Raw genomic sequence first — 143,094 nt, forward strand, 5'->3', positions numbered from 1 at the left:
AAAATTTGCAAGGTTGAACTTTGTTTTTTCAATACGGGCTTTAAAAGTAAGCTTTGAATTCATTAATAAACTGAGATATTCATATTGGCTGACATTTGTATCGTTTCTCTATTAACATGTTTGTCAGGATCAGGTGAGATTTTATTTATCTTAGTGAAGTTTGTGCCTACAGTTTTAGAGATGTTTAACAGTAGACACCACTGCTGCAACCAAGTTGTGACAAGGGACATTGTTTCAGAGAGTTTAGCTGCAACAGTGTCTTTTGTACAACCATGAACAAAAAACAACATGTTTTCTGCATACATCAAGCATGTTTCAGGACAAACAGTGGACAAATCATTAATGAAAAGAATAATGAGAAGGGGGCCTAACATTAACCCCTGGGGGACTCCAGAGGTTACCCTAAGACAGCCAGATCTGCAGCTGTTAATTGATACTGATTGTGTTCAATGGGACCAAATGGAACCACCTGCTTTTATTGATGCATGTGATTGGTCAGTTTAACTTGCAACAAAGAAAAGATCAAGAACATGTTAAAAACAGTATCAGACTAAGAATGTTTATTCTGTCCAATAGAATGACTGAGTAACAACTGTTTATTTCGCTATAGAAGTCTCTGGGATTTTGGCTTCTTGGAACCAGCAGATACTTCCTGTTTGGAACGTGAGGGGGGAGAAGTTACTCCATCCAGTTTTCATATACAGTCAATGTATATAAAAAACCATCAGAGATCATAAGAGCGGGGTTTGTCTAGATTCTTCGGAGATAATTTGGTGCACAAGGTCAAAGGTCGTTCAGATGTGACAATGGAGCTGAACTTGCAGCATTTCAACCATCAAGCTGAAACACAAACCAGAGCTGAAGGAGCAGAGGTCACCACCGTTTACAGACACAGAAAGTAAACCAAACCAAACCAAAAAAAAAAAGAGGAACTCTGGAACTGAGGCCGCTAAAAAACACAAAAGAATTCCAGCTTATTTAAGAACAAGCAGCTCCAACTTCCTTCACATGGTTTTATTGTAATAGATCTTTATCATATACATACAGTACAATATGCTCAAGACAGATTTTATGGCACATCCATTGTTGTACATTTTGCAGTCGCTGGTATTGCTGTGAGATTACAGTAAAGTGACCAACTTCATCTGTTACTCAGGTAGATACAATGGGAAGAAAGAGGGGCAGTTCCACCTTGGTGGGTCAAGAATAAAGTTGCTACAGGAAAAACACATGCACTGTTAAATGTTCCACTAGGGGCGGGTGGCACATCCAGATGCACAGGCCAACACATGAAGGGGTGGTGTCTCGTTCCGTTAAAAACCACCTCAGTTGTCGTCTTGGAATACGCTACAACAGTGGCTACTGTGATCCTGGAAAACTACAGGATGAATACAGCTCATGGTTTTATTATTTTTTTTAACGTTTATTCAGTAGAGGGGTCCAGTTGAATTAAAAGAGCTGCCGTTGCATGTTTAACCGTTTCGGTGCACGTGTGTGAAGATTCTTCAGGTTTGTTTTACCAAATCCAGTGGAGATGAAGAATAACAGTGAAGAAGGATCTAGCATTCAAGTAACTACTGCAACACAACTTTACTGGTAATACAAGAGATTAGCTACCGCTAACGTATTCACATATGTACATATGCAGACGCGTGAGTGCATTGTCTTTGAAGTAGAAAACAAAACAGACTACAAAAAAAAGTTGTGCCCCACCTTCTGCTTTGTCCTGTTTTCGGCCACATTGGATTAAAAATAGTCTCATCCTAAAATTTACAAACAGAATAAAAAAATAATGATTGTCTCAAAGATAAATTAAAAAAAATACAATAAAAACAAACACAAGAAAGATATGTAACAAAATTCTTCAGCTTCCTCCTTTCCTCAGATTGGGTGGAGGTTGTTTTTCTACACCTCATGTTGTGCAAATGTGGGGTTGTGAGCACCTGTGGCATCAGTTACCATTTTAGTGTCCCTTTCTTTAAATGCCACCTGCATAAGAAACAAGCTCGTTCCTGCTGAAAGGACTTCGGAAAACGTTTCTTTGATGTGCATTTTGGGAGTTCGGGGTTTGACGTTCTCAAAGAAAAATCCAACATTTGTGTGATGGTGAAGAAAGGTGAGCGGGAGTGTGAAAGGTGGACCTCTAGATGACCTGGCAGCAGCTGTGTGGGGCGGGGGTGCAAAGCAAACCCTCCTTGGGGCTTCGGTGAATGTTTACAGAGAGGCTTTTGTCGTTGGGAGGTATCTGCAGGCTGCGGTTCTTCACGTTCCTGTGGTTCTCTCTGGCCAGGTCCAGCTCTCGGAGCCGCAGGCTCCCCGAGCAGGGGCCCTCCAGCAGAGGGTCCGCCAGTGTATCAGTGAGAAGAGGCTGGTGGGTAAGGTTACCACGGGGCGAAGGACCCCCCAGGAGGGAGACCTTATCCAAGCTGCCAGTGGAGCCCCCCATGCACATCCTCCACATGGGACGGTCTTGGGGGTCCCCCACAACCCCGGTGCTGCCACCACCACTCCCTCCTCCTCCTCCGCCGCCGCCCCCGCCCCCGCTGCCGCCTGTAAGGTTTTGGAATTGAGAGCTCAAGCACAAGCTCATGAGCTTCAGACTCTCCACCAGCCCACTGGCGGCTTTGGCGGTGCTCCTGCCCTGGCTTGACCCTGACCCTGGACTGGCACATTTGGAGGGGCTCCCTTGTCCTGCCCCCCTCTCTCCCTTAGCTTGTTGTTTCCCCTCCCCGTCATGTACCTCCACGCTTAATGAGTCTAGTTTTAAGTGACCTTCTGTCTCATCGTCGCTGGTCTCCGAGCTGGGCGAGAAAGCAGTGACCGGAGCTGTGCCGCCAACAGTTTCAGGGGATGTAGTCAGGGTCAAAGGTGACGGAATCTGACAGTTTAGATTGAGACTGAGGCTGGGCTTTGGGGGGGCAAGTCCATGCAACTCCCTACACTCCTCCTCCAGCTCCTCTTCCTCTTTAACCTCCTCGTGGATCTGGTTAAAAACAGGAGCGCTCATACGAGATGTCATGCGATTGCTGGAAGAAGACCCGGAGGAGGATTTGCAGCGAAGCACCACTTGGGAAGGCAATGTACAGGGGGGCAAACATTTGTCTTGTCCTTCTTCCTCCTCATCCTCTTCAACACTAAAAAGACTGGGACTTCGTGGTTTAACAGGGCCCACAGAACCCAGAGAGCCCAGCCGAAGGGGGTTGGAGTGGGGCTTTGTCACAGGTTTGAAGCCCCGGTCCTGGTTCTGTCGAGAAGGAGGAAGTTGGCCTGAAGCTGGAGGGTGGCTCTCCTGCCGCTGGAGGAGGTCCGGTAGAGCTGTTTTGGGTCTGGGACCTTTGTGAAGGCTCTCAGCACTGCGGGCAGGAGACTGGGGACCCCCAGGGTGTGAAATGGCAGGACCCCCCAACCCATCACTAACATCCTGGTGAACATCCACTCTGGTGGGCCAAGATTGTCTGGAAAATATTGAAAACAATTTTCAGCACCAGAACAGTGGAACAACATTTAATATGACAGAGAAAAGTGGAGTGTTGTACGCTAGATCTGCCGTTCAGAAATAACAAACAATCATAGAACCAAAAAGCAGTGAGAATTACTCTTAATGTAAGTTTAAAATCAGTTTATTTTAGAATCCTAAACAGTTCCATTTAATAGAACACTGAATGTTACTACTGAATTATAGTTTACTTCCATTTATAGTCAAGGTAACATGACAGAAAATGTGGTTATAATCTAATTAAAGCACACACAACTAAAAAGAGGTTTTATAAAACTATACAAGGAATCATTTTATGGAGTTTCACTTTATTGGACTAGGGCAAGTTCGTCGTTAACTCCTGCTTTGAGTAGACCAGCGCCAAAATGAAAATAACGTTTTTTTTCATTTTAAAATACATTTAAAAAACAGTAAAGTCAGGATATATAGAGTCAAGGGAGGGTTGTTTAGGCTTCTGAACTGTTAATTAACAAAAATAATTGCCCTTTGAAACTCTACAAATTCATCATAAGTCCTGCTCTTTGAACTTAAACAGCAACTTTATCATCAGAAAAAAACACCAAAGTGGTCGATTCAAATACTCTTCTGTGACCAAAATACTCTTTTGGGTTACTTTCCATTGCAGGTCCTCATCATTACCACATAACAATACTCTGAACTGAACTGTACATAGCATGTTTATACTAAAACCATATACTAAAACCAGACCACGTAATCTTTTTGTAACAATTGATGACCACAACAAGTGTCGTTAAATGTTTAAAGGATCTTTGATCAGAATCATCCAGGACCTTTTTGGAGGCAACTGGTCTTCCTCTAACCCCAAAAGGGTCCTGGTCTAGTTTTGTAGTTCTGGTAATCTGGTTGGTTATTTTGTTTACTTGTTTTGAAGAACAACTCCTTCTCTTAAAGATCAGGTGCTTTTCTAAGGATTTATTTTCAGAGAAACGTTTTGTGAGCAGATGTTTCCGACCGGAAGCTCTCTGGTTTTTAGCACTTCTAACACTCTGAAGGTTCTCCAATCGTTACGGTTCCATAAATATCTAGATGTATTTGAAAGTCCCAGAACTACTTAATCACCAAATCTTTTATTGACTTCTGTGGATTTGTAACTCCTGTCTGTGAACTGTTTTAACATTTTAAGGTTTAAGAATGTTAACATTGCTCTTTCAGGATTCTATTCTTCAGGACGACTGGACCTTAAGGATCAACTGAAGACAGAACGGGGGAACTAGTTAACCTGGATTATCTTTCTGCAGACTGAAGGTGTTTGGAGTTTTGTGCTGATCTTCTGTCGGACATGTGAGTGCAGAGAACTGTAGAGACAGCTTTGGAGCATACCTAAACTGGGCCTTGCTGGGGCTGGGTGATCGGGTCTGGCTGTGCTGCTCCTTCTCCTGCCTCTCCCTCAGCCTCCTCTCTGCCAGCAAGAAGTACGTGGCTGTGATGTGGTTGTACTGGTTGGACTCCAGAGCCCTGAAACGGTGCAAACAGGACCGAGCGATGAAGGAAGTGCTTCAGACAGCGATGCAGCTGAAACTCAAGTGCTTGGAGGAAGGAACATACTCGGTGATGGCGTCTCTGTCTGCTATGCCCCCCAGCACCATGCGTTGGATGATGGAGCCGTGCTCTTCCTCAGACAGGCTGCGATGGGACACCAGAGGCGTGGACAGCTTGGTGGCCGGGGAAGGGTCCACCCCTTGCAACCACTCGTGGTTCTCGATCTGCTCCAAGGTCGCTCGCTTCTTTGGGTCCCTCTGCAGCATGTGTCCGATGAGGCTGAAGGGCAGAGGAGCAAATGGCAGAAACATGAGGTTATCAGACACCAAATGTGGTGCGAAACTTACAGTACATGGGAATGTGATTCATGCTTACATAACACTGACAGGATATTTCTGTTACTGGTGTTTACGTTGTGTAACATTTTGGTTCTTGTTGATGGGTAAAAAGAAGTTTATTTGATGGAGTTCAATGCAGAGCGAGACCCATCCAGACTAGAGCTGCACCGATTCACGCCTCTGCTAGGACTCATCATCATCCTCTGTATAATCTGAGCGGTTCTAGAGCGTCCAAATTCAAAGCCAATGTTTTGTTTTGTTTGTTTCATAGAAGCAAAATGAAAACACTGGAAAAAGAAAATTAAAAAAAAAAATGTCTGAACACAAAACATCCCAGAAAACATTTAAAAACTCACAAGATGGGATACAGGTAATAAGACGATAAACATTTAAAAAAAAATCCATATTTCACCATTCATTCTAGTTGAATGATATCACATCATCTGAATGTTACATGAATAATACGTACTTACAGTAAACTACAACCATAGTTTACTCTGTAAAACCATTTTACAAAAATGTTTTTTGAAATGTTTTCAATCTAATTTGACAGTTTTTAAAAATCATTTGGATTGTATGTTATACACATCCACAGATTCTAGTAAAAGTGATCAATTCTTCAAATCTCTCTCGTTAAAAGGTAATTTGGGATTTAGCTTTTGGGGTTTTGCGCATTTGCTGCCTCACATATGTGCGTAATCCAGATCCAAACGCCTGACAGAGTCAAACACTGATTTGTGTCTATTCATTAGTTATGAATCCCTTTAGTGTGAGAAGCTTTGGAGGTGTGGTTTCCTGTGATGTTTGCCGATCAGCAGCTCCTATGGAAAAGATGCTGCACTACAAAATAAACAAACAAAAATATAGTAATTTATATGATTGATTGTCTTCATTTTGGCTCATTCTGGTTTGGTGTTTTGGTGCACTGGTCTCATGTTCTCTGAGTTTTACTACAGAGCTGGACGGTCTGAAAAACAGGATGCATCTTCTGCTTCTTGACGGTACATACCAGTTGACCTTTTTGGGTTTTCCACTACTTTGTGTGTGAGAACTGAGTGACGTTTTTTTAAGATACGGACGTCACCATGTTGGAACCAGCTGACATCAGTAAGCAGTGATTAGTCCAAGTTGGTCTGAGTCAACGTTTCTATGGCAACCACTCTCACCAATCAGGAGTGAGCTCGTTGGAAGGCCACACCCCTACCACTTGAGAGCGAGCTACACGAAATATTTGGAATGTTCGACCTGAGACCACCTACTCTTGTTGAGGCGTCTGATTGGTCTGTTTATAATTTGGTTAACTTGAACTAAAGAAAAATTTGAAAAAAATTTGAAAGATTTTCAGGAAAAGGTAGAAAAGATGTCTATAAATGTATCAGAGTAGGAATGTTTATTATTTAGTAATATAATGACAGAGTAACAGCTTTTTATTTCTCTATAGAAGTCCATGGGATTTTGGCTTCTTGGAACCAGCAGGTACTTCCTGTTAGGAACTCCAGGGGGGAGGGGTCACTCGGTCCAGTTCTCTATACAGTAAATGGGTGTGGCTGTCACTTCTGCAGTGAACATATTTACACGTTTCTGATGCTAAGGAAATAAACCAGTCGGATACACTGATGTATGTGCAGGAAGTAATCAGATTATTAAGGAGAAGTCAGATGATCAGCATTTCCTGATGGGATAACAAATTGTGCTGCTTTCAGGATCACCCGAATAATCGGATAACTCAGACAATGATCAGGTTTCTGGAGTTCAGCGTTTTTCCCTCAAACGTTTATGCATAATTTTCTATAACATATAATAACAAAAAAAAACAATTTGTATGAGAAATGTCAAAGCTGACAGAAAAATGAACATAAAGTTAAAATATACTGCTGGATTGTTCATTTTTTATGTGTAATCAGCTCTTTCATGAAGATTGTGCAGCATTTCCTCCTGATAATCAGCCAATGCAGCCTGGATTTCAGCTGGCTCTAGATTTTCTTTCACGCTAGCAGTATTTATTGCTTTAGGGTGGAGTTTGCAGTAAATTCTGTTTAATTAATCCAAGATCATGGTGACGATTTGCGGCCTGCTCTTGGCATCTCAAATCCAAATTCCTGTCCAAATTGAAACAATCAGCCGTTTTGCAGGCGTCCAGACAAACAGAGGAAGAGCTGTTCCCTCAAGGCCTCATGGGAATAGGAGTTTAAACCACACCGTGAATGTGGACATCATCTGGTGAAGCTACCGGATGTATTTTGCAAATATTTGTGCACCCCCCCCCCCCCCCCATGCTGTGACGCATCCCCTATACACGCGCTGAGTTAAAAATAGTGGGCTGCTTCTGAAGGGCGCATTAGATGCACTTAAGGCGGCGCTGGCAGCGAACTGCTGCAGCAAAAGCAGGACAGAAGGGAGGCCGCGCCCCCTCCCCATGTTCGCAGCTCCTCTTCTCACATCTATGAACATGAAATATGCAGCACCTGCAGACTACTCCGTCCATCTGTGTGCTGGGCATTACTCACTCTCTGCAGGCCTGCGAGATGTGCGGGGGAACCGTGTATTTGCAGTCCATGATCATGGTGAGGGTCTCACTGTCGTTGGCCTCCTGGAAGGGGGGCTGGCCGCACACCAGCATGAAGAGGATCACCCCCAGACTCCAGATATCTGTAGGGGATCGACAACAATGTGACGTGTTAGTGCTCCTCATCGCTTAGTGACCTGGATGTGCAAACGGAAAGCTCAGATGAAGCGTGACTCGCGTCGCATCGGAAGCAGCTTCATGAATCAGCGCTGCTTCGGTCACATCTGTCAAACACAGGCTGCCTGCAGCTCGCTCGCACACAAACACGCCGTCTCTGCAAAGTGGGTCAACGCGTCCGGCCCCTTGAAGCTTCGTGCAAATGCTAATTTTCCAGAACAGCTCTCCTGGTCGGATTATTTCAAAGCAGTGAAATGTTTGCTCTGGGCTCTCTGTGGTCAGCAGGACGCTCCACTGACACACTTTCTGCAATCACATGCTGACTGGAGGCCGATGGGCGCGCTGAGGCGCCGAGTCAGCCTCCTTCTAGCCGGGACAAGTCAGATGATCCACACTTTCAGATTGCTAATCAATATGCAATTTACTAGATCTAAAGAGGAGATCCTTCTTTTTCCTGAACCCACTGCCGGGGTGAAAAAGAACCCCCACATGCTTCTTTTATCCGAGTCACATAAGATAAAGTTTGACTAGTAGACTGACAACAAAAAAGTGCATGATTGATGCAATTGGTCTGATTTTCTGTTTGGTACAAGCATAAGATCGATATATTTTTAAAAGTTGTGCAGTTTAAGAGCAAACTTTTTTTTTTAGAAGGTTTTGTGAAGAGAAACAGGAAATCAAAGTGCATTCAAAGCAGCAACACTTTCAACAATCAACGGATTCATGACCAAACATTAGGAAAACTGTTTTACTTCTTTGTTTAAGTTCTTACTCTGATGACTATTTAATGATGTTGTTTTTAGACATACGAGGTACAGTGGACTCCAACCCTCTTGTTTAGCAGCTAACACTGCTTCAGTAATTCCTGCTTACCTGGATCAGGTGTTTTCAGCCAATCAGAAACTGGGCTCACCCAGTCCAGCTAATCAGGAGTAACTTAAGCGAGGCCGGTATTTCTCTTTGCTTTACACAAGCTTTTCAAAATCAGCCCAGTCTTTGTCTAATTAAGAGCTAGAATCTAAAAATATAATAATATCAATAAAATGAGTCCAAATCCTTCTGCTCCTTACTCTTCTTGACAAAAGACAAACTTGATTTAATCTCAAAACAACTCAAATTTCGCTGTAATTTTTTGGTCAGTTTTAAGAATATTATTTTAACTTTTAATAGATGTTGGCTATTTAGACTCATCTTCATTGTAAATATTTTGGAGACAAAAATTTTGATTCATGTTCTAAGAAAATGCGCTAGTTATAGATTTTATGAGGTTTTATTAAGGTGGGCCAACAAAGGTCATAATCTCATTTTGTTCCGATGGAGTCATTTCTACTCATTACTCTAATTTTTAGAATAAAAATGAACATTTAGGTGCATCAAAACTCAACAAATCACTTGCTTAGAACTAGCTATTGGGCTGTAAAATATTCACTTTGAAGTAATTCTATCTAATAAATAGTTTTTCCCCCGCTTATTTTTCCTTTTTGAATGCTTGTGTGGAACGCCACCAATTTTGATCATCTTGTGAAATCAAGAGTGAAAAATTATTTTACTACTTTCTAGAGATTTTCTTCTTAAGATTAGTGTTTTTTTATTATTTTAAGGCTGCTCTTTTTGGAGTGTGGATACTAATTTGTCACTAAAATCTCAGGTTTTGAGTCACAGCTTAACTTGAAATCATTTCAGGAAATACAGCTCTGCCTCTGTTCATTTCATATCACACATTGCAACTAAACCAAAATTCATTTAAAAAGAAAAGGAAAATTTCTGAACTCATCAAATGTCAACATGAATTTTGACAGAATAGGTCGCACAGCAGGACTTTTTTAATTGCTCCCCAATGGCAATTTAAAACTGGTTTCTCTCTTGACTTTTTCTTTTCAGTTGTTTCAGCATTTAGACGGAAGGCAGTCTTTATTACTTTTGTTTTTGTTTTCAGTAATAACTATTGCTTTTTGTTCCAGGGAAATACATATAAATAAACCTTGGTTGTAGGAGCTCATGTGGTTTACTGATTTTTTTGTATGTTTGTTTACTTTTCAGCAAAATGCTTCTGGTTTGTTGACAATTTTGATCATTTTATTTTGAAAATCTTTTTTCGTTTGCCTTAATTTTTCATTATATTAAAACATGTTATGACTGTTTAAGGAGACTAACTGCAGCAAATAATAGTTTTCAGAGAGAGGAAAAGAGGATCTAAACATTCATTCACATAAAACCTGTTTTTTACCAAAATAAAATGAAGGGAATTTGCTTTAATGAAACATAAATCCATAGATTTGTAAATTACCACTTTTTTTGTTTTTGGGGAAGATCAATTTGACTTAAATCCTCCTCCTGATTTTGCACCAAACTTATTTTGCTTTAATGAATAAGAATCTGTTGAAACAAACAAAAAAAGTAGAATTTAGCAATTGATGTCTAATAAAATCTCATTTTCAGGAACTAATTGATTCCTTCTGTCATTTTGATGACAGACTGAGGTTCATGAGGTTTCATATAAGCGGCGTTGGGTTTATCAGAGCCCAGCTTCACGGCTGGCAGCTGCACGCCGTGTGGCAGCGCGAGCGCGGAAAAGCTGCACAACAGCCAGGAGCAGAGAGATGCTAAAAAGAGATGCTGCTTCCCTCTGGGGGTGGGGGTGGGGGGGTGGGGGTGGAGGCTGCAGGGTCAGCATGAAAATCACTGCCGAGTTTATCTCCATAAATGACAACTTTCACAGAACCCAGCGGGTTGATTCATCTCTAAAGTAAACGCATTGTTCAGTGCAGTTTTAGGGCTTCTCGAGGTTTTTGTGTGAGCATCAGAGGCTCATAAACACGTGTGCTTTTCCTTTAGGTAGTGATGCTTCTGCTCTGCACATTCTGCAGATGTAAAACAGCTTCCAAACCCCTGCTGCAGACGAGGTTTCTGCAGCAGAATCTGTTGGTGCACGTTGGCTGCTTTCTGAGCATTCATCAGCCGAAGGGGGGGTTGCAATCTTCCTCATATGACGATGACAAAAACGTCCGTTATTTATTTTATTTTGTTTTGCACCGAACAGAAAAATAAAGCCTGGTCTTTCATGTTCTTACTCGGCCTCGCTTAGCATCTTTCTGTCTTTGAGAAAGATCTGGATGTGGAAGACAGGAGCGCTCTGTGCGGAGCAGGCTGTGTGTTCTGCTGTGTGTTCTGCCGTTTCAGAGCAGATTACTGAAGAGAAGGAAATATAAACTTAAAATTGAATTCATTAGTGAAAGCTCCTAACAACCAGGAGGTTATTTAGCCGCTATAATTCACCCCCCCTTTCCCACACCTTCATAAGCTGCATTTTTGGGACTTAATTTAAGCAATTTACTGAAAAAGGCGTTCCAATAATCCATTACAGTCCCAATGACTCCATTTGGTTCTTTCGACACACAAACGAGGTAGGGACATTAGTGGATTTTGGACATCAGGAAGCTTTGGGTTTAGCAGAAACCAAATTACGGTTGGATTAACCAAAACCTTTGACTCTCAAATTCCAAAGCTGACAACAAAATGCCCCGCAGGAGTTTTCCAAAACTGCATCCGCAGAAAAGCTGCATTTAAATGAGAGCTTATGCTCCCCAGTCTGACCTTTCACCTCCTCAATCCTGACATGAACTCTTTGGTTTCTGTCAGACCCAAACAAGGATCCCAGAAACACGGCAGAGGACTCACCTTCCCTCTGAGCTTGTTTGGTAAAACAGGATAACAGGTAAAAAAGTGGGTCACAATCGACGCTGCACTTCTTGTCTGACTCTGGGTGGGGGTGGAAACCCTGTTGAGCAAAAGCTAGTTTTATTGAACTCAGACTGTCTGACCAACACTGCGCTGACCTATTTGCAAAAAGGAAGCTGTATTATTATGAAAAGGTTTCAAAATTAAAGCTTTTTGCATCACAGATTTGAATATGTTTTTTTAGAGTACAAATGATGTGTATAGTAATCCAAATAGTAATCCTCCACTGCAGGGAATCCAGAGCTTTGAAAACATTGACAAATGAGGAAAATATGAAAATATTTCGATGGGAAAAAAAGGATGCAAGAAAGTTATATAAGAAGCAGCATGTTTAGAATATTAAAAATTGAGTTTGATTGTAATTCTTTTTTTTTAAAGAAAGCACATTATGGTAGATTAAAAATATTGTAAATGAACGCAACTGTCATTTGTCATTTTTACTGTTTTAACTTCTGAGGAACTGTTAGCTTCAATCTTTTTTAAACATTAATAATAATAAAAAATTCCAGACAAAAAAAACTGTAGAACAAATGCAACTCAGGAGAGCTGTCATACCAAAGCCTTTTATATCTCAGCAACCAGCTAGACCTGCTGGTACCGGGCCCATGACGGGCCTCTGCTCCGTTCAGGTGAGCCCCGCCCTGAGTTCGGTCTGCTTCTCGTTTAGTCTTCCGCTGGACCGATAGACCCAGCAATCAAAGCCTCATTATCTCAGCTGAATGAACACTAACACTGGGATGCTGCGTTTTCTCCAACGAGCAGAGCATCCCCATGCACACACACATGCACACACACATGCACGCACATTGGCATCAAATATGAAAGCTGCTTGGTACAGAGAGGCAGAGGACGCACAGATGCTAATGCAAAACCATTCAGTCAGAGAAACTGACAATGCCTCTCTGCAACCCCCCTTTTCAGAGGCATGGGGGGCTGCCGCCGCCTGTCCTGCCTCTTTCCTGCTTGCTTTCCTCCCTCAAACACGCCTGTTCCAGTCGGATTCCCTTATTCTTATTTCAGCAGCGTGATGACAGAAGACGCCGCGTGAGCCGACTGGTTCCACCGCATTCAAACAATGCAAAAGCAGAACCGTTTGCCGTCAACAGGCGTGTACACCGAGCTGCTCCTTCAGTGATGCTGAGAGCGTCACGCCACCACAGCTCCTGTACTCACCCACAGCAGGAGCATCGTACTCGTCCCCCAGCAGGATTTCAGGGGCGGAGTAGGCCAGGGAGCCACAGGAGGTGTTCAGTGTCTTCCCGGGCTGAAAGCGGTTGCTAAAGCCAAAATCGGTGAGCTTGACGACTCCCTGCTTCTCCAGGAACACCACGTTTTCCGGCTTGAGGTCCCTGTGCACCACGTGCAGCCGGTGGCAGTAGGAAATGGCGTGCACGATCTGTGCAAAGTAACACTTGGCCACCTTAGAAAATAAGATACACACACAAAAAGTGTTAAAAGAGCATCAGGATGGTGCCACCTCTGGAAAGGAAGAGGAAGGACTGACGCCTTTCAAAAATCTGCCCCAAAAACTCAGCAAGGGGTTTTGGGAAAGAGTGACATCTAAAGGCGAAACTGCAGATTACAACTAACTGCCCAGACAATAAATTAACTTTTCTAATGTTTACATTCATCTTTCATATAAAAAAAATAATCTATTTTAAACAAACTGAATAGTTTTGTAACCTTTAGCAGAAACGTCACCTAAGCTCAATAAATCCTTTTGTTCTTGAAAAAAACTCATAATTTATTTTCATGTTTTATGCAGAAATAGTTTAAGCTAATTACAAAATAAAATACTGTTTATGTTAATACTGTTGGAGTGTCTTTAAACTAAAGTATAAATCAAATAGACTAGTAGCCAGTTTTCCTTCCAATGTGAACAGTGGATAGCTGGCAAAATAAGTCACATTTCTAGAGAAATTAGCAAAATATCGCTATTAATTGTGTAAATCAAGTTAACTGGTAGGTTTGGCAGAAAATATTCTGTTTGGAGGGCAGAAAATCCTTAACAGGAAACAGCAAATAGTCACGTTTTTAGCGTGTCAGTGATGATGAATGAGATGCGCTTCACGTAGGGGTTTAAACCAGGAAATGCCCGCATACTTCTTTACATTTCTAAAACAAAGTAAGCTTTGAATCAATTAACAAACATGTATGAGTCAAAATCAGCTTTAAAGTCCCGCTCCGATCGTCTTTTGATCTATTTTCAAAACGTTCCCAGCGGTCTTTTAGTTATGATTATGTTGTTTTTGTTATTTTCTACGACATTGTTTCTTACTGCAGAGCAACAGGAGTTCATTAGAAATTCACTTCAGAGTTTTGGCTGGGACAGTTGGTGCGGAGTGAGCCCACCCCTGCTTCCCAACATCTTTCTGTTTACACTCTCTCCCACTAGTTTACAGCCCCACACAACCCCAAACTAGCATTTCTGGTGCAATAAAAATGGTGAGCTGTATTGGAGCTGTCCACCAATGTCCTCCATTATTAGAAAAATGCCACATGAACATATTAAAAAAAGCAAAAACACAGTTTTTGAAATCAAATTGGGTGTTTAAATTATTTTAAATTATGATTTTATGATTTTTTTTTCCATTAAAAGGGATCTTTTCAGTACAGCATAACTAAAAACTGACGCAAATGTCTGTAAACATAATTTACTGAAGAAAAGATGATGAAATAGATCCAGTCTTTGCTTTCGGACCCTTGAGAAATGTAGAAATGCAGACGCGTCTCATCTAACCGTCATTCCTGCCCCGATGACAGACTCTTGTGCAACTGAACATCAACTCCTAGACACTCCAACACAAGTGCAGACCTGTTTCAAATTCCAGAGTCAGAATGCTCTGAGCGAGAGCACGGAGTGAAAACTGGTTTCGTTTTTCACTGACTCTGGCATAAAAGTTAGCGCCTGGTTCACCTCATTAGTTTTTGATTCCGAAAATCCCAAACATCCGTGTCAGAAACACTTAGGCTGTGTCCGAATTCCCACCCTAATCCCTAACTACTAAAAACTATATAGTGCTGGACTACCGTATGTGGTGCCCTGGATTTTAAAAGAAATTTGGACACCATGCTCACTACTTTTCTTTTTTTAAAACAGCAAGCAAGTAAAGCCTTAATTCATATAAAAATTGTTCCAACGCAATACATTATGGTCTATATTCCCCAACCTAGTATGCATTGATGCACCCTTTCTTTTCACAGAGAATTCTGGGAAATTTCTAGGCCACTGGATTTAGGAAATTGAAGATTCGGACAGCACTACAAAATGGCGAACGCCCTGCAGAGTGCACTATATAGTGAGAAGTGAAGGAATTTGAATACAACAGATATTAAAACAAACCTTGGCTTAAAATAATTTAGTTATAAGAGACAAGGAACCAGTTTTAATCTTGAAAATCCGCATTAGATTATAGGAATATAATCTATAATCTATAGAAGGTCATGTCTTCTGTGGAGTTTCTGTATTTGCTGGAAAATCTACAGCAAACGTTTGGAGAAAAAGTAATGATCTGCTAAAAAACTGCTGAGAATGTGAAACAGAAAAAACATTCCCTCTAATTTTTCACAATAATTTATTAGACATTTAAATTAAAAAAAACAATCGATAAATTAACTCCTTATTGTCAATTGATGCAAATATGCAACAAACCACTTCAGCTCCAAATTTACCTTAATTTAGAGTTTAGATGAATGCAAACACATACAATATTTTTTTTTAATACCTAGAACTAAAAGGGCTATCCAGGCATTGATAAAACAGAAAAAAGCTCTTTTGTTCTGACAAATGTTTGACCCCAATAAAAATTCAAAAAGTTGGATCAAATGTGTTTTCAAAGATCTTTGTGGTTGGGTTAGTTCTGAGGATGTAAGTTCTACACCTTTACTGGAAGCTTTTCCAAACTTCCTGGTTGCTCCCTCATTAATAGAATTGACAGTATCTTGTTTCTATTTATCATCTGGCTTGGGTCTTATCTCCAGCCTTCAAGGCGAGCTGGAGCTGATCCCTGCACCGACCCGGACCACGTGGCACTGGTGCTGTCCGTCACCTTCTCACCTCTTCGCTGAGGCCTCCTTCGTGCTTCATGATACAGTCGTACATGTCGCCGCCGTCGCCCAGCTCCAGAATGAGGTAGAGCTTGGTGGCCGTGTCAATGACCTCGTAGAGACGCACCACGTTGGGGTGCTGCACCATCTTCATGCAGCGGACCTCCTGGAAGAGGTGACCTCGAGCCACCGGGTCCAACTTGGTCTTATCGATGACTTTTACCGCAACCTGGAAGAGATTTGAAGTGAAACTGTTTGAGTAATGTAGTTCAGTCAGGTCTCATTCTGATCTTCAGATGATAGTTTCTGTTTTCTAAGACAAGAATTTGTTATATTTTCTGTCTTTCAAGAAAAAAAGATGTTATGAATAAAGTTTTTCAACAGCAAAACAATAGAAAACATGTCTTAGTGAGTAGATTTTTTTCCCCAAAATAGGAATTTTTGTTATACAATTTCTCTGACCCCATCGGCAAAATGTTTTTGCTTCTTTAAAGAAAATGTTTCAAATTTGATCAATTTTTGACCCATAAGGGGGCCTGGTTGAAGGATTCTAACCTTTTCTCCAGTGAAGACGTGTCGGGCCAGTTTGACAACAGCAAAGTGACCACGACCCAGAGTCTTGTCCAGGTCGTACAGCCCGGCGATCTTCCCGTCATGATGGCGTTTGAGCCCCGCCATGTCTGCCGGCCCACGGGCGGGGGAGTGGCCTGTTTTCGCCTTCTGCTCCTGAATTTGTCAGTTTTTCATTTCTCTGTTGGACATCACTTCTTGAGGAACCCTTAAAGTTCTGCTTGGTCGTCCAGATGTTGATCTGAACCTAAGGGAGAAGGAAGAGATGATGCATGAAATGTTGTTCCTCGCAGTGATTTGACTTGATTTATTGGTTTATTTCACACATTAATTGTAAAAGGTGTGTACTTGTAAAGCGCTTTCTATCTTCCTGGAAGGCTCAAAGCTCTTTGTAGTCACCCATTCACACACATTCACACACTGGTGGCGGCTCCGCTGCCAAACATTGGCGCCAACCTACCACTAGAGGCAAGGTGGGGTTCAGTGTCTTGCCCAAGGACACTTCGACACATGGAATCGAACCTGCAATCTTACGATAAGAGGTGGACCAGCATACCGCTGCGCCCGTTTTAGACAATACAACAACAACAAAATCCCATAGATATATCAAACTCATAGCACAAATAAAAAATGCATCAACTAAAACAACACAAAGAAACATTAACGTAAATGTAAGAAAAAATAACAGTGTGATTACTCATAATCATAAATAGATTTTTGCAGTCATGCAAACAATTCACACTTAGGTCACATTAGATTGAATAAATATAGTGATTATTAACTAAAGTCAAGTAAAGTTTTGATTTATTGCTTGAAAAGGAGTGGGAGGTAGCAAATGTTTAATTCCATGCCTGCTGAGTTATTTCATTTTATATTTTTGCTTCGTTGTCATAATCCAGTAAACCATAACATCCTGGAGAAGCTGCTCCCAAAGATGAACAATGCGAAAAAGATCTTCAACATGTGAGGCTGCTGAAGCTGCATGAGAGCAGACTTTTTTCAAACTACAGCAGACCGAGGACTTGAATAAATAAAATATTTGCTTTCACACGGTGATAGCTGCATTTTTGGAAAGAATTTTCCCAAAACAAACACCCATCTATTTTCTAAAACCAGTGAATCCCTTTTGGGGTCACGGGGTCGCTGGAGCCTATCTGAGGCATTATTGGGGGGAGGTGTGACACACCCTGAACTGGTCTGCGAAGAGAAATACAACCGCTTTCCTAAGGTTTTCCGTAGTCGTACTGACCTTCAGCCAATCAATGGGTTCCAACAGTAGCTCCGCCCTAACCAGTCCATTCCATTTTTCTATGCACCTACAACCAGCGAGGGCCCAAAAATGTTACGATTGGGTCCGCTTAATGCGTCTATTTTATAATGGAAATGCTCAAAATACCAGACTGGAAACAAGGCACTAGAGATACCAATGAACCATGGCTGTGTCCGAATTCCTTCACTACTCACTATATATTGTGTTCACTATCTTGTATGGCTGTCTGAATCTACAATTTCGAAACTGAGCGCCCTGGAAATTTCCCAGAAGTCTCTGCGAAAAACCACTGCGCATCAACGCTCACTAGATAGGCAAATATCGACCACAATGCATTGTGTTTGAACAATTTTTGCAAAAGAAATGTATTTTTTAATGCAGTGTTTCCCAACCCTGGTACTCGGGGCAAACTGGCCTGCATTTTTCCAATCCAACCCTGCTCAAACACACCTGCCTTTGATGACTGCCATTGTCAGGCTTCTGCAGAGCCTGATGATTGAATTAGGTGTGCCTAAGCAGGGCAACATGGAAAACATGCAGGACAGTGTGCCCCCAGGACCAGGGTTTGGGAAACACTGTTTTAATACATTTAATACAATAATTTATAGACTCACTACATCTCCCAGCAACCCTGGCGTGCAGTTTCTGAGTGCTTCACACCTGGCTCTCATTCACTAAATCGATCACAGCATACTTAAGCAGTAAACTGAGCCGCACTCAGTGCGAAGTATTGTTTGTGCCACTCTGCCTTCATGACTGAGCGTTGTACCTGGATCTGATCTTCTGTCTCCTGACCCTGTTTCTAACTCAGTTTGCCGTCTGGCCCGTCACTCACCTGGATCCTGACTGCCCCTGTCTCTCCTCTGATGATCTTATGCCTGTTATCGACCCCTGACCGCCTCATCCTGATTTAGCTTTGTAGACTTTTAGTTGCGTTAATAAACCTGCTGGATTTGGATCCAGCCGTCTGCCTGTTCTTGTGACAACTACATAGTCCCACACTATAGTTTTTTAGTAGTTTGGGATTAGGGTCGGAATTTGGACATAGCCCATGTTTTTGAACTGCCGGAGGAAACTGGAGAAAGCCCATGCATGAACGAGGAGAACATGCAAACTCCACACAGAAAGGACCCAGCTGGTATTAGAACCAGAGCCTGGTGCTAACCGGTGTGCCACCCTGAAGCCCTTCATTGACCCAGTGTTGTTTTGGTTTTTTTTTTTTGGTTTCAAACATGTTTTGTGTGAATCATAAGGCACTTGTTTTGATATGAGGTTTTTTCACAGCTTGGATTTAAGAAAGCTGCAAACATTTAAACGCCTTCACGGGAGGTTTGTCCTCAACTTTCAGGAATCTTCCCTGCGTGCCAAGAACAAAAAACACAATGAAGAACATTCCTGGGAGGTGATCCACACTCAGGTGTGCCATTCTCACCTGATTTCACAAAGACAACACAAATCCCGGCAACAGTTGCCAGGGAACACGCCTATGTGCGTAGCTGGACAACGCAACCAGAGTAGATCTGTTCTGCCTTTTACTCCATTTGTGAACCTTCTGTTGGGTTGTCAGGTGAGTTGCTGCTCCTCTGAGGCAATGGTTAGATTCTGGAGTCCATGTTTGTTTTTAGCCATGCTCAACAGCTTGCCTGACAGTGAAGATGTGAGAGCAGCTTCTCCCCTCGTGCACAAACACGCTGCAGAGAGGCCAGCAGAGGGATGATCTCCTGAGGGCGGCCTCAGCCTAACCTGCTAATCATCCACGCCGTCTCCACCTGGAGCTCTTCTTTACCTCATATGGGAGCATTTCAACACTTAATCAGTTTAAAGCAGGGGCAGATGAATTCCCGGGCTGAGAATAGAGCTGGTTTATTTTAACAGCAAGGCCTGCATTTATGACAGAAGCAGGCTCCCGCGGCGTTGCATAAGCGTTCAAAGGGACTGCTTGTGTATCGATTTATAGTGTGGTTGGGCGTGTGTGGACACACAAAAGCAAATGAACCTGAGGTCAAGTTTGAGTTTAATTGCTGCTCTGCATGATAAAATTCCTTGGAATTATTCGAGATAAGAAGTAACCTGCCTGATTATAACTGTAAAGGCAGGAGGAACCTGCAGGACTTTGGCCATCAGCTGGTCAGAGGCGTCTGGATGGAGCTAGTTGGTCCAAAAGATGAAGAAATCCTAATTTAATCCCAAAATAAATCTAAATACCATTAATGTTGCATCTTTAATCTGAAAGTGCAGTTCATCTGATATTGTTAACCCTTTATATGTCCTGTTTGTGTGTCATTGCCTGGTTGTGTTAAAGTTCCACCAATCAATAACTGGAAACTAACAGCAGAATCCCATAAGAGGGTTCAAAAACACCCTCAATTAATAATATGTCAGAATAATCAGAGTGTCAGAATAAGATGTGTTAAATATTCTCTTAATTGAGGTGGAAAGAATAATTAAACATCTGGAAGTTGTTCATTTCTATTCTTCAGAGCATCCTCTGCTGTGAGCCTCCATGAAATCCGCATCCAGGCGCACAACAGCGCAGAGAGGATCAGAATCAGAACCAGGCTGCGCATGAGCAGAAGTGTGCGCCGCAATTCACTATAGAAATTTATGAAATAATCCAAGGTAACCCCAGACCCCCCCCCCCCCCCCCCGGTCCGCCGCGCCGGCCTCCTTCATGCCCCGCAGACAAGAATCACTCACCGCAGGAGGAACGCGCGGCGGCGGCCGGCCTGTCCGCTTCAGCCCCGGGGAGCGCGCGCCGCTGCGGGGGAAGGTTCAACGGGTCCGCGCCGTTCCGTCCAAGGATGATAATCCCACCGTCCCGCGCTAATCTGATGCGCTGTCAACTCACAGATCGTCGCTCCCTCTCGCTGTGGCGCATCAGCTGCGCCAAGTAAACAGACTCAGCCGGAAGATGCGGCTCTTGGAGATTTCACAATAAGAGTACGAAACAACCCATCAAACCAGAAAGATTATTTCTGTGTAGAAACGAAAGTGTTCATCTAAACCTCATTTTCATTAGAAAGAAAATTATTAACTGTGAAGGATATAATTTAAATGTTATTATTAAACATACATTTATTTAAATGTACTGGATAAAGTTAATGTACATATTATTTTCGTATTTTTTGTAGAATCTAAATATAATCACAAGATTCATAACAAAACTCCAATAATTACTAATGCAATAGTTAATAATTTGTCTTAATGTGACATAATAATAATAATAGTAATAATAATAATAATGATTATTAAATTAATGAAAATCATCTGGAGATTTGTGTTTTAATACTCAATTTGAATAAGTAAACTGTTTAAGATCAATGTTTTTGTTTTCTAACATTTGTTTTTGTAACCTTTACTTTGAAAGCGTAACCTCCCAAGTTTCCGGTCTGGTTTCCATGAATGACAGCTCTCCGATCTCTGCGCATCTGTGACGTCAGAAGACATGCTGAGAACGGCGTAAAGTCATGGTTGATGGTACAAACGTTAATAACGTTTCCTATCTGTTCACATTTGTTCGTTTTTTCACCCTTCAGAACCTTCCTGTTAAAACTATACAGTAACCTGCTTCTGAGGGACAACAAAGGATCTTTGTCTCCGCGGTTAATAGTGAGGAAACAGGTGTGATGTGTCACTCGGACGCACATTTCTCTAACCTCCGTGGAGGATCCAGGTGTCGGGGCTCAGGATTGAGCAGCTTTTTAACCACCTGGACCGTGTCCAGCAGGCTGGTTATATAACGCTCAGACCTGCGTGTGGCTGGTGACAGCTTCAGTTTACTGGGGGCGGGGCTATAGTGCTTTTTAGGAAGGAGGAGGTGGAGGGGGGAGGTCAGGGGTTCTTTTTGAATGGGGTCAAACATTGAGTGTGTAACATTTACTTTAATGTTATTCAAATGAAGATTTATTCAAAAGTTTACTATAGTTAAACTAGACGGATAAAAATTCTTTACTTGACGTGATTTTCTGTTTATCTATGAACATAAAGTGAAAAAAGATGCAAACTTCGAAATTTAAAGATGTTTTTACAACTAAATAATAATCAACATGCAATTGTCCATGACTAATGTCTAAAAGAAACAAAGGATACCTCTATATAGTCAGTCCCTAACTGAAAAAGAGTAATATTTTTCATAAAAAGTGCTAAAGTAAAAATCTCACCTCAATGTGCCTGCCTCTTTTTCACTAAACTATTATTTATTTATGTGATTATTTGGATTAAACCTTTATATTACATTATTCTTGTACATTTTTTCCAACCACAAAATTCAAACTGAATGTTTCATGAGCAGCTACACTCACAAACATAAAAAAATATTGATAAAGATGCAGCAGGTACTAGAAAAGCTTGTGAGAAAACCTAAATTAAACGAAAAAGATTTTTTTAATACCTCATATCATATTTCCTCTGGAATAAATCTTAAAAAATGTGTTAAAATTCTGATTCTGATTAAAAATGTAAAGATCAAGCTTATTGATACACATCACTATAAAAACATATAAAAGCTTTTAGACTTTTACTTAAAAAGGATTTTTTTTAAATATTTCCATTAAGTGCTGCTATTATGTCTTAATGTTTCCATGTAAAACTGTTGTAACTGAAGCTAAACTTTAACTTTCTGACAGCACTGAAGGGCAAACTCAACCTGAATCTGTTGTATTTGTGGAGAGGTGGAGGTTGAAGGCTTCACCCAACATGATGGAGCACATTCCAGCCATCAAAAACTGGAGATCAGAGGAAGCAGAGATCCTGAAGGTTCTTCCATTGCTTTAATTGAAACGGTTATTCCGTTAGAACGAATGAGATAGATAAACCTGATCCCTCAAAGAAACAAAAATGTAGCTGTAAAAACAAAGTAAGAACTAAAGACTGCCCTCTAGTGGACGACATGGGAAATAGCTCTGAACGAAAATCGGAAGCAGTGGAATCAAGAATTCATTTTCTTGTCTTGATGATAAGTAATTTGTATTTATAACACAAGTACATGGAAATTTAAGGAAACAAAAACGCTGTTAAATCAGATATTTAAACACAAAAAAACATTAACTTCCTCCAATTAACCAAAGATGCAGCCGTTAAAAATTGACAGAATACTAAGAGGTGGACTACTGTGTAAAATACGATTAAATTATTTAACATACATAAATACATTATTTTTTGATAAATTCTAAAAAGCTAAACATGAATAAGCTCTATAGCTGTTCAAAGGCATGGATGCTGTAAGTCCTAACATGATTAATGGTGTTCCTCAGGGCCACATGCTCTCACCACTGTTGTTCTCACTTAGAACTATAGAATTCACACACATGGATCCAATCTGCAACAATTTATCAAGCATGGCAAGGAGAGCTTGTTCACAATTTTTAAATCAGGATCAACTCAAATTTGCAATGTGAACAGAAAACAGAAAGGAATGATGGGAAAAGAAGCACCTGCGGTTTTTGTATTTGTATGTGATTTTATCCCACAACTTCAGTATTATTGGAGTTTTTAAGGAGTTTTAAGTTTTTAAGCGACAGACTTGGACTTGTTGTACAAGCAACAGAGAGGATTGATTGGCGTGTTTTAATTCAAGTGATCTTCAGCCATTAAAAACAAAGGAAAAAGACGATAAAAAATGTATCCATTTAAGATATAAATTCATATACTGAAGAAAAAATAAAAGAAAATGCTTTTGCCATAACAGCTCATATTTATTAGACACATTTGCATTTACGTGAGCTGTACACGACAAATTAAATCCATCTAGAATGTAAAATTGTTTGATTTTAAGCTTGAAACGTTTAGTGAAGCAAATTTCTATGATCCAACTTCTCTTCTGTTTTATTCAACTTGGACGTTCCCCATGACAATCTTTTTAAATATAAACGTTTCCAATGTTGCTTTAAATATGATTAAGATTTTTCTTCATAACTGGGCTGTTTTTACTGCATACTGTGTGGAAAGCCAATAATTAGTTTTTAAAATAGTTTCTAGGAAGAATCTGGACATGTTTAAGTACTGGCAACGTCTCCAATAGTTCCAGTTACATCTTTGTACATAAATCTTTCACACCATTTTTCTCATCTGTCCTGGAATTTTTCTGGGGTTTTCTTGAATAGATTTCCATGTTTCAACTAAGTCTGAGCCGCGACCAGAAACCTTGAATCACATCTGTTTGAAAAACATTTAGACAAATGTTATAAAACATCCCTTTCTTACAATTCAAGTTCTAAATTTGACAGAAAATTATATAGTGAAGCAACAGAGTTAGGAATCTCCACTTTACTGGTCCAAACATTTTCTCTAAATTGTAGCTTTTCCTGAACACTAATTTTAATCCAGGATTAGTAGGATTTTAATTAAAACACAATCACTTCATCTGTTTTCAATGCAATGTCACTTTTTAAAAAAGTATTCATCTGCATGAAGAGAGAGAGAGATCTGTTGTGTAGATGTTTTATTTCCATGCCACTTTAGTACTACAGAAGAAAAGCATTGTGGGAAAAGTGTTCATTTCTTGGCTGCCTCCTTCTGGAGCTTCTTCACCTCGTGCCTGATGATCTTGTTCCTCTGCAGAGAAAATCAGAGTTTATGAAAATGTGGGTGAAGAGAACGGCAGCAGTAGTTCTTTGAATGACAGCAGATCTACTTCACTTTTCTCAGCTTCTTTACATGACAAAGTAAGTCAAAACCAACACTTTGAACCATTTGTGGATGCAGCTCTTGCAGGAATGAAACCTGCATCTCTCATACGTACCATCCTCTTGGCCTTCATCACTTTGAAGCGGTCGAAGTCGGACATTTTGGCTCTCTGCAAAGACGATGATGAAGGAGAGATTGTGGCGTTGAGCAGGGATGGTCATGTTTGTTTGAACTCATTCAATACCAGAGAATCACAGACTACACGCATGGACTAAAACTACGACTACAAATGAACAGCTCAGACCATCAAGGCAGAATTTAACCTCATCTGAGGTGCTATGCAGTCCAGATGCCAGCCAAATAGCAGAACATCTCCAACAAGTGTCCGATCAGGTATCCACTGAGCAAAAATGGAAGCAGCTCTTACCTTCTGTCTGGCTTCAATCTTCTTGGCCCAGTTGCTCTGCGCCCACTTCTCGTTGACCTGGGCCTTCTCCCAGGCTTTCCTCACAAACTTCTGCCTGGCGCTGTGAAGCACATCAGCTGGTCAGTACCAACGCAAACACACGAGCACCACTGTTATCAAGACGCACAACAATGCAGTCTGCAGCCGACGCAACACTGCAGCTCTGAGGAAGAGGAAGGAGTGTGTTTCCAGACTCACTCCTAGGAAAATGGCGTTTTTAACATGTTCCTGTTTCTGATGATGGAGGACAGATATTAAGAAAATTAAGCTTAAAACAGTATTTCTGAGATTTCTTTTTTTCAGGAACAGATAAAAAAAAGCTGTTTGACCAAGATATTTGCTACGTAGAAATGTGCCGGGCGGACCGAAGGGGGCTGAGCATGTAACTAGAGAGCTCTGAGCAACGAATTTCTAATGAGCATCTGCTGCTCTGCAGAAACTATGGATTTGAGCTAAAAAAAACACATCATAAAAGAGCTTGGAGAAGGCGTTGACAATAGATCAAGAGGATGAGAATGGGCATTAATACACAGGGGTCTTAAAAGTAGCCGGTCAAATTGGTTACTTTGGTTCTCTTTCATACCTCCCATGATTGATGTAATTATAATACGTTATTTTATGTCTTGTTTTATTCACTTCTTGTTTACTTCATGGGCAGGATCTGAAATAAACACTTGCCCCTAACAAACACTTTTACCTGTTTAGCAAATAAAACTTTAAAGGCTACTCGCCAAATGTTTGTGCCATATTAGACGTGTTTAATCCCCCCCCTTTAGGTGGTCCACACAGGGATAACACACCTCCCCCCGTCTGATAATTCTCCTCCGTGTAGCGTTTGGTTGCTGGAGCGGCCGGTCGTGGGGATCTTTTATCAGGATCCAGACAGAACTGGAGGATAAATCTGCTTCACTTACAGCAGCAAAGAGTGTTCGTTTGGAGACAGCGCTGTCGTTACACGCTGATGCTAGGATGCTACGCTAACGTGCCTTTAAGACAAAACTCATTCATATGACTTTCAAATTCACCTGGCTTTTTAAACATCCCAACAGACATTAATCCACTGCAAAAGCAGCTTTATTAGAAGTATCTAAAGTAATGCAGCATGTGAGACAACCTCTATAGATGCCTGCATCTTTACTGTCCATGACATGACGACTGGAATTCAAACCATTATGTTTTCAGGCTATTTTTGTTATGATTTCTCATAAAATCATGGACTGATTTACACCTTCCATAAAAAAAAAAAAACACAAAAACAGATTAAAAGGCATTTAAGTCACTTCTAGGAGACATGGTGAGAAATTCACCTGTTGACATACAAACAAACAAACAATGTTACCAGGACTCTGACCTGTGGGGGACTTTGATGACGTAATCTGTGAGCTGCATGCACTTGAAAGGCATGGCTTGCCTCTTAACTCCAGTGCAGGGTCCATCCACAAGAGCCTGGAACGTCACAGAGGAAGGAGATTAACATCCACCCATGAGACCCCACCCCCCACCCCCATCCCACCACCACCCAACTGCTGGTTCCTCCACTCACCCTGTTCTGGTCAATGACGTCTACGATGGCTACCAGCTTGCCAGCATGAGGTCCGAATGAGAGGTAGGCGACACGGCCGATCTCAACGAAGCGAGTGAACACCTGAACAGGAAGCAGCAGGTTACCACAAACGATTCCATTTCAAAATAAAACAAGCAGATTTGTCTTTTCTAAAATGACAACACTTTGGACAAATTGGAAGAAAATAAGAAATAATTGACTTTTAACAATGCAATTTGCTAGTATTGTTAATTAAGTTATAAGTTAATAAGCAATAATAAATAACTGTTGTAACTCAACTTACTTGTCTTTTACATTGTATATCTTTTAACTAGTCTTAAATGAAACATTTACTAAAACCAATCACATTGCTAAATCGCGCACACTTTTTATGAAAAATCAAACTTCGTGGTTTCTTTTCTTAGATTGTAAGTTTGAAAATGACATTTGAGGCGGTAGAAACCAGCCACCGGTTTCCGGATTTCCCTGCATTTTAAAATGAAACGCAAATTTTAATTGATATTAGAGAAACGTGAGCATCGCTAGATTCTTTTGAAACTGGCTGGTTAGTTCCAGCGGCGGCTCTCGGCCTCCGCTCCTCACAAACCACGTTGTCGTGCGGCTAACGCAGTATTGTAGCTTAAATGATGTATTCAGGCAACATTTGCTTTACACAAAAACAAAGACGGGCACATAAACACGAAGGAGAAATATATAGTTACTAAAAGCTTCTCATAAATTGTTAAGTATCACAAAAAAATAAGTCTAAAGTACTGCTGCTCTCATGGCGAACTCACCATGGCGGCGATCTGGGAGCAGAAAGGACCTCATAACTTCCGCCTCGCTAAGATACTACATCCGCTCTCACCCGCGCATGCGCACTTGTCCCAAGTTGAATTAAAAGAAAATTTTTAATTCTTTTATTTACTGTTTTATATATATATAAACCTGTTATATATAATATATAAAAGTTTTATATATATATATATATATATATATATATATATATATATATATATATATATATATATATATATATATATATATATATATATATCAACAGTTGTAAAACACAAGATATATTTCAAGTACTTTAAATTATAATTGAATGTGCCGTCTTTTCTTCTATGTTTATCTATGTTGCGTTAAAAGACTCAGAGATTTATGGGAAATGTAATTGTTATGGGAAATGTAATTGTTAGAGCTTGCTGTACGCTGATTTATCTCCGAAACGTAGACTTTAAAATAAAACAAGTTTATTTTAAGGTATAAGAAATCATTAACCATTGAGCTAAAGTCTAATTACTACGTCAAACATATATAACCATTAGATCAAAATAAGGAACACATTCAAAAAATAAATACAAAAAAAAAAAAAAAAAAAAAAAACAGCCACAACAAAAACAGATAAACCATGGCGTTTAAAACAAACACAATAAAACTGTTGGACACCCAGTAGCTACTTCATTGGAACTTTTCTAATTACTGTTGTTTGGATCACACATTTTAAGCCATGAAAAACACTTTTTTAATGGTCAATTTCGCAGCTCTTTACAATCAAGCAAACAAAGAATCCTCAGCTTCTGCTTTAGTCATAAATGCATCCTGCTTGACATAATCAAATCATTAAAGTGGAAACAATTACTTTGAAATTTTAACTTAAGGTTTGATTTAAGAGCTCAAAAGCCACAAAGGGAAGTTTTTCCCATTTCTTTTATTTTCTTTTTATTCCACCAGATGGCATCAGAACGTCAAGTTGGGACAATTTTCACTTCATGAGTTCATGATCAAGTGAATCATTTAACTATAAAACTGTAAAAAATACTTATATACTACAATTATAAACATATTTTACAGTTAAGAATATGATGATAAAATTATATTTAAACAAATGTGAGCAGATTAATTGATAAAATAAAAACTGAATGAATGAATTTATCTGACCAACTAATATTGAATAATCAAGGTCAAATTCAGGGTTTTACCTGGACTATTTTATTATAACCTTATACATTTAGTTTTTAGTTTTACTAAAAAATGTTCCTTTAGGCCAGGGTATTCTGACATTTCCTGAAATGAGTCATTGGTTTAACACTACGAAAATGTTTTGATGCGAGAAATTCCTGCCTTAAAACATTTGTCAAGAGAATTTTTTTCATATGTGTGGGTGTTTTCCATTCCATTTACCATTCTCGCTCAGGAAATATGGATGCATTTGGAAAAAAACCAAAATGCTAAATGGGAGGTCTCTGGCAATGTTTTTGAAGTGCACTAGAATTGTACATACCCGCTTGAGGCCGTCCTGGCTAGTTTGATGCCCCGGTGCGAAACACTGTGTGGTGTCCCCCAACCCCACCCTCAACCCCCTTTACAGCCCCGCCCTCATTAACTTAAAGCCTGCACACATACAAACACAAGAACGAATTTATTAATCTACTTTATTAATCATATAAAACATACTTGTATAGTTGAATTCACAAATAAGATAAAATTGTGCATTTTTGTGTTATTTATTTATTTATTTTAGCTCAATACAACCCTGACACCAAATATGAATGAACAAATTCCGGCCTTTTCTGCTGGCTTCATGAATGAACATCAATGGAATCTAAAGGACGTATTCTTCTGTTTTTGGTGCTTAAGTGTCACATAAAACTGAACAAAAAAAGACAAACGACTGTGTAGATTGCATCTGAAGCATTGACTGTGTATATGAGAACAGCAGAGAAGCTTAGATGAAATCCACCAACAAGATAATTAAGAAGACTAGTGTAATTAAATGCAAACCTTCATTAGCCCCAAATTTTACTCCAACAGTAAATTTGGTTGTATTTAGCACCTAGCAAGTGTTAATTTTGGACACCGCCTGCATTCTTTTATCCGTGGAATGTTTTTCTTCATCTTTTTTCTAAACTGGACGCTGATGTTTCCTTTGATTTTTGTCCATTTCCACAGCCTTGAACAGGCCTGTTTGTTAGTCAAACACCCTGAGTTAAAATGAGTGAGAGGATGGAAACAAATTAACTTTGATGCAGACTTTTTTTTCTTTAACTTTTCATTAAATTCAGTAAAACCAACAAGTACATTATCTTTATGGATGACAATATTTTTATTAGGAAGCAGCAGTTAGTTTGTTTGTGGTCTGGACTCATAAGCAGTGAGTCTAAGCTCCTCCCCCACCTTTCTACCTGCTTTTCCTGTTTACAGCCTCTTCAGCTGCGAGTTGGTTTCCTCTCCAGCGTGTTCCACATATAGTGCAAAGTACTGTAATTACAGCAGCAAGTTGATACAACAGTAGGGGCGCCTTAGGGCAAATTTCATTAACATTTTGTGGAATTGGGCGGTTTAGACTAGAAAAACTGTGGGAGAGAAAAAAAGGGCAATGTATTTATTTTATTTTAGGTTTTTCGGGCGAGATTGCGCCCTGGGCGACCGCCCACATTGGCCATAAGAAAAAACCCCACTGCCAGAGACAGTGACCTGTTTTCATTTAACATGAGGAGGGTTTATTCATGTTTTACCGATTCAGAGCTTCAGACTTTTCTAGAGAAGTTCAACAACAAGGACCCAAGCAGAATCAGCAGAAACAGACCAGAGAACATTTGAAGAACTGAAAGCAAAGTCAGAGGAGGCCGGAAGCAGACTCCAGCAAGCAGACAGACTTGAAGGGTAGAGGCAGAGAAGAGGTGCAGCTGCAGAATAAATATCTTCATCTCTCCCCTTGCACTGGTGAAATCCCTTGTGTCTGGAAATTTGCTGTGGTCGATCTCCTCTTTAAGGGTGGAGAAGGGTCTGATCCCAGACCTACAGTATCTCCATTCTCCCTTGCTTAGGGTTTAGTAAGACTTGTAAATCATGCCACATCTTATCCCGTTGCAAATCCAGTTTCACAATCAGTTATGGATGTGCAACGACAATTCCTAAAGTTTCAAAAGACATCCCCTCTGCTTGGTTATCTGAGTCACCTTCTACACACTTCAATACACATATTTTCTTTTCGTCTGTCTCCTGAAACCCCTTTTCTGTCCCTTTCTCTTATTTTTTCTTTCTCAAAAGGTTTTTTCTTTTGCCATCCCACCATTTAAAATATGAATATTGTTCTTAATCTGTCTTGCATAGATAAATAAAGATTAAATTAAAATGAAAGGTGGTGAATAGGATTTGTGTTTTTGTCTGTGTTATTCTGATTGGATCATGGATTGTTCTCTAAATGTTACTGGTTAATCAAAATCAAAATCTAACTTTATTTAAAAAATGAACTTTTCATACATAAGTAACACAAAGAGCTCAAATCTATAGATTTGTGAGATACAAACAGAACCACTTATGTACAGTCCCAGAAAGGCCCAGCATTCTAAGGCTTTTTAGCAAAATATTATTATCTACTGTATTACAAAAAGGCCCTGAGAATCAGTAGAACTAGGACAGAGCTTCTGTAAGTCAAGTTAGATCTTATGTGAGGGACAATATTCACAAGCAAACTGTTTTTTCTTCTTCCTAAAACTCTGTCGTAAGATTGAAACTTTTCAAAGATATTAATATTTAAAAACTATTTTATTTGGACAAAAATTATATAAAGAATTTAAAATAATTTTAAGTAAAAAGGTTGAGTTTGATCATAATTAAGTATGCTGGGATCTAAGTTACTCTTCTTCAGAAGGTGTCTCTGTACTGTTTCTAAGGCAGTGGGGAAAACTTCTGTCTGAAAACAGCAATTTACTATATTTAAAAGCTCAAACTCAAAGAAACAATTATACGTTTAAAATGTGACAGTTGTACCTGTTGTGTAGGATTTGGGACAAGGAGAAAACTCCACCTAATAACAGGTTGAAACTCTCCTGTTTCCTCTAATCAGAACAATTCTTTAAATTCATTAAAATCAACAATTATCAGATTAAAAGTTAGATTTAATAGTATGATTTTTTTTTAAAGTAGTCTGTAAAGCTTTCAGGCATGATCTGAGGCTGTCATGATGGACTTCAAGTTTAGTTTAGTTTAGTTTAAATATCTATTATTTTAAACGAAATCTGATATTTTTGTGTTACAGGTTAGAAAACTTTCTGCTTGTTCAATAACTTTTAGTAAAACTGTTGTCCCTAAAAACAAACCTGTTCTTTCGAGATTAACTGCGTCATTTCGAATGTGATATAGTTCAGCTATGTTGTTATCAAGACCTCTGGGACATTCAAATTGTCTCGCGACACTAAGGTCTAACATGTTTTTTAAAGAGTCTTTTCGATTCATAGAAGAAGGTTTGTAGTGTGTAAACACATTTGAAAGTGGTTTCCATTAAAGAAATGCGTTTTCCCCTCATAGTTGATGGGTACTTGTTGACTTCTCTCTGTAATCTTTGTTAAACATTAATGTGTGACGACAAAGGGAGTGGCGACTCGAGTGGAATTTACCAACTGCCACGAGCGCGGAAGCTCATTTCTATCCGAACGCAGAGCGAGGCTTCATCCTTAATTCAGGTAAATATGCTATTTGGTGTATTTGTTTTTTTTTTCCTTTAGTAAAACTTAGATTTTTAACAACCTTTATCTTTCTATAGATTGTTAGGATCCATACTTGAGGAAAATCGGTCGCAAAATTTACAAAAACTGATTTGACGCAGTAGACATTTTAATTCTTTCTTTCTTTTCTATTTTAACTTCCAAAGGTTTTGCCGTACTATCGTTAATATCGTACCGTAATATCGTTAAAAAGTGTGGCAGTTTTCTCATTTTGGAGTGCTCCTAGGTCAGAAATAGGTCTGAGCAGTTTAAGTTTCGTTTCAGCGGAAGCGAAGAACAAAGAAAGGGTTGGGTAACTCAATAACAGGCGGAGGGATACCATCATGTTATCTGGCTAAATGCAGAACTACTTTAGTAAACGTTTCCATATTCTGCTAACTTAAACAAACATGAAAAAAAGAGAACTTCAAAATAAATTAGATCGAATTTTATTAAAATATGTTTTTTTAATTATTTGAGTAAGGTTAAATAGATAAAATTTAAGTGAAAAATATTTTTTAACTGTTTAAGAACACAAAGTCAGAAATCAAATAGTTAAGATGTTGTGAACTGCATTTAAACTTTAACTAATTCGTTTTTTTTTTTATTTCAGAAATGTAAGCCGTTCCTCGCTTTCAGTTCTTCCGTCAAAAAATTACTAAAAAAAGAACTCAATATACAAGTGACAGATAAGATCCAGACTACTATTATCTTGTATTCAAATATGTTGGAAATGAAGTTGGTTGTAAATTTATATTTATTATGTTTAATAAAGTTTCACCAAATTTGAGTTTTACTACCAAAAACCTATTTAACCACTAATTAAAGAATGACATAAATACAATACAGTTAATGTTTGAAATGAAGACAGCAGTCACTACTATCAAGGAATGTTTTTATAGGCTGTATAAAGTAGAGTTAAAGAATCAAGCAAGTCTCAAAGTTGAAAAGAGTTGATGGTCATAAAAGGAGTAAATACAAAATTAAAGTTCAAATCCTTGGAGTAACAGAGTCTAAGAGAAAATTTGACCAAATAAAAATGACAGAGAGCACAATCAAAAGTTCACTTGCAGCAATATTATTTAATTTTTCCACACTGATACTTGGTGTGGAAAAATACTGAATTCAGTGCTTTGATCGTCTTTTTCCAGTTGCAGAATTAAGGAATGGAGAAAACCTCAGCCCGCTGTCATTCGTAAGTACTGCTTTTCTGTTCCGCCTTTAGGCAAAGTGGATAAAACTTGTCTAAACGTGGCTGTGTTGATGACTCACTTCTTTTAAATGTTCTGACATCTGCTGTGCATCAGCGTCTGACTCATTACTGGAGCCACAAACGCTCCTCGGTGAAATAACAGAAACGAAAATAATGATCATTAAAAAAGACAGAATGTTGGCGTCAGCCCGTCGGGAACAGAACTCCTAGACCGTGTGCTGCGCAGGAACATACGTGCTCGCCCGCATTTTGGGAGTTTCCGTAGCAACCAGAAAATTGAGGGGATTAATGGGAGCAGCTAGAGACCTTGAGACTTGCTAAGATCAGCCGCTACATGAACTTCCAGGTGAAGGGCAGATCCTCTGGGGGAGGGGGATGTCTTTCCCTCTGTGACACATACCACAAGTGTCTTGGACGATGGTTGTGACTTTTTTCTACCGGTGTGAAATGGATAAACCCGCAGTCATAGATATCTCTGGCAAGTCGTTTTGAGGTCAGTAGCTTTGAAAAGTTGCGTCTCTCCCTCTGGATAAGTCAGAACTTGTCTACGAGCGAGTGCACTTTGGAAGAATCCTCTTGGTGAAGGTCCAGTCAGTATCTGGGACACAACTGGACGTCTACAGTCGCCTGAAGACCAACAGCAATATTTGAAAGACAGAGTTTCCCTCTTGGAGGACACACGGGAAAGATCTAGGCAGTCATTTCATGGTTGGTGTGCATTAGGAAGCTGATGTGGACTAGTCGCTGACATCTAATGACTGCTCTCTGGAGGCCAATCTGCAAGGAGAACCTAATCTATGCTGAGAATTTAAGATGTGACGTCTTTGATCCTCCAGTGTTGGTTGCATGTAAGGAAAGAGCTGGTTTGGAGGGAGAATGAAGCTTCTGATTAAAGATCTTCCTGAAGATGGAGAACGGGTGATGCCTAAGTGCAACCTTTCTGCTCTCCGCCTGCGTGTTTTGTAAATGTTGGCTCTAGCGGGACCGGTGAGATCATCAGTGGAAATGGGATTTTTAGAAAACTTCCTGTCTGCCCGGCCTCATTTATGCCCATTGTAAAGCGGAGCTGCAGCAGCTGTTGGTGCAGTTTGGACACCTGTCTTCAAGCGCTGTATCTGAACCCTGACGGACCACCTCCCAGTGCTGCTCAGTCCAACGTGTGGTTCTGGTGTTTCCGGGCTTTTGGACTCCTAGACTTCAGCTGCAAAACCCTCCCACTGTCAGCACGTAGATGTCATGAAGGTTACAAACAAGATGGACGGTAAAGGTCAACTCCCACCATCTCCGTTGAACTACAGCTGTAAACTATCACTCTTCACCAGGACCGGATGGAACAGAGTCGATACCATGACACCCCCCCCCGAGAAAGGAAAAGGGCGGGACATCCCAACGCAGGGTTGACGGCGGTATGGAACCTGTTCCTGTTTTATGCGTTTGTTCCTGTCTGCTTTAGACTCAACACGTTTCTGGTTCCCAAAGTTTCTGAAAGGAGACTTTGGGAAGGCAGATCCGTGTTGGTTCAGGTTGAACTGTTTCCCAACAGTGACGGGGCGTCCAAACGTCTGCAGAGGACCTCTTTGCTGGAAGGTGACGCTTTTCACTGCCAATTACACCTTCTGCTGCTGTGGTTTCTAAAGTCTCTGTTCACCAAAACTGTCAAAGCTTAAAAGAAAAGAATAGATTATTTCAGTGACAAAATGTTTTTCATCTCTGTCAATAAACCTTTTGTTTTTGTCTGTTTTTTCTTCTTCTTTTAAATCTCAAATAAAATGTAAAGTCACGGAGAGATTGGTGTGCGATCGGTGTTCACACAACCCCCCCCCCCTAAAAAATCCCCCAGATCCGATCGGGATCAATATCGGCGGTGAATTAAACGGGCGCCGTCCAGAAGATGTACCGACATTTCCACGTATGATGAAGAATCGTGACGCTGCGGTTTGAAAGATTTTTTTCCTCAAAGACGAAAACAGAGAAATGTAAAGAAGAAAAACGAAAAGAAAAAAAACAACAAAGCAATGTAAAGAAGAAAAACGAACCAAAACCTATTAAGGTAACTTCAAAATAAAGTGCAACCCTTTTTTTTTAGCAGAACAATGGCCACCATGTCTTCGTTCCCTCAGTGCAATGGCATCACTGGTAAGCTGCACGCAAAGATCAATTCTACGATTTCTGCCTCTGAGCGTCTGAACTTCATGGTTTTGTGCTTTTGTATTTGAAGGGCCCAAATACCGCGACTGGGTGTCAAACACAATCTGCAACAAAAGAAATAAGACCTTCCAGCTGAACAGTCCAGACGGTGCAACACTAACCGTGGGGGTCCTGGATGACACCAAGTGCAACGCTGCAGACCTGAACGCGTGGGGGAAGTTCTTCCTGCCCACCACAGTTCAGATGCAGGTGGTGGGTTATGTGGAGGGCAGCCCGTACCCCTGTGACCAGCTCGTCCTGATGACCTGTGAGGACAAGAAGTTCTACGGCTACGACGGAGACGAGCTCCACCTGGTGGCTCCAAGTCTGGAGCATCTGTGCCAAGTCGGGGTAGACTACCCCGCTTCCAGAAGCTTTTACAGAGGGGAGGCCTTTAAACACACGGTGAGAAATTCTCCTCTCCTCCATGATCTTTGTTTCAGTTTTTTTATTAAAACTTGGTTTGCCTTTAGACCAGCGAGGAGTGGGATGAGCTGAGGAAGGGTCCCGTGGGAAAGAGGCTAGACAAAGAGCATCACCAGCTGGTATCAAAACACAAAGACAGTTTCCTGAAAAACCTGCGACTCGGCGCAGAGAAGCGGAGGTGGGTGTTCTATCCGACCATCGTTTGTTCTTCAACTCAACAAACCTGAATTGTAAAGTTTCTTTAAATGGAATGTGTTTTTAATTTCACCAAACCTTCATCTGCCACAGACTAGACAGAAAATCTGTAATCGTCATGAAAATCCTGCCGGTTTGTGGTTCCGTCAGGATGGTGATGCTGTGACGCCACGCCGTCCTGAGCGTTTTCTCTCCTTTGCAGGTGTCACCAGCAGCACGGCCCCATCCTCTCCGACGCCGTGCTCAGACAGCTGCAGAACGGCGGGGCCTGAGAGCGCCCGGATCAAAAACCAACTGTGTGCATGCTGCTGTCCGAGCAAATCTGAAAAAAGCTTTTTCAGATTTCTCCACAAGACTGCAGTCAACTATGCATCAAAGCACTGCCTCTCCCCCCATTTATCATGTTAGATTATTGTAGTAACTAAGTAATTGGATATCTATAAATAGGTTTGATCAACCAGTTAGTAGACAAAGTAGATAATGGGGAAGTTAAACATAAAAAATAGAAATAAGTTGAAAAGGTTAGTAAAATATTGTGAGGACAGTGATGATGCAGACTGTAGTGGCCCGTCTTCAGCTGTGGAGAGTGGAGCGAGACGAGTTCAGCAATGCATGCTGGGAAACCTCTGCTGCTGCTTAAGAGCAGTCATATGTCTGAGCAGCAGTTTAGGTAGCAGACCGACCTTCAAGAACCTGAAGTTGGCGCCTGATTTGTAGCTTCTAATTTGATGGTTAAGGGAAATGTTAAGACTAAGATTTAATAAAACGAAGTTAATGATGTGTCAAAACTCAATAAAAGGACAAATACATTTTTTTTCATATGGTAAAGTTAACCTTAAACTTAAGTTCTTAAAATACTTGTCTGTTTAAAATGAAGACACTGATTTAACATTACATAATGGTGAAATATTTAACCCTTAACTTTCCCCTTAACTTTCAGAGCAGAAACAAGAATTGTTGCTACAAAAAATTAGCAGCAGTTCAAAAAAAGGTTTGACAAGCTGCAGTCATTCAATATTTGACACTAAATTAAAATAATACATTTATGTTTAAATATTAAACAAACACAGAAAATGAAAAAATATCAACTCAAACTTGAGTTCTGACAAGAGTCAGAATGCAACTTTGAGTTTAAGCTTTTTAAAATGTTTTTTTCCCATGATTTCAGAAAAAGTCTGTTACTTTAAATCCTTGACTAAATCTAGTTAAAAGGAGTAAAAAGATAGAAATTCAGTTTACATTTTTATGTGACTAAAATCTATAATGTAAATAAAATAAAAGCAAAAAAGTAAGATTTCAACGTAAATAATGTAATTAGTTTGTGTAAAGTTTGTCTCCACAGTTTTAAAATGAAGCTGCTGATTAAAAGAAACTTTTTCCTAAAAACTTTTGTGTCCTTGTTTTGTGTGGAACTGAACATGAACCAGAATCCATCAGACATTTTTCAGTCTCCGTTTCTGTAACAGGAAGTTCTGCAGCACAGAGAAGCAGAACTCGTGTTCTTCCAAGTTCCTGAATTCCTGGTTGAAGATGATTCTGACACAAAGACTTCTAGGCTGATTTTCAGCTGTTATCAACTTGTTTGCACTCAGATCCTGAATGTATTCAGCTCACAGCATCTGAAGCTCTTTCTCACGTGGACTCATGATGAGCTTCAACCAACACCGGTGTGAACCGCTCTGAAAACAGAACCCCTCCTCACTTCATATGTGAGCTCTGCAGAACAGAAAAACCAGAGCAGAAAATCAAGCACAACACATTTTTTCAGGATTTAGTCACTAAAGTAAACAAAAAACCTCATTGGAGACTAAATGGAGGACAGTTCTTCACATCCCTACAGAACTGTGTGTCATGTCTGAGTTCTGTAGCTTCAGGGTGGAACAACATTTCAGATTCTGAAGTCACAGCACAGAATGGTCCTAAATGAAACCAGGTTAAGCCATGAGGAGCTGGTAGAGATCTCTGTGATGACCAAGCACCAACCTGGAAGAGATGCTCCTAGAACAAAATCTATTCTCTGCAGTTCCTGAAGAACCCTCAAACTCCCAAAGGTAGAGGAGCTGAGTGTTGTAAAGATTAGAGACCTCCTGGAGGAGCCAGGACATGACAGAAACATAAGGAATTCCTAAAACCTTTAGATCCCATCTATGAGATCAAGATTTAATTCATTAAACACAACTTTTTGAAATTTCCTCTAAAATGAACAAAGATGTGAGTTTGGTATCAAAAACAATGTAAATTCTTACATTAAAACTAAAACCATGATGCTCCCACCTCCGTGTCTGATGTATAACAGCACTCACCTGCTTTTGGTTCAGAGAAATCAGCTGTTTAATTCTGAAATATGTTTCACTTTGGGACCACTTCTAACCCTCAAACACTTAAACACAGACCAGGACAGGATTTTAGCTGTTTATCTGACCTGAGCAGCAAAACATTCAAGAGACAAATAAAAAAAAGACCAATTCTACTGAAATGAACGAGTCATCATTGTCTTAAGTTTTGTTTTCACTGTAAAACAAAACTGAACTGTGAACCAGAACTAACTAACCTGCAGAGGACTTTAGTTGTAGCTCTGCTGTCAGACCTTCAGTCATATCATCAACCATAAAACAAGTCTTTTATTTTTTGGCATATTTTCCTTTTCCAAACAGTTTCCGTAACTTGACACCGAGCAGACTTGACTTTTTCTACCCCAGAGCCTTCTCTCTTTTGCCCCGCCTTGTGTAGCCGGGGAACTTCCTGCTTTGTTTAAACTTGTGCACTGAAACCAGTCAATGATTGAAGGATTCAGAGGCGGAGACAAAACTTCAAACCTTCATTTACTGTGAAACGTTTTCAATTGAAGCTCCGAGTCGACTAACTTCAGACACACCAGAGAAAACTTCAGAGAAAAGTAAAATTTTATCTAAAAGGACAACACAATGGTGAGCAGCATCTTTCATCTGTTATAACCTTTTAACACAATTTTCATCTTCCATGTTCCACATATTTATAACCTTTCCTCTATCCATCTTTTGCTTTAGGCGGACGAAGAGGAAGAAAAACAGTGAGTTGATAGATTTCCTGACCTATTCTTCCATAATCTGCTGTAGAACGTCGTAGTTAGACCAGATTCCTGAAATGTTTTCATTGCAGGATTGAATATCTGTCAGATGGAGAGGTTTTCAGGAGGAATGCCTTCATCCTCATAACCACGATGGTTGATCTGAATAACCTGACTCGGCAGGACACGTCCATGTTGGTGGATGAGGTGGGTTTTAATGGAACCATGATCAAGCAAGACTAAAAAATAGGAAATGATGCGTTTCTGTGTTTTCCTTCAATTCCTAGATTCTTCACTGCCTGTTTTTTCTGGGACTGATCAACTCTCCACCGTTTTCACCACGAAATCTCCTGGGTGATGATGACGACACATTGGAATATTTGGAGAATGAATACCCTGAACCCTTCCGACTTTATTCCACTCAACTTCCCAGGAGGAGTCCTTTTTCCTGTTTGCTAGACATGGTAGGATATTCTCTGATGATTGAATAATTCTTCATGAGGTTTCTGTCTTTTTTTCCTGACAGATAACAGTAGATAGAAAGTTAAACAAACATCTTTGAAACTTTTTTCTTCTTCATATTTGGTGTTTTAGACCTCTAAGTAACAGATAGAAGATCTTTGTTTCTACTTCTGCTGTATTGGTAGTCCAGCAGGATCACAAACATTACCTGCGTCACACCTTCCTGGAGTCCCTCCTACTTCAGGAGGCCTTTCTAGAAAAATGAAACTAAACTCGAGTCAGCAAATCAAAATGGCTTCTGAGCGCATCAGAGAACTTTGACAGCTTTAAGCTTTTACATAATCATTTAATAATTCGGACTTCCGACTCCAATAACAGGAGCTACATATAGTGGATTGAAAAATACTGGATTTTAATGTCAGGAAGTCTTCTGGATGGTGATGTTTTTGCTCACATCTGGATCCTTTTTCCAACAGGTTGTCCGTCTTTACGGACAAGAAAAAGAAGACCTGATTAAAGACAGACTCCAGACTGTCGTTCTTCAAATGAAAGAAAGAACTTCTTCCCAGATTTTGTTCTCCTCCACCATCTGCGTCTCTCAGATGTGCGATTCCTGCAGATATTATGGGGTCTCCATGTCCACGCGTGGTCGTCCTGCTGGAGAAATACTGGTTGCTGCGTCCTGTTTTGGTTACTGGCATAGATTAGCATCCGATGCTGTAATGACATATTATCCAGATAAACAAAAAAAGTTATATTTTAGTAGAAATATCCAGCTACCCTCCAATGTTAAATGTGAGGCTTTCAATATCAGTGAAGGAAGACCGATGGATCCTTGCAGATCTTGCAGTGATTTGTTTGGTTTAAACACGACTGAAAGAAAGCGTTGGGCACACGGCGGCTGTGCTGAGGTTGAGAGTCTGAGCAATTTGTTTAAAGAGGAATCGCAAGTTATGGAGCAGCTGAGACCAGAAGAAAATGTTCCTGAAGAAAACAGGCGGAGAGCTAAAATGAGAGTTTTTAATTATCTTAAACAGGAGCTGAAAAAGTTTGACAAATTTAAATGGGATGGTAAAATTTACCCTGACCTGAATCCAAACAAAATTTAATCTAGACAAGCGTTCAGAAAAATTATAAACAATTAAATGTGATGATAATATTGTTTGAATCCAACCGTGTAACTTTTGGTAGAAAACCTCTATGTAAAACTACTTTAAAATAATTGAAAAGTTGATGTTAATAGGTTGAGTGGTCGACCTGTGATCAGTGGATCCCGGTTGCTGGGTTGGGTCTTTTAAGAAGGTTGGGGGTCAGAGACCAAAAGTGGACTTACAAATCGTGAAGTCAAAGCAGACTTCGAGCTGAGGTTCAGCCTCACTTTGAGCTTTTTATCGTCTCAATCATGCATGTTCAGATGTAGAGTAGCTACTTTGTGCCTTCATCTGGAACAGTCTTCTGTCTCGTTCAGAATGCCAGAGTTTGGACCAGAAAAAGTGACCAAATCATTCCCGCTCTCAGGACTTTGCATTGACAAATAGTTGTTGTTGTTGTTTATCTTTCAGCATATCCCTTCAGGGGTCGCCACAGTGAATCAGCTTTCACTGATTCACAGGTGGTTAGGGAGAGAGTTTTACGCCGGATGCCCTTCCTGATACAACTCTGAATTTTAACCGGGCTAGGGACAGGCACAGAGGGACCAAGATTTGGCCCCCCTTGTGTCTACATAGTTAGGTAGTAGCGCGAAGGGTCTTGCTTAAAGACCCACACTGGATAAAGCTCATTGTGGCCCCTGGGAATCGAACCCTGGGCCTGAGCCATTCTAACAGCGCTGTTTAGAATTGACTTTAAAGTGCTGCTGATAGTTTTGTGGGGCCTAGATTACTCCATTGGTGGATCACAATTACAGCCTTGAAAAGCACTTTGAATGTTAATCACTGTTTACCATTTGTTCTTGATTAATTACTAAATGTTAATTGGTGTATACTTATTTAGCGCTTTACAACCTTCTTGGAAGGCCTCAAGCGGTTTACAGTCATACATTCACACACACACACAATCACACACTAGTAATAGTTGGTGCAAAAAATTGTTTTTCCTTCCTGTATCGGTTCATTGCCAAATATTTTCTGTATTAGTTCACAGAGTATTTTGTTTAACTGAAATCAGCAAATCCATGTGTTTTTGAATCATTGATTGTTTTTCTTTTGTCAATCTGTACAATAAATGATTGATTAAACCTTTTCTCTGTGCATTTTGTGTATTTTTTCTGAAGACATTTCAGAATTTATTCTTTGTCTTGAGTTCTATAGTTCTGCTTTTGATTTAAACGGATCCTTTCTCCCACAATGCATCTAACCCACATCATTTATGAAAGATGTGGGTTTCATGGAAAGATTTCATGTAATCCACGGACACCAGTGAAGATCACAAATCATTGAACAAAAAAGGTTCAGCGAACTGTAGTGGGTCTAGATAATAATAATAATAATAATAATAATCCATTTTATTTAAAGCGCCTTTCACAAAACTCAAGGACACTGTACAGACAAAGGTTAAAAATAGACATTAAAAGCACAATAAATATAAATATAAAAGACAAGAATCGAAGGTGAATCAAGAAGGGAAGGCAGAAATAAACAGATGAGTTTTGAGTTTTGATCTGAATGTTGAAAGAGAGTTTATGTTACGGAGGTCAGGAGGGAGGGAATTCCAGAGTTTGGGAGCAGAGCAGCTGAAGGCTCTGCTTCCCATGGTGACAAGACGGGCCGGAGGAACAGAGAGCTGAACAGAGGAGGAGGACCGAAGAGAACGAGAGGGGGTTTTAATATGGATGAGGTCGGAGAGGTAAGGAGGAGCCAGGTTATGGAGGGCCTTAAAGGTGAACAGGAGGAGTTTGAATTGGATTCTGGAAGTTATGGGAAGCCAGTGCAGCTGGTGGAGAACCGGGGTGATATGACTGAAGGAGGGGGATCTGGAGATGATGCGGGCAGCTGTGTTCTGGACCAGTTGGAGCTTATTGAGGGTTTTTTGGGGGAGACCAAAGAGGAGAGAATTACAGTAGTCTAAACGGGAAGTGACCAGACTGTGGAGCAGGATAGAAGCAGAGGGGACAGTGAGGGAGGGGCGTAGACGATTAATATTAATGTTACGTAGATGGAAATGTGCTGACCGAGTAATGTCATTGATGTGGGACTGAAAAGATAAGGAGCTATCTAGGATGACACCCAGACTCTTCACCTGAGGGGAGGGGGAGACAGAAGATGAATCAATGGAAAGAGTAACACTTTTGCTTTTGAGAGGGTGGATTTCCAACCGACGAGAAGTAGCTCGGTTTTATCACTATTGAGTTTAAGAAGGTTTGAGGTGAACCAGTTTTTGATTTCAGATAGACAGGAGTGGAGGGAGGAGGGTGGAAGAGAGGAGTCAGGTCTACTTGATACATAGAGCTGGGTGTCATCCGCAAAACAGTGAAAATTAACATTAAATTTACGGAAAATATTGCCAAGGGGTAGAAGATAAGTAATGAAAAGAAGAGGACCAAGGACAGAACCTTGGGGGACACCAGAAAAGACAGAGATGACCCAACTCCCAATGTTAAAGTGCCTAGGATAGCACAAGGGTTACAGCAGTAACTTAAAAGATTAAGATTCAATAAAATGAAGTTGCTGATGTGTCAAAACTCAATAAAAGGACAAATAAGAATTTCTTTTTAAGCAAAGCTAAACTCAAACTTAAGGTCTGAAAATACGTTATCTAATATTAAATCAGGAAGACACTGATTTGACATTAGATAATGGTGATATATTTAACCCTTAACTTTCCCCTTAACTGTCAGAGCAGAAACAAGAATTGTTGCTACCTAAAATTAGCAGCAGCTTTAAAAGATTTTCTGACAAGCAGCAGCCATTCAACATTTGCAAGTCAATTAAAATTAAAATATATTTATGTTTAAGAAATATTAAACAAACACACAGAAAATGAAAAAACGTAAACTAAAACTTGCGTTCCGACCCTTGTCAGAACGCAAGTTTTTATTTTCCAAAGATTTTAGAAAAAAGTCTTTTACTTTAAATCTTTGATCACAATCTCCACTCAAAAGGAGTAAAAAGACAGAAATTCATTGTATATATTTATGTGACTTTAATGTATAGAGTGTGGTAAATAAAATGTAAAAACGTAAAAAACTTTTGTGTCCTTCTTTTTGTGTGGAACTGAACATGAACCAGAATCCATCAGACATTTTTCAGTCTCCGTTTCTGTAACAGGAAGTTCTGCAGCACAGAGAAGCAGAACTCGTGTTCTTCCAAGTTCCTGAATTCCTGGTTGAAGATGATTCTGACACAAAGACTTCTAGGCTGATTTTCAGCTGTTATCAACTTGTTTGCACTCAGATCCTGAATGTATTCAGCTCACACCATCTGAAGCTCTTTCTCACGTGGACTCATGATGAGCTTCAACCAACACCGGTGTGAACCGCTCTGAAAACAGAACCCCTCCTCACTTCATATGTGAGCTCTGCAGAACAGAAAAACCAGAGCAGAGAATCAAGAACCACATAAAGCAGAAAGAACAAGTTTTTTCAGGATTTAGTCACTAAAGTAAACAAAAAACCTAATTGGAGATTGAATGGAGGACAGTTCTTCACATCCCTACAGAACTGTGTGTCATGTCTGGGTTCTGTAGCTTCAGGGTGGAACAACATTTCAGATTCTGAAGTCACAGCACAGAATGGTCCTAAATGAAACCAGGTTAAACCATGAGGACCTGGTAGAGATCTCTGTGATGACCAAGCCCCAACCTGGAAGAGATGCTCCTAGAACAAAATCTGATCTCTGCAGTTCCTGAAGAACCCTCAAAATCCCAAAGGTAGAGGAGCTGAGTGTTGTAAAGATTAGAGACCTCCTGGAGAAGCCAGGAGATGACAGAAACATAAGGAAATCCTAAAACCTTTAGATCCCATCTATGAGATCAAGATTTAATTCATTAAACACAGCTTTTTGAAATTTCCTCTAAAATGAACAAAGATGTGAGTTTGGTATCAAAAACAATGTAAATTCTTACATTAAAACTAAAACCATGATGCTCCCACCTCCGTGTCTGACGTATAACAGCACTCACCTGCTTTTGGTTCAGAGAAATCAGCTGTTTAATTCTGAAATATGTTTCACTTTGGGACCACTTCTAACCCTCAAACACTTAAACACAGACCAGGACAGGATTTTAGCTGTTTATCTGACCTGAGCAGCAAAACATTCAAGAGACAAATAAAAAAAAGACAAATTCTACTGAAATGAACGAGTCATCATTGTCTTAAGTTTTGTTTTCACTGTAAAACAAAACTGAACTGTGAACCAGAACTAACTAACCTGCAGAGGACTTTAGTTGTAGCTCTGCTGTCAGACCTTCAGTCATATCATCAACAATAAAACAAGTCTTTTATTTTTTGGCATATTTTCCTTTTCCAAACAGTTTCCGTAACTTGACACCGAGCAGACTTGACTTTTTCTACCCCAGAGCCTTCTCTCTTTTGCCCCGCCTTGTGTAGCCGGGGAACTTCCTGCTTTGTTTAAACTTGTGCACTGAAACCAGTCAATGATTGAAGGATTCAGAGGCGGAGACAAAACTTCAAACCTTCATTTACTGTGAAACGTTTTCAATTGAAGCTCTGAGTCGACTAACTTCAGACACACCAGAGAAAACTTCAGAAAAAAGTAAAATTTTATCTAAAAGGACAACACAATGGTGAGCAGCATCTTTCATCTGTTATAACCTTTTAACACAATTTTCATCTTCCATGTTCCACATATTTATAACCTTTCCTCTATCCATCTTTTGCTTTAGGCGGACGAAGAGGAAGAAAAACAGTGAGTTGATAGATTTCCTGACCTATTCTTCCATAATCTGCTGTAGAACGTCGTAGTTAGACCAGATTCCTGAAATGTTTTCATTGCAGGATTGAATATCTGTCAGATGGAGAGGTTTTCAGGAGGAATGCCTTCATCCTCATAACCACGATGGTTGATCTGAATAACCTGACTCGGCAGGACACGTCCATGTTGGTGGATGAGGTGGGTTTTAATGGAACCATGATCAAGCAAGACTAAAAAATAGGAAATGATGCGTTTCTGTGTTTTCCTTCAATTCCTAGATTCTTCACTGCCTGTTTTTTCTGGGACTGATCAACTCTCCACCGTTTTCACCACGAAATCTCCTGGGTGATGATGACGACACATTGGAATATTTGGAGAATGAATACCCTGAACCCTTCCGACTTTATTCCACTCAACTTCCCAGGAGGAGTCCTTTTTCCTGTTTGCTAGACATGGTAGGATATTCTCTGATGATTGAATAATTCTTCATGAGGTTTCTGTCTTTTTTTCCTGACAGATAACAGTAGATAGAAAGTTAAACAAACATCTTTGAAACTTTTTTCTTCTTCATATTTGGTGTTTTAGACCTCTAAGTAACAGATAGAAGATCTTTGTTTCTACTTCTGCTGTATTGGTAGTCCAGCAGGATCACAAACATTACCTGCGTCACACCTTCCTGGAGTCCCTCCTACTTCAGGAGGCCTTTCTAGAAAAATGAAACTAAACTAGAGTCAGCAAATCAAAATGGCTTCTGAGCGTATCAGAGAACTTTGACAGCTTTAAGCTTTTACATAATCATTTAATAATTCGGACTTCCGACTCCAATAACAGGAGCTACATATAGTGGATTGAAAAATACTGGATTTTAATGTCAGGAAGTCTTCTGGATGGTGATGTTTTTGCTCACATCTGGATCCTTTTTCCAACAGGTTGTCCGTCTTTACGGACAAGAAAAAGAAGACCTGATTAAAGACAGACTCCAGACTGTCGTTCTTCAAATGAAAGAAAGAACTTCTTCCCAGATTTTGTTCTCCTCCACCATCTGCGTCTCTCAGATGTGCGATTCCTGCAGATATTATGGGGTCTCCATGTCCACGCGTGGTCGTCCTGCTGGAGAAATACTGGTTGCTGCGTCCTGTTTTGGTTACTGGCATAGATTAGCATCCGATGCTGTAATGACATATTATCCAGATAAACAAAAAAAGTTATATTTTAGTAGAAATATCCAGCTACCCTCCAATGTTAAATGTGAGGCTTTCAATATCAGTGAAGGAAGACCGATGGATCCTTGCAGATCTTGCAGTGATTTGTTTGGTTTAGACACGACTGAAAGAAAGCGTTGGGCACACGGCGGCTGTGCTGAGGTTGAGAGTCTGAGCAATTTGTTTAAAGAGGAATCGCAAGTTATGGAGCAGCTGAGACCAGAAGAAAATGTTCCTGAAGAAAACAGGCGGAGAGCTAAAATGAGAGTTTTTAATTATCTTAAACAGGAGCTGAAAAAGTTTGACAAATTTAAATGGGATGGTAAAATTTACCCTGACCTGAATCCAAACAAAATTTAATCTAGACAAGCGTTCAGAAAAATTATAAACAATTAAATGTGATGATAATATTGTTTGAATCCAACCGTGTAACTTTTGGTAGAAAACCTCTATGTAAAACTACTTTAAAATAATTGAAAAGTTGATGTTAATAGGTTGAGTGGTCGACCTGTGATCAGTGGATCCCGGTTGCTGGGTTGGGTCTTTTAAGAAGGTTGGGGGTTAGAGACCAAAAGTGGACTTACAAATCGTGAAGTCAAAGCAGACTTCGAGCTGAGGTTCAGCCTCACTTTGAGCTTTTTATCGTCTCAATCATGCATGTTCAGATGTAGAGTAGCTACTTTGTGCCTTCATCTGGAACAGTCTTCTGTCTCGTTCAGAATGCCAGAGTTTGGACCAGAAAAAGTGACCAAATCATTCCCGCTCTCAGGACTTTGCATTGACAAATAGTTGTTGTTGTTGTTTACCTTACAGCATATCCCTTCAGGGGTCGCCACAGTGAATCAGCTTTCACTGATTCACTGGTGGTTAGGGAGAGAGTTTTACGCCGGATGCCCTTCCTGATACAACTCTGTATTTTAACCGAGCTAGGGACAGGCACAGAGGGACCAAGATTTGGCCCCCCTTGTGTCTACATAGTTAGGTAGTAGCGCGAAGGGTCTTGCTTAAAGACCCACACTGGATAAAGCTCATTGTGGCCCCTGGGAATCAAACCCTGGGCCTGAGCCATTCTAACAGCGCTGTTTAGAATTGACTTTAAAGTGCTGCTGATAGTTTTGTGGGGCCTAGATTACTCCATTGGTGGATCACAATTACAGCCTTGAAAAGCACTTTGAATGTTAATCACTGTTTACCATTTGTTCTTGATTAATTACTAAATGTTAATTGGTGTATACTTATTTAGCGCTTTACAACCTTCTTGGAAGGCCTCAAGCGGTTTACAGTCACACATTCACACACACACACAATCACACACTAGTAATAGTTGGTGCAAAAAATTGTTTTTCCTTCCTGTATCGGTTCATTGCCAAATATTTTCTGTATTAGTTCAGAGTATTTTGTTTCAATAAAATCAGCAAATCCATCTGTTTTTGAACCATTGATTGTTTTTCTAATGTCAATCTATAAAATAAATGATTGATTAAACTTCTCTTTCCATTTTTTTATTTGATTTGAAGACATTTCATGATTTGTTCTTTGTCTTTTTTACATTTTTGGTCTAAATGGATCCTTTCTCCCCCATGCATTTTACCCACATCATTTATGAGAATAACAGAGCAAATATTTAAAGTTTTCTTCTGTGAACAATGATCTTTTAAAAGTAAAAGTCAGCAGTTTATAACAGAAATGTTATCTTATTAACGTCTGGGCTATTTTAACAAACCAGATTAAGTGTTCTCCAATTTCTAAGTGAGGATCAATGAAGTTGTATATTTTAGCAGACCTCTCCAACAATCCTTTTTCCGTGCTTCCAGCGCCCTCTGCTGGTCAAAAGATTCTTTTTGTTGCAGTGATGTTAGAGCAGGGCAGTCGTAAAGATTCAGCAGCAGAACATCACATTCCAAAATTTTAAAAAGGATCAAATCAGATGCATTAAATGATTACACACTTTAGAGTTTTATCTTAGCGCGTGGTCTGCATGGTAGTGTAGTGGTGACCACTCTCGCCTCACAGTGAGAAAGCCTCAGTTCAGATTCTGGCTGTGGTCTTTCCATGTGGACTGTGCAGGTTCGCCTCATGCACGTGTGGGTTTTCTCCCGATCACTCCCGCTTCCTCCCACAGTCCAAAAATTTGCTTCACAGGTTAATTGGTGATTCTGAATCTTCTTTAGTTTTGACTGTGTGCCTGCAACAGACTGGAGACCTGTTCAGAGTGAACCAATTGACTGTAAATGAGAAATAGACAGAGTGAGCGTGACATCACTCATAAATAAGGGTTTAGTCCCAAGTGAATTCAGTTGCCATTTTTTACAATACAGACACCGCCATGTTGGAGCCAGTGATTGGTTTTGAGACAATGTTTCAATAGCAACCACTCTCACCAATCAGGAGTGAGCTTGTTGGAAGGCCACACGCTTACCATTTGAAAGAGAGCTACACAATATCTGAATGTTTAGAACACTGGATATGAGGACCAGTGGGAACCACATACTTTTATTCAGGCATCCGATTAGTCAGTTTATAGCTTGAATAATTTGCATTCAACATATTTATGAAAAATTAAGATTATTAAAAACAGGTGAAAAAAAGCTTCAATCCACAGTACTTCCTGTTTGGAATGCCAAGGGAGAGGAATTACTCTGTCCAGTTCTCCTATACAGTCCATGAGTGTCCACAAGTCGTTGGGATAGGCTCCAGCACCTCGTGATCTCAAAAGAGGTTCAAAAGATAGATGTTGTTGTGTTGTGTTAGTTTGTTGTGATCGCTATGTTATGTTTTTCACAAATAATGAAGTATCATTAAAAACTTCTTATCGTAATGCAAATTTTCCCCTTAGGTACAATACTTAGTTTTTCCCTGATGGAACAGATTAAACTCTAAAGACAAGATTGTAAACCCAAATTTAAACATCAGTTCTGAAGACGAGAGCGATGATTTTACCACATCTTCAGAATTTTAAACCATCTCACTGTGTGAGAAAGCTGGGTATAATTTTTGACTCTGAGGTAAATTTTATGCCACACATTAAGTATCTTAAAGTGTCTTTACGATAGGACGTTATCATCTGAGGTGCTGATGCTTGCTTTTATTCTTAGTCATTTAAATTATTGTAATGCCCTGCTCTCTGGTTTATCCAAAAAGTATTTTTCAAACTTACAACTTCTACAGAACTCTGTGGCACGAGTCCTGACAAGGACCAGAGGGCAGGAACAGATTACACCCATTATTTAAATCGCTGCATTGGCTCCCTGCGAAATACAGAATTGATTTTTAGATTCCTTTAATGGTTTACAAATGTTTTAATGGTCTTATTTAATCAGGAATCAGGAAATCTTTGTCATTTTATCACATGATAAAACGAAATTAGGCTCTCTGGTCCCGGGCCAGCCGTTTACATTCAGACATAAATTAATAATATAATATCAATGTGATATCAATATGTTACGGTGTGTTTCCTGATGAGTATTGCACAGAAAGTATGTTTCAAATTGCACAGTATATTATATTAAGTATTTGTAACAAAGATCTCCTTCGTTACCTTATTAAAGTTATAGGTATGGTACGTGGGCACACAACATTTTAAAAAGTAACACTTAAAACAGAAATAAATGTCACATTTTATAGGTTTGAATAAGGGTTTATTGGGGTTTGCATGATTTTATTTTTTCCTGTGTGGTATGTAGATGAATTGGCAGCTACCTGGAAGAAAGGAATGTTAGTTTCATTATAATTGGGTTAAGATGTGACTGCAAGATGTACTCACCTGTTTTTGTCTTTTCCAGTGTGCTCCAGCAAAACCCTTCCCCTAGGAACAGAGCTATATTTAAGGTTCCAGGAGAATCTATTCAGAGGCCTGAGGGGGGGAAGTCATTGTATTTGGGAGATATTTGTTGTTTTAATGTTTCTACTTGATTTTTTAAATTAGAGTAATAAAAATGAATTTGATTTTATAATTTGTTTAAGGAATTTAGAATAAAGAATGTAGCCTTTTTATATGAATTGTAGATTTCAGTAAAGGTAAACCTCCCTCCAGGAAGGAGGAGATGGTATGCTTAATTAGTATTTAAACCACCTGTAATATCAGTGGCGAGGCCTCTTGCGTTTGTGAATGTGTTGGACAAATAAATATCTCTACTAATTTAACCTGACCTCTGAGAACTTCCTACACTCCCACTGCTCAAAGGCCAGCCGGTGACAGTATTGCACAGCCCTGTGATATTGCACTTGAGAATTAGCTTGTCGTCCATGGAAGGGGGGGGGGTGCAGTGCTCAACCGGAGTTCAGCAGTCTGACTGCTTCAGGGAAGAAACTGTTCCTCAGTCTGGTGGTCCTGCTCTTTATGCCCCTCAGTCTCCTACCTGAGGGGAGCAGGGAGAACAGAGGGTGTGAGGGGTGAGTGGGGTCTTTCAGGATGTGGGAGGCCCGTTTCCTGCATCTGGTCGTATAGATGTCAGTGGTGGACGGCAGGCTGCAGCCCACAGTCCTCTGTGATATGTAAATGATCTACTTTTAAAGTATAAGCCCTTGCAGACCCTGAGGTCCTCCGGTGCCGGCCTTTTACTTGTCCCTAAGGTGAGGACCAAAACTTACAGTGAGGCTTCGTTCTGCCATTATGATCCTCGCCTCTGGAACAGCCTGCTGGAGAACCTCAGGGCCGCAGAGTCTGTAAAGGTTTTTAAGGAGAGGCTCAAGACCCATCTCTTTTATTTCGCTTTTAGTTGATCTTATTTATTCTATTAGTTTTAGTATAAATTCTTTTATGTATTTAATTTTATTTTATGCACTTAATCTTATTCTCAAGTTTATGTTTTTATATAGATCTTTTGTGTTTCTTGTGGGGATCTTTTCCGTCAGGCCTTGCTGGCTTGGTTGGTGGTTGTCACCCTTGCTGGATCAGTTGGAGTTCAACATTGCAGCCCCATGGCTGTGAAGTGGACCCCCTTGCTGTCCCGGTCTGGCTTCTGGTATGAATGGATTCCCAAAATACTGTTTCGTCACAGCAGAGCCAAGCCTTAAATTTCTTTTAGTAGTTACTTTTATCAGTATTCCTTGTGTGTGGGGTCATGGGTCGTATGTGTTAAAGGAGGGAAGTGGGAAGGGTGAAGGCTGGGTTGGGTTTTTATTGTGATAGTGTTTTTTTCTTTTTCTTTTAAATGTTAAAGCGCTTCGAGTTGCGCAATGTGTGAGAAGCGCTTTTTTTATAAATAAAGATTGATTTGAAATGTTCACAATAACTAGGAAGTGTGCACTCAAAGTTGTAGAAAAACATTCTAACTTAATTCAGTCAAATTAAAGCTATTTCTTAATTTCTTATTAAATTAAACCAATAATTGTAAACCAAAAATGAAAATAAAAAAGCCTTGGTCTTGGCAGTTTGACAAGGTGGCAGATACGATCAGCTAGATCAGCTGCAAACAGGATATTAATGGAGCTGCCTTGGAAGAGGGATAAAAATTTATTATAATTTACAAATGACCACATGGGTCATTACATCTTTTACCAAGTTGGAGTCCAAAGTTCCATCAATCGCGAGGAGTCCTCATCCATTTACAATAACCAGAGGTCTGATTTAAGCATCATAAAAAATAAATCAATAAAAGCTCTAAAACCATAAAACATGAAACAACCATAAAACAGGTTCTGGGGATCTAAATAGATTCTCCTGGAGAAAATAAAGGTCTGCTTTTAGTTCCTTTTTAGCACTGCTTGTTTTGATGTAAAAAAGTAAGAAAGGGTACTTATCTCAGAGAAGGGTGCGTCACAGCCACACCCCTCTGCTAATCCACCTCGGTGACCCTTTCTCAAGTCTGACTCTGTCTGTTACCATGACTCCCTTCTGTGTGGCGTCTTCCTGCTTTAAGTCACATGGCCCCACATGCTTATCCCATGAGAGGCTTGTCACTCATGGGAGCTCACCTCTGGCACTGTGTCATGTTCTCCCCTCTGTAGTCTCTCTTAATTATGTGCACCCCGGATGACCCCCCCCCATAACTGTACCATAACTGTCAGACTCACACCTATTACTTGTTCTGTGATCACGTCCATAAGGAGCTCGAGTTCATTGAAACTTCTGCTGACGGCATCACAGTCCAGAACAGGGAATCAAAGTTACACAAAAATAAAACACACACTGTCACAACTGCACTTAAGGGTGGATACGAGCTGACCGCAGGTAAAAAAATGGCCAGATCTGAATGGTGGCCCTGCATGAATATCAAGTGTCGTTGGTTCCTCAGGGAAGAGCTTGTCAGGCCACACAATCAATGCAGAGGAGCAATGTTATTTACAAAAATCCCAATAATCTACCTCAAAAATAAAATACAAACTTAACGACAGGTGAGTCACACGACCTGCGGGGTTGGTCACTAACTTTTGGGTAGACCAAACAAACTAATTATGATGCCGTCCGAGCTTTGTGTAAATCTACTTGGACCAGGAACCTTTGGTTGAAGTCAGGACTCTTGAGCACAGGATAAGAACACAGTTTAGCTCAGGGGTCGGGAACCTTTTTGGCCGAGAGAGCCATAAACGCCAAATATTTCTAAATATAATTTCGAAAGAGCCATACAATAATGTAGCGCTCCTTTTCCACACTGAGGCACGGAGACTTAACCTCTTTTAATGTTCTTTATTCTGGTCGCAGGCCGTAACAAACACCGTACAACTTGTTCAGCAACTCCTGAATCTCTCCCACCGAGAGCGCTTCTCCACAACTTTTTATTCTCTCGCTGCCTGCCGCGTCAGCCCTCCCATTTCCCTTATTTGGCCCATAGCTGAACCCCATTGCTCCAAACCCCCCAATGACAAGCTGAGCGACACAACTGAGGGCCAATCAGATCTCTGCATGATGCGTTTAATGAACTCCAGAACTTGGAACGCGACCCAACAACAGTCAAACTCAGTCCGCTACAATATGTTTAAAACTACAAATACAAGTGAATGTGTGCATTTGATGTATTTTCAACATTTTTAAATTACAATAAGTCTGTGGATTCTTTTCAATAACACTGCTATGCTGTTGCTAGTAAATGATGAGCATTTCTTATAATTAATGCGACTTCTGGTGCTGCATTGTTTTGCTGATGCTCTTGTAGTCTGGCTGATAAGATGTGAGATTGAGCTTCATGCAGGCGTTGAGACTTCCGTCGGTTAGAAGAGATCGTACATTGGTCTTAATGTTTTTAAGATGTGAAAAGGACTGCTCACATGCGTACGTGGAGCCAAACATCGTCAATACAGCGACACTCACACGCTGCAGTGTGAAGAATGTGACAGGCAGCGCGTTCCAAGTTTTGAGAATCAGCTGGTCTGCGGGTTGAAGTGTTTTCATTTCTTCCCACTTGTATTGAAGACTTCAGTCTTTACTAAGGGTTTCGGATGTGGATGATCGCAGAGAGCACACTGGTCAAGTGTGTGTATTCTCCCAAGCAATGACAGACCAGAGGATGACTTTCTTGCTGTTCCTTTTTTAATCTGGGTTTGGCTTTACAGTCCAGCACATGTATATTTCTGGTTTGGGTTTGGGTGTGTGTGTGTGTGTGTGTGGTTCTAAACACAGAATGAAGAAAAACAAATAATACAATTATAATAAACCAAATTCAATAATAATAAGTCTTAATAACATTCCACAAACCTCGATAGCATCAATACTCAAAATATTATACCAAGAAAACTTATAATTGTAGGAGCTAAATACATCCAATAAACTTCTAACCAAAACTAGCTTAACTTGTTAAGTTAGCAGAAAATGTCCACACCAATAAACAACATATTTTGCCCTAATATAAACATGAAAAATGGGCTCACTGCTCTCATGGACGCACACACGGGCTAATTAAACTGAACTGCTCTGGAAACTTCGCCATTTACTCCTCTGTTCACCTCTGCTTACAAATGATGATTTATTAACTCAAAAAACGGCCGCGCCCTCTAGTGGCGAACTTCAGAACAACGCCTTTAAGCCACTTTTCATAACAGCCGCCCCCAAACTTGCACAGCAAGTTTGCTGCAGGGTTTACTGTTCGTTTGTTTGCGCGTCAGCAGGTAGTCGGATGAGGCGTCTCACTGGTCGCATGTACGTCCGGTCCTTTACTTTAACTTCTGCTGTACGGATCAAACCGTCAGCTCCTGGGAATATCTTGCAGATCCTTCCGATAGGCCATGAAGCCCTTGGCAGCTGGGGATCAACTACCATCACTACAGTTCCTGATTGAAGGGGAGAAGTGTCTTTCTGCCACTTTGAACGGGTCTGCAGTGTTGGGAGATAGTGACGTATGAACTGAGTCCAAAATCGATCAGATAGCACTTGACAGGTCTTCCAATGTCGCCGTCCAAGAAGCTCTGAGTCATGGTAGATCACTTGTGGCAGAGAAGGGTCGAGCCGCCCCATCAGCAACAGGTTTGGGGTAATGGGGTTTGGGTCAGCCAGATCTGATGAAATGTAACCCAAAGGTTTTGAGTTGAGTATTCCCTCAATCTCAATCAACACAGTCTGTAGGATTTCCTCACTTACTACTTGAGAACCCAGCGAAGAGGTTAAAGCCACTTTTATGGACCTGATCTCGCGCTCCCAGGATCCTCCAAAGTGAGGAGCATTCGGGGGGTTGAAGCGAAACTTTATCTGATGCTCTGCTAGCTGAGCTTGTAATGTGGGATGTAAACCATTGAATGTTTCTTGTAGCTCTCGTTCTCCGCCACGGAAATTAGTGCCCTGGTCGCACAAGATCTCAGCTGGTTTCCCACGACGAGAGACAAATCTTCTTAAAGCCATCAGGAAGGAATCTGTGTTAATGCTTGAAAGTACTTCGATATGAACAGCTCGAGTTGTCAAACATTTGAATAGCAGGCCCCACCGATTCTCGTTCCGTCTACCAGTCTTCACCTGCATTGGCCCAAAACAGTCTACGCCGGTAGAGAAAAATGGTGGCTGGTTAAGTCTGAGCCGTGACAGAGGAAGGTCAGCCATTTTCGGGGTAATTGGTTGTGCTCTCCATCTTTGGCACTCGGGGCAGGAGCGCTGTTCACGCCTTACTGCTTCACGGCCCAGGAGAATCCAATATTTTCTTTTTTTTTTTTTTTTTTTTTTTTTTTTTTTTTTTTTTTTTTTTTTTTTTTACCTTGTCCTGTCCAACAGCTGGGCAAACAGATGAGAGCTGAGGGCCTCTTGTGTTGGACATATTTTACTTTAACAAGAGGGGTTATTAATCTTCAGACAAACCAAAGGTATGTCTGAATAAACCCCTTTTGTAATTGAGGCCAAACTTTATTAATTTCAAACATGTTTGAAGATCTTTGGTGTTGGACCGGACGGAAAAGGAAAGAGGGGAAGAAGAGAGAGGGACGTTAGAAAGAGGGGGGGAAGGAGGGTGATAGTAGGAGGGGAAGGGGGATAAGACCATGAAGCAGCATAGAGCAACAAGTTTACTGGTTGTTAATCACCATGGTAAGGCTCAAATGCAGTACAAAAAGGGCGGAGCCTGTCCACACACACACCCAAGTGTCAAACACACCTGCTAGTTGCAAAATTGTCCATCTGTCGACATGTACACAAAACAGATAGTGCTCACACGCATACTTATGCCTTAAAACCAACTAGTGTGAAACATTTCAGTCATTCAGTCACGCAAACCGCCAGTGCAAAGGTGAGCCAACACCCGTGCTCAGGTGAGTGCTCATGTTCTTCTAATATGGATGGTGGAATGTGTAAAGAAGGAAGGAGAGCGCCCAGCCATCCCCACCCCAAGACCCCCACCGCAGCAACAGCGGCAGCCGGAATCCCCCCCACGCCACACGGAAACCGGCAGGGAACAACCGCCGCCCGGGCGACCAAGCCCGCCACCCAGGCCAGGGCCAGCAGGACCGCCGCAAGGCCCCCCAGAGCCAGAGAGCAGGGAGGCACAGAGGGAAAGAGAGGGCCGCCCCAGCCCAACCAGGAGAACAGCCCCCCCGCCGCGCCGGGAGAGCCCAACGCAGGGCCCCACCGGAGAGGGACGCCCACAGCCCCAGATGAGCACCCCACCACCACCCAGGAGTTCCGGGCATCCCCCCGCCCCAACCCCAGGTACGAGCCAGGACCCCCCAAGGGAGACCCGCCCCGCACTCCAGGCAGCCACCCGCCCGGCCCACGGTTGGTCCAGGGAGGAGCAAGGCAGGGGCCCGCCGCCCCCGCCCAGGAGGGGGGAACCCCGGGGAAAAAAGAGGGCCCACAAGGGGTGTTGTAAATATGGCCCGACCAGGCTCGGCCACAGTTGGAAGTTAGGCGGGGCCCAGCGCTCAGGAGCAAGGACCAGAACCCACCCCCCAGGGACACCAACACCCCCGGCTCAGATGTAATGTGAACCCCCCCACCGCGCGGAGAGAGCACCGCCGGGCCCAGGAAGCCGGCACCCCGGGGACACGGCCGCCGCTCCAAAGGGGCCCGTACCCCCCACCAGGGAAGAGGCAGGGGACAGATGGTCCTAGGTCCCACCTTCCTTGCAAAATGTGTGTGCGTATATGTGTGTTTAAGAGGGTGTGTGTGTGCATGTGTGTGTGTTTATGTTGGGATGTATATATTGAGGGGGGAGGGGTGTGTGTACTAAGGGGGGTGCAGTTAAAATTGGCGGGTAGGGCACTAAGGGGACATCTCCTGATTACTCACAGTGATGTCCCCTCACCCTCCCCACCAAGGGGCCCTAAATGTCTAAGGTGCGGTTAAAATTGGCGGGTAGGGTGCTAGGAGGACATCTGCTGCTTGCTGGCAGTGATGTCCAAGCACCCCTCTACCAAGGGCCCTACATGTCTAAGGTGCAAATAAAACCGAAAGAGGGGGGGCCCACTCCATACGGCAGCCATAGGAGGGGGGGCCACTGCCTAGTAAACCCCCCCCCCCCAAGGCCCATCGCAGGCTAATCCCCCCACCCCCTCACCCTATTATGAGATTATATGAGGAAGGGGGTAAGTTGGGGACAGCTGGTAGACTGTCCCCCGGTGGTCAAACAGCTGTCCCCCGCCCCCCCCCCCCCAGCAAGGGGGCCAGGCCCACCCAGCCCAGGGGCCCCACCCCCGGAGGCGCCGACACCCCAGGCCCTGCACCACCCACCCCACACAGAGGGAGAGGAGCCAGAAAGCGCCGGCCCCCCCCGGAGCAAGCCCAGGCCCCCACCCCCAAACGCCGGCCCTAGAAGAGCTCTGGTCAGGCCTCGACGGGACCGAGGCAGCCAACCGGCCGGGGAAACCGCCGATGGCCTCAGCGGAGACCCCGACCCGTCAACCCCCCCTGCCCCGTACCAATAGTGCCCCCCCCCCTCCCCCAGAATGCCCCCCCACAGGACAGGGCCGACAAGACCCCCCACCCCACCCCACCCCAGACCCCGCAGCCGAAGCGGATGACACCCAGAGCGCCCGGGGGCCCCAAGAGGGTTGTCCCGTCCCGCCCCAGAGCCAGGGAAGGGCTGATCCCAGCCCCAGGCGTAGATGGGAAGCCCATCCAGTGCCGCTGGGCCCCCCCCCCCGAGCAGCGCCCCCCGCCAACCCCCCCCAGCACAGGCAAAGGGACCACCCCCCCAAGCCAAGCCAGAACACCACCCCCCCCCCCCACCACGCACCCCCACACCCAAGCCCAGAGGACCACGCAGCGCCCCAGCCCGCCCCACCCCGGCGCCGGACCCGACCCCCCGACCAACGGAGCCCCCACCACCCCCCGCCAGGCACCGGAGGCCCCGGCCCCCACCCCAGCCCACGGCAGAAGGGCAAGGAGCAGCGACGACCAGGCCCCCCCATCCCCTAAGTCATGGAGTCAGCCATGGGAGACCAGAGAGACCGAATTCTTTCAAAGTTACTTGAACCTTGGGCTGACATTTTTTCCAAGCTGATCTGATCAAGCAGCAGATTTCTGTGTTGACTTATATTTATATTTTTCTTGCTTTTCCAATTTGTTAAAATAGTTTTTTTAGCAATGCAAAGAGTTATGAAAATGATAGAGCCTAATCCTCCTTCTACATCGATGGCACTCATGTCACCAAGCACACAAAGTGACGGTGAAGCTGTGATTGAAACCTTAAGCCAGACTGATAAATCGGCACATACCTGCTGCCAGAGAGCCTGGACAGGCGTGCAGAACCACAGTGCATGCATGTAATTGTCGGGTAGATTACTGTCACAGTGCTGACAAATGTCTGAGTTGCTGAGGCCCATCTTGAACATCCTCTGTCCAGTGTAGTAAATTCTGTGAAGGGTTTTAAAATGGATTAGCTGCAGATTTGGACTTTTTGTCAGTTTAAAGGTGTTTAGACAAAGTTCTGACCAAAAGCTTTCATCTGTGCTGATGCTCAAATCCGCATCCCATTTTGTTGTCGGAAGTGAAATGTTATTATCTAAATTACATAAAAGTTTGTATATTTTGGAGAGAATTTTATTCATTGAGAAATTGATCAGAGTGGTAACTACATCTGGTAGCTTTAAATCGTTGTCTCTGTATTTAAATTTTTTAGTAATACTTGATTTAAGTTGCTGATATTCCAAGAAGTTATTTATTCCATGTTTGTCTTGAAGTTCCTGGGGAGTTATGAATCTTCTATCAATAATTACGTGCTCTAGTTGTTTTATGCCCCCTGCTTGCCAAGCTGGGAAGTGGATAATTTTTTTGTTTATGAGGATGTCTGGGTTGTTCCAGATGGGTGTCATTTTGCACGGTTGAATTGATGATTTTGATATTTTGAGAAATTCCCACCAGGCTGTTAAAGTGGCGTTTATATTAATAGTTTTGAAACAATCCTGTTTTTTAACTGTTTGGCTAATAAATGGAAGATCTGACAGGTTGATCTTTCCACATAACGCCTGTTCCAAGTCTAACCATGAGTTGGTTTCTGGATTATTTTTTAACCATTTTAAGATGTATTGTAATCTATTTGCAAGAAAGTATTTGTGGAAATTAGGTAATTCTAATCCTCCACAGCTTTTTGCAGATTTTAAAGTTTTTAGACTAATTCTTGCAGGTTTATTGTTCCATAAAAAGCTTGATATGGATGAGTCTAATGTTTTGAACCATTTTAGTGGCGGTTGTGTGGGAATCATTGAAAAGAGATAATTAACTTTGGGTAAGATTTTCATTTTTACCGTGGCTACCTTGCCCATAAGGGACAGAGGCAGGTTGGTCCAGCGTGTTAGATCGTCCTGTATGTTTTTCAGTAATGGGGTGTAGTTTAGCTGCACCAGTTCTGATAGTTTGGGGGAAAAATTGATACCTAGATATTTGATATTTCCTGATTTAACTGGTATTGTGAGTCTTTGCTCCGCATTATTGTTCAGTGGTAATAAAACAGACTTATTCCAATTAATGGAATAGTCTGATATAGAGGAGAATTCATTAATGATTGTTGCCGTTTCATTTACAGAATGTAAATTACTTAAAAACAGTAATATGTCATCTGCATAGAGACTAATTTTATGATGGCTGTGTTTAGTTTTGATTCCTTTAATGCTTTCATTCTGTCTTATTGCTGCAGCTAAAGGCTCAATGAATATAGCAAAAAGAGAAGGAGAGAGTGGGCAGCCCTGTCTGGTTCCTCTTCCGAGAAAAAACCTGTTTGAAGTCTGTTTATTAGTTCTAACTGATGCATTGGGGTTGTGATATAATATTTTGATCCATTTGATGAATGCTTCTCCAAAACCAAACTTATGGAGGGCGGCAATAAGGAACTTCCAGTTTACTCTGTCAAAAGCTTTTTCAGCATCCAGTGATAGTATGGACATTTCCTGGTTGTTAATGGTGGCAAAATCTATTATATTAACAAGTCTTCGGAGATTGTCATCCGAGTGTCTGCCTTTGATAAATCCAGTTTGGTCGAAGTCAATTATGTGAGGAGTGATTTTTTCTATTCTCTGTGCTAGTGCTTTGCAGATAATTTTTACGTCTGCATTGATTAGAGAAATAGGGCGGTAGCTTGAAGGACTATTGGGATCTTTGTCTGGTTTTAGAAGAAGAATTATGTTGGCTGAGTTCATGTTAGGTGGCATTGATTGGCTTTCATTGATAGATGTGACCGTTTCATAAAACGTTGGTGCCAGTTGTTCCCAGAATTCTTTATAAAACTCAGCAGGAAAGCCGTCAGGCCCTGGTGCTTTACCATTAGGCATAAGTAACAGAGCTTCATGAAGTTCAGACAACGAGAACGGAGAGTCTAAGTTTGTTATTTGATCCTCATTTAACCTGGGTAGGTTTACATTATTAAGAAATGAGTCAATACTTTGCTCTGACGGATTGATCTGTGGTGTGTACAAGTTTTTATAAAAGTTTTCAAATGCGTTATTAATTTTGACCGGGTCATGAGTGATATTTCCTGTTTGGTCCGTAATAGAGGTGATTGATGATTTTTCTCTATTAATTTTAAGCTGATTAGCCAGAACTTTGCCAGATTTATTAGAGTTTTCAAATCTTTCAAGTCGTAGCCTTTGTATTTGAAATTGTGTTTGTTTATTAATGATGTCATTTAACTGCAGCTTTAAATTTTTCAGATCTCCCAGAATGTGTTCCTGTGCAGAATCCAATATTTTCTTCTCAACTCTGCAAATAATCTCTCTGCTCCTGGATGTTTTAAATCACTGTCAGCCTGTCGGATGAGTAGTCTGGTTACAGGATGTTTTGGGTCCATGACGACTGGATGAATCACATTTTCTTCCAAATCAGGGCAACGTCTGAGTCGACCACCTACTCTGATGAGTTGAAGTGACTCATCAAACTCTGGAGACAATGTAACCAAACGGCTGGTGGAGCTGACTGGTTTTCCAGATGTCAGACACTGAATCTCATCAGGAAAACTGTCTCTTTGTGCAGATATCAGAAGACTAAGCTCAGCCTTTTTGTAATGCTCTGTTGTGAGGTTGTCACCAGCCGCCCCGTGAAGGCACCTGGCAGTTTCTTTCACCAGTTGGTCAAAACTGGTAAACTGTTGAGCATCAGGCAGAGTTTTCAGGTCAGTAGAAACAGCTAAGCAAGTTGTGGATCTTCGCTGTTCTTCTTCTGAGTCTGCACATGGTAAAAATGGATGATCTGGCCATTGATCTGAAGGCAGCTGCAAGAATGAGGGTCCACAGGCCCACCTGGACTGACTGGTGAGGTCCTGCAACCGTTTTCCTCTTGTCAGATCATCTGCTGGGTTTTCAGACGTCATCACATATCTCCAAGACTGGCTTTCTGTCAGTTCCTGAATTTCAGCTATCCCAGTTCCCACGAATACTTTGAAACGGCAGGAGTCAGATTGAATCCATGTTAAGACAGTTGTAGAGTCTGTCCACAAAACAACTCTGGACGATGGCAGAGTGAGCTCTTTAGTCAGCAGGCTGGCAAGTTGAGCTCCAGTCAGGGCCGCACATAGTTCCAGGCGTGGCATAGACAACTGCCGCTTAGGAGCCACTCTGGAGCGAGCAGTTAGAAAGGCAACTTCAATGTTTCTAGCAACATCTTGTGTTCGTAAGTATGCCACGCTGCCATATGCCTGTTGGGAGGCATCACAGAAGATGTGAAGCTCTCGCTGACTGTCTGCTTTGTCCATCTCTGGGCTTGAATAACAACGGCGTAGACTGATGTTCTCCAGCTGTTGCAACTCCTCTTCCCATTCAATCCATGTAGAGAGCAGCTCACCTGGTAACAGTGGGTCATCCCATTCACGGTTTTTGCCCCACAACTGCTGAACCAGTACTTTAGCTCTCGTGGTGAAAGGAATCAGAAAACGAAGAGGGTCATATTGACTGGCCAAAACTCTGTAGATGTTCCTCATCGTAGGAGAACTGCTCCCCACCTGTCGGGACTTGTACTGCAGAGTGTCAGAGTTGCACATCCAACGCAGACCAAGAGCAGGTTCTTGAGGGTCCATATCAGTATGATTCAGCCACTGTTCGCTGTTCTCTGACCTGAGTTCCTTTGGCAGATGGCTAATGATACTTGGAGTGTTACTGGCCCACTGTCTTAGCTCAAATCCTCCTTCTGAAAGTAAGGAGCGCACTTTCTCCACTTGGTCCTTTGCCACTTCAGGAGATGGAAAGCTCTGCAGCCAGTTGTCCACATAGAAGTTCTTCTCAATGGACTCACGCAAATAATCTCCCTGGTTACTGTTTTCATGTACAAGTCTCTGAAGTGCATAGATTGCACAGCATGGTGAACATGTTGTACCAAAGGGAAGCACCTGCCATTCGTACACCTGAGGGTAAGTATCTCTCTGCAGGTCTCGCCAGATGAAACGTAACAATGACTGATCTTCAGGTAATAGTCTTACCTGGTGAAACATCCCCTTGATGTCACTGCTAATGGCGGTGGAGTGTTCTCTGAAGCGCAGCAGGACGCCAAGAAGAGAGGCCCCCAGATTTGGGCCTGGTAGCAGCAGCACATTGAGGTTCTTCTCTCTGTAGGTAAATGAACAATTGAACACAACACGGTTCTTTCCGTTGTGTGTTACCATGTGGTGGGGGATGAACCATGACTCTTTTGATGTCCTCACTTCCTCTTCTGTTACTTCTCTGACATAGCCTGCTGTTATTAACCTTGTCATCTCCGCTTGATAGACTCGTGCCTTTTCTGGATCTCTGCTGAGGCGTTTTTCCGTACTGCGCAGACTTGGCAGGACTGCTTCAGGTGATACTTTGAGTGTTGGCATGTTGCTGACGCGAAGAAGGGGGGTAGCATACCTGTGTATTCCTGCTACATTCACTCTTATCGTTTTTTCTTCCAGCAGATTCACAGCTTCCTTTTCTTTTCGAGATCGGGTCACTGACTTCTCACTTCGATATGGTAGAGTGTCAAGTTGCCAAAGCTTCTCAATGTGACTGAACAGTTCTGCTTGTGGAGAAACGGTTGAAAGGAAGAGACACTGCTGCGGTTGGACAGTTTGCTGGGGTGAGGGAACTGGTACTTGTAGTGTCCAACCCAACCTAGTTTTGACTGCAGCTGGACTTCCAGGTGGGCCCAAACGGACAGGGTTTATGGGCGTGACGAGGTGAGGACAATCAGAGCCAATCAAAAGTAATGGCTTAGCATTTGTAAATGGCTCCAAGGGGAGGTTTTTCAAATGTTTAAACCTTTTCTTTAATGCTTCCACAGGGTAAGAATGTTCCGCTAACCCAAAGTCTTCTACTGTGAAAGCACTCTCAATAGAGAAGGTTCTGTATGGTTGGCTGGCTGAAGAGACCTTGACCTTCACAGATGCTCCATGCAACGTTCTTAGTCCTTGTCTTACTGTTCGTAGGGTGAGACTCTCTGCGGTGCCTTGTAAGTGAAGCTTTTGCTTAGCCTCTGGAAGAAGGATTGTTCTTTCTGATCCATCATCCAAAATGGCAAACGTCTCCAATGTATGTTTACCATTCTTCAGCAGCACTTTGCTTATCTTCAACAGCACTTGATTGCAGCCAGCTCGACGGTCTAGATAGAGGACATCTGTAGATGACCTCTCCATCTCATTAGCTCGTTCTGTTGGTGGTTTAGGTACAGCGGCTCTGAGGTTCACCTCATGTAAGGCCTCAAGGTGTTTCCCTTGGCATATTTTACACTGCGCAGCCTGATGATGCCGCCCGCACCGCCAACATAGATTATTAGATTTAATCCAAGTGGACTTCTGTTCTTTGGTCAAGATCCTGAAATTGCTGCATTGGTCTAAGAAGTGCAGTGTGTTTCTGCAATAAGGGCAGTAGGCTTTGGGCTTTTCTTGAACTTCTGACACAGTGGAGGTTGTAGCTGAGGGCTCTTCGTGAGCGCCTTTCTCTGTTGCACCATGCAGAACAGTGGTGGTCCTCTTAGCAGCTCTCTTATCTCTTTTGATGCTGTTTCTATCCCTCAGGGACTCTTCTACTCTGTCTGAATGATCTCCACCTTCTTGGATAACCAGCTCATATTCCAGCCACTCTGCAAAGTCTCTCAGTGATGGTATTCCATCTTTCTGTGGGTAGAGGTAACGGCGGAAAGCAGCACGCAGGTCTTGGGGTAGCTTACGAGCAAGCCTTGCAACATGAGACCCACATTGTAGCTCTATGTGTCCATCATCTCCAAGTTGCTCTAACATGCCCACCAAAGCACGAACTCTTAAGGCAAATTTTCGGAATCCTGATGTGTCATTTGAACGAATGTTAGGCTCATCCATCAGCTCTGCTATTCTCTGTAGTGACAGCTGGTGCGGCTGACCATAGTGTTTTGTGAGAGAAGCCGTAGTGTCAGAATAGGGACGAGGTGAGTTACTGTATGAGTCAGCAACGAGTAGAGCTTCCTCAAACTTAAGATGGTCACACAGCACCTGGTACTTGAATCTCTCCGTGGCATCAGTTGGGAGAATATTGTCCAGGGCAAGTTTCAATCTAGCAAACTGTCTTGGATCACCTCTGGTGAACTCTGGGATTGAGGGTAATGGTCCCCTGTAGATTTTCTCTTTTGTAGCCGTGGCCATGATGGGAGCCAACATTGCTTCTTTTGACTGCATGCTAGGAGCTGGACTAGGTCCAGATTGAGGTTGTAATATAGGTGTGGACTGAGCTGCATGTGATTGAAATGCAGGAGCTGCAGTCGTTGCAGTTGATTTCTGTTGTTTTTGTAATCCTTGTAAGTGGTGGCTGAGCTCTTGGGTAATGATTGGTGGCTGTGGAGTTTGAAACATTTGTACCTCCATGGGGTCATACAAGTCTTTTGGCAGGAACACTGGAAGTGGAGGTAACGACCATTCTTCCTCTGCATCGGTGGTGGAGGGTAACTTGGGCTGCTGTGGTTCCAGGGAGGACAACTGTGTGGGCAGACGTGTAGAGATCCAAGTTTCCTCAGTTGAAATGCCCCCCTCTGGTCGCTGTTCAAATTGCAGGCTAGTTGATGCATTTAAAGCAGCGTTACGATCCATCTGCCTCTTCATGTCTGAAACCACCATCTGGAGTCGCCTGTTGTCCTCCTGCAGGTTCTGCACTATGTTTAAGAACTCCTGTGGGACACTGGGGAAAAATGGTGCCTGCCCCACAGCTCCAGTGGGGCTAGGAGTCTGGCTGAGGGGTGTCATCTCGGCATAACCCTCTCTGGATCGATGCTGTTCCAAACCAGCAGAAGATGGGAGTGCATATGCTTGATAATCAGTCATCCATCTTAGTGGACGCACTGTCCTCTTAGGACGTGCACCTTCTTGTTGGGGATCATAATTCATCTTCTCTCTCTGTAATCAACCTATCCGGCTCGAAGGACCAGATTTTGTATTGAAGACTTCAGTCTTTACTAAGGGTTTCGGATGTGGATGATCGCAGAGAGCACACTGGTCAAGTGTGTGTATTCTCCCAAGCAATGACAGACCAGAGGATGACTTTCTTGCTGTTCCTTTTTTAATCTGGGTTTGGCTTTACAGTCCAGCACATGTATATTTCTGGTTTGGGTTTGGGTGTGTGTGTGTGTGTGTGTGGTTCTAAACACAGAATGAAGAAAAACAAATAATACAATTATAATAAACCAAATTCAATAATAATAAGTCTTAATAACATTCCACAAACCTCGATAGCATCAATACTCAAAATATTATACCAAGAAAACTTATAATTGTAGGAGCTAAATACATCCAATAAACTTCTAACCAAAACTAGCTTAACTTGTTAAGTTAGCAGAAAATGTCCACACCAATAAACAACATATTTTGCCCTAATATAAACATGAAAAATGGGCTCACTGCTCTCATGGACGCACACACGAGCTAATTAAACTGAACTGCTCTGGAAACTTCGCCATTTACTCCTCTGTTCACCTCTGCTTACAAATTATGATTTATTAACTCAAAAAACGGCCGCGCCCTCTAGTGGCGAACTTCAGAACAACGCCTTTAAGCCACTCTTCATAACACCACTTGTGTTGGCTCGCCAGCTCTGCTTTCTGTCGTTCAAGTCTTTCCAGATCTTCATTCATTGACTTGAACTTATTCACCCACAAGTCTGAGGCCTTCAGGTCAGCAGCTTGCAGCTCAAAATCTCTGACAGAGACACCGGGTATGTAACTCAAGTCCGTGCTGTTCACAGCGCACTCATGTGGATGGGTGATGAACTTAAAAAGACGAGTGCGCTCGCGAAATTCTCCAAAGCGCTTTGAATGACTGCAGGAGATTAGATGTGAAGCCTGCTAGCTGCTGAAGATGAAGATGTCGATCAGGGTCACTTGCTATGCATGCATCTTTAAATTTTGACAGTTTTTCAAAGTGCAGTAAACGACCCGTTTCAATGTCGGCGATGAAGAGTTCCAGCCTCTTTTCAAATGCAAACACTGCTTGTTGCAGGGATAAGATTGTATTTCCAACGCCTTGCATTTTTACATTGAGGTGGTTTAAATGTCCAGTCATGTCCACGAGATAATAGAACTTCAGGAGCCACTCCGTGTCAGCTAACTCAGGATGCTCGACATTTTTCCTTTCAAGAAAAGTCCGGATTTCGCTCAGACAAGCCGCAAAACGGCTGAGCACCGTCCCCCTTGACAACCAACGCACGTTGCTGTGCAGAAGCAGACCAGGATAACTGTACCCAACTTCATCCAGCAGGGCTTTAAACTGGCGATCATTTAAAGCTCGGGCAACAATAAAGTTGACCACCCGAACGACCAGTGACATCACCTCGCCAAACTGCTCGCCACACATCTGAGCACAAAGCGCCTCCTGATGTAAGATGCAGTGAAAACTTAGGATGCGTCTCTTTTCATGTTCACGAAGAAGCGCAACAAATCCTCTGTTTTTCCCCACCATGCACAGAGCACCATCAGTGCACACCGAAACAAGTTTGTCCATCGGTAGATTCTTTTCTTTAGCAAACTCATTGAAGGATTTAAATAAATCCTCCCCTCTTGTTGTCCCTTTCAGAGGCAAAACAGCAAGACTTTCCTCACGTATTGTGTCACCAGCAACATACCTTGCAATCACGCTGAACTGGGATAAATTGCTCACATCTGTTGACTCATCCAGAGCGAGAGAAAAAAACGCATTTATGTCCTTCACTTGTGTCGCCTCAATTTGATTTGACATCATGATGGTCCGATCGTGAACAGTTCTTGCAGACAGAGGCATGTATTTTATCTGTTTTGTAATCTTGTCTTTATCTGAAAAGTTGTCATAAAGTTCATTGGCAACATCAAGCATGAAAGATTTGGCAAACTCCCCATCTGTAAATGACTTTCCGTTTTTTACAATTGCCAAAGCAGCAGCAAAACTAGCCGAATTCCCGTCACCTTGTTGGGTCCAAACACGGAGTTGCTGCTGGCTAGCTTCCACTCTGGACAGTAGCTCTTGACATGCTTTTTTTCTGCTGTCCCCCGCAGGATATTTCGATGCAAATGCAGCATGACGTGTGTCGAAGTGTCGTTTAATATTTGACCTTTTCATTGATGCAATTTTATCACTGCATATAAGGCACACTGCAGAACCTGCTCTCTCCACAAAGGCAAATTCATCTGTCCAATCCTGCTGAAAAGTACGATACTCATCAACTTTTTTTCTTTTAGCCATCTTTAGCCTCAAAAGGTTTCTAAAGTTAGTTAGCAACATAACTACGACATAAAATACAGCAATCCCACTTGAATAGTGTTTCTGCCTCATCTGCGTTGTCTGTAGGATTGATAAATAAATAGACAGCATGATATGTATTTTTGCCACTTTCACACTGAAATGACTGTGAACCGGCCTTCTAGTTGCCGGTGACAGTCGCCGGTGACAGTCACCGGTTCGCGCATGTGCAAAGCAGTCTACTAAAACATTTTTCGTCTGCGAGCCATATGTGGCCATCAAAAGAGCCATATATGGCTCGCGAGCCATAGGTTCCCGACCCCTGGTTTAGCTTATAATGTTTGAAAGGCCATTTCACACTCACCTGTCCAGGTTACTGGGTTTTTCTGCCTTTTCTCTGTCAGGGCAGTGAGGGGATCTGCAATGGTGGCAAACTGATTGACAAACCGCCAATACCAGGCAGCAAATCCTTAGAGGGATCGTACCTCTTTTTTGGTGCATGATCGAGGGCAGATGTGGATAGCTTCAACCTTAACCCTTGTGCTATCCTAGGGACTTTAACGTTGGGAGTTGGGTCATCTAGACCCACTAGACAGTGCTCTGAACCTTTTTTCTTCAATGATTTGTGATCTTCAATGGTTTCAATGGATTACATGAAATCTTTCCACCTTTATCCACCTTTGTCATGGTAGGGAGAACACGTCAATGCAAGGGTGGGGTCATCTAAGATAGCACAAGGGTTATCCACTTGTGGACGCACATCACCACCTTCCAGTAGGTACCCCATGTAGCTGCTTTCTTTCTGGGCCCACTCAAATTTGGCAACATTTAAGGTCAGACTGGTTTTTGGAAGTTTTCCAAGGACAAGACAAAGGTGTTCAAGGTGTTCCTTCCAGGTGTGACTGAAGATCACCACGTCATCCAAATAGGCTGCACTACAGTGGAGACATCCCTGCAGCACCTTGTACATCAATCTTTGGTGGTTGGTGCTCCATGCAGACCGAAGGGCATCACTGTAAATTGAAACAGCCCAGCAGGTGTTTTGAATGCTGTATATTGTGGGCATGCGTTGCTGAGAGGTACTTGCCAGTAACCCTTGCATAAGTCGAGGGGGGCGATGGAATTGGCGGCTCCGATCTTTTCCAGCAGATCATCAATTCTAGGCATTGGATATGTATCAAATTTTGAGATGCCATTCAGTTTCCTGAACACCTAGCTCCATTATCTTTTTTACCTCATCGTTCAGCCTTTTCACTAACTTCCGTGGTTTTCGATAAGACCTTTGCCGGATAGGTTGTCCATTTTTGAGTCGTATGGTTTATTTGCTGAGTGTGGTTTTCCCTAGCTGTGGAGAAAAGAGAGATGGCGCTTCATGAAACAAGTCGAGTAACTGTGTGATCTTTTCAGTGGGTAAATGTGACAGAGACAGAGGGGTTGAGTGTGTCAACGTTTCAAGGTCTTCTTTTTCCCTCTGAAGTCCTTTAATTAATCAAATAGTTTGTCTTAAGGATGACACTTAAAGTTCTCCATTGTTTTTTATTCACGACGATACTTGTTATAGACCAAAATAATTGAATGTCTGCTGACATTTATCAACCTTTGTGTTTGAGTGTGTTGTTGTTTTACTCTCTGTGAGGATGTGGAAACTGTTTGATGACAGAGCTGATGTGTTGCATTTGTTAGCATTTTTATAAGCAGCCTCCTGCAGTGCCTTGAGAAGATGAGGGGGTGGAGGGCCGTTCTTATTAGACTTAACCTTCTGAAGAATTTAAATGTGCTGCCTGTAAAATTAATCCTGCATCTTAGCAGGAGACTTTAAAGTTTCTGGCCGATGTTTGGGTTTAGTTCCTGCAGACACAGAAAGTGGATGTTTTTCTTTTTGTCTCTAAAATGCTTTTAGCAACATGCTGTACAAATATAATCAGTCAGCACGATTAAGAAGTTCAATGATGAAGTGGTTTTTGTTTTTTCTCATAGTTCTTTCGTTAGAGTCTTGAAATGTCAAATTAAGGAAGATGATTTTAGAAAGCTAAAAAATGATTAAACTATTTGATTTTCTTTTCAGGTTTAATCTGAGAGAGCAGTCAGCCACTTCTGCCTTCAGCAGAAACAACTTCTGGACCAACTGGATCCAATGCGAACCTTAAGAACGTTTTTTTTTATTATTTGCTAATTTCATTTTTTTGTTCTGCTTTAAATCATTCAAAATGTTACTGCTCTTTTGCACTCTGAATATGGATCTGATCAGCTGGTCCCTGGATTCGATCGACAAAGTTTTTTCCACACTAAGGAACGGGGAAGAGGACCCTTCCTGCCCGGACGGCACCCATGCGGTTGGGCACGGCAACAATCCATGGGGCAAGTGGAGGCTGGTGTGCCTGTCCCAGCTGTCTGTGGAAGACGTCGAGGAACTGTACCTATCTGGATTTCTGATAATTGGATTTCTCCTAATTGGGATCGCAGGATTTCTGATTTTTCGGGCGGTCTGGGAGCAGAAGAAGGAGAGAGGCGATCTGTCAAGCTCTGGGTAAAGGTTATTTGGGGAGGAGAGACTCAGATGGAGAAGCTTTCACAAGCGGATCTGTAGGAAATTCACTACATTAACGTGGTTGTTGAGTGGTTTTAATCTCCCTTGGTGTAGCACACATCCAATTGAATGGTCAAACTGTAAATACAGAATGTTGAAAAAAACAACAACAACAATAATAATAATAATTCTTGGAAAAGATAAACAAATATATATATATATTAAACAGCTGTTAAACTGCTCCAAAATATTCCATTGTACAGACATAACCAATATTAAATTTTACATACACATTTTCAGTCATCTATAGCAAACTGAGACAACTGACAAACTGTGAATACTGCACTCAATCCACTCATCACTCAAAAAACAAACAAACAGCAGATCTAACTCTTACCACGCTGGGGAGAGGATCACAAATTCTGATAAATGTTGCTGTTTCTTTAAATTTTCTCCTTTTTTTTTCTCCACTGCATCAAAACAAAGGCTAGAAGCTTTGAAACTGCTCCCGCGGCAAATTCAAAATGGCGGCGCCCACAACATCAACTACGGTGGCTCTTAAATGCCAAAATAGGCAGGCGCCCAACAAACATTCATTATAGCGGCCTCTAGCGGCCGTAACAGGATCAAAAGCTCTGTGCTTGTCTTGCCCACTTAAGCAGATTGCTTGAGACCCCTGAACTTGTGCGGAAGATGGAAGCCACCTTGGAGCGAGTTCCTGCCCCGATTGAGGGAAGACCGGGCTAAATTCACCCACTTTCATTCGAGTCAAACCTGCCTCAACACTGCAGGGCCAGCCAAGGACACTGCCAGCAGGGCAAAACAACCTGTTGGCGCACAAAAGAAAGGAATGTAATCTAATCGGTCTCACCTAGCGAGCTGTGGACAACCGTCCTTGGCTCCCCCAAAACAAAACCGCTTTCAGAGTGGACTACAGCAGCCTTTCACAGGGCTGATAACTGCAACTCATCCCCTACTTGACCTCGCCTCTACCCCCCTCCCTCCTCCGTGCGCTGTCTGGAGGAATGTGCCTGGCTCATGGAGCTGCACTCCAAGGACAGTTCTCATGCCCCTCCCCCCACCCCTATCCTCCCCACCCTCCTGAGCCTCATGTGGACCATCTGCACGCTAACCAAGGTTGCGTATATATGAGCCGGCGTCAAGGCAGCAAAACAACCTCTGTCAACTTCGAAATGTGTGTGTATCCCTGTCGTTGTATGTCTGCTCCTGTTAGAGTTGTACTGGAACCTAATTTCCCTCGGGATTAATAAAGTTTCCATCTATCTATCTATCCAGCTATCTATCTATCTGAAGGACTGGCTTGGTCTACACTGATGCACAAACCTGAGGAGTTCTCCAAAGTCTCCAGAGTGTTTTCTGTTCGTCAAATGCATTCAAACCACTTTAGTTCACATCTGAAGAAAAGAGGAAAACGGAAGGAGAACAGAAACACTTTGCTGAAGGGAAACCCTAACATTCATGCTTGTATTTACATTCTAGCAAATGGACAAACTACTTTTAGTCATAGATTGGACTTTTGCACAGGTGTGGCTGTAAATGTTTATGCAGTTGAATAGTTTCCAGGCATTAAATGACATTTGAATGAAGTCAGAAGGAACTAGAATATTGTGGAAATGGTTAACGCAAAGCAAGGAAAATTCATTTTTGAGATGATATTATTTTGAAAAAACAGTGTAAAACGGAAGCATTCGAGCTTTATATGAATGTAATAATAGTTCTTGATATTTAACAAACAAACTTCAGAAATGTTTTTTCTTCTTCTCAATTTTTCTTTACTTTAAATCTGTCATTGATGCCCCTATGGATAAAACACACATTAGTGCTTTTGTACATTCCTGTAGCTTTCCCCAAATCATACTAGAGCAGGAAAAAAGACATAATTAGTTTAACATTTAAAGTTCACCGCACTATACAATATATTCTGCTTAACCAACTGTGGCATGATTCAAATGCAAAACAGGTGTGTTTGTTGGTGATGCTGATGTAGTCCTGCTTCTCTGAGAACATGATATGGAAGACAAATGCCAAGACCGCATCTATGAAAGATTTGTTTCATCAGCTAATGTCCGGTAAAGAAATCCCAAATTTCTTGAACCTGGTTCAGTTCTTCACCTGAGCCCCCAGTGGAACTGAGGGCTTGATTGAGGGATACTGTAGAAACTTGTCAATGGAGAAGTGGGTTCTTTTTAGCAAGTTCTAGCATCCTCTACAGGAGATTCAAGGTACTGTGTTTGCTTGTAGATTCCATCAATTTGCTGAGAAGGATTGATTTTTTCCCCCTCCTTTATATTCTTTGTTTGATCATGTATGAAAATAATTGTAAGGACTCAAGCAAACATAAAAAACTTTTCTGTCATCTAATGTTTTGGTTTGCTCATCTACCCCCACTTTTCATAAGTCCTTCAGATGTTCACTTAGGTGCGGTGAAAATTAGGACCTCGAGCTTTAAGTCCGAATTCTCAGCACAACGTCTGGTCAGCCTAAAGGTTACTTTGCACAGCACTCCGTCCAGTAGTACACAAATCCCCACTTTAGTCCATTCCAGTGGGGTCATGAGCTTTGCTGTAACCCTTGTGCTATCCTAGGTACTTTAACATTGGGAGTTGGGTCATCTAGACCCACAAGGCAGTGTGCTGAACCTTCTTCAATGATTTGTGATCTTCACTGGTGTCCATGGATTACATGAAATCTTTCCACCTTTATCCACATTTGTCATGGTAGGGAGAACACGTCAATGTAAGGGTGGGGTCATTTAAGATAGCACAAAGGTTAAAGTGCCTCTGGATGTTTGGTCTCCATGGGTCGGCTTTCTTCCACGTTTTAATCATGCATGCTGGGTGAACTTTTAAACGTTCTTTTTTTTAATGTGGGCAGATATTTGTTTTTTATAAGAAAATGAACCTGCAGAGTGGAGATGTCGAGCTCTGTGAGTGACTTAAAGTTTGACTTTCATGTTTTGTCCGTTTTGATGTTTCTGTTGGATCTTATTGCTTTGATATAGTTTGTCAAAATAAACTTTAATAAAAGAATAAAAGGAATGTAAAAACCAGGGCTAATGTCTCAGAACATTTACTTACATCTAACTTGTTCTGTAAAGAACATGCAAAATCAACTTTTTTGAGCTTTCAAGTGTATCATAATGTTAATTCTTCACTATAAACAACCCCAAAGGGGTATTTTGATCCATTCAAGCACTTCTGAGAATTCCTCTAAAACCCTTCTCTCTGAGCACCAGCCCCTCCCAATCCATGAAAACAAGTGGGTTCTCACATTGTGAGGTCAAAAAGTAAGGAACAGACCCTTCCAAGAACAGTCTGCTCTGCCAGTTCCACCCCCAGGCTAACACACACGCCCACTTTCTCTGTGGAGCTAGCTGTGATCCGGTCAACTCTTTCCTTTTATATGTACAATATGCACATCCATCTTTTACAAAGTTTGGATCTTTGTTTTGTGGGTGAAACGCAGACACGCTGCTGAGGCTGACTCTAAGATGACATCATGAAATGGGCGGCACCCACACGGAGCGAAAGGCGGAGTCTCAGAACAGAAATCGAGTTTTCTTACTTCAGGATATGAAAATTAGTTGCAAAAACAACAAATATTTTATTTAAAAAATTGTTCTTTAGTATGCCAAAGGTGATATATGATCAAAGATATGGAAATAGTTTAACCTGAAAGACTTAAGAAAAGCATGATAATAGGGCCTTTAAGATAAATAGGAGAACGTGTGATTAAATTAATCATTATTTTTAGAAAAATAATTTCAGGATTCAAAGAAAGAACACACAAGAAAGACAAAGGAGAGGCAGCCCCACTTCCTTTAACTCGCTAAAATATCTTTATAGTAATCATTAATACTGTTGGCCATTAGAAAATGTTTTGACAACATTGACAGTGTTACATTCTATGTTTAAACCATGTCACAGTGTGCCAACTCTCTGGGCTACAGTGTTAGAAGACAGGCTCCTTTTGACACCCCTGCATCCATAAAACAGAAGAAAACCAACAATTGAGTTCCCGTTCATAAAATAAAATGAACAAATCACAACTGCAGTCGTGCAACAACCTCCATTGCCAATCTTTGTTTGTTTTTCTGCTTCATAGAGACTCATTTTGCTACGTTTTAGTCAATTCTTCATTTGGAAAGGAAAGAAATAAAAGCCAAACATTTTAAAGTACAAGTAACCATCCTGATCCTAACCAATCAGCAACTATGGCAAGTGAAAAGAATCGGTACGTCAGGTAGACGTTGCAAAAAAACATCAGTAACAGCAATGAAAAACAGCATCTTAAAACGTGACATAAAAGGCAGTGTTCTATCACACAGAAAGCGCCATTGTTGCTGCGTGTAAATTAGCTGCATTCTATTGTATGCTAACATGAACATTAAACATGTGTTTTTACACAGAATAGAATTTCACTTTCTACATGCACTTAAGTGGAGAAAAATAACAGGTTTTTAAATGCATCTTGGGACTACGCAAAAGATGCGTGCATTACGACAGAATCTGAATTCATTCCCTAACCCTCTGGCTGCTCCTTATTGCTCCAAATTGTAGGGGCATTTGGAGCTGCAGTGGTTTCCGGACTAGGTTTTTTTTTTTTTTGGGGTGAGCTGTAGGATGTATCCCTCCGCCAGAACGCGATGTGGCATGGAGGAGAAACGCATTTCTTCATGTGGGTGTCCTCTGAAGCACAGAAGTGTACTTTTAAATATATTTACTGTAAATTGTTTTTGCATGACTTTTTAAAGTTATAAAGTTCTTTTGTATTTTCTGAGCACTGACAGCCGTGCACTAACCTAGCTTGCCGGCGACTATTCATGACTTCATCAAGTAGTAATGACCGGATTTAAAGACACTATGTTTTTTCGATAACTCTCCACTTGTAGGGATGAATGTAGGAGTAGGGAATGAATTCTGAGTTTTCCTTTTATGTAAAGAAAACTGTCTTTTTGATAGTAAACAGGCTGTGTTTATACGTTTTATTCTGATGTATGATGATCCTTTTCGCTTGCCATACAAAACAGCCTGATGTGGCTAATGTGTGTGATTAAAAAAAGAACCATGGGGTTCTGCGAGGTAACACGAGATGGACGATTACAGACCAGAGTGCTAGTTTGTCTACAGCTACATTATAGAGTAAAATACGGTTCTCTGTTCTCTGTCCTTCTGTTTAGAGTGGAATCAAAGCAGATGTGATGGCTCAGATGTTCACAACTTCCAATGACAAAGAAAAATGTCACATTTCTTTCACCCATCTCCTCCATAGCAGCAGTTTATTCAACTAACTCTGAACTAAAGCAGTAATTCTTTGACTGTACACAAAACTCACTCCTCAATAGGTCGCTTACCCATTGCTATAAATGACAACACCATGTTCGATGACGAAGATAATGGCAATAATTTATCCTTTTAATGACAATAATCATATTGTAATAACAATATATGTAATATAGAGTAGAGCAATGTCCATTTGTAGCAGGTATTTACATTTTTGTAAACATGATGGGGGCAGGGCATTTAAATGGATCTATTTTTTGCTAATTACACAGTAATTGCTCTGTTCTCTGATCCTGGTGGTTGTCGGCGTGTGTCCTGTAGAGCCACAAATTGTCGTCAGTAAGCACACACGCAAAGACTTGCACCTCACTGCGGAAGGCACATTGGAGTTTTAGTCAAACATCTGCATGGGTTCGAGCTGCTCTGGAGGCAAAGGGGGAAGCGTGGCGGAAGTATTCATTAAAGCCTTCAGTATGCTACTCTCCCATGTGTTATACATTAGACTGAAGGGAGTTGTGCTTCATGTGTTTTCTGCAATAGCCCTTCGTTGTCTTTGCAGTGTGCATTTAAATCTTTGTTCATGGCCTTTGAGAGTAATGTCACGAGAACGACAGCTCAAAATAGTTTTTACACGTTTTTGAGGACATGAATGTTTGTGCTAGTTTGTGAAAAGCGCACAAAAGGCTGCAGCAATGGTCACAAATCAGATCAGAAATGTTTCATTGGTTAAAATTATACAAAGAAAAGCAGTAAAATGCTCAGAGGTCTTTAGAGGTTCAGAAGCTGCATCTTAGTTTCCCCCGCTGCCATATAAATTCGCTTTCTCCTCCAGAGCAGCTCTGCCTTACAAGAATGTCAAATGAAAACTCAAATCTGCTGCTGCTACCCTTTTCCAGGTCTTGGTTGTTGCACAGTATACAGCACACACACAGACATTGTTGCCACGGCCCCCGCTGCTCTTCAGCCTGGGAAAAACACCTGGAAGAGGACCTCCCTTCGCTCGGAGAGCACGAACAACATGCCTGTGGGGCGTTTGTGGCCCTGAATTTTCGGTGTTGTCGTGGTCTTGCAGAACCCTTTGGAGACAGGGACTTGGGTGGCCATAGAAGACACTGATGCTAGAAAGTGAGGTACTCTGAGTGAACTGTTGGTTGTCCACTGTGGGTTTATGCACTTCAAGAGTGAGCAGAAAGAGTTCAGATCAGCGTCTGTCTGCTGTCTCGGTGGGCACTGAAATCGTGATTGACCCCGGGTTTACACTGTGCACATGAACCCAACAAACAACCAAAAGCTGTGTTTGTAGTGGACCTGTTTCTAGGCAAGGTGGCTAACTGACACCTCAACTTGTGATAAGTAAAAAGGTAAAAGTCAGCTTAAATGAAGAAGTTGCTACTGTGAATCCAGCAAAAGCCTCATTGATTCCCGGTGTGTCTAAAGGCCAACTTGACATAGAAACTCCTTGCCGTCCCCTCGCGCAGGACTGAGGATTGTAAGGGCGGAGCCAAAGGTCCTTCACAGTGGCAAAACAGTATTAAAGCAGTTCTTTGTGCTTTGTTTGATGAGGGCTGCATCGAACCCCACCGAGCCGCCATCAGGTTTGGGGGTAACCAGAGCGAGGATGCGGCGGCCCACGCTGCTGCAGATGTTATGGATGTGATTTCCCCCTTTTTTTTCTTTTCTTTTTCCTATCAGGGCAGCTCGTTTCACAAAAAGATTTTCTGAAATCGCAGTTCAAAATCCAAACTACCCCCTTGCCGTTTCAGGGACGTCTCTTTTTCTCTGAAAGAAAGTCATTCAAGGACTCATTTTGCAAAATACAATTCATTTCTTTCATTGATCACGCACAAAAAAAAGATTGTTAGAGCCTACAAATTTTGCTATCGAGTAAAATTACTCAAAGGAGGCTGTCTTAAAACATGCAGTATTAATATTAACAAAATGTGCCAGTCTTTAGTGTGTATTGCAGGTGTGGGAGATACGCAGGTACGATAAAAACATTTTGAAGAATATTCTCTGCAGATATCTATTTACAAATCTCTATATATTCGTAGTGTAAACTGTGTCCGCAAGAAACCCCCACATATAGCTGGTTAGGCACATGTAGTCGGTTCTAAAGAGGAAACGCAGGAGCTGAAACAACAGTACGTGTTGTGAGAACCACACAGATACATAGTAGGCCTAAGAAGGATTATACTTGGCATTCTTGCCAGTTATACCCTGTAAACCTGACTCACAATTTCAAGATAATAATTTAAAATTCTTTTTTTACTTGTACTGAGTCTGGATATGCCACACATTACTATGATCTATCATAATAATACTGCAGTATTTCACATTTGATATATGACTAGATAATCTCTACTAATCTAGAAATGTTGATTATATTATAAAATATACATCTCCCGTTAAAATATCCCATTTTGCCAACACATTCCATCCAAAAAAGGTCATGCTTAAAAATTGTGAGACTTTGTGTTTGTTGGATTTCTCCGCTGGAAATGGCAGATTGGGAACTCTGTTCCATAGATCCGGTGCAGTCACACAAATCTCTACAAAAGAAACATACAAAATACCTGGAGTGCAGGTTCTCAAACCGGACCCCTTCAGACTACCTGGACTCGTGCTAACTTTAGTCAAGGGGAAAAAAAAGCATCGCAATATCCGATTGATTGGGAAAAGAACGCAAAAATCAGAATTCAGTGGATCTTTTACATAATATATCTGTTGATTTTTTTTCCACAAAAACCCTCCAAAATACAACTTTTTTTTCTTGTGTAACTTGTGGTTTCAAGATAAATGCACTTCTCTTTTTTATAGGTGGATACTGACAGGAAAAACCTTGTAATTAGTGGCTCCCTTACAAGATAACAAAACAGCAGGTCACTAAAGCAATACTGAACAGACATTTATAAGTAACTGATCCTCTCCTCATGGCTGTTTCTGTTAAAGTGTCTGATAATTCCTGACAACTTTTTTACCACTGTTGTTAGTTCAGTCCTTGTTCGACCACTTGGTGGCACTTCAGTTTCACAGTGAGAATGTGGCTTGCTCCACCAAGTCCTGAAAGCATCCCAAAAACACAAAAGAACCAAAATAAAAAATCCGCTCCACAAACTCCTCAAAACATCCTACACTTCAGAGAGACAACGCTAAAAGCAAAAGGTTCTACTTAGTGCCTCTGACGCCGGAGGCTGTGATGCTACACTGCAAAAGCTCTTTTTTGGCAAACGTGAGTGTGCACTCTATGTATGAACAGCACTTGCACATTCAATGAGCCTCACTGCTGAGAGGAGTCTGCAGAAAAGACGGGAGCGGTGAAAGTGAGCGAAATGCCAGTTCAACTTTGGCTGATGGTACTTCGGAGTCTTTGTGGTTTGCATGACCCTTCCTGACCTTGTGGAAACCGGATAATATTCCACTCTGATCCATCCATCGGCAGCATCAGAAAGTATAGATCAAAGGAAGTCCGGAGTCAGAAGTGAAACACTGATGTCATTTTGTTGAAAATGGCATCAGGGAGTTAGTTAGAGGTCTTGTGCCAGTAAAGCCCTTTATCTTCTGTGAAGGAGATGCTCTAAGTGAAAACGCACATGCATGCTACTACGGTGAGACCCTCTGCTTTTAAAAAAAGTGGACAAAACCATAAGAAAGAAATTCTGCAACCAAAACTGTCAGCAAGTCGTCTGCTAGCTACCACTTAAGGTCTAGGCCTCTGTGTTAAAATGTCAGAATTTCAAGACACTACGATGGCTGCCATTGCTTGTTTCATAAGTGGGAGAAGTGATGGAAACCTCTCACGGGAGAAACGGCAACAACCTGCAGAAGATCTAACTCGGTAAGGGAGGAGGGTGCGTTCAAAGTCGAGTCTGGGCTTCGGGGATGTAGATCTCGATGCTGTCGGCGCTCTCCGTGGCTGAGTTCTGCCTGAAGGAGGCGGTGCGCTTGGTCTGCAGCAGCCGCCTCCGCGCCTCCACCCTCTGACGGTCCCCAAGGTCCAGCGATTTCTCCCTGATGGGTAAGGTGTGCCCTCCCACTCGCGGCACCACCAGGCCACCACCACCTCCTGCGCCCCCGTCCCCCACACTGTCGGCTCGGAGGCTGCCGCTCACGCCACCTGCTGGCTTCTTTGGTAATGGGGGAGGAAGCTTCTTATCTTCCTAGATGGTTGACAGTGAGATGTAGACACGATGAAGAGGAAAACAAAAAATGGTGTGTTTGGAGAGATATGGATATGGAAACCAAAAGAACAAAGATAAAAAAGAAAAAACACCTCAACATGAAGTGGAACAAAAAGATGAGACAAATAAAAAACAAAAAGAGAGAAAAATGTTAGTTTGTCATCCATAATTTAGTAGTTTGTAGGTAGAAAAAAATGAAGTCAAAGGTCCCTAAAGACCCACTCCATCAAAAATGGCGTTTATTGTGTTTTCAATATGTTCTTGAGGCATTTTTGTGATGATGGAAGAAACATATAAAGATTAAAGTTGCCTTTCTGAGTATTTCTTTATTCAAACCACGATGAACCAGCAGCAGATGGAAAAATACGGTTTGAAAAAGCTTTTATTTCTGATACAGAAAATATGCTGGGCGTGCCACAGTCTCCCTGCTCTGCTCCATTCTGATCTTCCATTTGTAGACAAATAAATCCTTGAACGTCTTCGTTTTTTTGTCCTCGTCTGAGCTGGAATCTGGATCTAAACTGCACGACTTCATGGCTTTAATATTGCTCACCATTTTTGTTGCACCGATAATGTTAGGCTGGGGATGTGAGGGGCTATGAGCCAACAGAAGAGAACATCTGGGTGATGGGAAGTGGGGGTGGGCTGCTCCATGCCAACAAAACCGCCCACAACACAGAGGTGAATAATATGCTCCTGCTGCCAATTATGTTTTAGAAAGCAACACAGATTTTTTGATTTTGGCTAAAATCAGCATAATCATAAGAAAAAGACCCCTGAGGAACGCCTTGAGAATAGATAGTCGGAGTGGGACTTTAAACTCTAAACAGTCTTGTTGGAAGCTGAGCTTTAGCCATTTTACTTCTCTAAAGTTCTGCAGCTTCCAAAGGCACATTGGTCACAACAATGTGTGCTCTTCGCGACACACTTCAGTCCTTGCTCTGGGAGCGCACACGAAGGAAACCAGAGTTACTTGAACCACCAGGTTCCTGACCTTCTTCTCAGGTGGGAGTCTCCAGCCAGAGTCCTTGATCCGCAGGAGGTCCTGAAACTTGACCCTGATGTCCTCTATGTTGAGCTGGAGCAGGTCCCAGAAGGAAGCCAGGTCCTGAGATGTGGGCTGAGGGTAGGCCGATGGGTCCTGGGTTTGCACAGAGACAGAGCATCACTTGAAAAGCTAGCAATCTTTGAGCCCAAAAATTCTGGTTTTGATCTGTAAAATGGACGCGTTGTCACACTGACCACACTTTGCTGGCAGAGCCGGAAGAACTGTTGAACCTTTTGGGACATAAGGATCTGTGCGCTGCCAACCGCATTTCGAATCAGCTCAAGAACTGCAAGAAAAATTCCTCATTTGAACATCTAGAAATTGGATTTATACATGTAACACCTTAAGAACTCACTCTCCTCAGGAAGTTCATTCTCCTCAGCTTCTTTCTCCATGTTCTGGCACCATCCTTCCATCCTCTCTACTTCAGTCTGCAGGAGGCGCAAGAAGAACTCCCCATCTCTCATGCAGGGTGAAGCTCGGCCCGAGTCCGGCAGGCTTCGCGGACCCTCCAGAGATGGGGTCCCGGCCCACGCACGCTCAGCAGAAATTGGCAGAGGAGAGTGGGAGCGAAGAGGGAGGTGAGGGTGCTGGTGGGGCCGTGGATCCGCCTGACACGCCTCAGGGGTGTACCCTCCCTGGATAAGGTCCTAAAATGAAAACAGATCACAGGGCTCCAGATTTAATCTTTGCACTGGTTGCACTGGAGTGCCTAACTTTTTTTCTTAGGTGCACCAGCACAAAAGTTTGGTGCACCCACACCACCTTCTCGACCACATTATGTATTATTCAGCACTTTTATATACCTTTTTCCTTTTCCTTTTTAATCGCATTTGGACATTTGGACTTTAAAATAATTAACTTACAAACTGGGAAACATAAAGCCCTTCACTTAAAACACGGTTCTACAATAATGATAAATTACACGAGCAAGTTGGTGTTTAAAGACCCACTCCAATGAAAATTGTATTTTTAACACGTTCTTGTTAAATTTTTTGATGATGGAGGACATATATGAAAGAATTTAGGATTAAAACTGCGTTTCGGAGTAATTCTTTATTCAAAGCAGAGCAAATAAAAATTATCAGTTTAAAAAAGCTGTAATTTGTGACACGGCAAGAGAAATGTGAGGACCAAAGTCTTCCTGCTCCATTCTGATCCATCTCCCTGCAGACAATTAGATCCATGAATGTCTTTGTTTTCCTTGTCTGAGCTGGAATCTGGATCCAAACTGTACAGATGGATAGCTCCAATATCACTCGCTATTTTTGTTGCACCGGCAATGTTAGGTTGGATTTGTGAAAGGCTGTAAGCTAGAGGGAAAGCGTGTAAACAAAGGTTTCATGATATAACATCAGAGGGTTACTTCAGCGCAAAAAGCCCCGCCCACAAATAAGAGGTAATTAATTGTTGCTCTCCAGAAACTATGTCCAAGAAAATGAAACCGTTTTTTTTTATGTTGTCTAAAAACTGCATAAGTATTTTTGAAAAACCACTGGGAACACTTTTTTATTCATTTTAAATGAATAAAAATATAGTTGAAGTAGGATGTCTTTCACGGAGCTGAAAAAACAATGTTGGGATTTAGTTAGTGACTTTTGTTTTTCAAAGTCTGAAGAAGAGCAAGATAGGTGCTTCAGTTTGTTCATGACGACAAATGAAAATGTGGAGGAAACCTCTCCAAACATTTCCATACCTCAACATTTAGATCAGAGGACAGTTTATGTGTGATAAACTGCTGTGTAAAATTCATGTTCATGTTGCTAATATTTATCATTTTAAAGTCATAATGCGTTTTTGCTGCTGTTTGAATTCATTTATAGTTTTTAACTTGAGCTGAATAAATAAATAAAACAATTTAAAAAGGTTTTTTGTTTTTACAGTTTCTGTGTGTGTGTGCTTGTTTTTCAATGGTGTGTTTGCTTGTGTGCCTGTGTGTGCTTCTTTACCCTAAAAATAAATTTTAGGTAAAAACAATAAGAACCCCCCCCCCAAAAAAAAAAGAAGAAAAAAAAGAAAAGAAAACAAGACCCCTCCCCCATTTCAAAGCAGCAACATTTCTCTACGTAACGCACTGTCAATGATGTAATTGATACATCATATGGCAACATATGATGTCATATGATGTCATTTGATGCAACATATGACAACATATGATGTCATATGATTTCATGTGATGTCATGACATCATCATGATGTCATTGTTAAAAGTTCAGATATAGGACCCAAAACTTCACATTCAGATCCATTTTTGCACACAGGTTTCGCTGATCACAAAGAACCAAAGACCAGGTCCTCTTTTTAAAAAGTGCCTTCGGTTACAAAGAATCTTTGTCGTCAAACTCTGAATAGAAATCTTAATTAATTTTACCATGGAATCATCAACACGCCGTTCTGTCCGAAAAACCCGAAAGACTATCAAACTCAGCAATTTTGAATCTGTTGTGGAGAAAGAGCCCACTTCTGAGTTTGACACTATCATGGACTGGGATGACACAGACGAAGACTACGATGACTCTCCCCCTTCCTATAGTGATGAGGAATTTCCTGATATGCCAGAAACTCCTCATTATGATTATTCTCTTCTTTCTAAAAGTGAAGATGAGGAATTTCCTGAGAATCCAGAAACTCCTCAACCAAAAAGACAGCAGGATTGGGGAAAACCCATGCCTAAAATCTGCCCGCAAAACCAAACCTTAGGTTTAAAACCCTTGAGTTTTGCTCCAACCCTCTCCTTTCGCCCAGCTTCACTGTTTCCTGTGAAGCCGGTCTCTGTCCCTAAATCAACTCAGCCTGAGGAAGTCAAACCTTTGGGAAAAGAAAAACAAAGTGCAACTGCTTTGGATAAGCCAACTTCAACCTCTAAGTCAACCTCAGTGGTAAATGCAGAGGCACTGCAAGAGATCACTGCTCTGAAAGATGAAGTAGGGCATCTGAAGGAGCTTCTCCAGCAGAAAGATCAGATGCTGGCAGATGCTGCTCTGAAAACTAAACACCTTGAAGAACAGGTGAGCCACCTGACGGAAGAAAGACAGCAATTGGGTGAAGAAAAGTCCTCTTTCTTACAAGAAATTGCTCAGCTAAAGACAGCTCAGGAGGACAGGGAGACCGAGGTAACCAATTCTAAAAGAGTCCCCAAGAAAAAGATCGTCCAACTACTCCGTGAGATGGAGGACCTAAAAATGCAGCAACAGCAGGAACATTTGGACCTCAAGAGCAAACTGGACATGGAGAAAGAGAGTCTTCTAAATGACCATCAGCTGGGGTTAACTGTAGCACAAAATCAGCTGGCAAAAGAAAGAGAAGAATGGCAGAGTAGAAACACCGCCCTCATGCAGGACATGGCTGCATTGAGAAGAAAGTATGAGGAGGAGAGCTCTGCATGTTACCAAAAGGAAAAGACCTTCTTGGAATTGCTCTCCCATATTGAGGAGGGCATGGAGAAATTAAAGGAAACCATCAGAGAAAAAGATGCGATCATAAGCAATACTGAAAGGGTCTCCAAGAAAAGCATCGTCCAGCTACAAAATCAGATGGCAGGCCTAAAAAGGCAGCAACAGCAGGAACATTTGGAGCTCACCAGAAAATTTGAAAGGGAGAAAGAGCGTCTTCTATATGACCATCAGCTGGCGTTAACAGTAGCACAAAATCAGCTGACTAAAGAAAGAGAAGAATGGCAGAGTAAAAACACCTCCCTCATGCAGGACATGGCTGCATTGAGAAGAAAGTATGAGGAGGACAGCTCTGTTTGTTACCAGAAGGAAAAGACCTTTATGGAATTGCTCTCACATATTGATGAGGGCGTAGAAAAACTAAAAGAAACCATCAGAGAAAAAGATGCGATCATAAACAATTCTAAAGTTATCTTGAGGAAAAAGCTGGAGCAAGAAGACGAACGGCTTAAAATGGTAAAAAAGGCCTATCGCAAGAAGAATTTAGACCTCGGATTGAAATTACACCAAATGGAAGAAGAGCTTCAACAAGAGAGGGTCAAAACAAATCAAGCCAAACTCAGCTTTGACCTGGAGGTGGAAGAGTCCACCAAATTAAAAGCTGCTTTGGCCCAAGTCCAGAAAGAACTGGAAGGCCAGAAGCAGCTGGAAAGAGAAAGACAACAACTGGAAGAAGAAAAGTCCACCCTTTTACAGCAAATCGGTCACCTACAGGTTGTTGTCAAGGAGAAAGAGACCCTCATCAGTGAAAGCCAAGAGGCTTTGCTGGTCCAACTACAGCAGCAGGTGGATGATCTGAAAGAGAAGCCTCCAAAGAAAAGTGCTGGTCGGAGGTTCCTGAACCTGTTTAGAAAGTCTAGAAAAAAAGACTAAGTGGACCCCCGACCACACTGGAGAGAAAGCCTTCCTTCTGCAACACCCCCTCACACACACACCAAGGCCCCCCACAACCCACACACACACAACAAGCCCCCCACAACCCACACATACACACAACAAGCCCCCCACAATCCATACACACACCAAACCCCCCACAAAACACACACCAAGCCCCCCACACACAACACATACACACACCGAGCCCCCCACAACCCTCATACACCACCAGGCCTCATACCCCCCCCCCCCCCCCCACACACACACACATAACACTTTCCACAACACCCCTTTTATTGTGAAAAAAAATATTTTAGTGACAGCACTGTTGCATTTTTCTCGAGGTCAGGCAACAGTGTTGTGGAAAGTTACCCCCCTCCCCTTAATGCCTGATACTTGAGTCTAAAACAGGGTTTTCTCCAGGTGCTCTGTTTTCTCCCTCTGTCCAAAAAATCCCCTCAAACTCTAATCCCCCAATACTTAGAATCAAAAAAAAAAAAAAAAAAATTAAAACTTTTTTAACTACAGGGTTTTCTCCAGGTGCTCTGGTTTCTCCCTCTGTCCAACCCCCCCCCCCCCCCCCAACTCTAATCCCCTAATACTTTCAATAAAAAATAATAAAAAAAAAACAAACAAAAAAAAGAAATTAAAACTTTTTTAACTACAGGGTTTTCTCCAGGTGCTCTGGTTTCTCCCTCTGTCCAACCCCCCCCCCCCAAACTCTAATCCCCTAATACTTTCAATAAAAAAATAATAAAAAAAAAACAAACAAAAAAAAGAAATTAAAACTTTTTTAACTACAGGGTTTTCTCCAGGTGCTCTGGTTTCTCCCTCTGTCCAAAAAAATAACACCCCAAACTCTAATCCCTTAATACTTTGGATAAATAAATAATAAAATAAAATAAAAAAAAAGAAATTAAAACTTTTAATTACAGGGTTTTCTCCAGGTGCTCTGGTTTCCCCCTTCTGTCCCAAAAAAAATCCCCTAAATTCTAGTACCCTAATACTTATAAATAAATAAACCTAATAAAATAAATAAAACTGTTAAAACAATCAAAAAAAATTCCCCCTCTTTGAATTGCCACCTTATCGCGGTGGAGGGGTTTGCGTGCCCAAGAAATTCCCCATTTAATAGCCCCTGCCTGGGTCTATTGATGCCAAGGGATGGGCCAGACTAAGAGCAATTCACACAAAGAAAGAACAATAAATTAAGACATTATCAAGGTTGAAGTTTACTCTTTCTAAAAAATTACCAAAGCCTTTCACTAAAACAAAACCTCATTGAGCCCCTAAAATATCTCAAGGCTCTAGACTATGGCGTTTCATGGCTGCCATTGATTCATCAAGGGCAAAGATAAACTGAGCGAGTGCATTCATGAACTGAGTGAGTGAACCTTACAACTGCCCAAACACAATGCTAACCGAGTGACCCTGCATTTTAAGACTGCATGGTTGCAATCTTAACTGCGCGCTAGCTCGGTTTGCAACCATTCTCAGACAGATGAAGCAGCAGCACAACCAGCTAAGCTGTCAGGTAAACTGCAGCAGTTTGTGTTTCAGAAAAACTAATAACATTTTATGAATGTTTCTTATTCACACTTATTAGGATCTGGGACTTAAGAGCAGGGGTCAGCAAACTTTTTCCAGTGAGGGCCACATGACACTTCTATTCTCTGATTGGGAGCCAGGTTCAGTTTGAAAAAGAAAAGATTGACGATTGCAGCGGTGTCTAAATGTAAACATTTATTGTTTACCAGAGAGCCACACACAACCAAAGATAAATAACCCAATCTGATATTAAATAATCCTCTCTGGGTTGTTCACCAAAACAAAAAAGTTATAAAAATAATCAGCAAATATATAATAATACTATTTATGAAATCAATAATACAATAAATAACCCTTTCTGGGATCTTTACATAAAAAGTCAGGAAATATATAGTAACACAGTCTGCTGAGCTAACAGTCCACCCCTGCCGTAAATCTTCAACCGTTCACACAATCACTGTAAATCAGCTGATTCTGACGCGGAGAAAAACAGCTTTTCTTTCTGACTTTGCACCGATAAGCAACACATCACTAATGTAGAGCTGCGGCGCAAAGCCACTTTCCTCTGTGGCAGTCTCCGCTGAAGAACGCTGATTGCGTAAACACTTCACAACTGCACGCTGCTGCATATCAGCGCAAACACTGCTTTTTTTCCCTGCTTCAGAATCCGCTGGAATAATTTTGACTGCGTTAATGGTTGAAAAGTTACTGTAGACGAAAGTCTGTAAACGTTGGAGCTGAAGCTCCGGTGTTAAACAGTTTTGAACAGACTTTTCTTTTGATTTGCTCCAACTGTCGGGCACGTGAGCACAGAGTGCATGCGCACCGACCCAAACTGAACGACTCAGATGTACATTTTTGTGAACAAAAGCAATCTTTCTTATTCGAGGTGTGTTACACCTGCATACACATACAGGAATGAGACTTTTAGAGTCGCAGAGATTAGGCTTTTTCTTTCCACAGAACTGCTAGGCGCACTTGTAGAGACCATGGATGTAATTTAAGGCGCACCATTGAAAAATCCAGTCGCACGTGGGACCAAATTGGTTACACTTTAGAGCCCTGGATCAGAAAAGTGAATGAGACCACCCGCCACTGCTCAGACCACAAAGTCAATGACAGAGAAGGAAAACTGTTGATGTGGGAGTCTTTTTGCAGTTCTGTGCAGCTAAAAACACATTTCAGGAACTGGTGTGGGTGATCAGGTTCATAGATAATGGACGATACTCTACTTGAAGCTCACAATCTTACAGGGAGAGTCAGCTTTCCATGTTAAAGATGAAAATGATCACAATGCATTAAAGATGCTGATATGCATTCTGTAAGAGTTGTAACAGAAAAAGCTCCTCCGAGAAGAACAGTCTCCTCTGATTGATTTTCTTCCTTATTAGACATAAAAAACTAGTTTTATGATGAAGAGACTCCCAGCCAATCAGGAGGCATATTGCAGTCCAGATGCAAAATTGAACAAAAAAAAATCTGCGAAACCCAAAACGCGATAAAATAAAGGATCACTATTTAACTGTCTGTTGGAGAAGTGAAGATCATCTGAAAAAAATAAAGATTCAAACAGTAGTTGATGGTTTGTTTTAAGTCATTTGGAGTATTTTGCATTTTCAGTGTTTACAGAAGCAGAGCCTGCTGTCTCGTTGGCCGGTACCAGTACTGGTCTGTGCTGAGCTGCACTTTAACCTGCAGTAAAACTCAACACACAAAAAAAGAAACAAAATAATGACTTAAAAAATATGCTGTTTTCGTTGAATTACAGTAGTCACGTTTTCACACCGGCTTTCTGCCAGCTCTGTTTACCAGCTGCTTTAAAGCAACAACACATCCAGAGAAGGTCAAGCCTAGTTTGTTTTAATTAAAGGAAGATAAAGAGTTTTATGGAAAATATTTGGGTTGTTGGATCCTTTTTTTTCTCCTTTTTTTTTTACAACAGAGAAATTAAAAGCTTTTTTCTAAGCAAAACCCACACTTAAAAAAAAAGCTGACGCCTAAATAAATGTGCTTTTTGCTAAATCAATACAAATAACAATACTCTACATAATAATAATTTTATCATCAAAAAACTGGTGTAAAACTGTTCAAGTTCCCCATTTTAGTGTAAACCTTTGCACAGTTCTTACTAATAATTATTTTACTCATTAAAGCTAAACACTTAAAACATATTTTATCCATCTGACAGGATTTTGACATATGGACCCAATAGTCACAGATGCAGGCTAAATGTTAGTGTTCTGGTCTTTTTTCCACCTGCCATTGCTAGAGGGGCCCTGGTGTATCAGAGGCTAAATCTTTTATTATGGCACATTTCCAGATCTCATCACAAATCACAAACCGTGAGCTGGAATTACTTGAAGGAATTGTTTTCTGATTAAAACAGGTTAGTAAAGCATCAGTGCTCCTGCTTCAGTACAGTCCTTTCATTGCTACATTAACTGTTAGATTTAGTGAAGTGACAGGTTTTTGAGCTTTTTATATGAAAAGAAAATCCCAGAAAAAAAATCTTATGCAGAAGTAGTAGTGCAAACTGTCTTGTTTGTGACATTAGCTTTTCAGAGGATGCTCTCAGAGAGCATGCTTACCTCTCGGTAGGCCCACTGTCCCTGTGTGTGGACGGTGCGGTGGCACTCTGTGTACTGACTGGCGGACTCTGGCTCTGACGAGTGCCTTTGAAAGGAGCAGCCAAACTGAAGACTCTTGTCCTGCGTCGGCACTGCCATGCTGAGCCCCGGGAAGCCCTCAGGGTCCAGGTCAGCCTGCACGCTCGCGGTCACGCTGTTGGAGCGTTTGAAACGGGCTCGCCTGGAAGACAGAGCCACAGCAGGCTCAGAGCCATCCACTCACACGCTCCGCCGCGCACATCAATGTTTTTATGGCCTGATAAATGCACATTCCACTTTAAGCACTGTCGCCGCAGTCACCACAACTGGCATGGTTATGAAAATCCGGCTAAATCCTTTGGCATATGACATATCAGTGTGTGCAAATGTCACGTCTGTGGACTCAGCCATGAGTGTTTACTCTGTTGGTCGCTGCAGTCTGACTCACTGTTGTGTGACCGGCCCCATGTTTCTCCACACAGTGTCCTCATTTCATCTGTGATGGGCGGAGGAGGCGAAGGACGCCGTACACAGGTGTGTGACAGCTGAGTGTGTAAATGCAAATCTGAGCCTTAAACAATGATAGATATAATTAGGAGAGGCGTCAAGGCCTTGTGTCAGAGTCGTGTTAAGTGTGTGATTTGCAGTAGTCATGGTTACACTCACCATTGGCAGATAACAAGACATTCTTGGAACAAAGTGTTACTGAGTTCAAGCTGTGATGTCTGATTAAATTTTAAATGAATTAATAGGATCCAAACAAATCAGTCATATCTGGCTACACTGGCAGGCGCTCAACAAGATGCGTTTATTTTTAAATAATAGATTACGATTTTTCAGAGAATTCATAAATTACAAGAAAGGAACCACTGATGTGCCGAATGAATGAGCAAGTAAAACCAACAATGTCATATTGCAAAGAAAAAAAGAAACCAAGTGGAGCCTCTTTACCTTTTCTCATCCTCCACCTGGACTCCTATGGAGTGGACCTCTGTGAGAGCCTTCCCCTCCATGTCTGAGTCTGACAGCGTCTCCGAGCTGTCCACCTGTGGCAGAACAGGAGGTCAGACTGCAGCAACAGACAGCTGTAGAGAACTGCTAAAGGTCAAAACAAATGCACATGGACGTTTTCTCCGTTACAATTTTGTCCATTAAAACGTCATCCTTTGCTTCTTTGGAGTTGTTAACAATTGACTTTTGTTCATTTCTAATGCCTGTATCAGGAGGATTTGTTCTTTATCTTACTATATTGCTCCTTTTCTCTGAAACAAAAAAATCCCCAAAACTGCAAAAACACAAAATCTCACCAAGAATTTATTATGATTATGCCCTTTTTTTTAGGTCAAAATTCAAGAACCTTTGTTGTTTTCTAGGACATAGTTTCTGCAGAGCAGCAAGAGATTTGCCAATGAGTCGTATGTGGGACTCTTGGCACAGAGCAACCCCGGCCCCTTTTCCATCAACCATCCTTTTCCACAACACGGTCTGTATGTCTATCTGTCTATCTGTCTGTCTGTCTGTCTGTCTATCTGTCTGTCTGTCTGTCTGTCTGTCTGTCTGTCTGTCTGTCTGTCTGTCTGTCTGTCTGTCTATCCATCCAATAGCTTACTCCCCACACCCCTCGAAAAATAGGCAAAGCTTACACATAATTTTGCAGGGGATCTAAAAAATGTACAAATTGGTTTGTACACATTTGGTTTGCTTTAAGGGAACCAGATTTCATTTCCACCGATAATATGGAACATATTTTCAGTCTCAACACATCCAAGTGGAATTGTAAAGTGCAGCATGTCCATCTTTCTCTTCTTCTTTTTTAATCGCCCTCATAATTTCTGCCCAATGACAGAAGAGATCATTTATCACATGGTTTTGTTTACAAGTTTCAATCTGTAATAGGATGGCCCGCTTGATGCCAGTCTGAATACAAACCAAACACAAGGTTCGGGACTTGATCCAGAAAAAATTAAACAGACTCGATCCGAAAGGATTTTTCCATTCTGAATAGACCCCATGACACGCTGGCACCTCCTCTACTTAAACCCTTATGTGTTGCTTCAGTGTTCACTACAACCTGCAGAAAAATGTGTATGAGAATCTTCTCTCTACAGGCTCACAGAGTGGTTTATGACCTTGATATTTCTGCAGGCTGCCATGTTTGCCCACAGACAAAACTTAAAATAAAGCATTTTCCATAACTATAAACTCTGTGATCTCTCTGTATACCAGTATTTGTGGTCACACTGTTTTGTGGGTTTTATAGTTAAATTCTGCATGAATTTTTTTTTAAACAGCACATTGTGTTCTGCGACCAGATTAGCTGTAGACCATTGACAGTCAGTCTCCTCCGTCTCTTGTACATCTGTACAAAACTGCATAAATCTTCTATTGTGATCACATATTTTTTTTTCATTCTATAGAACTGGACTGATTTTTTTTAAGGTTTGGACTTTGAGAGTCTGAGAAAAGTGAGTTTTACAGCCAGAAAGCATCTGTGATCCTACATCGGCGATTTCACGTGGGTTATTTATAAAACGTAACCCCCACGATAAACGAGGGAACACTGTAATAATGTACAGGAGGTGAAATTAAAGACCGAGGTAAATGAAAGGAAATCAAACATTTTCTGTACAAAAAGCACATCCCTTTGTTATTATGTAACTGGATTTGGTGTTTTTTTTTGTCTGCTTTTGTCTGCAATCTGAGGCTCAGGAGCCGCATGCGGTCCTTTTCTCACTCCAATGTGGCTCTTTGGCTTTGGGAAAAAATGCTAATGACCAGAATAAATAATTGGTTTGTAGTTTTAATTAATTTGTTTTAATTTTTTTATTTTTGTTTACATTTTTAAAGTGACAGATAATTGCAGGAAATTATGGAAAAAAGGTTTCAATTACTTTCACAGTGGTTAATTGTTGTTATAGTATATTTTTTAATAATGTGTATTAACTTTTAAAATGTGGATTCAACACCAGTCTTATGTTTATATTTGATAGTAAAAGGAGAAAAAGAGTGAAGGCGCAGCAAAGTCATAATTTCTAACATCTTTAGTTCAGCAGGAAGATCTTAATTGACACTTTATTTTGAAAGAAAATTGTATGTGCTGCTGTCAAAATAAGAGGGGGTTAAGGTAATTGAATATTGAAAAATATAACATTGTCATAATTCAATTTGTGTAAAAACTTGAAAGCTACAGGGAATGAATGGTCACAAATACAGTGCATTTTTTGGACCGATGAAGTGGCAGGGTGCTGCTCTCGTCGGGTTTTGGGTCAGTGAGAAATTGGACCAAGTGGCTCTTTAACCATTAGAGAATGAGACCCCTACGCTTTCTAGCTGCTAAGAAAACCTTATACATTTTTAGCAAAGCAGATCAATCCACCTGCACAGCTATGGAAGGCCTCCACTTTCTGCCCCCGCGCCCGTCATCTTTACTCAGAATCATGTTATTCTGAGACAGAGAGGACGACTTCCCCAGGCTGCCTCCAATCCTCTCCTTAGCCGGCCTTGGCGGCCCCTCCAGCAGGTTGTCGGCTGAGCAGCTATGCTTGGTCCTCACACCAGGACCCCCTCCATAGGGAACCAGCTCTCTGGAACCCCTGAACCCATCTAGGCTCTCTGCAGAGTTACTGTGCTGGCGGTAACGCCCGGGACCGCTGGTTGTGTAGTAGCCTCCTCTGGACGTGCGACTTGAGGGCCCATCGGAGCTTCCCAGATCAATGGAGTTGCTGTGGTGCTTGGGGCGCCCCGGACCGGAGCCTGGGGCCATCTGCCCGCTACCCTGAAAGTAGGCGTCCTGGGTGGACTCGGTGCTGCTCTGAGCTCGCACGGAGAGTGAAGACTTTGACATGCGAGGTGGGAGCGGAGGAGGAGCACCTTTACGATACGGAAAGACTGACGAATAAGAAGAAAGAGGAGAGAGGACAGGTAATAGTTATAAGGAGAGACTGAGAGGAAAATAATGACAAAGAAAATACTTTATTTAACACAAAAATAAATAAAAAAGCAATAAAAATATGAGACTGAGCAGTATAAATGAAGTATAAATTAAAAATATTTTTTTTCAAAGGACAGGGAATGAAAGGGTGAAGATAGCAGGTTGTTAAGTAAAGATTTGCTCTAACCTCAAGATAACCTCACTAGTTGTTAAAGAAACAAGAAAAGAAAAAAAAACTTTGGGCAGCTCCCTTACAGCTTCTTAAATATTTATGCTCCGTTATCTGCTAAAGGAAGCTCAACCCTCTCCTGTGTGCTCACATCCAGAGAGGTGTTTTGTTGATGAAGATGATACTTTTCTCACAGCCTTTAATAAATCTCTGAGGGATTTGCTGGATGGAAATCTGAGCCCTGCAAAGTGCTGAGGAGGCTGCACTCCACACGTTTTGACAAACAACAAATATATGAATGTACCAGGAAACCGGAGAGCTAGAGGATTATTAGGCCAAATTATGAAGGAAAAAAAGGGAGAGATCATGAAAGAAGATGGCACCGAGAAGAAAACTTCACCAAGGAGAGGGCAGTACACAATGGAAGAGACAAAAGCAGCAGGAGACACTGGGCTTTCATCACAATCACTGATGTTTCTGTACCTATTATTGAGCCTGAAAAAGCTGCAATCATGCGACGGCGGCGGGAGGTGAGAGAAAACAAAGAGCAGGAGAAATCACTTGCATGCCGGTTTGTGCCTTTAGAGTGCAAACATATGTTAACACAGAAGATTAGGTTGAAAAAAAGGGAGGTTATTTAAAAAAGAAAAGGAAACAAAAGTGGATGCAGACTGAATTGGCTGTGCAGTGTGAGAAGTTTTCTTTTGCCAAAAGGAGAAAGACACAGGCTTTTTTAAACTCCCTTTCTGTTTCAATCTCTGCCAGGTTAAAAGAAGTGCATCAATCTACGAGACAGCATCTGTCGGACTCACCGGCCCCCGCCTTGATGCTTCCCTGGGGGCCCGACATGGAGAAGACGGAGAGGCAGTCGTCATCCTGGGAGCAGCCGGCCTGGATGGCGCGGACGTAGCTGTGGCTGCGGGTACGGAACACACCCGGAAGATCTAGGGCCTCCACGGCCTGAGACTCCACCTCCCCAAACATTGTCTCGCAGACCGTCTCAAACTGATGGTTCAGGGCGTCTCCAAGCTGACCGTAGAGGAGAGAAGCAACGCCTGAGTCAGAGCGATCTTTGTCATTTCTACTGGTCCCTCAGTCTCAGTTACCTGGGAGCTGGTCAGAGAGCGCGTGTAGCTGCGGGAGCGGGCGTGGGCTTTGGGCGCTGGGCGGCTGATGGGGTGGGAGTCTGTGCACTGCTTACAGGAGAACCTGGAACTGACAGAAGAATTCATCATTCCAGTCCACTAAAGTCCAGAACAGCACTACACCAAGCATTTCCCACCTGTTGATGTTCAGGTTTTAAAGTCTTTGAAAAAAAAAACAAATCAAGTTCTCATGAAAGTACATTTTCCCTGAAGGTTTTTTCCCTCAGCCCCACAAAAGAGTGGCAACCTGTTCTGGGTGTACCCCCCTTCATCCAACTGTAGCGGGGTTGGCTAAATTCAAACATTTTTTTTCACATGAAAAATCGCAGTGCATTTGGGTCTATATTCACCAAACTAGTGACCATTGATGCAGAGACTTCTGGGAAATCTGTAGAGCAATGGATTTTGGAATTGTAGATTCAGACAGCTCTACAAAAGGGCAAATGCACTATATAGTGCACTATGTAGTGAGTAGTGAAGGAATTCAGACACAACCTTAGAGTGTTGTTTAGCAAACTCCCTCCGTGCCCTCTGACCTTTGATCCATGCTAACAGAGCGCCTAAAGGCCTCCCTCTGAGCAATCAGGGTGGACTTGGGCGAGGCCTTAGGACTGGCGTCCGAGTCGGCACTGTCGTCATCACCCATGGCCTTGATGTAGCTGCCGCTCCGCATTCGTCGGCACGGTATCTCTCCTCCACTGTCTGCTGCCCCGCCGCCGTATCCCCCTCCCCAGTCTTCCGAGGGGACCTGTAAGATGTTGAAGGTGATCACAGATGTTAGAAATGCAAATCCACATATAAAATAAATAAAAGTGTGGTAAGCTGTAACTGTTAGCAGGATTCTGTACAAATGTGTTAAAAAGGTGAAATGACTATGTTATGAAGGTAAAAGTTGGGAAACAGAAAATCTTTCCACTGCCCTTTTTTTTTACTTCTGCTCTGAGAGTCCAAAGACAGAAATATGTTTCATGGCAACAAATGTTTCACACCTTCAGCAGAAAGACAGGAATGATTCAGAGACACAGTCCAGATCCTCCAACTCACAGGGTCAGCGAGCAAAACAAACAAACAAACAAACACCACTGTTGGCTAAAACATGCTCATGCTTGCAAGAAGAGCAATGGCGAGCAGAAAGAGGGGGACAAACAGACTTACAGAGACAGAGAAACTCTGACAGCTGGAGAAGCACTGACACAGAGAAACAAAAGCCGCGTAAGCAAGAAGAGGACAGACAGAAAACAGGTAAACAAACAACCGGGATGCTGGGAAAAAAAGAAAAACAGAAGAGACAAAGCAGACCAGCAGAAAAACAGCAGACCTCAGCGGCTGACAGCAGCATGACGGATGAGGAGACAAATCATTTTCTGATGGAAAAACAAAATGAACAACACGAAGAAAAGAAAGACAAAAAGAAAACCTGAAAAGGAAAACAAGGTTCCACTTCATGACAAGAAGCAAATAAATCAACGCTATACTGTATTAATATATTGAAATATTGAAACCATGCAGACTTTTTTTTTAGCTATTTCCATGTAGGTCTATGGTGGTTTTCTGTTAACCCCTTCACCATGCGGTCAAATTTGGATCAGGTTAAAGGGCCTATTTCATGCAAAATCAACTTGGTACTAAGGGGCCAAAGTGTGCCAAGAATATCCCCCATACCATTACACCACCACCACCAGCCTGAATCGTTGATACAAGGCAGGAGGGATCCATACTTTCATGTTGTTGCTGCCGAATTCAGTGCCTAAAATTAATGGATTTTCCTTATTTTATTATTTTATTTATGATTGAAGAAAACAACAAAAGAACAGAGCAGGTCCACAATCCCTGAACCTGTTTGTCAGCTGAGGGTTTGCTTTTACGGTCATCACTTAAAAGATGATTCTGACTAAAGTCCTGATGGTGGTGGCCTTCCAGCATCTCTCATTTCCTTACTTGATTCTTCCTTTCATCATCTTCTTCCCCTCCAGGTTGACGTCATCTTCTTTATCTCTTTTTTATTCCAGAGCTTACTTTGCTATCTCTGCATCCCCCCACCTCAGTCTGCTTCTGTGGACTTCATTTATTTTAGATTTTTTCCATCCTCTCTTCTTCTTATCTTTTGCCCACAGGCCAAAGGGTGGAGAGATCGGATGCCACACATTGTGATGAGTGTTGATGCAGAAACAGAAAAGCCTGTCAGGTCACTTTGGCTCTGATGATTCCAATTCAAACTTGTGAAGATTTTTTTTTCTCTTTTCATGCTTCTTGCTTGGAGTTAGGTTGAACTCAGACATGACTGCTTGACATGGGTTTGGGTTTGCTGCTGCAGTGGAACTCCCCTCCACACGTTTCCATGTTGGCACAGATGATCTTTAAACACTTTTCCTTTGGGAACAATCCCCCCAAAACCACAAACTTCCACCTTTGTTAGGATCATTTATAAGGATCAAATAACATTTTAAATTTTAAATGAATTCTTGCATGTTTTTAAAGTGATAATAAATGCTTTTTGCATAATTAACTTTCACTTTCTACCCTGCGACAGACTGGCGACCAGTCCAGAGCATCCCTCGCCTACGCCCAAGTGGCCGGGATAGGCTCCGGCAACCCCGTGACCCCGAAAGGGAATAAACGGTTAAGAAGATGAATGAACTTTCACTTTCTTAAAAAAATGGGAATTTCTTCTGAAGAGCAACTATTGCTTTTTGGTGCTATGTCTCCTGCAGGCCTCATACTGGACTGCTAGATTTCCCCCCTGCCAAGATGGCAGGCACCTCATGGAGAACTGTACAGAGCTGCATCAGGGAAGTTCATCCCTGATGGTAACCCAAAGTACAAGAGATGTTCATCCTTGGAGAGCACAACCACACACATATGACCTTGCTTTGGCTTCTATCAGCCGAGCTCAGCTGTGTCTAAAGCTTGACAGTTGCAAAATCTGTAGAAACACAGGCTGCAGGGCAGCTCCAGCCCAGCACAGCTGGAAGCTTGTGTGGATCCTTTTATTTTCTGTGGAAGTCTTTTAATTCTCTACCTTTACACGTTCACCCTGGCAGTAATTTCCTTTGTAGACAGACTGGATTCTTCAAAGCTTTTTAGAGTTTAAGGTTGGAAGTGGGAGCGCAAATAGTATTAAATGAAGAGCAAAGTCTGGACAGCAAACTCTGGTTTTTAAATTTCTTTGAGGCTCAAATCTGCTGCAATAATGCACTGAGTAACATTAAAACACATTGCGAAACCATCTATAGGATACTTACTGTTAGCAATTACTGCACATTTAATAAAACAAAGAATAGAATTGTGATGCCTAATTACATCATTAACACATTGAAAGTATTGTATTCCTCCAATACAGACACACCGAAACTACATCAGCAACAGAAAATAAAGCTCACTAGCTAAATGCCGAATAAACAGCAAAAAGTCACTGAAAAATCAAAAAGAATCACTGCCTCTTTTTCTCTATAATAATAATAATAATAATAATAATATTTCCAGAAACCAAAACATACAATAATTAAAGGAAAGAAACCTTTTGGAAACAAGTAATTTCCAGAAATCAAAATGAAATGTAAAACATTTAACAAAATAATAAACCAGAAACGATGTGACATCACAGATTGGACAATGACGTTTGAGTCTTCAAGAAGGAAAGTAACAGGATGTATTATTTGAACTATGGTTAAAAGTTGATTAAACAATCACTAAACATTTTCAGTGGCTATGGCCAGGAACTTAAAGACACATCTATTGTCAAAAGATATTACCATTCCAAATAACTGAACAAACGTTATCATCCAATAAGGGATGCTTTATTAAACCTACCTTTTCCAGTCTCTTATTTTGTTTCATTTTCAACATTTTATTTTGATTTGCAAAAATTATTTTTGTTGTCTGAAACATTTTCCTGAAGAGTGTTTTGGTTTCTGTAATGTTATTTATTTCTAAATTGTAATGTTTTTTTTTTTTTCAATTCACTTCAGGACCACCTCACTTTAACGGGGGACTTGTCGCCGGTAACACCTAAATGACATGCGCTCTTTGACATACCATAAAAAAAAAGAAAAAAATAACCTCAGCACCAGCATCAGCTGGTGCAAACACCAAGAAGCAAAAATGCACAAGTACAAATGCAAAACGGGAAATTTAGAATTCTACGTTAAGCTGTACTCTAATATGCTGGTGTGACACTGACAACGTATATTTATGTATTTAAGGTGTTTAAATGAAAATGTGAATTTCTAAATGAAACAGTGCTTTTTGTGGACACTAAGCATACTAAACAGTTTGGAACGGCTGCTGCACACTAACCTGCAGGTAGTGGAGGGTTCTCTCCTTCAGTTTGCTCTCCATGGGAACCAGGGCTTTGTCATAACCTCCTCCTCTAGTTGATGGATATACCTCCCTAGCCTGACTCACTGTCATGGATGACCATGTGCTCCTCTTCAGTGAATGACCATGGTGTCCTTGATGACCTCCTCCCTCCCCCCCTGCAAGGGCAATTGTGGTGCAGGCCACGCACTCTCCAGAGCCCGCCCCGCCGCCCCGCTCCTTTGGCTTCTTTGTGGTGAGCTCTTGAATGGCGGCATCAAGGCTTTCATGCCCACTGGGATACCCCCGTCTACCCCCACTGACCAAGAAGCTGCTATCGCTGTCCAGGTTATCATCAGAGCTCCACCAGCCTGCCGTCCTGCTGCGGTGGCGGCGGCCGGACTCATGCCGTGAATCTCCGCTCTTGCTACGTTCCCGGGACTTGCTCCTCCGGGTGGAGCGAGATTGGTGGCCTGTGTAGTGGCCATCTTCCCCTGCACTCCTGTGTCCTCCGCCTCTTTCCCCTCGGTAGTCTCCGGCTCCCCTTGTGCCGTTGTATTCCCTTTTGGATGGAGCCTCCAGGGAATGGGACTTTGCGAAGAGGCGCTGGACAGAGTTGACCAGGTGGCGGATGCGGGATGGGCTCTCGCTGCGTTGCTCGGCCCCCCCACTTGCCGTGCGTTGGTACTGCAGTGTGTGGAAGCCATCAGGATGGAACGGACCCTGCTTATCTAACTGATCTATCAAGTTGGGGGGGATGCGGTGCATCTTTCCTCCGTGGACTGAGGACAGGCACTCTTCGCAAGAGTCAAACGAATGGAGAGCTGGGTGGTGGCTGGGGTGGGAGCGAGGGAACGTGCCCCCTCCAGAGTGACTGTGCGAGTGTGAATGTGAGTGGGAGTGATGCCTCTCCAGGGCCAAAGCCTCTGCCGGACCTCCTGTGGGGTAGTAGTGCCCATCGCTGTGCCCTTGGTAGTAGTCTCTACCCAGGCCATCGCAGTCTTCCGGGGAGCAGTGACAAGGGCCTCCTCCACCACCACCAGAGGAATGCTGGGACATGCTACGGCTGACATGGTACCCTTTCATAGGCGCCGGGGCATGGTGGGCTGCCCGGGCCGAAAGGGGGCGCTGAGGGCGCGACAGGGTTGCACCAGTCTCACCTGGAAGTATAAGAAAAAATATATAGGCTTTAAAAATTCACTTTTAATTGATTTGATGCTTAATCTTGATTAAAGCAAAGGTTTAGACCAGGGGTTCTCAGAGTCTTTGTAGCGGAGGGCCAAATTAAGAACTCGGCATTAGACTGGGGGACAATTTTGGTGAAAAAAAAAAGGTTAAACAGAAAAACTTTTTTTAAATAACTTTAATGACCAAGTGTCATTTGTACAGTTTACCAGGCCCTCCAGATGTTTTCCCGGAGGTTGCTGTCCATATATTTCACTCGTCTAGTAAGTTTATCATTTGATAGTCGTATTTCTTCAAACCTTTTCTTTTGCTCTGGACAAACAATGTCAGCTACTTTCAGCATACATTCTCTTACAAATTCCCTGTCACTTAAGGGCTTGCTACACCGGGCCATTTCCAAAGCGTAGCTAGCTTCTGTCACAGCTTCACTGGATTTAGCCATTTTGTAAACATTATCTGCTGTGCAGCATAGCCTCGTTGTAGTTGTTGGAGCTTATTTTTGCGCTCCTCGCCAGTAAAGCTTGTCATAGCTTTCGTGATTTGTAACATCGTGACGATTAATATTGAATATTTTGTGCATTGCATTTACCTACTTGCAGGCACAGGACTTTATCCAGACCATGAGGTACGACAAAGTAAGCATTTGTCCACTTAGCTTGAAAGCGCCTTTTCTTCTAGCAACACAAAGGAACCTGCTGTGGCTCTCTTTTATTGAGGACCACAAAAAATCTTCCCGTGGGCCACCATTGGCCCCCGGGCCGCACATTGAGACCCCCTGGTTTAGACTCATCATGGTGGAGAAGACAACATGATTCATGGATAAAAAACAAATTCTACACGAGGCAGAAGTAGTAGGAAAAGGTCACCATTTTTAAGTTAAATATGTTCTATGGAAGCAAACCTTCATAAAAACGTTTTCTCCAACGATACCATCCTATGAATGGGAGTTCTTCCAATTTTCTCTAACTCTGAGTACCAAAGTTGGTTAGTTTCAGTTTGCTTTCATCCAAGCAAACTGAAGCTCTGACTTTGAGGTGAATTGCAAATGTCTTGAAAGCCTTTTTAGTAGTTTTCTATAAAAAAGGACAAATGTCATGATTTGAACTTGTCTTGTTTTTGGTCCTTGTTCTGTCTTGTTTCTGTTTCCTGTTTTATTTTGAAAGTCTCCTGTCTTGTCTGTTTTCTTGAGTTTTACTTCCTTTGGTCCCCATCAGCCCTGATCGTGTCCACCTGTGTCTTGTCTGCCCTGTCTTTATATAAGTCTTGTCTCTGCCTTCCTCCTGTGTTGGTCCATTAGTATTCCTGTTCTGGTGTTCATGCCATGTCATGCCCTGTTCCTCGTTCCTTGTCCCTCGCCACGCCACAGTGAGTTTTCGTTTGGTTTTTGTCATCCTGCTCTGCAGTGCTTTTTGTTTGTTCTTTTTGTGCATTAAAACCCACTAGCCCTGATCCTTGCCTCCTGCCTCTGCATCTGGGTCCAACCGGCTCTCGAGCCACCTCACCGTGACAGAATGGACCAACCAAGTTTTCTGGACCCAGCAGAGCGGGACATGCAGCTTTTGGAGGCCTACTGCCTCGAAGCAGAGAGGACCAGGTCCTATTGGGACTTTAACACACTCCAGTTCTGCACTCCAGCTATGGAGGGGAGCCATCTCGCCATGAAGGGGGGTCGTCGCCGTCGTCCCCGCCGTCCCCTTCCTGTTCCAGAGGTGGTCCGGCACGCACCACATCGCTTTCCAGTGGTGGTGCCAGATGCACCCCATCCCCGTCATGTTCCGGTGGTGGTCCCGGACGCACCCCGACCCGTCCCGGCTCCCAGGGGGTTGCCGCCTGCACCCCGACCCGTCCCGGCTCCCAGGGGGTTGCCGCCTGCACCCCGACCCGTCCCGGCTCCCAGGGGGTTGCCGCCTGCACCCCGACCCGTCCCGGCTTCCAGGGGGTTGCCGCCTGCAACCGGCCAGAGCCTGACTGCTGGCCCGACCGGCCAGAGCCTGACTGCTGGCCCGACCGGCCAGAGCCTGACTGCTGGCCCGACCGGCCAGAGCCTGACTGCTGGCCCGACCGGCCAGAGCCTGACTGCTGGCCCGACCGGCCAGAGCCTGACTGCTGGCCCGACCGGCCAGAGCCTGACTGCTGGCCCGACCGGCCAGAGCCTGACTGCTGGCCCGACCGGCCAGAGCCTGACTGCTGGCCCGACCGGCCAGAGCCTGACTGCTGGCCCGACCGGCCAGAGCCTGACTGCTGGCCCGACCGGCCAGAGCCTGACTGCTGGCCCGACCGGCCAGAGCCTGACTGCTGGCCCGACCGGCCAGAGCCTGACTGCTGGCCCGACCGGCCAGAGCCTGACTGCTGGCCCGACCGGCCAGAGCCTGACTGCTGGCCCGACCGGCCAGAGCCTGACTGCTCCACGCCTGACGACGCCTCCACGCCTGACGACGCCTCCACGCCTGACGACGCCTCCACGCCTGACGACGCCTCCACGCCTGACGACGCCTCCACGCCTGACGACGCCTCCAAGCCTGACGACGCCTCCAAGCCTCTCATGCCGGACCTGCCTCGCCGGACCGCTCGGACCCCCGGCCGTCCTCCGGACCTGCCTCGCCGGACCGCTCGGACCCCCGGCCGTCCTCTGGACTCTTGTGCCCGTCGAGGTTTATCCTCCGGGGCCCCCCCCTCATGTGACTTTTGGAACCTCGGAGCGGTTCCTTGAGGGGGGGGGGTACTGTCATGATTTGAACTTGTCTTGTTTTTGGTCCTTGTTCTGTCTTGTTTCTGTTTCCTGTTTTATTTTGAAAGTCTCCTGTCTTGTCTGTTTTCTTGAGTTTTACTTCCTTTGGTCCCCATCAGCCCTGATCGTGTCCACCTGTGTCTTGTCTGCCCTGTCTTTATATAAGTCTTGTCTCTGCCTTCCTCCTGTGTTGGTCCATTAGTATTCCTGTTCTGGTGTTCATGCCATGTCATGCCCTGTTCCTCGTTCCTTGTCCCTCGCCACGCCACAGTGAGTTTTCGTTTGGTTTTTGTCATCCTGCTCTGCAGCGCTTTTTGTTTGTTCTTTTTGTGCATTAAAACCCACTAGCCCTGATCCTTGCCTCCTGCCTCTGCATCTGGGTCCAACCGGCTCTCGAGCCACCTCACCGTGACAACAAATGTCCTACTATACATCTGATACGTATGCCAGAGTATTAGGGCCACCAAAACAATAATGTGAGAGTAAAGTTGTAAAATTATGAGAAAAAAGTCAATACTTGACAATACAGGTATAATTTCATAGAACCTTTTTCCAAAATGGCATGGCTCTTTCCTTGAAAAATAACTTTTTGTCATAACTTTACGACTTTATTATTGTCAAATTGCAACTTTTTTTTTCATTCGATAACAACTTTTCTCATAATTGTGCGACTTTATTCAAGTGAATTTTTGACTTTTTCCCAAAACTTCTACTTATTCTCACATAAAAATTACCTGCCCTAATAATAATATATCCACTTGTAGATATATATGTAAGGACAGAAGTAGAAAAATAAACTTTATTTATTATGTTGATTTATTAATCAACAAGGAACTCCTTTGTCTGACTAATGACAGTTTATTTTGTCTTCTGTTGAAAGCAGGTCTGTAGTTTCATTGATAACCATTTTATTGAAGTCATTGTTTACTCAACTTTGAACACATTTTACAAGAGCTGGAGATCACCCCAAAGGCAGGAAGTGGTCACATGTCCTTCTTTTCATTCATCCCAACTCCTGCTCCACAGATGAATCAAGAATTTTTGTTCCACTTCGTATCTCTGCCTCTTGTTTGCCATTTACTGCTCGTTCACACACAGACTCCATTTGTCGCCTGCCTTTTTGTCCTTTTGGGCCTGCAGGGAATCCCTAAGCGGTGTTGTGTGTTCCAACTGAGGCGTGTTTATCGATCTCCTGCCTTCTACTGCAGAGGAGATAAGAGCAGCAGTGAGCTTCTGAATGTATGTACAAATGTCTGTGCAGTTCTTTAGTGAGTTCACAGGATGAGTGCATCATATTACACATAACATGGACACACAAAAACATTTAATTTCACAAAAAAACAAAAAGAAAAAAAATCATTAGAGAAGGGGTTTGCTTAAGGTCTGCTTTCCAAAAGGAAGAAAGGTTTTGACTTTTCTCTGGAGACAACATTGCATTGTGGGAGGTGTTTTTAGGTTTTTTTGTGTCTCAGAAGGGGTAAGTATTTTTGTTAGTGTTCTGTAAAGTCTGACAGATTTTAAAAATATTTCAACATCAGCACAACTTGATCTGGTCATAGTTGTAATGTCACTAAACTACCATATTGAAGGTTGGTACCAGTGTTTGGCAGCAAAGCTGCCATCAGTCTGTAAATGTGTGTTCACAGGTGAATTGGACTGTGACTGTAAAGCGCTTTGGGCCTTCTAAGGTAGTAAAGCGCTATATAAGTACACACTATTTACCATAAATAAATCAAATTAACACAGGAAGATCAGGAATCAGACTGGCTATGGCGCCGGCTTCACAGATGAGGGACAGATGCTGAGATAATCATGAAATAGAGCGTTGCCTGTTTGCCTTGATTTGGTGACCGAGAGCTGCCACCCAGAAAGCTCCCCCACATCTAATTGTGTCATTTGCTGCAGCCATGACGGCCTGCCTGTCTGAGTCAGATCCCCACCGTGAATAGATTTCAGACAGCCAAAGCACCTAGCTACCTTTTTATTGAATGCTTTGAAAATTTTTCTTATGAATTCAAATATTTTTTGAGTGAATGCTTACATTTTCAACAGTTATTTCCATGAAAATGTTTACATTTTTTCATCAACTTAGGTCCTTTTGTGTGAGGCCCAGATGTTTCCAAAGTAACTCATTTACACCATAAACTGCATTTTTTAAAAAAAGGCCGCCAACAGCATGTGAATGTGTGTGTGAACGGGTTAACGGGTTTGTGACTGCAAAGAGCTTTGGGCCTTCAACAAAGGTAGAAAGCGCCATACAAGTATACGCCATTTACCATTTAATACTAATGGTTTTCATATATTCCATATAGTTTTTTTTTTGTTTATTCTGGTTTACTTGTTTGTGTTTGGTTAATGAACCAATTCTTTATTGTAAACCATTTCGATTTATCATTTTGATTGCATCCAGACAATTTGGAGACAGTCTATATCCCTCACAGATGGATGGGCAGGAATGATTACTACACTACAATTGTTAGTGGTTTCCTTCCTCCTGAGCAGTTTGGTTCTTTTAGAGTTGGTCACACTTTCTGATGAGCAACTAATAAAGAACCTTTTAGCACCTGGATGCTGTATAATCCCTTCTTTCCTTTTGACAGGGGTTAGTGCACACACGCTCCATCACATACATCTGGGTTTTGGATGGCCGTGTATCAACTGTTTGTGCCTTAGTCGAGCAGCTGCAGCTCTGCCTAGAGGAGTAAATTAAACCGCATTCTGTTTATTATGAAGTCTTCATCTGCAGAGCAAGCTGCCAGCTTGGAGCTGTCAGTCAGTTTGACAAACATACACACACAGAGAATGACAAGAGACGCTTTTGCACAGATGGAAAACACACATTGAAAGCTGTCATTTCCCTTTACGTCCTTCTTTTCATTCATTTTCCAGTGTCTTTTTCCCTATCAATCTCTTCTTGTGACCTACTTTCATCCATCTTGCCATTGTGTCTCTCTTTCTCTGGTTCTTCTTCTACCACTCCTTTAGTCTGGCCCTGCTCCATTCATTAGTATTTGTCAATTACTTCTGTGCTCCATAGCTTAAAACCTTATCACCTGCTAAAAAATGGACTTGTTTCAAGTGTTTCATGCATTTCCCACAGAAGCCTTAAATTGCTGGAACTTCCAGTTTTAGGACCTCAAATTACACAACAACTAAAACGATCCTCCCTTCCTGTCTCCTGTCTTTCTCCTTCACATCCATTTTTTTTGCCTCCTTCCCCTCCCGTCCTCCGGGCGCGGACAGAAATAGTGAGTAACGGCTGAAGCCCGTGGAGGTGCTGTCAGGGTGTAACGCCTGTTTGACATCGACAGGACTGTTCTGGAGCCTTCCGTTAGGAGCTGCTTCCCTTCAAACATTCATGCCAGCTGCTTTGACCCACTTTACTAACAGCTGATGCCCCCACCCCCCCACCCCCCCACTGCTGCTTTCCTTTGTCTGCTAGCGCTGGCTCAAAACCTGCGTCACATCTGTGGAGTCAACATCTGGAAAACGCAGAACTGGTTAGTTTTCCTTTTCAAAGGCACTTTTCTTGGTTTGAAGAAAGAATCCAGATCACAAAACGGCAGACACACATTCACAAAAAAATCTTAAGGTGGAAAATCTTAAAAAAAAAAAAAAAGCTTTTGCCTGATTTTAACAAGCTTTCAATGCCTCCCTCTCTAGAAATGGCACATACAGACACACAAACTCCACAAACCTGAACTTTTATTAATGTACTGCCTTTTCTTCCTCACTTGCTATTATGTTCAGGCAAATTTCCCAGTAAATCAGTTAAATTTATTTTCTTTCTATGTTCTCCTTGACTGGCGTCCACAGTAGTTTGACATAATGCAGACGTGCTGGTTTTAATTACACAGCACATGATCAGACAGCGTGGAAAGAATTGTCCACTGATGTGTGTGTCTCCATCTCTGAATCACTAAGAGGGTTTTGTGGAAAAAATATATTTTAGAACGTCTCACCTTTGGATTATAACCAACCAATACAATTTAACAACGAAACAAAGGAAATGTTGACCATGTAGCAGAAAAATCAGTCAGAGGAGCTTTAAAATTATTAAGTTGGTTAGTCTCAAACAGAAATTAGGTCCTTAGAATCTCATACAGATAAGAATGACAAAATGATTCTGTTCTGGCAGCTCTGCCTTCAGGAAGTCCAAACATGGTCACCTATGGTTCCTGCGACATGAGGGTCAGTACAAGACTCAATGTGGACATTTGTAGAAGACGTCATTGGACGCTCCTGTGAATGCTTTTTCTGTCTGATATTACCTGTCAAATCTTAAAGGCCCACTTTGATGAAAATTGTGTTTTTGGTGTTTTTAACATCTTGATGTAACATTTTTCTTATGATTGTATTTGCTATGTAAAAAAAATACCCTGATCCGAGGACTAAACAGTGGTAAAGGGAACGGGAAAGGGGGCGGAGTTTCTTCGAACCAACACTTCCGCCCCCATTTAAGAGGCAAATTTCTGATCAACTCCTGCCGCTCTGCAGAAACTATGTCATAGAGAACAACACACGTTATTTGATTTTGGCTAAAACTGCATGATCATAATTCAAAGAAAACATGGAATGCTTTGAAAATAGATCAAAAGATGATTGGACTGGGACTTTAAACATCACTCCCTCTACTTTAGCTTTGTTATTGTTGTTATTTGTCTTAAAAGCTACCCTCTTTCCCCTTTTCTTTTCTAATTCTCAGAATAAACTGGAATAAACACGAATCAGACATCAGTTTCATGAAATTGGTGACACGCCTTGATAATAAATGTCTATAACAAAGATTAATCCAAAAAAAGAGAAGCATTAGAGCTTTAAAAAAACAATTTGTGACAAACTATCTGTGTAATGAGAATTTGCAATTGGTAGCAGTTCTTTCCCATTTTTTCATGGAGGAGCTTTAGGAGGCAAAGACAATAACTTGGACAAGTTAGCCACAGTGTTGGCTTTATCTGAATTGGGCTAACGCAGCAAGGCGTATTGTGTGTCTGAATAGTGCCTTTGTCTGACTGCAGATACACAGTGTGGTTAGATACGCATTTCTAAAAGTGAATGCAGAGAACCCAGAGAGAGTCCTCACAGAAAGCGCAGACGCACAATGAATGAATTTTCATTTGCCTCCTTTCTGGCGACATGTGCTTGGACACTTCAAAGGCTCCATTAAGCAGTGGCAAACACGCAGCAGAGAGGGATATGTGTGGATGTGTGACTGGCGGTGCTTTGTGCTGGCGTGCTCCTCCTGCTGTACCTGCCAATGATAAGAATGCTGAAAAGCTGGCAGAACGGCCAAGTTGCTTTTTTTTTTGTCATGAATGATCTATTTTAATGTAGTTTAACCATTTTCCGCTGATATGGGCAAAACGGCTTTCACACACACGGCAAACTCTGCAGTGCCATGGTTAGACCAAAGTGCCATGATGATCCAGAGAGAATCAGGGGTTGATGTGGAAGATGGAGAACGCTCAATCAGTTCTGCTTGTGAGGAAGAAGATGCAGAGATGGATCAGCATCCTTTCAGGAGAAGGGTTTTTCAGGGATAGAGGAGAGGTGCAGACCTGCTTTCTTTGAAGAGGAGGAGTAAAAAAGCTAAACGGAGAACGACGAAAGGGAAATATTTAATCTGGAAGCAGGACATTGGTGTGTGATGAAGAAGGCGATTGCCCAACACAAGGGAAATATCCCTCCATCATAGAGCCAAAGTCTGATAGCTGCATGGGGGGAGCAATTTCTGACTTACTAACTCAGTCTCCTTACTGTCTCCTCTCACTCTTGATCTCAAACCTTCGTTCTTTCATTTTTATATTTTTCCATCTCAATGTTAAAATTTTGAAAATAAAAAAAATAAAATGTTTCTAGTGATTAACCCTCCATCACTGGAGATGTCCCCACAGCGCCCTTGCTGACAAACCATAACGCTTCGACCGTTTCAGTGATCAACGTGAATCAGCAGATTGCAAAAGAAAAGCAGCTTTTTATAACAGTTTTGCACCATAAACAATGTAAAAAGCTACTTTCCTGCCCTGTAGGATCTATTTGAAATACATTGATTAGAAAATTGAGTTAACGGTAGTCAAAAGAATGTGCAACTGGAGCTAAAGCTCCGGTGATAAAGTTGTAGAACAGAAGAGTTTTTTAATAGGGGAGCTTGCTTTGAATTGACATCAATTATGACATATGACAGTTTTTGACTTAAACTTTTCCAGATTTAATTTATTATAAAACCTGTTTCCTGTGGAAGGAAATAACGTCTATCAGCAGCATGTTTAAAGATTAAATAAATAATAATAATTAATAAATAAATAAAATAAATAATAAAAGTTTTTTGATTTTAATGTGATGAAATTAATTAAAATAATAATTTTTTGAACATAATTAGCTGAAATACTATAAATACCCAACAAAAACATGGGTACACTGCCATTGAAAACGTTTTGCCACATGCTGTAATTAAAATTTAACAGGTTTGGTCTTTAGGTGAAATTTGGTGAAAACGTTTTCCAACCGATTTAAAAAAAAAAAAAACAACAACAGGAGAAACCATCTAAAACAAAAACTTTTAATATAAAATTTTGTTTTGACAATTTTTGAATTTCAGAAGACTGTCTAGAAGGCTGTTAGTTTATTAATCTCTGAAGAAAAGGTGGTTCCAAACTTTCCCCCCTAAGTTAAAGTTTGTCCTTTTAATGATTCTCATTATAAACGGATAAAAGTAAAATAACTGGCGTTGGAGTTTAATCAAAGTGTGCAGAAGTAGGTAAACATTGAGTTCAGCAGGAAGCTGCTTCCATCTGGGAGCAGCTCCATCTGGGAGCAGCTTCCATCTGGGAGCAGCTCCACAATAGAGCTGTCACCTCAAATATGAATCAAATCGGTGACCTCGCTTCCTATCCCCTGACTGGTCTCAGCAGCATCGTCGGCCATGATTGTTATTTATGTTCTAGTTTCCGCCTACTTCAACGCAGAATGATGACTTTTGTAGCGCATCGATGATGCACAGGTCGGATTCATGTGGCCTGGCTGTTCAGACGGCGGTCCCATTTCAAAAGATCGGATACGTATCGGATTCAGGACCACATACCCAAGTGTCCTGGGTCGCATTTGAAAAGATCGGATCGGAACGACTCTTGTCGTTCAGACTGTCATGAAAAGATCAGATACAGGTTGCATAGGGGCAAAAAAAAATCGGAATTGGGTCGTTTCAGCCTGCGGTGTGAACGTAGCCTTAGTTGTGGCCTTCGATGGAGCCCTGATACTCAGGTCTATTCTTGCTTACGTTGTTTAGCTGAAGGATATTTGACTGCCTCCAGGAGTTTATCTGTTCAGAGCAGCAGCAGAATCTAACGGACCATAGTGCTTTGGTGTCAGAGCTACAAAAACCCGAGTGTCATCCACAAAACTGTGGTATGAAACATTATTAGTTTGGACGATCTCCTAAAAGGAACAAGTACAGCAGAGGTCCAAGAACCCTGAGCACTCCTTGTGATTTATCAGATTTATGGTAAATGGTAAATGGCGTATACTTATATAGCGCTTTCTACCTTCTTTCGAAGGCCCAAAGCGCTTTACAGTCACAGTCCCATTCACCCCTGCACACACACATTCACACACACATGCACACACTGATGGCGGCTTTTCTGCCGAACACTGGCGCCAACCTCCCACCAGAGGCAAGGTGGGGTTCAGTGTCTTGCCCAAGGACACTGCGACACATGAGCGTGCAAGGCAGGGATCGAACCTGCAATCTTACGATCAAGGGTCGACCGCCTTACCGGCCGCCCCATTTATGATCAAGAATGGAAACAACAGAACCTCAAGGAGAACCCATGAGATCTGACCAAACTCTGGACTGAACTTGATAACCCCATCCTCATGTCCAATATGTTTAGAAGGATTTCATAGTCCACAGCATCAAAGGTTCCAATCAAATCAAAACAGTACTGATGTTTCTTTGCTAAGTCAGTGTTGCTGAAGACAGGAAATTAAACACTGCTCTGAACTATACCATAACTTTAACCATTAAGCATTTAATGTAATTCCAACACATTCTGAAGTGCAAAACAGCAGCTTTTGCGTTGATATAAGACTTTACAGTAGTGAAGTGCTATGCAACACTTGTATATCAATACTGTAAAGTAGTAGTACCAGTAATAAAAGGTTACATACATCAGCTTTAGCATCAGAGTCCGTTGGAATTACGTTAATTGTGTAAACATACGAAGAGTTAACCAACAGTAATTCAAACGCCCAATGGGAGGGGCTCATCATTTAAAAGGGAGCATCACAGGAAGTAAAACGTGAAGAGTGACGGAGGTGACACAACCTGATGTGGCCCTGCGTGGAGCAATTGTGGTGCTCATTGTTTCTTGAATAAAGAAAGAACGCTCCTACCTTGGCTCCTCTGCATCATTTCCCGGCGGGACCCCGCGACAGTGCGTCAACACCAGAGCTAAAGCTCAGGTGTCAAAGACCCACTTTAATGAAAATAGCGTTTTTGGTCTCTTTAACATGTTTTTGTAACATTTTTTTTGTGATGGAGAACATATTTAAAATAATTTAAGACTGGGTTTCTGGGTATTTCTGTATCCAAATCACAGTGGATCCAGGGTAAATATGTCTAAGAGACTGTTTGTGTTGAAAAAATGTTCAGTTGGATCAAAAAGGATTTTTAAAAAATAATCTTTCTGATAAAATGATGATGAGAAGCTGAATCGGATTGTTTAACATGGAACAGTCTAGGCTACTTGTCTTCTTCCAGTTTGGAATGATTGGAAAAAAACTGATACCTAAAAAGTGGTCAAACACCTTATTTTAAAGTTGTTAATGTTTTAGGGTGTATAAATAACTCAAACAGACCATGACACCAAACACGTCATTTCCAAAAAAAAATAACAATTCAATAAACACATGTACACTGGTAAAAATATATATTTTTCTCTTTTTTTAACTTGTCCTGTCCAACAGCTGGGAAAACAGATGAGAGCTGACGGCCTCTTGTGTTGGACATATTTTACTTTAACAATAGGGGTTTTGAATCTTCAGACAAACCAGAGGTATGTCTGTATATACCCCTTTTGTAATCGAGGTCAAACTTTATTCATTTTAATCATATTTGATCTTTGGTGTTGGACCGGAAGGAAAAGGAAAGGAGGGAAGAAGAGAAAGGGATGATAGAGAGGGGGAAATGGAAAGGTGATTATAGAAAGGCGGGGGGGGGGGTAAAACCATGAAGCAGCATAAAGCAACAAGTTTCTGGATGGTTATAATCACTACGGTGAGGTTCAGATGTAATACAGGTCTACAAGGGCAGGGCCTGTCCACACACACACTCAAATGTTATCAACACACCTGTTGGCTCCATAAATGTTCACACGTCAACATGTACACAACACAAATACTGTTCACACTCTCATACTTATGCCTTCAAACCAACTAGTGTGAAATATTTCATTCAATCACACAAAATATTAATGCAAAGGTGAGCTAACACCTGTGCTCAAGTGAGTGTTTCTGTTCTTCTAAAATGGATGATGGAATGTAAAAAGAAGGAGGAAGAGTGCCCAGTCATCCCCACACCAAGACCCCCGCCGCAGCAGTAGGGGCAATCAGAACCCCCAAACACCCACACGGCAGCAGATAGAGAACAACCGCCCCCCGGGTGATCACATTCGCCACCCAGGCCAGGGCCTGCAGGACCACCATGGGGCCCCCAAAGCCAGAGAGCAGGGAGGCATGGAGTGACAGAGAGTGCAGCTCTGGCCCAACCAGGAGAGCAGCCCCCCCGCCACGCTGGGATGTCCCAACGCGGGGCCCCGCCCCAGAATAGCGCCCACAGCCCCAGACGAGCACCTCATCACCACCCAGGAGTTCTGGGCATCCCCCCGCCCCAACCCCAGGTACGAGCCAGGACCCCCCAAGGGAGACCCCCCAGGCAGCCACCCACCCGGCCCAAGGTTGGTCCAGGAAGGAGCAAGGCAGGGGCCAGCCTACCCAGGAGGAGGACACCCAGGGGAAGAGTGGGTCCACAAGAGTTGTTGTAAACATGACCCGACCAGGCTCGCCCACAGTTGGAAATTTGGTGGGGCCCAGCACTCAGGGGCAAGGACCAGAACCCACACCGCAGGGACCTGGACACCCCCGGCTCAGATGTGATGTGATCACCGGCTCTTGGCCTTGCCAGAGAGATCAGGGATCCCTCTCCCTGCGTGGAGTGAGGGCTGCCGGGCACAGGAAGCCAGCACCCAGGGAACACGACCGCCGTTTCCAAGGGCCCAGTACCCCCTACTAGGGATGGGGTAGGGGACAGATGGTCCGAGGTCCCACCTTCCTCGCAAAATACATAAGGGTGTGTGTGTGCATGTGTGCATTCTTTCAAATACAATTGAACTTTGGGCTGACATTTTTTTCAAGCTGATATGATCAAACAGCAGATTTCTGTATTGACTTACATTAATATTTTTCTTGTTTTTCCAGTTTATTAAAATCGTTTTTTTAGCAATACAAAGAGTTATGAAAATTATAGATGCTAATCCTCCTTCTTTATCGATGGCACTCATGTCACCAAGCACCCAAAATGACGGTGAAGCTGTGATTGAAACCTTAAGCCAGACTGATATATCGGCACATACCTGAAGCCAGAAAGCCTGGACAGGTGTGCAGAACCAGAGTGCATGCATGTAACTGTCGGGTAGATTACCATCACAGTGCTCCCAAATGTCTGAGTTACTGAGACCCAACTTGAACATCCTCTGTCCAGTGTAGTAAATTCTGTGAACTGTTTTTAATCGGATTTGCAGCAAATTTGAGCTTTTTTGTCAGTTTGAAGGTGTTTAGACAGAGTTCTGACCAGAAGCTTTCATCTGTGCTGATGCTCAAATCTGCATCCCATTTTATTATCGGGGAGTGAAATATTATTATCTAAGTTGAAAGAGTTTGCATAATTTGGAGAGAATTTTGTTCATTGAAAAATTAATCAGAGAGGTAACTACTTTTGGTAGCTTTAAATCCTTATCTCTCTATTTAAACTTTTTAGTAATAATAGATTTAAGTTGCTGATATTCCAAGAAGTTATTTATTCCATGTTTGTCTTGAAGTTCCTGGGGTGTTATGAATCTTCTATCAATAATTAAGTGCTCTAGTTGTTTTACGCCCCGAGCTTGCCAAGCTGGGAAGTGTATCATTTTTTTTTGTTTATGATGATGTCCGGGTTGTTCCAGATCCGCGTCGTTTTGCACGGTTGAATTAACGAGTTTGATATTTTGAGAAATTCCCACCAGGCTGTTAAAGTGGCATTTATATTAATACTTTGAAAACAATCCTGTTTTTTAACTGTTTAGCTAATAAATGGTAGATCTGACAGGTTGATCTTTCCACATAATGCCTGTTCCAAGTCTAACCATGAGTTGGTTTCTGGATTATTTTTTAACCATTTTAAGATGTATTGTAATTTATTTGCAAGAAAGTAATTGTAGAAGTTAGGTAATTCTAAGCCTCCTCAGCTTTTTGCAGATTTTAAAGTTTTAAAGTAAAGTTTTTAGACTAATTCTTGCAGGTTTATTGCAAAAGCTTGATATGGATGAGTCTAATGTTTTAAACCATTTTAGTGTCGCTTGTGTGGGGATCATTGAGAAGAGATAATTAGTTTTGGGTACGATTTTCATTTTAACCGTGGCTACCTTGCCCATGAGGGACAAAGGCAGGTTGACCTAGCGGGTTAGATTGTCCTGTATGCTTTTCAGTAGTGGGGTGTGGTTTAGCTGCACCAGTTCTGATAATTTTGGGGAAAAATAAATACCTAGATGTTTGATATTGCCTGATTTGACTGGTATCGAGAGTCTTTGCTCCGCATTGCTGTTAAGTGGTAATAAAACAGATTTATTCAAATTAATTGAGTAGTCTGATATGGAGGACAATTCATTGATAATTTTTGCTGTTTCAACTTTATGAACTACTTTGAATTTTGTATTCAAGGACGCTGTCAGTGTTTGCAGAATACCCCACCCCCCAACACACACATGTCCTGAAGCACAGAGATGTTCAGCAGCAGATAGTTGAGAAGAGGAAGAGGACTAAATGGATTACAACACCTTTGAGGTGTTTGAAAGTGATGTTTGAAAGCCTTCACAGATCTCTGTTTCTGCTGCTGGAATAAAGAAATGCTCAAAAATTGATTTTTATATATAGTTTACGAAGAATTTGAGAATTTGATCCCTACAGCTTATTCAGTAAGTTTTCCACTTAAAAAGAAATTGACAGTCTGTCATCCCAATAGTAGGTTCATTTGAACAGTGAGAGATAAAAAACACACACAAAGAAATCAAGGAATCCATATTTCTGCACATATCAGAAGGAATTTGGTCCACTCTTTGTTACAAATGACTACCAAATCATTCAGATATGGTGTTTGTTGCTTAGCAACTCTGAGCTGTCTCTATAGGTTTTCTGCAGGATTGAGGTCCAGAGACTGGCTGAACCGTCCCATGACCTTGATCTGCTTCTTCTGATTGTCTTGGTTGTATGTTTTGGGTCATGATCCTGTTGAAAGACCCATCCATCACCTGATTTAAGCCTCCTGGTGGAGGAGAGGAGGTTCTCACAAACCTCCCATCCACAGGGTGGATTCCCATCCTCCCATCCACACGGTGAAGTAACCCTGTACAGAAAAACACCCCCAAAGCACAATGCATCCACCTCCGTGCTTGACAGTGGGGATGGTGTTCTTGGGGTCATAGTCAAAGCCTTTTTATCTTCCTTCAAACTTGACAACACCTCTCAATCTCAATCTCTCTCTAAATCATGAAGGTGTTCATGGCAAACTTCAGGCCGGCTCATGTGTCTTCTTAAGCAGAACTACTTTGAGACCTCTAAAAAATGTTAAACTATTGCGGCGTAAAATGTTACCAATAATTCTTGGTTTTTTCCTGGTTCCAGCTGCTTTGAGATCATCAACTAACAACTGTCATGTTGTTTTAGAAATTTCTCACTGTTCTAATGATCATGGAGACCCCACCAGGACAGATCTGCTTTGGAGCCCGAAACCTAAAGGTGCATTGATGGTCGTGTTGCATTAACAGTTGTCACCTTAACCCCCTCTCTCTTGCTGTTTTTATAGTGCATTCCAGTCTTGTGCAGGTTTACAATCCTCTCCCTTAAATCCCCTGAAAGCTCTGTAGTCTTTCCATGTTGGAGACTTTAGAGTCTGACTGATGGACTGATTCTGTGGACAGGTGTCTTTTCTACCGGTGATTAGCTCAAGCAGGTGTCTTCAATTCAGGTGACAGGTTGGTTAGGAGAGTCTAACTGGTCTGTGTGAACCAGAACTCGTCATGGTTACTAGGGGATCAAATACCCGTTATCATAAATAAAAAAGGAAAAGGAATTCATATAGATTTTTAAAGTCAATTTCTAGATTTTGTTTGTGGTTTTCTATCTCTTACTGTTCAAATGAACTTACCTTTAGGATGACAGACTGTCAATTTGTTTTTTATTAACCAGCAGCCAATGCGTTTACACTCCATTTCATATATAATTCTGAACACTATAGGAACCTTGTGGTTCTAAATCAGAATCAGAATCAGAGATACTTTATTGATCCCACACGTGGGAAATTTAAATCAAGGTGGTTCTCCGAAAATTCTGGCTCTGATTGCTTGTATCTGCAGGAAATTTCAACCTTTAATCTCCAATCTGATTGTTCCTTTTACCTTACCCCCTCTTTCCTCTGTTTCTTCTTCCCCTCCGTCCTCCCCTGCTCACATCAAGGTCACCCTCCTCATATCAGTTTCTGTTCTCCAAGGAACTAAAATGTTGTCCATTATGGCTGAGGTGTTGCCGGATGAGATAAGGTCTAGCATAATGGAGAGTAATTCTAAACCTTGTGGATTGCTATGTTTGCTCAGATTTAGGTCAATGTTTCTTTGTCTTTCTAAGTTTCAATACAAACAACAGCTAAAAAATTAAAGCCAGGAGAAGACATGCACCATTTTTCCAGGTCAATAATTATTCCTTAGCATCTCTGAGCCAGGAAAAAAAATTCTTACAATCTTTCTCTATATTTTCTTATTAATAACATTTTTTGGTATAATTTCTGCTTTTTTATTAGTCTGAAGCACAGAACTATCTGGAGATGAGAACAATGAAACCATCAACCGATCAAAATCCAACTATAGTCATCACTGTAATATTAGAACATTATCTTATACATTTTAATAGAATTTTTTAATTATTACCACTCTGTTTACAGACGTTTAACATTTTTCATAAAGGTAAAACCTTGAAACTAAAATAACTAATTTTTAATCCTCCACTGCCTTCCAAATGTACCTTTATCGCAAGGTTAGAACGTTCCCAGAAACAGTTCTTAATATTTAGCTTCATATGGTTTTCTGTTGTGCATTTTTATCTTAAATGTATAAATATTTTCTGAGTATTAACATTAAATCCCATTAAATTTTATAGAGATCCTTTAAATATGGAACAAGCCAAACAAATACATTTAGAAAAAAAAAATTTGTTAAAAAATATTCACAAAAAAAAAAAAAAAAAAAAAAGAAGTTCCTGTGACTGTGAGGAGACACATGAAAAGGAGAGGCAACTCACGAAGGATCATCCTGCAGTCTTGTGGACTGATGAGTACTGATCTGGCGGGACGTTCAAACTTTGCCCGGCGACACGCTGGTTCCTGTCCTGCAGTCGTTCCTCCGGATCACAGCATACGCGCAACTATACCATTCACGGCTGTGTCCAAACCACCAAGCACAGGGATGCACATACTTCTAACCAGCTGACTCTGCTGTTGCTAGGTTACTTGCTGAACTGGATAACTACATGTAAAACATATTTGCATAAGTCTCACGTGTGTTCAAATATCAGCAGAGAGGAAATGGGAGACGTTGCGTTACAGAGTCTGCTGTCGGCCAGGATTAGAAACGGTGAACAGCGCTGACTCGTCTCCCAGCGGCGCCACAGCGTCAGAAATGTGGCTTTAATTGTGTGCGAGAGTGCTAAGTTGAGTGTCTGGCCCGAAAATGGAAGCATATTTGAAATGCAAATACATTTGCAAAGTCTATATAGGTGCATTTGCATAATGAGTGTTCTGTCGATCCTTGTTTTAGGATGTTCAGTCCCTCTGAAGGAGAATCCAACAGAAACATGTTTTCTTTTGTAATTTTCTCTTATCTGGATCATTAGCATCACAGCTCTCCTTCACACCTGCTGTCTTCCCTGCTCATTACACTCAAGGGGTTAAGCTACGGACACATATATATGACATGCATTCAAGAACGTCCTATACACAGGTTCCTGATCACATCTTTACCCCTTGATGTACACATTGGACAAACAGGGAGGGGCTTCTTCTTCTTTTTCTACTATTTACTAGTGCCACCCACAGTTAGAAGAGGCTATGCAGTGCAAATCTGGTGAACCTTGCTCCAGGCTTTTTTATTTTCACAGTTTTGTACTGGTATATGAAAGACTTGGTGTCAGAATTCCGGCCAAGCACAGACCACAATTAGTAGTTTCTCTTCCTGATTGGTCAAAGTTCAACCGCTTTAACTTTCAATGCACATTCAATGGCCTTTACGCAAGTTTCTGACTTGCGTAAAGTTTTAAATGGGGAATCATGCAGGTTTACATAAACTTTTCATCAGAGGTGGCCGCTTGAATGTGTGTGAACGTAGCTTCACATTTGTGGTCTGCAGCAGAACTCCAACATCTCACCTGTGAAAGAGGCTTGATAGCATCTAATGTCTTTTGTCTGCAAAATAAGTATCTTGGCTTTCTAGCATAAACGTCACAAGGTGTTGAAAGAATGTTTTTCTCTCTTGCGTCTCTGGAAGGCAGCTTGTCCAACGGTGGAGGTGCTGCCGTATCCCACAAAATATGAAACTTAAATCCCCCACATGCTGCTTAAGCCTCTCTTTTCCTGAAGTTCTCACCTTTGTCGTGTTCTGCATCTGCACCCTCACAGCTCCGACTCATTCAGCCTGATGAAATGCAATCAAACACACACAGGAGTCAGGCTGCGTTAACAACACCTGAGTGTGTTTCAGGTGTTTGGCAAAAGCACCAAACTCTTTACGTTAATAGCAGCTCTGCGTCCAACCAAACCTGAGAATAACCTCATTTATAAGCTTCACACTCACGGTTTCTGTCTTTCTACTGAAGATGAGTGATGCATCTAATTCCATGATTCTGTTACTTACATGCACAAGTGCCAAAAGAAAAAATTAAATAAAAGGTTTTTCGTAGTGGTGAATGTGAAGCTGCTGGTTCCTGGTGTACTGCAAGTCAAGTGTGTGACAGTAGAGGTGAATGAGTGAAAGAAGGAGGAAAAGCTAATAAAGAAGGATAAAAAATATCCCACATCCAGAGGTTGCAGCTGTGCACCGCCTGAATCTGTCACTCTGCGCCCTCTATTTAGCAGAGAGCACTTCTATTAGCTCAATAATATCGACATCTAATGAAACGAGAATTTTTCGTGTCAATTTTCTGTGTAGACTTACAGACGCTCAAAGACAGAATGGCATCCTGAAATCCTAAAAGCACATTTTGTCCAAAGAATTCTGGGATTTGTTATTTATAGTAATTTAGAAACCACAGAAAGTGTAAAGTCAGCTGTGCCGCAGATAAAAAAATCTCTACGTTCATTTCCCCGCCATTTACAGTTGCATTTAGTGAGAAAAAAATGAGAATGATGGATGGAAAAAGAGAGCGACATGTTGAGACATTCAGTGAATGACGATGCTGACAAAGGAGCACACATCACTGAGGAGGAGACACAGCTCCCTACCATTGTCACCAGCCTCATTATGAAGCGCTAAAACGGCGACATGCAACCGGGCAAACAATGAGCGAGTGCAAGAAGAGGGGGCAAATAATGAAGACTTCATTAATCAGCGTTGATACAAGCCCTCCTTTATCACCCCATTGTTGAAAGGAGCGCAAATTTCTCCAGCGGGACGTCCTTAAAAACCCCTGATTGGGTAAACTTTTTTCACTTCTGTCCCACTGAAATAATCTGCACAACAGCAGCGTTTGTCGAAACAGCAAGCCAAACATTTTATGGAGAAATTTACAGGTGGCGTGCACTTTGCGCCAGCAATCAATGCGAGCAGCCGCTTTGAGCGCAGGAGTGAAGGAAAACGGCTTGTTCCTGCTGATAATGGCTCACAGTGGATTTGATTTTTATATCACCTTTACAGACTTGTTACTGCAGTAGAATTATAACACAGATTAAAACAAACAATTCTGTTTATTTGATAAAACCATCTGAAATAACAGGTTGGTGCCTCACTAGGAGGAAATGATTAATTCTTTACAGGAACACATCATGTGATTGCAGGAACGTTTTTCAGTCCTATGGAGGAGACTCTGATTAGTTTGCTATAAGAAGAAAATCAACTTAAAGCTGAAACACATATCATATGTCTTTTCTCAAGCCGTTGTGTTATATTTTCTGATGGTAAAATATGTTATAAAACTAAACTTGTGATGTAGAAAATACACCTGGGCTGTAAGCCAGTGGGAGAGAGTGTAAACAGACGGATGAAACTGTCCAACCCGAAACTCAGAGGTAAATTTCTGATGAACTCCAGCCTCTGTGCAGAAACTATGTCCTAGAAAATGACACAGGTTTTTTGGTTTTGGCTAACAACAGTGTCATCATGATTAGAAGACCACTGGGAACGTTTTGATAATAGATCAAAGGATGATTGGAGTTTACAGATCAGTGCAGAGTCTTTCAGCTTTGTCTGCAGCTTCAAACCATCCACTACTAAAGGTTAGTAGTGAACACATACAAACCTGTTTTAGGGTTTGATTCAGTAAAACAGGAAGGAAGGGATTAACTGCAAGAGATCAAATAAACTCCAAACATGAAGCTTTTTATCACGAAAATACAATAAGGTAATTAAAACAGTCCACTTTATTAGACACACTTGTTTAGCTGCCCGTTAACACAATTTTCTAATCAGCCAATCACATGGCAGTAACTCAATGCATTTAGGCATGTAGACCTGGTCAAGACGATCTGTTGCTGTTCAAACTGAGCATCAGAATGGAGAAGAAAGATTATCTAAGAGACTTTGAATGTCTCATGGTTGTTGGTGCAAGAAGGGCTGGTCTGAGTATCAGAAACTACTGATCTACTGGGATTTTCACCCACAACCATCTCTAGGGTTTACAGAGAATGGTCTGCAAAAGAGAAAAAATATCCAGTGAGCTGCAGTTCTGTGGACAGAAATGCCTTGTTGAGGTCAGAGGTCAGAGGAGAAAGGCCAGACTGCTTCCAGCTGATAGAAAGACAACAGACACTCAAATAACCACTGGATACAACTGAGGTCTGCAAAAGAACTTCTCTGAACCCACAACAAGTCCAACCTCGAGACAGATGAACCACAGCAGCAGAAGACCACATTGGGTACCACTCCTGTCAGCTAGGAACAGGAAACTGAGGCCATAATTCACATAGGCTCAACAAAACTGGACAGTAGAAGATTGGAAAACATTGTCTGGTCTGAGTCTCCATTTCTGCTGTGACATTTGGATCTAACGTTTTTGAAACATTTGTCTGCCTTTTTACAAGAAGCACTCATTGAGCTAGGAGATTATCTCAGCTGGGTTGGTTCACAGTGTGCTTCTGTGGGAAAGCTTGCCTGTAAAGGGCGGGGTTTTTAAGGGTCAGAATGAGAAAAGGAGGAAATGAGGAAATGTATGTGCCAGAAGGTCACGGAGCTTCATCTTTAAAGGAAGCGGTTGGAGCTGTGGAGGAAATAAGCGCTTAACACGCTGAGCAGAGATTTCTGCTCGACCTTAACAAGGTGCACGGAGATAAAGAAAGCTCTCCAAGCGGCAAAAGCCCATTGGCACCTGAAATTAAGACTAAAGATGGCACTGATACAGTCTGTCTTATCAAGGCCTCTTAATTTGAGGCTGACGCTCCAGAATTGCTGTATCTTTAACTTAAAGTGGAGATCAGCAGCAGAAAAGGCTCATGTTGTTCTTTCACTACCGGATTTGAAGGATATCTGTTCTCTACTCTGGTGACAACACAGCTGACCTGTCAACCAACTGTGTTTTCACCCAGAGACCTCTATCGCCTCGTCGTCTAACCCACTTTCTCATTTCCAGACACTCTACTCATGGAAGAAGAGGGGGGACGAGCTAATGAAAGCTAATGAGTAAGAAGTACGTGGAAGCAGCTACTTGATTACCTATCTGACTTGCCGTACTGGAAGACAATGTCCCCCTGAGTAGCACGTTAGCAACAGGGACATTGGAGCTTTTTTGGGTGGACTGGAGGGATGGAATACAACATTGGATGCCACTCCGCCTCTTTTTGCTTTTATTATGGCAACGTTACATTTACAAACCTTCTAACCCCTTAAGTGGGCAAACAGAGGAAGAGCTCGGTCTGATGGTCTAGCGGTGGAACTTTTTTTGTGGAGTTTTGGCTCTCTGGTGAGTTGAAGGCTAAGCGACTGACGGGCCATCTGTGGGAAACAGACGATAGGCACACAGAGTAAATCCGACTTAATTCACATGTATACATTTGCAGAGGCGTCGCCGCCTTTTTGACGGAGCACAGCTTACTTTCTCTGTTAGGAAAACCTTCAAATCTCCTCTTTAGAGCTGTAAGGCTGACAAGGAGAGGAAAACACGAATGTCTGTACCTGGAGCGACAGCTTATTTAAATTAATGACCCATTTGTGTTTGTTTTTATTGTATTATATGATGAACACAAAAGAGGAAACTTGTCTGGTGGAAAAGGAAAAGACACTTGGGCTTTTACAGGAAGACGAACATTTTCAGGTGGGAAAAGGTTAAAAAAGCAAAATTTATGCTAGATTTCTAGAAAACCAGAAAAAACTCATTGATTTTTTGAACAAATCTGCAAAATGTATTAACATGCAGGTTTTAGTTTGCTGGTTTAAAGACCAACACTGATCATCTTGTTGAATACACTGAAGTATTCCCAGCGGTCTTTTCAGTACGATTATCTAGTTTTTAGGCAAAATCAAAAACCTGTGTTAATTTTTAGGAGTTTCTTAGTTGTGGGTGAGACCGTTGGCACCCCGTCCCATCATCCATATGTTTACACTCTCTCCCTCTAGCTTACAATCCCTCACAAATCCAACCTAACATTACCGTTCGAATAAAAATGGCGTCAATATTGGAGCTATCCAACCGTTCAGTTTGGATCCAGATTCCAGCTCAGATGAGGAAAACAAAGACATTCATGGATCTACTTGTCCGGAAGTGGGAATAAGCGGAGAAGGAAGCTTGTGGCCCACAAAACGATCTTTTTAAAACAGCACGATTGACAAAAAATAATGTGAACTTTTTAGGGTTTTATGGAAGGAAAGTTTAGAAAAGAGTTTCATGAATTAAGTCGGTTTCATTTGTTGAAATCTGGTCATCATGTCAAAACGTTTCAAGCAGGAACTATGAAAATTTACATGTTTGTTTTAACCTTTGTTAAATTTAAGTCCCAAACAAATACACAAACAAATACATTCGAAGCAAAAGTTAGATCATGCATAAATCTGATGGTTTACAGTAAGCTGATTCTTAAAATAGGGCTTTTAGATGCATCCATACCATAATTTATGGAATCCTAGCATGATTTTGAACATTCTAGCTGCAGCATCTGTGGGAGATGAGTGCAGATGCAAAGGACAGTGTGGCCTCGTTAGTTCTGCCTCTCGCAGGAAGCTGATCTCTCTAATCAGAATAAGCAGCCTGTCAGCGCACACTTGTCATCATCTAATTAAATACAATCAGAGGAATCTACTACACACTGCTGAGACGTCCCACAGACGCACTCCACAGCACACGTGCACTGCAGCGGCGTGCAGCCCTTCACTGCACTCGGATGCGACTTCAGAAAGTTTCAAGGGGGCCATAAAAGCGGAACGACTCGCGCTCATCAAATTTACAACACTTAAGCAGCTGAGACTGCAACAACAAAAAAAGCCATGAGTTCAAACGACGACAGACGAGAATGCAAGGGCTGAGGTCCAGAGCAGCACAGGGAAAACTGTCCACCCTCTGCTACCTGTCTCTACTCCTGGAGGAAAGGTTGTCTGCCTTTGAGGGCTACTGCTAGACAGCTGAGAAGCTTGTTTTTTGACTCTAACTTTGTCTTCTCATGGACTGCGAGAGCTAAAGTCATGTATTTATTATTTTAATAAAGGAGTAACTGTCTTCTGTATCACACTTCATTGAGAGGTTCAATATATGACTATATCCAGCCCATTGTGATGCATGGTTATTATAGCCACAGTGGTACACAATCTGTTATTATATCAGATTATATATGTGCACAAAACAACAACATGCATTAGAGGTTGTTATTTTTAGTACAGGTTGGTACGAGGACTTCCTTAGCGAAGAGTAAACATTTCTCCAAGCACATGATCACTTCTAAAGGTCACTACTTTGTCCATCTCAGAAACCAGACGTGATGTGACATGAAATCAGATTTTACTTGAAGATTTCTATGCTCCTTCTATGACTCTTCAACGGTGCAGCTTTGGCTTCTGTTGACTACCATAACTCTTCAACCGTTGACGTAACTCCTGCAGATTCTGAAATGGACAAATGCAGCCTTGCGCTGACAACACTGCAACATTTTAATGTCGCGTTTACATAATCAAAAAAAAAAAACCATATAAAAGCAGATTCATGTTGATTGTGTAAGAATCACGGTACGTCAAAGCTTACGCGTGAAATCTCCAGTGTTGAAAGGTTATGGACGTCGACCCATTCAGTAAATGTTTTCCCTTGGCTCACATGTTTAGGCTCCAACTAGCTCAGCCTAATTTATTTTGGTATTGAACGAATCAAAGTCAAGACCGTGAATCAAATTTTGTTCATCTGAAATGTTTTTCCTTGTCTTTTTAACACAAATGTTTGTTTTTCTCTGAGGTTTTTGGAGCTGCTGCTCCCAACATTTACAATGACGGAACCAAAAATACCAGCTATTATTCTGTCTTTCCCACATAGTGGATTTTGGGGTGAGTCATGCTCAAGGAAAATTCTGCTATTTTTTATAAAAAAGATATTAAAAACAAAAGCAACAGAGCTTTGAACACATATTGGTAGGGGAAGGTGAAGTAGGTGAGACGCAGGCGATTCAGATGGGTTTTTCCTACTTGTTTAAGTCCCTCAAATCATGTGGACTGCGCAAGTGTGTGTTCCTGCGTGCAGCTGTTAGAAATGAGGAAGTAAGACAATCAGAGTGAAGATTGTGTGGGCATCCTACAGCCATTTGGAATTTGAATACGGTCAGTAAGGAGCCAGTCTGTGCACCCTATGACTCAAATGTGGCATTAGAACTCGGTATGACAGCATGATTTGTATGTCATAGAACTAGAAGCTTTATTTCTCTGTTTACTTTGTCTCTATTTCATCACATTATTTCTTCTTCAATATAGTGTAGACCTTAACATATTTACATCTGTAATTATTTCCAAATTCTTTTGATGGTAAAATTCTGTCCCTTTAGATTACTTTTTCTATTTTTTACAAGTCTGAATTTTTGCTGTACGAAAGAGTATTGGGGCCACACACACACAAAAAAAGTAATGTTACGAGATTACAAGTCGTGCATTTACGGGAATGTGCAGGACTTCTGCAGCCCGTTGATGAAGCCATCGGTATCCCCACAGCTGTCCACTTCCAATAATTGAATCGGTTAGTTCAAAAGGGGCCCAAGTCCAAGAGGTTTGTTTTTCCAGGAAATGATTTTAATTACAAAGCTTAAAGGGAGGCTACACCAAATGATTAATACTTTACCCAGATTTAGCACCAGTTCATAACTTACAAATGCTATAATATGAAGCACCTCACTTTTATCATTTCAGAGGACTAGCAAACTAAAGTCTCTGGACTTGGGCCCTTCTTGAATTAAACAGGGGCACTGCCATGTTGGATAACTAGTGCTGCCATCTATGGGATAAAGCAAAACCCATGCAAGAGAGGCCAAAGTCCAGGAATTTTGCACTTAAAGCATTTTAAATGTCAAGCATAGTTAATACATTACAACGGACTTGGGACTTCTTTGCACATAATCAGATAGCTTTTCCTTTAAAGACCCCAGAACATATAATATCTCTATTTTGAAAAATTGTGGACTTGGGCCTCTTTTGAACTAACCGATTCAATTTCTTCCTCCACAAAAGACAAGATCATCTCCAAGGCTGTGTGACGCTTCTATCAGAAAAGGCCCACTTTCCCGCATTTTCAACGTTCCTATGTTAATATAACAGACTATTTTCATTCCTCTTTGTTGTTTTATGTTGAAACGAGATGCTACATCTGGAGGAGGGGGCGTTTATATAAAACTATTTTCATTCCCCTTTGGTGTTCCTTGTGCATATGACAGGTTCATGACACAACATTGTAAACTTGTAATAAGTCCATCGTACTGCTGAAAATCACACTTTAGTATACATTTTTTTTATTCATTTCTATATTTTCCAGACCAAAACTAAGAATTCCTCCTCTCGTCTCTCGTTAGTTTTGCACTGAACTGAACGAGAAACATCGACTCACTGATGGTTGTAGCCGTGCAGAAAAAAAGCAAATAGAAAGGATGAATTTTATGAGTAATTTCAAATATAAAGCAAATATAAGCAGTGATACGCACATTTTTAACCTTGAGTCTGTTCTGTCTCTGAAATGCACACTGGGTAAATTCTTTGGCTTTACCAAAAGCCTGTTGTAGTGACAAAAATGTGACCAATATGGAAAGATGTAATGGGGTTTAAGAAAATCAAATGAAGCTGCAGAGTTCACCTTGCCTCATCCAGAGCAGAACGTTTTACAATGTGCTGCATTCAATGCAATCACGGCACATTTTCCATACGGTACATTTACGGCATTTTTTGCCATCACCAATCAGGGCCTGTATCCTTTCTGTCTGCGCTTAAATATGAGCCTTTTGTACATTTTTTCCCTCTCAGTGTTGCCATGGATGTGCAGAAAGCACACACTGGCCATAATTAGCCGTTCACACTGCTCAATGGAGAACATTTGGTACCTTTATACCTGCAGATCATGGAAATGATGATTTGGCTGAAGCTTGACGGGTTTGCCATCGATACAATGAAAATGAAAGCAACTTGAGCTTTGCTCTTCATCCTCACAGGTGTTGATGAATCCTCATCGATCACATATTAGTTTTTAGTACATTTACTAGAACTTATAATAACCCCTTTAAGGTTTTTACCCTCCCCCAAGCAAAATCTCAGCAGCACTTTATGGTCACAGCAGCAGACAAACAAAGCTTCACGCTGCTTTTGATCCATATTAAGAGCAGAAATCTACTCCATCTGATGATAAAAGAGAATTTAATCCATAATTCATGTGACCGGCTTAGCAAACACAGTTCAGAACAATCCCATGTTAGAAAACGACTCGACCTTTGGTTTATGCATCGATAAAAAAGCAGAGAAGACATCCCTGTCTGTATTTCTGACCTGCACTTTTCTAGGCCCCCGAAAGGTTACCCAGCATCAGGCTGACTCATGCCCAAAACACTCCACTACACAAGACTAATGCACTGACCGGCCAGAGAGCATGGAGAGCTCCGGGAAAAGGTCAAGGGTTGTGGATCAGTTGTGACAGGGCCACCGGGACATGGACACAGATGGCGCATAATCACCCGTCCCCTCTGAATTATGTAGCGTGACTCCCCCCATCTCGTCTCGGGCCAACATTACAGCCAAAACATTCACTCAGACCCAGTTAGGCTCTAATGGGAGCATCGGTTGGCTCATTGATGGAAGAGGCCAACAGGCCTCAAACGTAAACTCTGAACGTTTCCATGCGGAAGCTTTTATTGAATTTTGGGACTTCAAGATTCAAGGATTCAAAGGGGTTTATTTTCATAAGGAAAGGGGTTTCCCTGTTCAATGAGATGCTTTCTTTGCTGTTCGCTCTGAATGCCATAAGGTTAAAGGTTAAATAAAGATAGGGTAGGATATTAACAGGATATCTGAAACATGCACACCAAATATAAAATATAAATGTGCATCAATAAATCACTAAGCTGTTGTGCAAATTCAGCTGAGAATAACTGTTCATAAGAGACTTTTGTGAGCTAAACAGTACAATTCAATACTTTTAAACAATAATAATAAAGCCAAAATATAGATGATCTGTAAAAAGAGAGTTCACTTTCAGACTAATTAGTGTTCGCAGGTAAAATCAGAAATTCCTTGTTGTTGTTTTTTGGGCTTTGGTTTTAAAGTCCAACTCCAATCATCTTTTGATTTATGTCAAAGTGTTCCCAGTGGTCTTGTAATTATGATTATGCTATTTTTAGCCATAATCAAAAGCTCTTGTCACATAGTACATAGTTTGCGCAGAGCAGCAGGAGTTCATTAGAAATTCACCTCTGTGTTTGTGGGGGGGACTGTTGGTGCAGAGCAACCCCGTCCCCTTCCACTCCTTGTTGCTGAGAGCTTTCTGTTCACACCTTCTCCCGCTACCTTACAGTCCCCTCAAAACCCCATATCCAACCTCAGCTGTGCAACAAACATGGGGAGCAATAATGTAGCTGTCCACCCTTGATCCAGATTCCAGCTCAGACAAGGAAAACAAAGACGTTCAGTTTGATTGCTTTTTGCTTATATTGAATTTTAGAGCTCTTTTTACATGATACTTTTTCCCCCTCGTTTGCCCATTTGATGCACACATTTATTCATTTAGTTTTATTCCAGAAATGAAATGCAGTGAGTGTGGAAAAAAGCTATAGTATGTTAGCAGAACTGGAAGACAACTAATGGCTTTAGAATTGGAAGCCAAGATCACAAGTCGGGCCATGATTGCCCCAACTTAGATTCATAAAAGTGTGTACGTGGAACACAGCGACTCTTTGAGATGTCTCATTTTAATGGTTAATTAAACATATTTGAAAACCAAAAAGCCTTTGAGAGCATATAAGTGCCCCTTTACATAAATAATAGTATTTTTTAAAAGGGTAAAATACTCTTTGTGTCCTTTTTGAGGTGTTCTGGAGCCAACAAAGCCTACAAAGTCCCAACTCTCAGTTTTTAAACTTTAATTCTGGCAAATCTACATTTAAACCACTAAGTTAAAATGAAAGGACTTGTTTAGCCTGAGACTTTTCTCCAGTTGGCCTAAATTGGCGTTTCAGCTGTCATGCAGGTAATTCAAAAATAGATTAAAGTGAAAGCATTTGAATCAAAGCCCTGAAAAGATCAAACCACATTTTTATGCACATATACGAGGCAGCTCTGTTCTGTTTCCAGGAGCAAGGACAGGCCGAAGGGCATCGCCATCCCTGCTGAATCCAGAATGATTTTGTTTGCGAAAAACTAACCTACGTTTCCCCATAAAGAGCTTTTCTGTAACAATAATAAGACGGTACACAGAAGGGACAGAAGGCTAAGACGGCGGTATGTGAATGAGCTCTGCTGCCTTTCAATTAATACCCCTTCTCTCTGAGCTCTCAATTGTCCTCTGGGAGTGAGAACATTGAATTGCAAAACATATCTCATCAAACAAAGCAACTCTCCTCCTTTCTGCCAACAGATGGACACAAATAGCTCAGTGGATCCTGATGACGGCTGAAGATCCTTATCTTACTGCAGCAAACCGCTCAAATCAAAAGTTAACCCAAACCCTAACCCTAATCCAAGCATGAATGCATCTGTTTACTGTTTATTTCAGTCAATTAACAGTCAAGTCCTCAGGAGTGCTTCCAGACTCCAGTTGGCTCGTCCGTGCCCCTGTACCTGACCGTGCACCTCATCTCTGGCTCGTATTGCGCCCCCCAGCTGTCCCCAGTTCCATCTTGATGAAGCCCATCTGCTGGACTATTAAAACATGTAGTTGTAGAGTTTGATAAGATAGTTCTTCTTTAAGAGTCCTGGTACATCGCTTGTCTGTCCTGGGAGAGGATCCCTCCTTCGTGTGCACATCCCTGAGAAAGAGGGTCTAAAGGCAGGGATGCCCAGTTCACTTTAGTCTGTTTAGTTTAGCAATCAGTTGTTGTATTTTTCTAACTGATTTAATGCTTTGTAAAATTAGTGAAGACAATTGAGGCAACTGTGTTGTAACATTGGACTATAAAATAAAACTAAATTGAATTGAATAAAATTCATCTTCTGGAGATTCAAATAAGCTGTTTTTATAAAAGCAAAGGCAACCTGATTGAAAATCCAGGATGGTTCTGCATAAGAAAAAGAGCTAATTGTAGCAACTGGTTTAGCAGCAACAACTAAAACAGCAACCTCTGTTTGTTGGATCTAACAAACTGCCTTTTCATAAACCAGAATTCCAAAGAAGAAACAGCTGCTCTTCACTTGGTGAAATCACAGGGCCAAAAATGGTCTAACCTGTATGGGGTATGCGGGTGACCCACACAAAATATCAGAATCAGAATCAGAATCAGAAATACTTTATTGATCCCACACGTTGGAAATTTGTTTGTCACCATAGCAACTGACAGAATGAAATAAAAAATAAGAACAAAAAACAACAACAAAGAAAATGTAGCATAAATGCAAACATCAAGGTAGTATAATTTAAAAAGCTATTTACAGAACAGTGCAGGTAAAAAGATGTGCAAGAGAAATGTGCAACATAGAAAAAAACTAAATAAATAGATAATAAAAATGTGCAAAGGTTATCTTTTGCATTGTGAGTTTTTGTACAGGGTTATTGCTTGGGTATGAATGATTTTTGGTACCGGGCAGTTTTGGAACGGAGCTGTCTGAGCCTCCTAGAGAAGGAGCTCCGCTGTTTGTCCAGAAGAGGGTGGAGAGGATGCTCTGGGTTGTCCATGATTGAAAGGAGTCTGTTCAGTGAAGTCCTCTCTATCAAGGTTGTAGACCAGTCGGTGAGCTCGTAGAGCAAAACTTGCAAAAGTTATGATGCTTTTTTTTTTTTATCGTGGGCAAAACACAGACTGAGGCTGAGGTTGGCTCTATGTGAAGTCATTAAATGGGTGGGACCATCAAGGAGTGAAAGGCGGAGCCTAAGAGATTGAGCCGTCTTACTTCCAGGTTGGAAAAGAACAAATATTTAACAAAAATGTGTTCTTGTGTGTGACAATATAATCTATATAGCTATTGTTTACTATAAATGGCTTAAAAATGGCATGATAAATGCCCTTTAAGATGCAGCTACTTCTCTCTACGACCCTCCATGGCCATAAACAACCCAAAACTACACCCGTTTGGGTGCGTGTGACTAAGGCTTTAGCAACAGGATGTTTGTATAAAAATGTGTTCCTTGTCTGTCTTCAGTGCTGCTTACTAACCATCTTATTAATGTGTGCTGTGTATGTCCAGCTTGACCTTTTTACTGGCAAAATGAGTACTTTGTCTCTTCAAACTGAGAATACTGCGATCTGTTTGTCTTTTTTCATTTTGAGAACAGGTGAATTCATCACTGCAGCTTTGGGAACAATAAGCCATGCTCCTTTTATACGTTCACCACCTTATTAGCTCAGGTGGCCTTATAAAAGAGCTTTTTATCAGGTTTGCTGTTCCACAAAATGTATCTGTTTTAGCAGCGTTAAGCATAGTGTGTCCACAGCTTGGTTCTTGATAGCAGAACCCAACAGGACCTAGAACCTTTCCCACAGCATAGAAACTTAACAATGCTGTATCTCAAATGTGAAGCACTGATAATTGTCACATGACAGTATGACAACAAAATGGAATTCAACAATAGCAGCTACAAGACGATATTAATTTACTCACTACTTATTACCAAGGAGCACAGATTTCTATTCACTTTGTAAGTTATGTAATTAATTGTATGTGTTGATAATAGAACATATAACAGATCATCAGTTTATTTTGTTTATAGGTTAATGGGTGACTCTGAACAGTGTTCATTTGTGAGTTTGTGACCCTGCAACACACCGGTAATCTGCTCAAGTTGTACCCGGCCTTCACCCAACGGTAGTTGGGACAGGCAACCCTGTGACCTTGAAAGGGATTGAGTGGGTTCAGAAGATGGATAGACTGATGAATGACATTTATTTTATTCCTATAATGCAACATTACCTGCAAACATTGCTAGAACATATCTGTTTTGAAAAACCTTTATTTACTTCCCCAAAACTTGCAGGTTAATTGGCAGAATCTCATTAACAAATGCTCAAATTATTCGCACTTAACTGAAACTAAAATCTACAACACAAATTGGAGCAAATTCAGCCTGTGGGGAAAAAAAATGCATGTCAGGTGTTTTGTCTTTTAGAACAGCAGAACCTTTAAGGTTCGTAGTGGCGAAAATGACAGGATTCAAAGCGTCTTTTTCTAGGATTGTTGATATTTTGGTGGCTGTGAAAAGAATGCATTTGGTCTCATTTTACTTTTTTAAAGTGCTCTCTTCATGCAACAGAACAGAAAAATAAAATAAAATTAAAGCTACAAGTAGCATTTAGCGGGCCCGAGCACGTGCGACCGCATGGCACGAGCGACCGCCCCGTGAGCAACGCCCTGCTCGAGCCATTCTCGTCGTTTTTTTCTTGTCCATTCTGGAGCTCCAAGCTAATGTTAATATGACAGCAGCCTGTGTGTGTGTGTGGGGGGGGGGGGGGGGGGGCTGTAATCTGTTGCCTTAAGGGACAAAGACTTTTGCATATAGCATGAAAAAAATTCTTAAATCTAAGCCTTATCAGATTCAGAAACAAACAATAATGATAATTGCTATCACTGTCCCTAAGGATGAGAACAATAGAACTCATCTAATTTCCACTACAATGTCTAGATGAGTGTCAGCTATGTCTGATAACTTGTCAATTAGCTGGACCGGGATCTTGCAAAGTGCAGGTGGTTTAACGTCCAGTGTGATGAGTCTGTGGACGGCAACAGTACAGCATAGCTTTTGGTTTCCACAAGAGAAGAACTCCTGACACATGTACCCTAACTGACAACTACAAGAGGAATTGAAATGTATAACACGGTGAAGGAGTTTTTGTGCAGAAAAAGGTACAATTAGAAAAGCTGGTAGCCATGCCTGCAGACGAGGCTCCTGCTATGATCAATAGACAAACAGGTTTTATCACTCATTGTAAAGCTGACCCAGACTTTCCAAAATGTCTGCATTACTGCTGCTTCATTCACCAGTAGGCCTTATTTGCAGAAGTGATTGGCTCTGGACACATAAAGACTCCTATTGTGAAAATAATAGACAACCTCAGCTGTTTTTTTTTTGGTGCTGATATCCTAAACAGAATTTATGATAAAAATATTTGTTTGAGTCAAAATGTCCAAAAAGTTGCTTTCAGTCAAATAGGGTGATTAAGGTGGTAAAATGTTTCTTGTAGCCCCTATAGTGGTGCTTATCAATTTTGGAGCTTTGTAAGACGCATCTAACTCTGAAATCTCAGCTTCCTGAGACAAACGGCTGACTTATATGAGGCTTTTTTCTATGACTGCAACACAAAATCGACCACTTCCTGTTACGCAGGCACCGTCAGGTGTACACCCATGAAACTTTAGATGATGAGAGAAGGCCCTTCTGAGTATCTCCAGTTTTAATTTCATGCACATCGGACAAAGCACAGAGAAAATACAGGGCAGAATGTGCCCCATGCAATAACTAGGTGGCGCTATAGAGCTCGTCCAAAGTTGTCATATACATGGGTTCAGAATGGAAGCTTCATCAAATCTATTTAATTTGAGGAAGATTGGAGAAGGAATGTGTACGAGAGCAACATTTGTGTATGGCGAGACGCCCGACTTCACCGCTCTGTCACGAACACACCCCCGCTTTAAAAGGTATGGTTTTTTTATCAGAGTAAACATCAATTGCTTTTCAACAGGTGGACGTTATTTTGAGGTGTGTTTGCTCATCCAACTTGGAGCAGTGATGCTCCAAGTTAAACATGTCATTTCCTGTTGCCAGCAGGTGGCGCTACACCTGTTCCGGATTCTTCCACTGCAGATGTGTTCAGAGTCAGACTACAATCATGCACATCACGTTTGGATCAAATTGGATTATGCATGGCTGAGTAATGGCCATTTTACTTTTCATGGCGTGATTTCCAAACGACCTCCAATTTTGACGCGCCGCCACAGTCACAAACACCGTAAAAACGTAAAAGCTTCACAATTTAAGATTGGACATGTGTTTAGTTTACAAAACGAAAGTCTGGAGTCATTATTCACAAATCTCTAGGAGGAGTTCGTTCTAGAACGAGGCCTGCAAATGACCAAAATACAGCAAAAATGACATATTGACATCAATATAGCAGACTTCCTGTGCGACTGACAGCTTGGTACCAGGAGACTTTTTTGTAGGTTTTTATCTGATGAACATGTCCTATAAAATTCAAGCTTGTATGTTGAAGAACACGGCGGGGCTCGCGAAAACAAAGATTGTAGGTGGCGCTATTGAGCCGTTTTTGTTCACCCATGCGAGTGCTGTATATCTAAGTTGGAGATATGTAAGAGGCATCTCATTCTGAAATCTCAGCCTCGTGATACAGACGGCTGATTTTTTTATGAATTTTTAATTATCTGACTGCAACGCAATCAACCACTTCCTGTTTGGCGGTGCCTTACGCAGGCACCGTCAGATGTACAGCCATGAAACTTGAGATGATGAGAGAAAAGCCTTCTGAGTATCTCCAGTTTTAATTTCATGCACATCGGAAAAAGCACATAGAAAATACAGGGAAGAATGTGCCCTATGCAATAACTAGGTGGCGCTATAGAGCTCATCCAAAGTTGTCATATCCATGGGTTCAGAATGGAAGCCTCATCACCTCTATTGAATTTCAGTGAGATTGGACAAGGAATGTGCACATGAGAGCAACTTTTGTGTGCACGGCGAGACGCCCAACTTCGCCGCTCTGTCACGACCACACCCCTGCGTTGAAAGATATGTTTTTTATCAGAGTAAACTTCAATGGTTTTTCAACAGGTGGACGTCATTTTGAGGTGTGTTTGCTCATCCTACTTGGAGCAGTGATGCTCCAAGTAAAACATGTCATTTCCTGTTGCCAACAGGTGGCGCTACACCTGTTTCGGATTTTTCCACTGCAGATGTGTTCAAAGTCAGACTACAATCATGCACAACAAATTTGGATCAGATTAGATTATTTATGGCTGAGTAATGGCCATTTTTCTTTTCATGGCGTGATTTCGAAATGACCTCAAATTTTGACGCGCCGCCACGGTCACAAACAACCGTAAAAACTTTAAAGCTTCGCAATTTAAGACCAGACATGTGTTTAGTTTACAAAACCAAAGTTTGGAGTCATTGTTCAAAAATCTCTAGGAGGAGTTCGTTCTAGAACGAGGCCTGCAAATGACCAAAATACAGCAAAAATGACATATTGACATCAATATAGCAGACTTCCTGTGCGACTGACAGCTTGGTCCCAAGAGACTTTTTTGTAGGTTTTCATCTGATGAACATGTCCTGTAAAAATCAAGCTTGTATGTTAAAGAACATGGCGGGGCTCTCAAAAACAAACATGGTAGGTGGCGCTATTGAGCCGTTTTTGTTCACCCATGCAAGTGCTGTATATCTAAGTTGGAAATATGTAAGAGGCATCTCATTCTGAAATCTCAGCCTTGTGATACAAACGGCTGATTTTTTATGAATTTTTAATTATCTGACTGCAACGCAATCAACCACTTCCTGTTTGGTGGTGGCTTGCGAAGGCACCGTCAGGTGTACACCCATGAAACTTTAGACGATGAGAGAAGACCCTTGTGAGTATCTCCTGTTGTAATTTTATGAATGTCGGACAAAGCACAGAGAAAAGATAGGTCAGAATGTGACATAAAATGTATTTGTCAATATCTAGGTGGCGCTATGGAGCTCGTCCAAGATTGTCATATCCATGGGTTCAGAATGGAAGCCTCATCACCTCTATTGAATTTCAGTGAGATTGGACAAGGAATGTGCACGTGAGAGCAACTTTTGTGTGCATGGCGAGACGCCCAACTTCGCCGCTCTGTCACGACCACACCCCCGCATTGAAAGTTATGGTTTTTTATCAGAGTAAACTTCAATGGCTTTTCAACAGGTGGACATCATTTTGAGGTGTGTCGGCTCATCCTACTTGGAGCAGTGATGCTCCAAGTAAAACATGTCATTTCCTTTTGCCAGCAGGTGGCGCTACACCTGTTCTGGATTTTTCCACTTCTGATGTGGTCAGAGTCAGACTACTATCATGCATATCAATTTTGGATCAGATTGGATTTTGCATGGCTGAGTAATGGCCATTTTTCTTTTCATGGCGTGTTTTCAAAATGACCTCCATTTTCGACGCGCCGCCACGGTCACAAACAACCGTAAAAACTTAAAAGCTTCACAATTTAACATCGGACATGTGTCTAGTTTACAAAATCAAAGTTTGGAGTCATTACTCCAAAATCTCTAGGAGGAGTTCGTTCAAGAGCGAGGCCTTCAAATGTCCAAAATGAAGCAAAAATGACATATTGACCTCAATATATCAGACTTCCTGTGCGAGTGACAGGTGGGTCCTTCCAGACTTTTTTGTAGGTCTCCATCTGAAGAACATGCCCTGTAAAAATCAAGCTTGTACGTTAAAGCGTATGCGGGGCGTCGGGACAAAAGTCACTGTAGGTGGCGCTATCGAGCCGTTTTTGTGCGCCCATGCCAATCTCCTATAAAATACGAAATTTTTCGCGACTCTTGATGTGTGTGCCAAATTTGGTGAGTTTTGGGGTACGTTAAAGGCCTCAAAAAGGCGACTCTTCCGGTAGAATAATAATAATAATAATAATTAAAGCTACAAGTAGCATTTAGCGGGCCCGAGCACGTGCGACCGCATGGCACGAGCGACCGCCCCGTGAGCAACGCCCTGCTCGAGCCATTCTCGTCGTTTTTTCTTGTCCATTCTGGAGCTCCAAGCTATTGTTAATACGACAGCAGCCTGGGGGGGGGGGGGGGGGGGGGGGGGGGGGCTGTAATCTGTTGCCTTAAGGGACAAAGACTTTTGCATATAGCATGAAAAAAATTCAAGCAATGATGATAATTGCTATCACTGTCCCTAAGGATGAGAACAATAGAACTCATTCAATTTCCACTACAATGTCTAGATGAGTGTCAGCTATGTCTGATAACTTGGCCAATTAGCTGGACCGGGATCTTGCAAAGTGCAGGTGGTTAACGTCCAGTGTGATGAGTCTGTGGACGGCAACAGTACAGCATAGCTTTTGGTTTCCACAAGAGAAGAACTCCTGACACATCTGCCCTAACAGACAACTACAAGAGGAGTTGAAATGTATAACACGGTGAAGGAGTTTTTGTGCAGAAAAAGGTACAATTAGAAAAGCTGGTAGCAGTGACTGCAGATGGGACTCCTGCTATGATCAATAGACAAACAGGTTTCATCACTCACTGTAAAGCTGACCCAGACTTTCCAAAATGTCTGCATTACTGCTGCGTCATTCACCAGCAGGCCTTATGTGCAGAAGTGATTGGCTCTGGACATATAATGACTCTTCTTCTGAAAATCGTAAACAACCTCAGCTGCAAAGCAAAACAGCACAGGATTTTTAAGGTGCTATTGGAGGAGATGTCTGTTGAATATGGTGAATATGAACATTGTGAATCTGAACTTGCATTCTTGACTGACATTACTGGAAAACTAAACCACTTGATCTGCGAGCTGCAAGACAATGGCAAAACTATTTTTTTTTGACCAGCCTGCCTGAGCCAGTGTTTTTCTTGTGGGGATATTTTCTGCCAGGGCTTGTCAGCTTGGTCAGTGGATGTTGCTGCAGTTGTTTACCTTGCTGGGACAGCTGGAGTTAAACACAGCAGCTCACGGCTCTGAAGTGGACCCCGTTGCTGTCCCAGTCTGGATGGGCACTGTGGCGATGTTCCAATGGCCAGGCTGGCTCCTGGTATAAAGAGATTCCCAAATACCATTTCCTAACCGCAGAGCCAAGGATGTGTTTACATGTTTAGGTCAAAAATGTGATGGACAGCTTCATGTTGTCTAAACATGCCACCCTGTTATTAATCCAGTTGATATGGTTCTCCATCTGTGTCTAGGTGATAGAAAAGCATTTTTTTTTATATTTAGAGCTCTAAGCAAACAAACAGTTGTCTATATAAAAGAGCTTTTACAATTGTGCACTTTTAGCAGGTCTCTGAATACATGTGACCAATGTATGGTGGATTTTCACAGACCTTGTTTAAAACTGAAGGTGAGAGAGACTTAGAGAAATGCCTTCATTGTTCTGGAGTTCTTTGTTTCATCCACAGAAGAGTAGAATTGGTGATTGATTTTGAAAAGCTGCTGAAAAAAGTATCTTTTTCAAATTGCAATTTCTAACTTGGGTTTTACATTTTGTGTTCCATTTTTTGTGCTTTAATTGGGAAGCATTTGTTATTTGTTTGGTGTTTTTAAGGTTCTGCAAATATACACATCATTTTTTAGAGACATTTGTTATCAGTTGTGTTTGTTGATTTGTAGTTTAATTTCATTGGATGTATAGATGTCGTGTGGGGGGGAGGCTCGAGAGCAGGTAGGACCCAGGCGCAGAGACGGGAGGCAAACGGGTTCAGGGCAAGTGGGTTTATTTAACTAACAAAAAGCGCTGCAGAGCAGGATGACAAAACTAAAAACAAAAACTTACTGTGGCATGGCAAGGGACATGGACGCCAGACAAGAAGACGTGATCAACATGAGCAGAAGTTAATGGACCAGCACAGGAGGAAGGCAGGGACAAGACTTATATACAGACAGGGCAGACAAGACACAGGTGAACACGATTAGGGCAGATGGGGACCAAAGGAAGTAAAACTCAAGAAACATGACAAGACAGGAAACCTTTCAAAATAAAACAGGAAACAGAACCAAACAAGACAGAACAAGAACTAAAGCGAAAAAAAAGACAACAAACTGAAACCATGACAATAGAAAGGAAAAGAAGTTCAAACATTGATTATAAAAAAGGATATAAGAGATAAAAAAAAAAGAAAAAGGAAAAGAAAAAAGATAAAATATTGATTTAATTGCATTTTGAATGAATAAAAAACAATGATTAATAGAATCAGAATCAGAATCAGAAATCAGAAAAAGTTTTATTGCCAGGTTCAGTAGAGCACACTTTACAAAACGAGGAATTTGACTTGGTGTATAGTGCAATTAAGAATAAGTTAAAAATTAAGTTAACAACAACAACACACTATATACAGTAGAGTAAGGTGAATTAAAGTGGGAGCACAGATGGGCTGGGATGGTGGGGCCTGTAAGTGGCACCGACAGTCCTTTGGTGGGCGGGGGGGGGGGGGGGGGGTCACCTGGGGGAGTTGGGGTTCTGTTCAGCAGGCTGTCTGCAGTCGGGAAGAAGCTGTTCTTGTGGCGCGAGGTCCTGGTCCTGATGGACCGGAGCCTCTTGCCAGAAGGGAGGGGCCGAAAGAGATTATGTCCTGGATGAGAGGGGTTGGCTACAATCCTGGCTGCCCGCCTCCAGGTCCTGGAGATGTGCAGCTCCTGGAGAGATGGGAGGTGGCAGCCGATCACCTTCTCTGCTGAGTGGATGACGCGTTGCAGCTTGGCCTTGTCTCTGGCCGTGGCCGCAGCGAACCAGACTGTGATGGAGGACGTGAGGGTGGATTCGATGATGGCGGTGTAAAAGTCTACCAGCATCTTTTCAGGGAGGTGAAACTTCTTCAGCTGCCTCAGGAAGTACATCCTCTGCTGGACCTTCTTAGTGATGGAGCTGATGTTCTGCTCCCACTTGAGGTCCTGGCTGATGATGGTTCCCAGGAAGCAGAAGGACTCCACAGAGGTCACCGGGGAGTCACAGAGGATGACAGGGGGGAGGGGGGCTGGGGCCTTCCTGAAGTCCACTGTCATCTCCACTGTCTTCAGAGCATTAAGCTCCAGGTTGTTAGCGCTGCACTATGACACCAGCCTGGCTATTTCACTCCTGTAGGCCGACTCATCTCCGTCAGAGATGAGGCCGATGAGTGTGGTGTCGTCAGCAAACTTCAGGAGTTTGACAGACAGGTGACCAGCTTTTTGGTTTTGTAGCTGTACAGGGAGAGTAACAGGGGTGAAAGGACACAGCCCTGGGGGGATCCGGTGCTTGTGGTCCGAGTATCTGAGACGAGCTTCCCCAGCCTCACATACTGCTGTCTGTCCGTCAGGAAGTCTGTGATCCACCTGCAGGTGGAGTCAGGCACATTCATCTTGGAGAGTTTTTAATACTAAAGATGTATGAAAGACATACCGAAAAAATATGTCTTTCAGTGTTTAACTGGCTGTCTTTGGATTATGCATGCCTGAGTAATGGCCATTCTTACTCCTCATCTCTCTGTTCACTGCTTGCTAATTTACATAGCAGGGGTCCCAGCAGGAGGGGGCGGGGTTGTAACACGACTCCTTCAGCAGAGCCAGGCTGAGAGAGGCTTTGACATGTAAGATGTTAGATGTTAGAATGCTAGATGTTAGAATGACCAGTTCATTTTATATCTATGAAAATATTCAGGGAGCTATGGGACATGTTCAGCTATAGGTGTGTGAAAATTGGTGTCGATTGTTGAAACATAAGTTACCATAAAAAAATGTTTGTTTGGAGTCTAGACAGATTTAACACAGGTTTTTGGATGAAAAAGGATTTTTTATAAATCATCTGTTACACTTTTAAGTCTGAAAAAAATATGGAAGGCAGCAAACACAGATCCCTACCGTTTTTAATTTTTTTGTGCTGATATTTGAAAGATAAGTTATGCAAAAAATTAGGTGTTTGCAGTTTTGCCTAAAAAGACGTTTTCTGACCTTTTTGGATCAAATGTTGTCTAAAAGTTCACCTGTAACTTCAATCATTCTGAATTTTTTTAGGAAAACTAAACCACTTCAACTGTGATCTGCAAGGCAATGGTGAAACTATATTTTTTATGGAACAGCCTGCAGTGTTTCTTGTGGGGATCTTTTCTGCCAGGGCTTGCCGGCTTGGTCGGTGGTTGTTGCTGTTACCAATCCAGTTGATATGGTTCTCCATCTGTGTCTAAGTGATATAATCAGAATCAGAATCGTTTATTGTCATTGTACATGGGGATACAATGAAATTGCAGCAGCCTTGGAGTGAAGGAGTTACATAAAATAAAAATAAAAATAGAATAGAAAACGAAATACTGTATTTACAACTCTTAACAAAAAATGAACAATATGGACAGAAACTGTTAAATATTAAATATTTGTGAATAAAATAGAAAGGAATTACATGAGTTGCTGTGAGCACAGCTTAATAAATATCAAGTTATTGCACAGTGACCCGGTTAGACAGTCAGGATATTGCACGCATTGTAGTAAAATTAGAGTGAGGTGTGGTTGGTGGACGTATGTGCATTCCGTATGATAATTGCCTATGGAAAAAAGCTGTTTCTTAGTCTGTTTGTCCTGGTTCTGATGGACCTGTACCTCCTTCCAGAGGGCAGCAGTTCAAACAGAGGGAAAGCAGAATGGGTGGAGTTAGTGGTGATGCTAGTCACTCTGCTGATGCAGCGAGACTGGTAAATGTCCTTCAGTGAGGGGAGGGGGCAGCCGATGATCCTCTGCGATGTCTTTACCACTCTCTGGAGACTCTGCCGTTCTGCTTCAGTGCAGTGGGAAAACCACACTGTGATGCCATAGGACAGAATGCTCTCAATGGTTGAGCGGTAGAACGTTACCAGCAGCTCCTGGCTGACGTCGTTCCTCCTAAGTTTTCTCAGGAAGTGCAGGCACTGCTGTGCCTTCCTGATGACAGTCATGGTGTTGTTAGACCATGTGAGGTCAGCAGAGATGGTGGTGCCCAGGAGGGTGAAGCTGTGGACCCTCTCCACACAGTTTCCATCGATGTAGAGTGGGGGTGGATCTGTTCTGTTTTTTCTGAAGTCCAGGATGATCTCCTTGGTCTTGGTGGTGTTCAGGATGAGGTTATTAGCCTGACACCACCTTGAGAGTTTCAGGACTTCGTCTCTGTAGGCCGTCTCGTCGTCCCCAGAGATCAGCCCCACCACAGTAGTGTCGTCTGCAAACTTCACCACGGTGTTGCTGGTGTGGGCTGGTCTGCAGTCTGCTGTGTACAGTGTGTACAGCAGAGGACTCAGCACACATCCCTGTGTGGAGCCTGTGCTCAGCGTCCGGGTGGAGGAGAGGTGGGGGTCAAGTTTGACTGTCTGTGGTCTGTTTGTCAGGAAGTCCTTGATCCACGTGCAGGTGAGTGGGTGGAGTCCTAGTTCAGACAGTTTGTTGACCAGAATGTCAGGAATGATTGTGTTAAAGGCTGAGCTATAGTCCACAAAGAGCATCCTGGCGTAGGTGTCTCTGTGTTCCAGGTGGCTCAGCGCAGTGTGGAGGGTGATGGAAATGGCATCATCCGTTGATCTGTTTGCTTTGTAAGCAAACTGGTGGGGGACGAAGATTGGAGGGAGGGAGTCTTTGATGTGTCCCAGGAGCAGCCGCTCCAGACACTTTGTGATGACAGCAGTGAGTGCAACTGGGCGGAAGTCCGTGAGGAAGGCTGTGGATGAGGACTTTTTGGGTATCTGGATGATAGTGGATGACTTCAGGCAAGCAGGGATGAAAGCCTGAGCTAGCGACAGGTTGAAGATTTTTGTGAAGACCTGGGAGAGTTGATCGGCGCAGGCCCGCAGAACCTTTCCGGGAACTCCATCAGGTCCCGCCGCTTTCCTGGGGTTTACCCTGCTGAACATCCGTGCCATCCGTGCCACGTCCATAAAGGCATTGTTTTTATATTTAGAGCTCTAAGCAACCAAACAGTTGTCTATATAAAAGAGCTTTTACAATTGTGCACTTTTAGCAGACTGAAAAAATTATCTTTTTAAAATTGCCATTTCAAATTTGGGTTTTAAATTTTGTGTTCCATTTTTCTGTGCTTGTATTGGAAGGATTTGTTATTATTTTGTTTAAAAGTGCTACATATTGTATATACACATAATTTATTTAGAGAAATTTGCTATAGGTTGTGTTTTTTGGTTTTTTAGTTTAATTTCATTGGATTTATATTAAGGAAAAGAAGTTGCAGCATTGATTAAAAAAGGATAAAAGAGACATTTACTGTCTAAGTCTTATGTTACATCTGTAGAACTGTACTGAGAGTTGGGTTTTGTTTTGGAGCACATTCATATGTTTTGTTTGTAAAAAAAAAAAAGATAAAATATTAAGTTAATTGCATTTTACATGACTAGAAAAGCAATGATTATTCATAAAAATCTATGAAAGACATACAAAACAAATGAAAAAGCAGTCTGCCCTCCCTCTTGTGTCTAAACTATTGTC

General features: G+C 41.9%; 6 protein-coding genes across 16 annotated transcripts; 3 read left to right on the forward strand and 3 right to left on the reverse strand.

Moving 5' to 3' along the window:
* Window positions 1–999: 999 nt before the first annotated feature.
* On the reverse strand, window positions 1,000–20,555 carry LOC101156261 (SNF-related serine/threonine-protein kinase). The gene is made up of 8 exons (XM_023959888.2): window positions 20,340–20,555; window positions 16,358–16,619; window positions 15,813–16,031; window positions 12,929–13,175; window positions 7,842–7,983; window positions 5,063–5,275; window positions 4,838–4,972; window positions 1,000–3,455 (listed from the first exon to the last, which is right to left on the reverse strand). The coding sequence occupies exons 2-8, from the start codon at window positions 16,478–16,480 to the stop codon at window positions 2,144–2,146; spliced, it is 2,391 nt and encodes a 796-aa protein (XP_023815656.1). The 5' UTR covers window positions 16,481–16,619; window positions 20,340–20,555; the 3' UTR covers window positions 1,000–2,143.
* A 3,511-nt stretch (window positions 20,556–24,066) lies between these two features.
* On the reverse strand, window positions 24,067–27,173 carry rpl14 (ribosomal protein L14). The gene is made up of 6 exons (XM_023959887.2): window positions 27,073–27,173; window positions 26,276–26,377; window positions 26,084–26,178; window positions 24,694–24,793; window positions 24,382–24,435; window positions 24,067–24,194 (listed from the first exon to the last, which is right to left on the reverse strand). The coding sequence occupies exons 1-6, from the start codon at window positions 27,073–27,075 to the stop codon at window positions 24,135–24,137; spliced, it is 414 nt and encodes a 137-aa protein (XP_023815655.1). The 5' UTR covers window positions 27,076–27,173; the 3' UTR covers window positions 24,067–24,134.
* Window positions 27,174–31,194: 4,021 nt separating this feature from the next.
* LOC101164904 (uncharacterized) lies at window positions 31,195–37,174 on the forward strand. Of its 10 annotated transcripts, none has more exons than XM_078955362.1 (8): window positions 31,655–31,746; window positions 32,919–32,962; window positions 34,303–34,386; window positions 34,524–34,567; window positions 35,067–35,116; window positions 35,199–35,572; window positions 35,641–35,771; window positions 35,991–37,174. In XM_078955362.1, the coding sequence occupies exons 5-8, from the start codon at window positions 35,074–35,076 to the stop codon at window positions 36,058–36,060; spliced, it is 618 nt and encodes a 205-aa protein (XP_078811488.1). In that variant the 5' UTR covers window positions 31,655–31,746; window positions 32,919–32,962; window positions 34,303–34,386; window positions 34,524–34,567; window positions 35,067–35,073; the 3' UTR covers window positions 36,061–37,174. The 10 variants fall into 10 exon arrangements, with proteins under 10 accessions (XP_078811485.1, XP_023815649.1, XP_023815650.1 ...); XM_023959885.2 differs by having other exon boundaries at window positions 31,672–31,746; window positions 35,070–35,116; XM_078955359.1 differs by lacking the exons at window positions 34,303–34,386; window positions 34,524–34,567 and adding an exon at window positions 31,195–31,527.
* Window positions 37,175–38,560: 1,386 nt separating this feature from the next.
* LOC111948207 (uncharacterized) lies at window positions 38,561–41,537 on the forward strand. Its single transcript, XM_023960042.2, has 5 exons — window positions 38,561–38,715; window positions 38,815–38,837; window positions 38,927–39,041; window positions 39,122–39,298; window positions 39,773–41,537. The coding sequence occupies exons 1-5, from the start codon at window positions 38,713–38,715 to the stop codon at window positions 40,403–40,405; spliced, it is 951 nt and encodes a 316-aa protein (XP_023815810.1). The 5' UTR covers window positions 38,561–38,712; the 3' UTR covers window positions 40,406–41,537.
* A 3,311-nt stretch (window positions 41,538–44,848) lies between these two features.
* LOC111948204 (uncharacterized) lies at window positions 44,849–47,854 on the forward strand. Its single transcript, XM_023960030.2, has 5 exons — window positions 44,849–45,038; window positions 45,138–45,160; window positions 45,250–45,364; window positions 45,445–45,621; window positions 46,096–47,854. Exons 1-5 carry the CDS (start codon window positions 45,036–45,038, stop codon window positions 46,726–46,728), a joined length of 951 nt encoding a protein of 316 aa, XP_023815798.1. The 5' UTR covers window positions 44,849–45,035; the 3' UTR covers window positions 46,729–47,854.
* A 10,425-nt stretch (window positions 47,855–58,279) lies between these two features.
* dlgap3 (discs, large (Drosophila) homolog-associated protein 3) lies at window positions 58,280–117,752 on the reverse strand. Of its 2 annotated transcripts, XM_078955365.1 has the most exons (14): window positions 117,417–117,752; window positions 98,906–100,065; window positions 95,146–95,357; window positions 94,571–94,673; window positions 94,277–94,493; window positions 92,741–93,252; window positions 90,316–90,410; window positions 89,347–89,566; window positions 81,238–81,532; window positions 81,077–81,168; window positions 80,829–80,975; window positions 70,751–79,813; window positions 69,061–69,171; window positions 58,280–68,985 (listed from the first exon to the last, which is right to left on the reverse strand). In XM_078955365.1, the coding sequence occupies exons 1-12, from the start codon at window positions 117,424–117,426 to the stop codon at window positions 79,511–79,513; spliced, it is 3,366 nt and encodes a 1,121-aa protein (XP_078811491.1). In that variant the 5' UTR covers window positions 117,427–117,752; the 3' UTR covers window positions 58,280–68,985; window positions 69,061–69,171; window positions 70,751–79,510. The 2 variants fall into 2 exon arrangements, with proteins under 2 accessions (XP_078811491.1, XP_078811490.1); XM_078955364.1 differs by lacking the exons at window positions 58,280–68,985; window positions 69,061–69,171 and having other exon boundaries at window positions 70,299–79,813; window positions 94,571–94,679; window positions 117,417–117,751.
* Between the last annotated feature and the right edge of the window lie 25,342 nt (window positions 117,753–143,094).

This window comes from Oryzias latipes, chromosome 11 (genome assembly GCF_053564925.1).
Source record: "Oryzias latipes strain Hd-rR chromosome 11, Olatipes_Hd-rR_3.1".
NCBI lineage: Eukaryota > Metazoa > Chordata > Actinopteri > Beloniformes > Adrianichthyidae > Oryzias > Oryzias latipes.

What these genes read in the sequence shown, in the direction of transcription:
- LOC101156261 (XM_023959888.2), bottom strand. Translation starts at nt 16,480, where the DNA reads ATGGCGGGGCTCAAACGCCATCATGACGGGAAGATCGCCGGGCTGTAC. An exon ending in ATCTCGCAGGCCTGCAGAGA is followed by an intron (nt 5,276 to 7,841) that starts GTGAGTAATGCC and finishes TCTGCCCTTCAG; the next exon opens with CCTCATCGGACACATGCTGC. An exon ending in GACAGAGACGCCATCACCGA is followed by an intron (nt 4,973 to 5,062) that starts GTATGTTCCTTC and finishes GCACCGTTTCAG; the next exon opens with GGCTCTGGAGTCCAACCAGT.
- rpl14 (XM_023959887.2), bottom strand. An exon ending in ACGTCATTGACCAGAACAGG is followed by an intron (nt 26,179 to 26,275) that starts GTGAGTGGAGGA and finishes GTGACGTTCCAG; the next exon opens with GCTCTTGTGGATGGACCCTG. An exon ending in AGATTGAAGCCAGACAGAAG is followed by an intron (nt 24,436 to 24,693) that starts GTAAGAGCTGCT and finishes TCGTCTTTGCAG; the next exon opens with AGAGCCAAAATGTCCGACTT.
- LOC101164904 (XM_078955359.1), top strand. Translation starts at nt 32,934, where the DNA reads ATGGAGAAAACCTCAGCCCGCTGTCATTC. An exon ending in GGGAGGCCTTTAAACACACG is followed by an intron (nt 35,573 to 35,640) that starts GTGAGAAATTCT and finishes GTTTGCCTTTAG; the next exon opens with ACCAGCGAGGAGTGGGATGA. An exon ending in CTCGGCGCAGAGAAGCGGAG is followed by an intron (nt 35,772 to 35,990) that starts GTGGGTGTTCTA and finishes TCTCCTTTGCAG; the next exon opens with GTGTCACCAGCAGCACGGCC.
- LOC111948207 (XM_023960042.2), top strand. An exon ending in GACGAAGAGGAAGAAAAACA is followed by an intron (nt 38,838 to 38,926) that starts GTGAGTTGATAG and finishes TTTTCATTGCAG; the next exon opens with GATTGAATATCTGTCAGATG. An exon ending in CGTCCATGTTGGTGGATGAG is followed by an intron (nt 39,042 to 39,121) that starts GTGGGTTTTAAT and finishes TTCAATTCCTAG; the next exon opens with ATTCTTCACTGCCTGTTTTT.
- LOC111948204 (XM_023960030.2), top strand. An exon ending in CGTCCATGTTGGTGGATGAG is followed by an intron (nt 45,365 to 45,444) that starts GTGGGTTTTAAT and finishes TTCAATTCCTAG; the next exon opens with ATTCTTCACTGCCTGTTTTT. An exon ending in TTTCCTGTTTGCTAGACATG is followed by an intron (nt 45,622 to 46,095) that starts GTAGGATATTCT and finishes TTTTTCCAACAG; the next exon opens with GTTGTCCGTCTTTACGGACA.
- dlgap3 (XM_078955364.1), bottom strand. An exon ending in GCTCTCTGACCAGCTCCCAG is followed by an intron (nt 94,494 to 94,570) that starts GTAACTGAGACT and finishes CTCTACGGTCAG; the next exon opens with CTTGGAGACGCCCTGAACCA. An exon ending in GGCCTTCCATAGCTGTGCAG is followed by an intron (nt 90,411 to 92,740) that starts GTGGATTGATCT and finishes GTTCTGCCACAG; the next exon opens with GTGGACAGCTCGGAGACGCT.